The 121100-nt window shown below is 55.3% G+C and overlaps 1 protein-coding gene across 2 annotated transcripts; it reads right to left on the reverse strand.

Moving 5' to 3' along the window:
• Window positions 1-58187: 58187 nt before the first annotated feature.
• LOC116940366 (inorganic pyrophosphatase-like) lies at window positions 58188-119051 on the reverse strand. 2 transcript variants are annotated; one of them, XM_032950132.2, is made up of 11 exons: window positions 118759-119051; window positions 110738-110802; window positions 104586-104645; window positions 102627-102746; window positions 101771-101857; window positions 101261-101387; window positions 100386-100513; window positions 100031-100113; window positions 98579-98648; window positions 64120-64159; window positions 58188-62628 (listed from the first exon to the last, which is right to left on the reverse strand). In XM_032950132.2, the coding sequence occupies exons 1-11, from the start codon at window positions 118814-118816 to the stop codon at window positions 62588-62590; spliced, it is 879 nt and encodes a 292-aa protein (XP_032806023.1). In that variant the 5' UTR covers window positions 118817-119051; the 3' UTR covers window positions 58188-62587. The 2 variants fall into 2 exon arrangements, with proteins under 2 accessions (XP_032806023.1, XP_032806024.1); XM_032950133.2 differs by having other exon boundaries at window positions 104586-104642; window positions 118759-119050.
• Between the last annotated feature and the right edge of the window lie 2049 nt (window positions 119052-121100).

Raw genomic sequence — 121100 nt, forward strand, 5'->3', positions numbered from 1 at the left:
TGACCCGGACTTTTGCGCTGGATGTGAGAGATAAGCCAAGCGATGTGATTGGTCGACGAACGTCGTCAGCTGTTACACTTTCATTAAGTACTCAAATTAAAATATTTCATACAGAACCCATCAGCTGCACGGATTTCTGTTAGCGAGCACCTATGAAGGCCGGCACGGCACACGAGGGCGTGGGTGGACACACACATTACATGCACGACACCACCCATCACGCGCACACAGGAGACAATAGATTACACATACAAATCACACACACAGTACACACACGAGAACGCGTGAACACACGACCAGCACAACGCACACTATGCAAAAGACAAAGATCCCCCATTTAGATTTTGACTTAAAACTTTCGTGACTGCAGAAATTCATATTCTTTGGTTCTTTCGGTAAAATCACGTAGGTAGAAGAAAAATTATAATAAAAATAAAGTGAATAAAAATAATAAAAATAAAATAATCATGAATTAAAAACCACTGATGTAGACTGTAGCCTGGTTCTTAATCGGAGTGAGTGTACTGGCAGTCTATAAAGTAGACTGTAGCCTGCTTTTTAAGCTGGTGAACGTATTGGCAGTCTATTATGTATACTGTAGCAATGGTTATTAAACTGACTGAGCGTACTGGCAGTCTATAATTTAGACTTATTCTGGTTCTTTCAGTAATAAAAAAATATTATTCACTTTTTGATTATTATTTTTCTATCTACGTGACTTTACCGGAAGAACCAAAGAATATCCCCCATTTAGCATTGCACAGACTGATGGGGCAATTGTTGTTTGCGAGCACCAATGAAACCCGACACGGCACACGACTAGAAGGGGTGGGTGGTCAACACCACGCCCGGTCACATTTGTATCCCCAGTGCTGATGTTTTATACATGCCGTACCAAGTACAATTTTAGGCTGAGTCGACCTAGGGGAGGCCCAGGACCAGTACACTACCGCTCCCCACTGATACATACACAGGTACATAAAAATGAAGATAAAGATCCCCCATATAGCCTTAACAGACTGTAGAGGCAGGTGCTGTTAGCGAGCACCTATAAAGGCCGGAACGGTACACGAGGGGGTGGGTGGCCAAAACCACGCCCGACCGCCTTTGTCTCCCTAGTGGCAATGTTTACACACCGCACCAGGTACTCATTTGAGGCTTAGTCGACCTAGAGGAGGCCCGGGACTGGTTCAGATAATCGTCACTGGTGTTGGCCGTGAGCGGGAATCGAACCCGGGTCGCCAGGTTCATAGCGCAGCGCGCTAACCGCTCCACTACCGCTCCCCACAACACAGGTACATACACAACACAGGTACATACACACAGAGACACATACATACACACATGTACACACTAACACACGGCTCCCCTTTGTCCCTCGCCTCTTCTCCTGCCCGTGCCTTGCCCCCCTCGTCTCTCGCCTGTAAATGATCTCCGGGGCTCGCGGTGGGGTCTGTTCTACGGGGAGAGGGTAGGAGGAGGGGGTAGGGACCCCCGTACTTGCCCGGGACCCCCGAGAGCTCGGGGTTGTGTGGGGTTCGCGGCTCGGGCTCGACACAGCGGGGGTCCCTGGCGCTGGGTTTTACAAAATGTCTCGCGTCGACAGCCGCGGCGCGGAGGTGCCCGACCAGGAATTTATAAAACCAGGAGAGAGGAGAGACGCACGCGTACGCGCGTGTGAGTGTAGGTGTGTGTAAGTGTGAGTGTAGGTGAGTGTAAGTGTGAGTGTAGGTGTGTGTGTGCGCGCGTGTGAGTGTAGGTGTGTGTAGGTGAGTGTAAGTATGAGGGTAGGTGTGTGTGTGCGCGCGTGTGAGTGTAGGTGTGCGTGTAGGTGTGTGTGTAGGTGTGTGTGTTCGCGCGTGTGAGTGTAGGTGTGTGTGTAGGTGTGTGTGCGCGCGCGTGTGAGTGTAGGTGTGTGTGCGCGCGCGTGTGAGTGTAGGTGTGTGCGTGTAGGTGTGTGTGTAGGTGTGTGTGTTCGCGCGTGTGACTGTAGATGTGTGTGTATGTGTGCCTGGGTAAGTGTTGTTAGCGAGCACCTATGAAGGCCGGCACGGCACACGAGGGGGTGGCCAGCACCACGCCCGACCGCCTTTGTCTCCCCAGGGGCGATTTTTTCATATCACACCAGGTACTAATTTGATGCTCAGTCGACCTAAGGGAGGTCCCATGACCGGTTCAGACAATCGTCACTGGTGTTGGCCGTGAGCGGGATTAGAACTCGGGTCGCTGGGTTCGTAGCGCAGCGTAGCGCTAACCGCTACACCACACACCCAGTATACAGCACACGCGTGTTCATTCACGCGTATATACTGCGTCCACACGCGTAGGAACATGTGTGTGTGTGTACGTGGTAGTGCACAAGTACAACATTTTCACGGCGCCTTTGGCTGGCTGGCTGAGTTTCGGGCTTGCGAGCGCTGCCGCCGCCGCTGCCGTGCCGCGGTGTAACGAGGGGTTAAATTAATCAGCGCGCCGCCACGCACAGCAATAACGCGCGCCGCGCCGTAATAAAGAATTCACGCGGGAAGGCGTCAGTGAAGGTGGGGGCGGTGGTGGAGGGGTGGAGGGGCTTGTGGCGGCGAGGGGGAAAGAAAGAGAGGGGGGGTGGTAGGGGGTGGCGGATGCGGAGGTTGCGGCGGCGGTGGCGAGAGGGAAGGACGAGGCGGAGGGGGTGATGGAGGGGGGGGTGATGGAGAGAGAGAGAGGGGTGATGGGCAGAAGGGGTGATGGGGAGAAGGGTTGTTGGGGGCGCGGGATTTCAATCGTTTGGAAAATGGCTCAAGGGGGTGGTTTGGTTTGGGTTCGTGCGGAGGGGGAATGGGGGGAGGGAGGGAGAGCGGGAGGAGGGGGGAGGGGCTGCACGTAGATAAGTGAAGCGGCGTGCGTGTAAATCTGCCGTGTGATTAGGGTGCCGCCAGAGCGTGCGGCGAGGTTCCGCTGTGAAAAAGCGCAGCCCATCTCCCTCTCTCTCTCACGCGCGCGCGCTCTCCCTCGCGCTCTTTCTGTCTCTCTTCTCGCTCTCCCCTCTCCGCTCCCCTTTATCCTCTCTATCGTCCTCTCGCTCTCCTATTCCTCTCTCCCTTCTCTCGCTCTCTGCTCTCCTCTTTCCCAGCTCCGGCGTGTTCTTGAACTCTCCTCTTTTCCGGCCTTTTGTGTTCTCTCGCTCTCTCCGCGCGCGCTCATCTCGCTCAACGTTTATTAATTCGCCAGCTCCCACGTGTCCGCGATCTCCACCCCCGCCGCCCTCCATCTCGCACCCCCCCCTCTCGCGCTCTCGCATCTGCTCCCCCTGCGCTCTCTCTCTCCTTCTCGGCCGATTTCACGAACGCTTCCTCTCCTCGCGTCTCCTCCTCCTCCTCTCACCTCTCATTCTGCCTTCCCCCGTCCCACGCCGTTGTCACTTCTCTCCCTCTCGTCTCTCTCCCGCCTCTACCTTTCTCTCTGCCTCCCCCGTCACTCATCGCCGAAAACAGACACGACCATTCACACGGCATCAACACCGGAACGTCGACATTCAAGGAAGACTCGACACGCACGCACACACACGTGGGACATTCGACGCCTGTGATTTCGCTGTGAGCCCGACGAAGTGGCTCATGCGGGCTATAATGACCGTGTGGGAGCGCGCAGGCTGTATCAATCAGCCATCAGCATTGTCCCAGGCATTCGTACTGCCCCGCCACTCGCACTATCCAGTCACTAAAACTGCCCAGCTACCAACACGGGGTGCCGCTGTGCCGAGATTGGAACTCCCTCGCTTGGCATGCAGGAGGTCGCAGGATCGATCCATGTATATTTGGAGTTTGTAGATCTCGCTCCCCGTGGTCGTGTGGATTTTTTTTCCGGGTCCTCCGGTTTTTCGCTCCATATTAAGAATCAAAACGCGTTTAGAGTGTGTGGCTTCTGCTATACATTTAATTTGTGGCCAGGTCGCTTCTAAAAAAGAGCTACATAGCTCAGCGGGTCTTACCTGGTAAAATAAAAAAACTAACATTACCCAGCTACATATCATTGCCCAGCTACGAGCATTGCCCATCCACACGAATCACGCGGTGACTCTCACTGCCCAGTCACGCGCGCTCTCGCGGTCGCAGGCGCCTTTGTATCGCGACCTCGCCTGGGGTCAAACCCGTGGCCACTGACAGCCCGAGCAGCAGGAGGGGGGAAAAAAGCGCTCCCATTTCAGAGTGGCGCGGCCTCGTTTTGATCCCCGCATTCACAAAGTCCCCACTCGGGGGGAGGTGGGGGGCATAAGACCGGAGCGCCGTGACCTGGCCGTGAGAGAGCGACTCTTTTACACCCCCCGGCCCCCCCGCCCCAGTCCCCCTAGCCCCCACCCCAGTCACCCCCGACCCCCGCCCCCTGCCACAGAAGAGGCGACTGACTCCGTGAACTGCTGGGATCGCAGGCAGCACAGGTGAAGGATGGAGACTCTGAGCCGGTAACGCTGAACCGTCTCGGTTCGACTCCCTGCTCGGTTCCGAACGCCAGCCTCTTCATGATTAATTACGTAGTTGGTTACATCGACATATATATAAAGATTAAAACGCAACCTTCGCGCTAATCCAGAGTGGTGAAGTATGGTCAAATTCACGTCCAGGACCGGCACGCCTCGGGGAACCCTTCATCCAGCAGAGGTGAACAGCACGTGACTGAGAGGTTCAAAGTTGGTGCCATTGAACCAGGCGAACATCCCAGGGTATCAAAAGTAATCCGAGTCCCTAAAATCACAACAACATTTTTTTTAAATACCACAATTCGGCAAACAGCAATCAATGCAAAAAAAACAACAACTACGTCACATGACACATTGAGTATACAGTCAAATAGATCTGCAGATACTGTAGACATATCTATTATTTGCATATACTAAGGGACGTAATCCTACTCTGTATAGTATGTACCCATACAAGGACAACAGTTTAATCGCCGTACAGTCTAACGAGGTGCTCATTCAAGGCTGAGTCCACCTGGGGGAGGCCCAGGAACGGTTCAGAATGTTCCTCACTGATGTTGGCCGTGAGCCGGAATCGGACTCAAGAACAGTGCGCTAACCGCTGCGCCACCGCTCCCCCACTCGTGTGCACTCACCGACCAATCACGGACCACACCTGTGCACTTGTCCGCCCCTCTGGAGAAAGAGGTGTGATGAGGGTGGGGGCAGGGAGCGTGGGGGGTGGGGGTCAGAGAGAGGTCAGACGGGCGGGGGAGGGGCTGGATGGTTAGGGGCTTCGCCAGTTAACCGAGCATCAGCACAGATTTTTTTAAAATCCCCGTGACCTCCGTATGCCTCTGTCAATCATCGATCGCCCATCCACACTCATTCACCCCTAGTCTGATGATGCCCCCCCCCCCCGCAGTGCCCCTCCCCCAGGCACCTCCAACGCCCAAAGACAAAACTAAAGATGAACCGTATAGACCTAACACACTGTTGGGCAAGTGCTGTTAGTATGCTGAACTTCTTTTGTACCGTACGTAGCCAACCAAAGGCCGGAGCCACATCCCCACTCCCCCTCTCGACCTGGGTTTAATTGGATCTGACTACGAGAGACCCAGCTATTCCAACTATCTCTCCACAGGGGGACACATTATACAGTAACAGGTGACGTTTCGGACAATGTTCCTTCATCAGAGCAGAACATGGACCAATGTCCTAAACGGCGGCTATAACCGTCAGGGCCAGAGTGTTATTGACGAGCTTTTCTTCAATGTTGACTGTGCCTGTGCACCACTGCGAACGCAGCAGCAGCAGCATCACAGAGCAATGTGGTGTCAATTTATTTCACCCAGAGGAGGTACACGTGGAACCGCAGAGCACACGCCAGTTCGAGGCGTCGAATCATTGCGCCACCACTCGCTTCAGGGGGGTGGGGTGTGCATGAAATTATTGTGATTAGCGACTTCAGTAATCGCGGCTCTTGTCGCTTAGCTGCCCCTTCGAAGCTCCGGTTCAGTTCGCTGCCACTTTCAGGGCCGCGCGCCGTCAAGAAGCCATCGTGACGTCACTATCAGTGACGTATAGAGTCACGCCGCGGTGACGTCACTGGAGTGCGTAGTTGACCCTGACGCTGGTTTTTGATGTTGTTGTTGCTGTTGTTTCACCCCCCCCAAGGGTTGGGTAAACCGTGACCACCTCCCCCTCTAACTCCAACCCGATCCCCGACCAACAAGCAACTCCCTTCATACGCCGTAGCAAAACCTTGGCCAAATATATCGGAAGCAGGAGTTTCTTCAGTAAAGCGTCTTGGGACTCGGTAAGTTGTTGTTGTATTCCGAATAAAGGGCAGTGTTTGATTGCAATCATGATTACCGCTGCTGATATGCAATCGTGAGCAGGGGTGGTGGGGAGGAGTGTGCAGACGGGGAAGAGGAGAGTGGGATGAGAGGTGAGCGGAGTCGAGAGAGAGGAGGGATGCAGAGGGCAGAGAGAGTATCATGGGGAAGAGAGTTGGGAGTGTGGAGGAGAGGTAAGAGTGGGGGAGAGTGTAGAGTGGGGGGGGGGGGGGGGTGAGAGCCCCAGGGGTAACGGTGATAAGTTTGAGGGGTGACAGGGGTCGTTGGGAGGAGAGGCGGAGGAGGAACGGGAGCGTGAGAGAAGAGTAGCAGCAGGAGGAGGGAAGAGAAACGAAGAGGTGCAGAGGATGAAGAATGTGACGATCGGGGGAGGGGTGGGGGAGATAAGAGGACGCGCGGAGCGTGCGGTAGAAATCGTGACGAGGAGAAGGAGTGATTCCATAAACGAGGAAGGAGCGGACAGCTCTCAGCGGGAGACGCAGGGAAGAGGTACGCGGGCGACGAGTGAGAAGAACGCGAGCAGCGCGTGGAGGAGGAGGAGGAGGGAGACAGCTCGGGGAATGTCGGAGCGATACACAGCGAGGGGGAAGGAGGCGAACAGAAAAAATGTGCGGGCGGCTTGGCAGCGCTCCAAACCTCGCCACAGCCATTCCTCGCTCGATTAAAAAAAAAGAGAGAGAGTTGGGTGGAGGGGAGCGAGAGAGTGGAGAGAGGAGGGAGGGAGGGGAAAGAGGAGAATTTTTTTGCTAAGGCGGAGCGTGCAGCGCGAACCCCCGCGGGGGAAACACAATCCCAGGCCGGCCAAACGCGATTATTTTTAAAGCTTCCAAAAGCCTTTCATCCCGCCCGGGCGCTTCATCACGCGTCGGAGCCGCCGCGCCAATGCCACGACCCGGCGGCGTACGCCCCCCCCCCCCCCCACACGCCCCCCGCCCACTCATCCACCCCCACCACCCCCCCACTAAAAAAACCCAGCCAACGAGTCACACACAGCCAGTCGTACACAGAGCCAGCGAGTCACACACAGCCAGTCGTACACAGAGCCAGCGAGTCACACACAGCCAGTCGTACACAGAGCCAGCGAGTCACACACAGCCAGTCGTACACAGAGCCAGCGAGTCACACACAGCCAGTCGTACACAGAGCCAGCGAGTCACACACAGCCAGTCGTACAGAGACCCAGCGAGACGCGGAGCTAGCCACTCAGACCAGCAGGCACACGGACAGCAGGAGAGACGCGGAGATCGCCACACGAACCGATCACACAGCGGTTCAATAGAGCTCACAAGGGAGACACGGACCTAGCCAGGTCGCACGGCCAGTCAGTCTCACAGCCAGCCAGCAAAAATCCCAGAGCCAGCCAGGTAGACAGTGAGAGCTAACCCGCCAGCGAGTCACCGTGCCAAGCAGTCACACGAATCCTGAATAAAAAAGAATATACAAAGATAAAGATACTCCCTATAGCCTTAACAGACTGTTGGGGTAAGTGCTGTTAGCGACGTTGATGGCCAGCACCGCGCCCGGCCGCCTTTGTCTCCCCAGTGGCGATGTTTATACACCCGCACCAGGTACTAATTTGAGGCTGAGTCGACCTAGGAGATACCCAGGACCGAATCAGATGATCGTCAATTCCCAGGACCACTGAGTAGGCCACACAGTCAGTAGGCCAGAGAGCCATTCAGCCAGTTACACAGAGTTAGCCAATCACACAGGGTTAGCCAGTTACACAGGGTTAGCCAGTTACACAGGGTTAGCCAGTCACACAGGGTTAGCCAGTCACACAGGGTTAGCCAGTTACACAGGGTTAGTCAATCTCACAGGGTTAGCCAGTCACACAGGGTTAGCTAGTTACACAGGGTTAGCCAGTCACAGGGTTAGCCAGTCACACAGGGTTAGCCAGTTACACAGGGTTAGCCAGTTTCACAGGGTTAGCGAGTCACATAAGGTTAGCCAGTTACACAGGGTTAGCCAGTCACACAGGGTTAGCCAGTTACACAGGGTTAGCCAGTTACACATGGTTAGCCAGTCACACAGGGTTAGCCAGTTACACAGAGTTAGCCAGTCACACAGGGTTAGCCAGTAACACAGGGTTAGCCAGTTACACAGGGTTAACCAGTCACACAGGGTTAGCCAGTTTCACAGGGTTAGCGAGTCACATAAGGTTAGCCAGTTACACAGGGTTAGCCAGTTACATAGGGTTAGACAGTCACACAGGGTTAGCCAGTTACACAGGGTTAGCCAGTCACATAGGGTTAGCCAATCACACAGAGTTAGCCAGTCACACAGGGTTAGCCAGTTACACAGGGTTAGCCAGTCACATAGGGTTAGCCAATCACACAGAGTTAGCCAGTCACACAGGGTTAGCCAGTTACACAGGGTTAGCCAGTCACACAGGGTTAGCCAATCACACAGAGTTAGCCAGTCACACAGGGTTAGCCAGTTACACAGGGTTAGCCAGTCACACAGGGTTAACCAGTCATATAGGGTTAGCCAGTCACACAGGGTTAGCCAGTCACACAGGGTTAGCCAGTCACAGAGGGTTAGCCAGTCACAAAGGGTTAGCCAGTTTAATTCGCCAGTCACACTGATCAACTCAAAACCGGTCCAGAGTTTTGCTTGCACTGAATGAATGCTGCTGAGATTATGCACTCCCAGAAGGCCGTGGGGCGGCTGGGAGGTTCAGTGAAATGAAAGACGTATTTTTTTACGTGGAGATAACAGATAGGTGAAGTAGACGTATTGCCATGCATCTTTCCAACCAGTCACACAGCTAGCCAGTGACACAGCCAGTCAATAACACAGCCAGTAGGTAAAAGAGCAGCAGGGATATGCAGTGGTGGAACTTGAGCCGCACAGTAAGATGCACCCTGAGTTCGACTCCCGACTCGGGCACCATGCTCTGTGGAGTTTGTATATTCTCCCTCTGTGTTGCATCGTTTCCTGGCTACCTCCCATAGATAATATAACGACTTGTATTGGTAAACACATTCCAAATGCTGAAAAAAATACTCGCTAATTATTAAATTGGTATCACACACAGCAGCAAAAGTGTCAGGATCCTCCTGAAAAATATCCGTGAGACTCAATGAGGCTTTCAAGCGTAATAATAATACTACTACTCACACAAGTCGTGACAGCAAGTTAATAGCCAACGAGACAGGCAGCCAACCAGACAGTCACACGGCCAGGAAGCCAAACGGCTCAACTGGCCACACAAGCACAGTCACACACACAGCCAGCCAGACGTCACACACACACACAAAAATAAAAAAAGACAAATATCCCCCATATAGCCTTAACAGACTGTAGGGGCAAGTGCTGTTAGCGAGCACCTATGAAGGCCGGAACGGTACGCGAGGGGGTGGGTGGCCAGCACCACGCCCGACCGCCTTTGTCTCCCTAGTGGCAATGTTTACATACCGCACCAGGTACCCATTTGAGGTTGAGTCGACCTAGGGGAGGCCCGGGAGCGGTTCAGATAATCGTCACTGGTGTTGGCCGTGAGCGGGAATCGAAGCCGGGTCGCCAGGTTCATAGCGTAGCGCGCTAACCGCTACGCTATCGCTCCCCACACACACACGCACACACACACGCACGCACACACACGCACACACACACGCACCCCGCCAGAAATCCCAGCTGCGCAGCTCACAACCCAAACCACAAATCCAACCAAGCACAGAGCCAGACACACACGCACACACTCACACACACGCACACACACACGCACACACACATACTCACCCAGCCACTGAACCAAGGAGCTACAGAACCACCCACCCAGCTCCCACACCGCTACCCCCCCCAGCCCCCCCGCCCCCCGGCTCACGCGAGACTCCCTCGCGTCTCTTTTCGCCCTGAAGCGAAATTCGCGCGCAAACGCGGAACTCGCGGATTTTGGCAGCGGAGGGGAGGGCAAGGGCAGCAGAGGGGCCCGCGCGCGCGGATACTGCACGCGGATTCACACACACACGCCTACCGATACAAAACAACAACCGCCATTCGCCACTAAGTGGGGGTGACGTTACCACGACGCTTGTGCCAGGCCATGTGCACCTTAAGGCTACGTGAAGTGTCGAACGCCCGCTGGCAGGAGGTCACGGGGTAGACCCAGCAGGTGCCACGGGTCGACTGACTGAGATGACTGGCTGATGCACCACTTGTGCCCCCTACTGTGCCAACCTGCTGTGCTTTAGCCACCCGGCGCTCTGCTCGTTGTTGTGAGCGTCGCTCCTCCGCCCTCCGTTGTTGTTGAAGGGCGACTGCCTCCAACTGCCCAGTAGCGTCCTTCACGAGCCTCCTCCACAAAGGCCGATCTTGACACCGCTGGTACCAGTCATCGGCAAGTCCACTCAGCTCCACGTCCTTCTGTAACACATCACTCCATCTCTTCTCTAGCCCATGCCGCGCCCGTTTATCCCCCTCGATCCGGCCGAACAAAAGCTGGTTGGGCATGCGGTGGCTGGGCATGCGGGGTACATGACCCAGCCAACGCAGCCTTGCCTGCCGGAGGAGCTCACCGATGGGACCTTGCCCAGATCTTTCAAGGTCCACACACACTTACCGATACACACACACACACACCTACCGATACACACACACCTACGGATACACACACTACCGATGCACACACACCTACCGATACACACACATTACCGATAGACATACACCTACCGATACACATACACTTACCGATACACATACACACATCTACCAATACACCCGATACGCCAATACCAATACCCGCTATTCGCCACTAAGTGGTGGTAACGTCACCACGGCGCTTGTACCAGGCTAGGTGCGCCTTGAGGCCGCCTGATCTATCGAAGAATCGGTGGCAGCTTGTCAGCGGACAGACCCAAGTGACATCGGTGCGTGACCGGGATGACCGGCAGATGCACCACATGTGATCCCCACTGTGCCAACTTGATGCGTTTTAACCGCCCGTTTCTCCGCACGTTGTTGTGAGCGTCGCTCGTCCTAGTTCTATTGTTTCGAGAGGGCGACTGCTACCAAATGCCCAGTAGCAGCGTCCTTTACGAACCTCCTTCATTGAGGCCGATCTTGACACCACTGGTACCAGTCATCGGAAGTCCACTCAGCTCCACATCCTCCTGTACTACACAACTCTATCTCTTCTCTATCCCGTGCCGCGCCCGCTTAGCCCCCTCGATCCGACCAAACAAGCTGCTTGGGCATGCGGTGGCTGGGTATGCAGGCTACATGATTAAGCCAATGCAGCCTTGACCGCCGGAGGAGCTCACTGATGGGAATGTGTCCAGATCTTTCAAGTATCTGTGAGCTCCTCACACAATCCAGCCGAGTTAAACCCAGGATGGATCATAGGCAGGCTAGTCTGAATGTTTCTAACCGGAGCAGATGTTCCATTAGAGGGGTCCATGTTTCGCAAGCATAGAGAAGGGAGGGCAAGACTGTAGGAGCGTAGTGATGAGCGACAGATCAGGTAGCTTCCACATATAATACTGCCCGATTGATACAGAGTGAGACCTATGCTGGTCATAAGCACACTGCCCAGGTATGGTAACCTATCCACTCTCTCCACAACTGCCCCATCAACAATGGAGACTTGAGGGCGTGGAGCGTTTAATGACACAACATTTCTCAGACAGGTGCTTAGTTTTGGTGGGGCTGATGGTAAGGCCCCACCTCGTAGTTGCACGCTCCAGGTCAAGCAGCCGGGCCTCCAACTCTTTCTGTGAGTGAGCAGCAATTACCAGACCATCAGCATACATAACATGGTTGCCCAAAATTGAGTCATCCCTCGACTGCACCGGGCATCGATCAGCCTCCCATTATATCTGTACCAGATGGAAATTAATTCGGTGCAGACATGGAAAGCTTCTCGAACTACGTGATCAAAATATATGATTATAGATTTTTCACCTTTTTTCTGGCAGGAAAAAGGTGAAAAACCTATTATCACATTTCGGGACTGGCAAAGGAGATCCCATCAAAATAGACGTTAAATAATGTGGGAGCCAGAGGACATCCCTGTTGCACCCGAAGGTGAAAAGGATATGGCTCCGACTCCTGTCCACGTAGTTGTACCCGGGCCTGCTCACAATCTTGAAGGTCGTTAAATATCGGGAGCAGAGTCAGGGACCTCGAAAGCACAAATACCCAGAGCTCTGGCCTTGACCAGGTCAATAAAGCAGAGATGTAGGTCCTATTATAATTCCCTACTCCCTCTGCTGTCGCAGACGGACAGATAACAACATTGCGTCTGTGCAGGATCGCCCTGGCCTGAAACCACATTGTGGCTCCGCAAGCCTCTCCTCAGCGTGCCTGGTAAGGCGGTGTTGAATAATCTTTATCAGGACGTTACCTGGAACACTGAGGAGAGAGATACCCCGGTAGTTGGTACAGTCTGTGCGGTCCCATTTTTAATATAAATGGGCATCAATCCTGCGGAACCCGTCCTGTCGACCACAAAGACAAAGAGACCTACATACACACACCCCTACATATATACACACACACCGACAGATATACAGACACCTACAACAACAACCGCTATTCGCCACTAAGTGGCGGTGACGTCACCACGACGCTTGTGCCAGGCTATGTGCACGTTGAGGCCACGTGAAGTGTCGAACGCCCGCTGGCAGGAAGTCACGGGGCAGACCCAGGTACCACGGGTCGACTGACTGAGATGACTGCGCTAACTTGATGTGCTTTAGACCCCCGGCGCTCCGCTCGTTGTTGTGAGCGTCGCTCCTCTCCCCTCCGTTGTTGTTGGAGGGCGACTGCCTCCAACTGCCCAGTAGCAGCGTCCTTCACGTGCCGGGGCTCATCATCATCTTACACCTGCATCTCCTCCTTACATCTCCCACCCCTCTTCCCCTTTTAAAACGTATCATCATCTCCCACCTGCGCCTCCCTTTCCCCTCCCTCCCACCCCCTGACCCCTCTCTCCTTCCTTCACTCCTCCCTTCACCCCCCGGCTAACGTCTCAAGTGTTGGGGTCACGTGGCGCTTCGTCTGTCCGCACCGTTGGGGAAGCCTGGGTTGGATTCTCTGTCGGGAAAGTGGGAGTGGGGAGGGTAGAGCGATCTCACCCCTTGCCCACATCACGCAACTAAGTTCCCACGGCTATACTCACACGAGACACAACACACATATACATATACAAATTTCACCTGCATAGCCTTAACAGACTGCTGGGGCAAGTACTATGAGCGGACAACTATGAAGGCCAGAACGGCACACGAGGGGGTGGGTGGTCAGGACCACATCCAGCCGCCTTTGTGTCCCTGGTGGCGATGTTTATACACCACACTAGGCACTCACTTGGGGCTGAGTCGACCTAGGGAATGCCCAGGGCCGGTTCAAATAATCGTCACTGGTGTTGGCCATGAGTGGGAATCGATCTCGGGTGGCCTGGTTCGTAGCATAGCGCGCTAACCCCTGCACTACCGCTCCCCACTCCCTTGCACACAGCACCACACACACGCTTACGCGCGCACGTACGCCATCGTTACACCGCATTAGGCGTATCCCACCCGTGGTGAATCTACCCTGGCTCCCAGCCATGCACAGTAGACGCACGCACGCACAGCTACAGAAACACACACAAACATTCACACAAAGATCTCCGTGTAGCCTTCAACAGACTTTTGGGGCAAGTGCTGTTAGCGACGTTGATGGCCAGCACCGCGCCCGGCCGCCTTTGTCTCCCCAGTGGCGATGTTTATACACCCGCACCAGGTACTCATTTGAGGCTGAGTCGACCTAGGAGATACCCAGGACCGAATCAGATGATGGTCAATTCCCAGGACCACTGAGTAGGCCACACAGTCAGTAGGCCAGAGAGCCATTCAGCCAGTTACACAGAGTTAGCCAATCACACAGGGTTAGCCAGTTACACAGGGTTAGCCAGTTACACAGGGTTAGCCAGTTACACAGGGTTAGCCAGTCACACAGGGTTAGCCAGTCACACAGGGTTAGCCAGTTACACAGGGTTAGTCAGTCTCACAGGGTTAGCCAGTCACACAGGGTTAGCCAGTTACACAGGGTTAGCCAGTTACACAGGGTTAGCCAGTTACACAGGGTTAGCCAGTCACACAGGGTTAGCCAGTTTCACAGGGTTAGCGAGTCACATAAGGTTAGCCAGTTACACAGGGTTAGCCAGTTACATAGGGTTAGCCAGTCACACAGGGTTAGCCAGTTACACAGGGTTAGCCAGTTACATAGGGTTAGCCAGTCACACAGGGTTAGCCAGTTACACAGGGTTAGCCAGTTACACAGGGTTAGCCAGTCACACAGGGTTAGCCAGTCAAACAGGGTTAGCCAGTTACACAGAGTTAGCCAGTCACACAGGGTTAGCCAGTTACACAGGGTTAGTCAGTCACACAGGGTTAGCCAGTCACATAGGGTTAGCCAGTTACACAGGGTTAGCCAGTCACACAGGGTTAGCCAGTTACACAGGGTTAGCCAGTCACATAGGGTTAGCCAATCACACAGAGTTAGCCAGTCACACAGGGTTAGCCAATCACACAGAGTTAGCCAGTCACACAGGGTTAACCAGTCACACAGGGTTAACCAGTCACACAGGATTAGCCAGTCACACAGGGTTAGCCAGTCACACAGGGTTAGCCAGTCACAGAGGGTTAGCCAGTCACAGAGGGTTAGCCAGTTTTATTCGCCAGTCACACTGATCAACTCGAAACCGGTCCAGAGTTTTGCTTGCACTGAATGAATGCTGCTGAGATTATGCACTCCCAGAAGGCCGTGGGGCGGCTGGGAGGTTCAGTGAAATGAAAGACGTATTTTTTTACGTGGAGATAACAGATAGGTGATGTAGACGTATTGCCATGGATCTTTCCAACCAGTCGCACAGCTAGCCAGTGACACAGCCAGTCAATAACACAGCCAGTAGGTAAAAGAGCAGCAGGGATATGCAGTGGTGGAACTTGAGCCGCACAGTAAGATGCACCCTGAGTTCGACTCCCGACTCGGGCACCATGCTCTGTGGAGTTTGTATATTCTCCCTCTGTGTTGCATCGTTTCCTGGCTACCTCCCATAGATAATATAACGACTTGTATTGGTAAACACATTCCAAATGAGTGTAGGTGTCTGCGTGTAGATGTGTGTGTAGGTGTGTGTGTTCGCGCGTGTGACTGTAGATGTGTGTGTATGTGTGTCTGGGTAAGTGCTGTTAGCGAGCACCTATGAAGGCCGGCACGGCACACGAGGGGGTGGGTGGCCAGTACCACGCCCGACCGCCTTTGTTTCCCCAGTGGTGATGATTTTACACACCGCATCAGGTACTCATTTGAGGCTGAGTCGACCTAAGAGAGGCCCAGGACCGGTTCAGATAATCGTCACTGGTCTTGGCCATGAACGGGAATCGAACTCGGCACGCCGGGTTCGTAGCGCAGCGCCCTAACCTCTCCACTACCGCTCCCCACCCTCATGTACACACGGACACACTCGCACACTGGCTCACACTCGTACACACTAACGCACATCCGTTCACACACACGCACACACACTGTGACACACACTCTCACACACACTCTTACAACAACAACAACAACCGCCATTCGCCACTAAGTGGCGGTGACGTCACCACGACGCTTGTGCCAGGCCATGTGCACCTTGAGGCCACGTGAAGTGTCGAACGCCCGCTGGCAGGAGGTCACGGGGCAGACCCAGGTGCCACGGGTCGACTGACTGAGATGACTGGCTGATGCACCCCCTGTGCCCCCTACTGTGCCAACCTGCTGTGCCCAAGTCACCCGGCGCTCCACTCGTTGTTGTGAGCGTCGCTCCTCCGCCCTCCGTTGTTGTTGGAGGGCGACTGCCTTCAACTGCCAGTAGCGTCCTTCACGAGCCTCCTCCACAGAGGCCGATCTCGGCACCGCTGGTACCAGTCATCGGCAAGTCCACTCAGCTCCACGTCCTCCTGTACCACATCACTCGATCTCTTCTCTAGCCCGTGCCGCGCCCGCTTAGCCCCCTCGATCCGGCCGAACAAAAGCTATTTCGGCATGCGGTGGCTGGGCATGCTGGCTACATGACACAGCCAACGCAGCCTTGCCTGCCCGGAGGAGCTCACCGATGGGACCTTGCCCATATCTTTCAAGGATTTGTGAGCTCCTCACACAATCCAGTCTGGTTAAACCCAGGAGGGATCGTAGGCAGGCCAGCCTAAATGTTTCTAACCGGCGAAGATGTTCCATTAGAGGGGTCCACGTTTCGCAAGCGTAGAGAAGGGAGGGAATGACCGTGGCCGAGAAGACCTGAAGATTAGTGCGGAGCGACACACCAGGTAGCTTCCACACAGCGTTACGCAACCGATGAAAATATATTGCCGCTCGACTGATTTGGAGTGAGACCTCTGCTGTTAAACTGGAGCCGGCCATTAGCACACTGCCCAGGTATGGGAAACTCTCCACTCTCTCCACAACTACCCCATCACCGATTGGGAGTTGTGATGGTGGAGTGTCCGATGGTACAAAATACCCAGGCAGGTGCTTAGTTTTGGTGGGGCTGATGGTAAGGCCCCATCTCTTAGTGGCACACTCCAGTCTCAGCAGCAGCGTCTCCAACTCCTCCTCTGAATGAGCAGCTATTACAAAATCATCGGCATACATAACGTGGTTGAGCAATAGGGAGCCATCCCTTCACCGCACCCGGGCATCCATCAGCCTTCCATTATATCTGTACCATATGGAGATTCCCCCGGTACAGCTATTGAAGACTTCCTGAACTACGTGGTCAAAATAGATGCTAAATAATGTGGGAGCCAGAGGACATCCCTGTCGCACCCCAAGGTGTGCAGGGAATGGCTCTGACTGCCGGCCACGTAGTTTTACCCGGGCCCGCTCACCATCATGAAGGTCCTTAATGATCGTGAGCAGAGGGTCAGGGACTCCAAAAGCACGAAGAACAACCCAGAGTCCAGGCCTACTGATGGTATCATAGGCCTTGACCAGGTCAATAAAGCAGAGATGTAGGTCTTGTTGGAATTCCCTACACCTCTGCTGTAGCAGATGGACAGAAAATATGGCATCTGTGCAGGACCGCCCTTTCCTGAAACCGCATTGGGGCTCCGCAAGCCTCTCCTCAGCGTGCCTGGCAAGGCGATGTGGAATAATCCTTGCCAGGACCTTTCCCGGCACACTGAGGAGGGAAATCCCCCTGTAGTTGTTACAGTTTGTGCAGTCCCCCTTCTTAAAGAGGGGGAAACCAGGGCATCCTTCCAATCCTGCGGAACCCGTCCAGTGGTCCAGACTGTTGTTATGATGTCATATAGGGCAGTCTGTGCACAAACGCCACCCTCTCTCAGCATTTCGCTTGGGAAATCGCCTCTACCCGGTGCCTTTCCTGGTCTCAGACTCCGGATCGCCCTCAGTACTTCCTCAACAGATGGCACCTCAGCCAGCCACTCACAGGGGGTGACTTCTTCCAATATTTGAGGCACCGCAGACTCAAATGGGTCATCCCCACTTTGTGCCACGATGTTTTCCTGGCTGAGGGATTTCCCCTCCCCCAAGACCTCACAGAAATACTCAGCAAATCTGCAAACCTGTTCCTGGGGGTCGCAGATTGGATCACCGTTTTTTCCCCTAATGATGGTAATAGGTGTGGCGCTGCATGTTACTTTTTTGATGGAGTTAAATAGAGATTTGTGATCACGGGCCACTGAGGCAGACTTCATCTCCTTAGCAACCCGTGACAACCACCCATCCTTGCAGCGCCTCACGGCTCTCCGAACCTCCGAGCGAAGGCTGCGGTAAGCCTCCTCATTCTCTGACGTGGGATTCTGTAGCCGATGACAGTGGGCCTGTCGCTTTTTCTCAACCATCCTGAACACCTCCTCTGTCAGCCAGGGTCTCTGGGGAGGTCTGGACCGCGTACCCAAAGCAGCCATTGCACCTGCATGAGTCACAGTCCTAAACCTCGCCCATTTACCCTCGACATCAGGAGGAGTGGGTGACGATGCCAACCCCAGCCGCAAGCGATGATGAAATTCTCGTTTGCAACTTTCATCAGATAACTAAGACCAGGCCACTTTAGGTTGGAATGGGGTCCTGGGTGTACACCCACCACCGGAGTGGAAGAATGGCAGGCGCATCTTACAGATGACTAGTCGATGGTCAGAGGGCAGATCAGCTGCACAGTAGGTCCTGGTGTCAAGGACATGGGCTCGCATCCGCTGGTCCGTCACCATATATTCCAGCGGATGTTCCTGCTTGGACCCGGCATGCATCCATGATGTTGTGTGGATGCACCGATCACAGTGTGTGTGACACACACACACACTCTCAACAACAACAACCGCCATTCGCCACTAAGTGGCGGTGACGTCACCACGACGCTTGTGCCAGGACATGTGCACCTTGAGGCCACGTGGAGTGTCGAACGCCCGCTGGCAGGAGGTCACGGGACAGACCCAGGTTCCATGGGTCGACTGACTGAGATGACTGGCTGATGCACCACCTGTGCCCCCTACTGTGCCAACCTGCTGTGCTTTAGTCACCCGGCGTTCCGCTCGTTGTTGTGAGCGTCGCTCCTCCGCCCTCCGTTGTTGTTGGAGGGCGACTACCTCCAACTGCCCAGTAGCGTCCTTCACGAGCCTCCTCCACAGAGGCCGATCTTGACACCGCTGGTACCAGTCATCAGCAAGTCCACTCAGCTCCACGTCCTCCTGTACCACATCACTCCATCTATTCTCTAGCCCTTGCCGCGCCCGCTTAACCCCCTCGATCCGGCCGAACAAAAGCTGTTTGGGCATGCGGTGGCTGGGCATGCGGGCTACATGACCCAGCCATCGCAGCCTTGCCCGCCGGAGGAGCTCACCGATGGGACATTGCCCAGATCTTTCAAGGATTTGTGAGCTCACACAATTCAGTCTAGTTAAACCCAGGATGGATCGTAGGCAGGCCAGCCTAAATGTTTCTAACCAGCGAAGATGTTCCGTTAGGGGAGTCCACGTTTCGCAAGCGTAGAGAAGGGAGGGAATGACCGTGGCCGAGAAGACCTGAAGCTTAGTGCAGAGCGACAGACCAGGTAGCTTCCACACAGCGTTATATGCAACCGATGAAAAGATATTGCCTCTCGACTGATTCGGAGTGAGACCTCTGCTGTTAAACTGGAGCCAGTCATAAGCACACTTCCCAGGTATGTGAAACTCTCCACTCTCTCCACAACTGACCCATCACCGATTGGGAGTTGTGGGGGTGGAGTGTCCGATGGTACAAAATACCCAGGCAGGTGCTTAGTTTTGGTGGGGCTGATGGTAAGGCCCCATCTCTTAGTGGCACGCTCCAGTCTCAGCAGCAGCGTCTCCAACTCCTCCTCTGAATGAGCAGCTATTACCAATTCATCAGCATACATAACGTGGTTGAGCAATAGGGAGCCATCCCTTGACCGCACCCGGGCATCGATCAGCCTCCCATTATATCTGTACCACATGAAGATTCCCCCGGTACAGCTATTGAAGAATAATGTGGGAGCCAGAGGACATCCCTGTCGCACCCCAAGGTGTACAGGGAGAGGCTCGGACTCCCGGCCACGTAGTTTTACCAGGGCCCGCTCACCATCATGAAGGTCCTTAATGATCGTGAGCAGTGGGTCAGGTACTCCAAACGCACGAAGAACAACCCAGAGCCCAGAACTATTGATGGTATCATAGGCCTTGACCAGGTCAATAAAGCAGAGATGTAGATCTTGCTGGAATTCCCTACACCTCTGCTATAGCAGACGGACAGAAAATATGGCATCTGTGCAGGACCGCCCTTTCCTGAAACCGCACTGGGGCTCCGCAAGCCTCTCCTCAGCGTGCCTGGCAAGGCGATGTTGAATAATCCTTGCCAGGACCTTTCCCGGCACACTGAGGAGTGAAATGCCCCTGTAGTTGTTACAGTCTGTGCGGTCCCCCTTCTTAAAGATGGGGACCACCAGGGCATCCTACCAATCCTGCGGAACCCGTCCAGTGGTCCAGACTGTTGTTATGATGTCATATAGGGCAGTCTGTGCACAAACTCCACCCTCCCTCAGCATTTCGCTTGGGAGATCATATCTGCCCGCTGCCTTTCCTGGTCCCAGACTCCGGATCGCCCTCAGTACTTCCTCAACAGATGGCACCTCAGCCAGCCACTTACAGGGGGTGACTTCTTCCAATATTTGAGGCACCGCAGCCTCAGCAGGGTCATCCTCACTTTGTGCCACGATGTTTTCCTGGCTGAGGGATTTTCCCTCCCCCAGGACCTCACAGAAATGCTCAGCACATCTGCAAACCTGTTCCTGGGGGTCGGAGATTAGATCACCGTTTTTTCCAATAATGATGGTAATAGGTGTGGCGCTGCAGTTTACTTTTTTGATGGAGTTAAATAGAGATTTGTGATCGCGGGCCACTGAGGCAGACTCCATCTCCTCAGCAACCCGCGACCACCACCCATCCACGCACACATACACACACGCACACACACGCACAAACACACGCACGCACACACACACACACGCACACACGCACGCCCACACACACACACGCACGCACACACACGCACACACACACACGTACACACACACACGCACACACACACACGCACACACACGCACACACACACGCACACACGCACGCACACACACACGCACACACACACGCACACACACACACGCACACACACACACACACGCACACACGCACGCACACACACACACACGCACGCACACACACACACACGCACACACACACACACGCACACACACACGCACACACACACGCACACACACCCCCGCCTCCCTTCCGCTCAGATCCAATAGGGATCTTTGTTGCAATCGAGAGGTTCCCATCTCAAGGCAGTCACAGTGACACGTTTTAACGAAATAATTAAATAATGATTGCCAGCGATCGGCGGTGTCCGCCCTCACACTCCCACAGGCCTCCCCCACGACCCCCCTCCCCTCGCGAAGGCTGGGAGAGACAAATACGTTCAAGGTCAAGAGGTCATCCCGGCAGGCAATGCCGGTGATGCCGACACAATCACCCATCATCAACTCGCCATCGCGTCCTTCCCTCTGCCAGACCCCGCTGCATCGGCAGGGCCCTTGCACTGACCCCCTGTACGACCTGTGTGTGTGTCCTTAAATAGCCACTTAAATAATTATTGCAATAATAGTAATAAGCGACGTCTCAGGCAATGGGCCTTCTTCATAGCACTGATAACCCTGTCGTTAGAAGGTTATCCAAACCGACTCTCGATCGAGGGTATTGAACATTGACATACATTCATGTTCCTGCGATATTTTAGATTTCTCATGAGAGGAGGTTGCTGATTTTGTTGTTTTTATCCTCAATTATCTTTGCTTCATAGTTGTACTTTACTTTCTATGCTTTTGTCATTTGAGTTTGCTGACCCAGGTCACTCTTGCAGCTGACACTCCCATCATGGTCTCGTGACTTTCTCTCCCCGGTTACACAACAACCCACTTGAACGTCCCACTTGTGGGGTCTCTCACACCCGAGCCGTGCTGCTGAGAGTCCCAGAGTGTGTGGTGAAGTCTGCGAGTGAGTGCGAGCGATGAGTCCCAGAGTGAGTGAGTGAGCGCGCGTGTTGTGTGAACACAGCAAGTGGTGAGTCTGCGACTCTTTCGCTCGGTGTGTGAATAGGTGGTGTGGTAAGTGAGTTGGTAAATCTGCGAGTGGTGTTGGGTGAGCGTGACAATGGTGAGTCTGTGAGTGAGTATGACTGGTGAGTGAGTATGAGTGGTGAGCAGCCTGTGAGTACCTGTGTGGTGTGTAAAACATCGCCACTAGGGAGACAAAGGCGGCCGGGCGTGGTGTTGGAAACCCACCCCCTCGTGAGCCATCCCGGTCTTCATAGGTGCTCGCTAACAGCACTTGCTCCAGCAGTCTGTTAGCGCTACACGGGGGATCTTTGTCTGCTGGTGCTGCGAGTCTGCAGCGCTGCGCGGTGAGTCGCGCGCTCTGAGTGCTGTGAACCCGCGGAGCTGCGAATCACTGCTCCCGCGTCTCGTCTCATTAACATGGATCATCTGACTTCGTCTTTCCCACGAATAAAGAATTATAATTTTGTTTTATCATTTTCAACTTGCAACGCTGCGCCGCTACCGCACGGTGCTCGCTCGCCCTCGTGGACAGAGAGGAGGAACCACAGACGAGGAGCTGGAAGGGCAGCAGCAGCAGCCACACGGTGAGGAAACAGCGCCAACAACTGCCCGAGCTCTGCGATCCTCTGTTTATGAAGTTGTTATCGGTCAATTCGTGAGTGTTCATACGAGCGGGAGGGAAAAAATGGAGCACCTGGAGAAAATTCACGCGTGCGAGGGAGACACACTCTATCCCATACAGATGGAACAGATGGAGTCCACATTTTTGGTGTAGACTACTGTCTCCTGGCGAGCCAGGGTACGGCTCTTCAGCGACGTCCACTGGAAGAAGGGAGCTTCACAACAATCGTGCGGCGATCCACCACCCTCGCTGCTACCCCCACAGTGCCGGGTTACAGGCAGCCACGTGCAGCAGCAGCAGCAGCAGCGTAGCCGCCGCCACCGCCACCCGGCTAACAACCTAAACGCCTGCTCATTAGGAGGCGCTCCGCGAAGCAGCGACGTCTCCTCCGCCAGCTGTGTCCACGCCGTGCGCGTGGTTCAACTCATCAACTCGACGCCCGAGTGCGATGCGCTCGGCGGCCCCGCCCCTCGATCCCACTTACCCCTCCATGCCCCCCACCCCCTCGCCCACATTTTGGCCTCGCGCTTGTCAGCCTTCCTCCAGATTCCCCCCCCTCACCCTGGGGGGCAGGCAGGTGCAGAGACCCCCCCCCCCCGCCCACCACACGTGCACATATTGACACACGCACACACCAGACAAAGATAAAGATGCCCCGTGTAGTCCTTAGCGGACTGTTGGGGCAAGTGCTGTTCGCGAGTAGCACCTATTACGAAGGCCGGCACGGCATACGAGGGGGTGAGTGACCAAGACCGGCCGCCTTTGTCTTTCCAGTCGTGATGTCTTGCACACTGAACCAGCTACACTCTGTTTAAACCAACCTAGGGGCACACACAAACACACAGGGCCGGTACGGATTGTCACCGCAGCCGATTGCAGGTCGCCCTGGCCGGGAATCCAACTGGGCGGGTGAGGGTTTGGGAGGCCGTGTTTGTGTATCCCCGTAGAGCGGCGCTCTTCATAGTTCCATTTTCCATTTATGTTGGTATAGCCCTGTGAGCCATTCGGCTCTTGAATCGGGTGCAACCGCAACAAACAAAAAACAAAAACATGAACAAGAAAACATCTTAAAGTGATTATGTGACTGTGCAAACAGAAAATCCAAGAAAAACATCAAAATATTCCTGAAACAGCACCGTACACCAACGCTGTGTGCAAAAATCCCAGTGGGATGCAAGTCAAACAACAACAACAACCACAATACAACTAAGATTAAGGCCATCAGTCTAACTCCGTACTACAATAAACAAAAACATGGCCAAACCAAAAAAACGCTTTCGAAATCACCAAAATAAAAGCCATAAATGCAATGTAACAGTGATCATAGGGACTGTGACCGAATTTTTAACAATAAGGTCCGCGGGCCCCTGGTGGCGACTGGTGGCCTTTCGTGCGGCCCCCGACACTACACAACACGTGCTATCAACCCCGATGGTTTCACATGTGGGGCGGCCCTCACAGTGATGTCTTATCGGCGAAAGTCGCCCTCCCCCCCCTGGGAAAGTTCGTGAAGAACACTGCCGTAGAGACACAGACACGTACACACGCGAGGCCGTGCCACCTGGGGTAGAGGGAGCGGCTCCCTCATCCAGCAGTGGATTGACGGAAGGACTGTACCTATGACTCACTCGACGAGGTGCGATGCTCTGGCTGGCAGGATGGGGAGATGTTAACTCCCTCGCCTGGCATGCAGGAGGTCGTGGGATCGATCTCGACCCTGACGCCTGCTGTGTATTTGGAGTCTGCGTGTCTCTCGCTCTCTCCCCGTGGTCACGTGGATTTTTCTCCGGGTCCTCCGGTGTTTCCCTCCACATTAAGAATCAACATAACCACGCGTTCAGAGTATTTGGCTGCTGCAATACATTTCCACGCGAAAGGCCACTTTGTTGAGCTATCAATTGCTGTAGCCTTGTTACTTCTGACAAAATTGTTATATAACTCAGTAGGCCTTACTCTTTGGTTCTATTCGGTAAAGTCACGTAGGTAAAAAATAAAACAACAAAAATCACGACGTTTCGGCCACAACACAAGTGGCCTTCATCAGGTGAAGGGACCAAACTGTCCAGCGGACAGTGTTGGAGTGAAGAAAGCCAAGCGCAGGTCGCCTCCTTTTAAGCTGTGAGGGGGTAAACAGTAAACGCCTTGACAAAGGAAATTAGCATAAAACGTACTACTGACAGAGCTTGGAAGTAGCATAAGATGATAATACACCACCTTGGAAGTTTGGAGTGCCACTACTAGAACAAATATACTGTACCATTGAAAATTAGTTTAATGTTTGGTTCGATTTAGAACATCTTTACAATGGTTGCTTAATTTGAAACCATCTTCTCGGTTGAAATTGTGTCTATGTTTGTAAATCTGAATTGCCTCGTGGACAAATCTCTGATGATAACCTGTCGGTTTGCAAAGGACCTTGGTATCGGAGAAAATTATATCGTGATCACCCACAGCGTTGTAACAATGATTAGCTACGGCAGAAGAATTACCTGGTAAAATAAAAATAGCTGGGGTTTTAAACATCTTAGTTCAGGGTGTCGGGGTTTTAGTGTGAAACTTCAGCGCTCTGACGAAGAAGCTCTCCTCCTCCCCCCCTCGTCGTGACGAGCGGACCCCGGATTTTGGCATTCAGCTGCTGGACGTCTCCTTGCCGCTGCCGTCGCTCGCGAGAAGGGAACGGAACCGCGATGTCCTTCATCGCCGCGGGGTTTAAACACGCGGGGAGGCATCGATTTCCATCAAATAATAACACGCACATATATATAACGGGCGAAGCAGTGTTTGATGAGGATGATGATGATATCATTTATTAATTCATAATCTCATAGATGACGACGATGATGATTGTGATCGTCATGGCCAGGATAATAATTATGATGATGATGTAGTGGAAGCAATGTTAGTCGTGATGATGATGATGGAGTACAAATGATGGTGATGATGATGAGAGGTACTACGAGATATGATGATGATAATGATGGAATATAAATGATAATGGAGTATTAGTGATGATGATGATGATTGTCATCGTCATGGCCAGGATAATAATTGTGATGATGATGATGTAGTGGAAGCAATGTTAGTCGTGATGATGATGATGGAGTACAAATGATGGTGATGATGATGATGAGAGGTACTACGAGTTATGATGATGATGATAATGATGGAATATAAATGATAATGGAGTGTTAGTGATGATGATGATGTAGTGGAAGCAATGTTAGTCGTGATGATGATGATGGAGTACAAATGATGGTGATGATGATGATGATGAGAGGTTCTACGAGTAATGATGATGATGATAATGATGGAATATAAATGATAATGGAGTATTAGTGATGATGATGATGATGACTGTGATCGTCATGGCCAGGAAAATAATTATGATGATGATGATGTAGTGGAAGCAATGTTAGTCGTGATGATGATGATGATGGAGTATTAGTGATGATGATGATGGAGTATTAGTGATGATGATGGAGTATTAGTGATGATGATGATGGTAATGGAGTATTAGTGATGATGATGATGGAGTATTAGTGATGATGATGATGATGGAGTATTAGTGATGATGATGATGGAGTATTAGTGATGATGATGATGATGGAGAATTAGTGATGATGATGGAGTATTAGTGATGATGATGATGGAGTATTAGTGATGATGATGATGGAGTATTAGTGATGATGATGATGATGATGAAAGAGTATTAGTGGTGATGATGATGGAGTATTATTGATGATAATGGAGTATTAGTGATGATTATGATGGAGTATTAGTGATGATGATGGAGTATTAGTGATGATGATGGAGTATTAGTGGTGATGATGATGATGGAGTATAAGTGATGATGATGATGATGATAATGGAGTATTAGTGATGATGATGATGATGATGGAGTATTAGTGATGATGATGATGGAGTATTAGTGATGATGATGATGGAGTATTAGTGATGATGATGATGGAGCATTAGTGATGATGATGATGGAGTATTAGTGGTGATGATGATGGAGTATAGTGGTGGTAAACGTCGTGATCAGAGTTATTATTTTGTGATGATGCAGAAGGAAGTAGTATTGATGATGATGATGGTGGTGGTGATGATAGTGATGGTAGTGATGACGTTCCTATCCATGATGGTGGTAGTTAGAAGCTACCAATAATGTAACTATTCCAAAGCCAATGTTTAACCATTCATCGAGAAAAAAAATGTTAATTATTATCAGGGTCATATCGTGTAAACAAGCGCAGTCTCTTTAACGCGTGTCACCAAACTCTGACTCTCCGACTTTTCGATGGTGTGGTTCACACCCAGACTGTGGTTCACGCCCAGACCCAACGTCTGATTCACAACCACGAAGGCATCATCATCATCATCACGGCAGCGATGATTTACCACTCCGCGACTCCTCACGGAATCATCTAGCTCATCAACCACCTCGATTTAAAATCACAGCTGTTGCTCTTCACTGATATCAACCACATGAAGAAGTAGAAATCTGCAGATTCACAATAAGAGCTACCCGAGGACTCACACAGCGACCCGCAAACTCACACAGGATTCTATCATTCACACTGAGACCCACAGACTCATACATAAATATATAAATTCGCATTGAGACTCATACACTTACATAGAGATCCACAGACTGACAAAGATCTATAGATTAACACATAGACCAAGACATGCCTACATATGCCTACATTGAGAGCCACAGAGCAACAGAGAGACCCATAGACAGAGATTTGTATAGAGGGAGACATCATCACAGCAGCGACGAGGCGCCAATCCGCTATTCGTGCCGCAATCATCCGTCTTGACCACCTCGACGGAGAGTCACAGCTGTTGCTCAACATCAACATCGGCCATACGAAGCAGAACCCTCCCCTCCCTTCCCTGTTACGAAGGGCCATTGCCTGAACCGTCGCCTATATTCTATATCCCGTTAAAGACCGCAGTGTGATTGATTGGAGTGAGGAGCGTGTTGGGATCTGTGGAGCGGAAGGGATGGCGGGAGGCGCCTCAGTTAATCCCCCGGGTAGAGGGGGCTAAACTGGCGCGGCACGGGCTAGAGAAGAGATGGAACGATGTGGTACAGGAGGATGTGGAGCTGAGTGAACTTCCCGATGACTGGTACCAGCGGTGTCAAGATCAGCCTCAATGGAGGAGGTTCGTGAAGGACGCTGCTACTGGGGAAGCAGTCGCCCTTCAGCAACAATAGAATGGGGGAGCAGCGACGCTCACAACAACGTGCGGATAAACAGGCGCCTAAAAAACGCAGCAAGTTGGCACAGTGGGGATCACAGGTGGTGCATCTGCCAGTCATCCGAGTCAAGCAACCGATGGCACCTGGGTCTGTCCGATGACCTCCTGCCACCGATCCTTCGACAGTTCACGTGGCCTCAAGGCGCACCTAGCCTGGCACAAGCGCCGTGGTGACGCCACCGCCATTAATCGGCGAACGGCGGTTGTTGGTGTGTACGAGTGGACAGTCACGCGTTTGACGAGTGTGACATCGCACGTGTGCGAGGAGCCTCGTGTGGGCGAGAGGCCTTCTGGCGTCGTGCCGAGTCAACAGCGAGTGTCGGATGGAGCGTCCTGGGTGTGCGAGAGGCGTTTGGAACGCGTGTGGTTGGCAGGGCGTGGCGGGGGCGATGAGGAGTGGAGACGGGGGGGGAGGGGGTAAGAGGGTCGGAGGTTTGGGGGGCGGGGGGGTGCGTCTCGTGACCGCACACCCGTGCCGGAAACGCGCGCCGTCAGTGGAAAGTGACCGCGCTGAGTGACGGGAGGAGTCGCGCGCCAGCGACCGCGGACCCCACTCCCCCATCACCCCCCCCCCCGCACAACTCCCCCCACCCCTCCCCCCCGTTCACCCCGCAGGAGCTGCTGCTGCTGCGGTCTCTGGATCCTCGCCCCCTCACACCCAGGAGCTCACGCGCGCTCGTGGGTGTGAGAGGGGGGGGGCATCTCCCTCCCTCAGTCTCAGTGTGAGGCCGAGAGAGGTCCTGGCAAGGATTATTAAACACATCGCCTTGCCAGCCGAGGAGGATTGCAGGGGGAGGCGAAGTGTGGTGTCAGGCCGGGACGGTCCCGCTCAGATGCTAGATTCTGTCCGTCCGGAGGGAATTTGAGCTGATTAACGCCAATAACACCGTCAATAAGCCAGGGCTTCGACCCCCCACCCTCTGCTCACAATCGTTAAGGGACCATCGCGATGGTGGGCAGGCCCGGGTACATCCGCTTGGCCAGGAGTCCGAGCCATTCGCTGGTCGCGCTGAGGGTGCGACAGGGATGTCCTCTGGCCCCGAGACGACTGTAACGCGGTACAGATGCAGGCTGAGGATGTTGCCCGGGGGTGGTCGCGGGATACCTCCCCACTGGTCAACCACGTTACGTACGCTGATGATCGGTAATTATCACTCACACTGAGGAGTCGGAGGCCCTGCTGCAGAATCTGCAGCGTGCTACTAAGGGACAGGGCCTCGCCATTAGCCCCCAATTCCCCTCCACTCCCTGTGAATGATGGGGCAGTTTTGTAGAGAGCGGAGAAATTTCCTTAGCTGGCCAGTGTTGCTCATGACCAGCTCCGGTTTGGCAGCGAATGTTTCACTTAAATTCAGTTGAGCGGCATTATATTTTCATCAGTTGCGTAGCGCTGCTGTGTGGAAGCTACCTGGTATGTTGCTGCATACGAAGCTCCGAGTCTTCTCGACCACAGTCATGCCCTCCCTTCTCTATGCCTGCGAAAAGTGGACCCCCTCCAAAGGAACGTCTGCGCCGGTTTGAAACATTCAGGCTGGCCTGCCTCCGAGTCATCCTGGGTTTACCCAGCTCACAACTCCTTGACACCCGGGTCTTTCCGGTGCCCTCCTGCAAGAGAGATCCTTCACCACTTCACCCTGGCATCCAATAGCTCATAGCCTGGCACAAGGGACGTGGTGACGCCACCGCCACTTTGTGGGGAACCGTAGTGGTTGTTGTTGTGTGGTGCTCGCTAGTAGTTCTACCTGGTGAGGTGTGTGGGTGTCACACTGAGTAGGTCTACCTGGTGAGGTGTGTGAGTGTCACACTGAGTAGGTCTACCTAGTGAGGTGTGTGGGTGTCACACTGAGTAGGTCTACCTGGTGAGGTGTGTGAGTGTCACATTGAGTAGTTCTACCTGGTGAGGTGTGTGGGTGTCACACTGAGTAGGTCTACCTGGTGAGGTGTGTGGGTGTCACACTGAGTAGGTCCACCTGGTGTGGTGTGTGGGTGTCACACTGAGTAGGTCTACCTGGTGAGGTGTGCGGGTGTCACACTGAGTAGGTCTACCTGGTGAGGTGTGTGGGTGTCACACTGAGTAGGTCTACCTGGTGAAGTGTGAGTGTCACACTGAGTAGTACTACCTGGTGAGGTGTGTGTCACACTGAGTAGGTCTACCTGGTGAGGTGTGTGGGTGTCACACTGAGTAGGTCTACCTGGTGAGGTGTGTGAGTGTCACACTGAGTAGGTCTACCTAGTGAGGTGTGTGGGTGTCACACTGAGTAGGTCTACCTGGTGAGGTGTGTGAGTGTCACATTGAGTAGTTCTACCTGGTGAGGTGTGTGGGTGTCACACTGAGTAGGTCTACCTGGTGAGGTGTGTGGGTGTCACACTGAGTAGGTCTACCTGGTGTGGTGTGTGGGTGTCACACTGAGTAGGTCTACCTGGTGAGGTGTGCGGGTGTCACACTGAGTAGGTCTACCTGGTGAGGTGTGTGGGTGTCACACTGAGTAGGTCTACCTGGTGAAGTGTGAGTGTCACACTGAGTAGTACTACCTGGTGAGGTGTGTGTAACACTGAGTAGGTCTACCTGGTGAGGTGTGTGGGTGTCACACTGAGTAGGTCTACCTGGTGAGGTGTGTGAGTGTCACACTTAGTAGGTCTACCTGGTGAGGTGTGAGTGTCACACTGAGTAGGTCTACCTGGTGAGGTGTGTGAGTGTCACACTGAGTAGGTCTACCTGGTGAGGTGTGTGAGTGTCACACTGAGTAGGTCTACCTGGTGAGGTGTGTGAGTGTCACACTGAGTAGGTCTACCTGGTGAGGTGTGTGGGTGTCACACTGAGTAGGTCTACCTGGTGAGGTGTGTGAGTGTCACACTGAGTAGGTCTACCTGGTGAGGTGTGTGAGTGTCACACTGAGTAGGTCTACCTGGTGAGGTGTGTGAGTGTCACACTGAGTAGTTCTACCTGGTGAGGTGTGTGAGTGTCACACTGAGTAGTTCTACCTGGTGAGGTGTGTGAGTGTCACACTGAGTAGGTCTACCTGGTGTGGTGTGTGGGTGTCACACTGAGTAGGTCTACCTGGTGAGGTGTGTGAGTGTCACACTGAGTAGTTCTACCTGGTGAGGTGTGTGAGTGTCACACTGAGTAGGTCTACCTGGTGAGGTGTGTAAGTGTCACACTGAGTAGGTCTACCTGGTGAGGTGTGTGAGTGTCACACTGCGTAGGTCTACCTGGTGAGCTGTGTGTCACACTGAGTAGGTCTACCTGGTGAGGTGAGTGTCACACTGAGTAGTTCTACCTGGTGAGGTGTGTGAGTGTCACACTGAGTAGGTCTACCTGGTGTGGTGTGTGGGTGTCACACTGAGTAGGTCTACCTGGTGAGTTGGGTGTCACACTGAGTAGTTCTACCTGGTGAGGTGTGTGAGTGTCACACTGAGTAGTTCTACCTGGTGAGGTGTGTGAGTGTCACACTAAGTAGGTCTACCTGGTGTGGTGTGTGGGTGTCACACTGAGTAGGTCTACCTGGTGAGGTGTGTGAGTGTCACACTGAGTAGTTCTACCTGGTGAGGTGTGTGAGTGTCACACTGAGTAGGTCTACCTGGTGAGGTGTGTAAGTGTCACACTGAGTAGGTCTACCTGGTGAGGTGTGTGAGTGTCACACTGCGTAGGTCTACCTGGTGAGCTGTGTGTCACACTGAGTAGGTCTACCTGGTGAGGTGAGTGTCACACTGAGTAGTTCTACCTGGTGAGGTGTGTGAGTGTCACACTGAGTAGGTCTACCTGGTGAGGTGTGTGAGTGTCACACTGAGTAGGTCTACCTGGTGAGGTGTGTGGGTGTCACACTGAGCAGGTCTACCTGGTGAGGTGTGTGAGTGTCACACTGAGTAGGTCTACCTGGTGAGGTGTGTGAGTGTCACACTGAGTAGGTCTGCCTGGTGAGGTGTGTGAGTGTCACACTGAGTAGTTCTACCTGGTGAGGTGTGTGAGTGTCACACTGAGTAGTTCTACCTGGTGAGGTGTGTGAGTGTCACACTGAGTAGGTCTACCTGGTGTGGTGTGTGGGTGTCACACTGAGTAGGTCTACCTGGTGAGGTGTGTGAGTGTCACACTGAGTAGTTCTACCTGGTGAGGTGTGTGAGTGTCACACTGAGTAGGTCTACCTGGTGAGGTGTGTAAGTGTCACACTGAGTAGATCTACCTGGTGAGGTGTGTGAGTGTCACACTGCGTAGGTCTACCTGGTGAGCTGTGTGTCACACTGAGTAGGTCTACCGGGTGAGGTGAGTGTCACACTGAGTAGTTCTACCTGGTGAGGTGTGTGAGTGTCACACTGAGTAGGTCTACCTGGTGTGGTGTGTGGGTGTCACACTGAGTAGGTCTACCTGGTGAGTTGGGTGTCACACTGAGTAGTTCTACCTGGTGAGGTGTGTGAGTGTCACACTGAGTAGTTCTACCTGGTGAGGTGTGTGAGTGTCACACTGAGTAGGTCTACCTGGTGTGGTGTGTGGGTGTCACACTGAGTAGGTCTACCTGGTGAGGTGTGTGAGTGTCACACTGAGTAGTTCTACCTGGTGAGGTGTGTGAGTGTCACACTGAGTAGGTCTACCTGGTGAGGTGTGTAAGTGTCACACTGAGTAGGTCTACCTGGTGAGGTGTGTGAGTGTCACACTGCGTAGGTCTACCTGGTGAGCTGTGTGTCACACTGAGTAGGTCTACCTGGTGAGGTGAGTGTCACACTGAGTAGTTCTACCTGGTGAGGTGTGTGAGTGTCACACTGAGTAGGTCTACCTGGTGAGGTGTGTGAGTGTCACACTGAGTAGGTCTACCTGGTGAAGTGTGTGGGTGTCACAATGAGTAGGTCTACCTGGTGAGGTGTGTGGGTGTCACACTGAGTAGGTCTACCTGGTGAGGTGTGTGGGTGTCACACTTAGTAGTTTTACTTGGTGAGGTGTGTGAGTGTCACACTGAGTAGGTCTACCTGGTGTGGTGTGTGAGTGTCACACTGAGTAGGTCTACCTGGTGAGGTGTGTGAGTGTCACATTGAGTAGTTCTACCTGGTGAGGTGTGTGGGTGTCACACTGAGTAGGTCTACCTGGTGAGGTGTGTGAGTGTCACATTGAGTAGTTCTACCTGGTGAGGTGTGTGAGTGTTACACTGAGTAGGTCTACCTGGTGAGGTGTGTGAGTGTCACACTGAGTAGGTCTACCTGGTGTGGTGTGTGGGTGTCACACTGAGTAGGTCTACCTGGTGAGGTTGGTGTCACACTGAGTAGTTCTACCTGGTGAGGTGTGTGGGTGTCACAATGAGTAGGTCTACCTGGTGATGTGTGTGGGTGTCACACTGAGTAGGTCTACCTGGTGAGGTGTGTGGGTGTCACAATGAGTAGGTCTACCTGGTGATGTGTGTGGTTGTCACACTGAGTAGGTCTACCTGGTGAGGTGTGTGGGTGTCACACTGAGTAGTTCTACTTGGTGAGGTGTGTGAGTGTCACACTGAGTAGGTCTACCTGGTGAGGTGAGTGTCACACTGAGAAGGTCTACCTGGTGAAGTACGTGGGTGTCACACTGAGTAGGTCTACCTGGTGAGGTGTGTGAGTGTCACACTGGGTAGGTCTACCTGGTGAGGTGTGTGAGTGTCACACTGAGTAGGTCTACCTGGTGAGGTGTGTGTGTCACACTGAGTAGGTCTACCTGGTGAGGTGTGTGGGTGTCACACTGAGTAGGTCTACCTGGTGAGGTGAGTGTCACACTGAGTAGGTCTACCTGGTGAGGTGAGTGCGTGTCACACTGAGTAGTTCTACCTGGTGAGGTGTGTGGGTGTCACACTGAGTAGGTCTACCTGGTGAGGTGTGTGAGTGTCACACTGAGTAGTTCTACCTGGTGAGGTGTGTGAGTGTCATACTGAGTAGGTCTACCTGGTGAGGTGTGTGAGTGTCACACTGAGTAGGTCTACCTGGTGAGCTGTGTGAGTGTGACGCTGAGTAGTTCTACCTGGTGAGGTGGGTGTCACACTGAGTAGGTCTACCTGGTGAGGTGTGAGTGTCACACTGAGTAGTGCTACCTGGTGAGGTGTGTGAGTGTCACACTGAGTAGGTCTACCTGGTGAGGTGGGTGTCACACTGAGTAGGTCTACCTGGTGAGGTGTGTGAGTGTCACACTGAGTAGGTCTACCTGGTGAGGTGTGTGGGTGTCACACTGAGTAGGTCTACCTGGTGAGGTGGGTGAGTGTCACACTGAGTAGTTCTACCTGGTGATGTGTGTGGGTGTCACACTGAGTAGGTCTACCTGGTGAGGTGTGTGGGTGTCACACTGAGTAGTTCTACTTGGTGAGGTGTGTGAGTGTCACACTGAGTAGGTCTACCTGGTGAGGTGAGTGTCACACTGAGAAGGTCTACCTGGTGAAGTATGTGGGTGTCACACTGAGTAGGTCTACCTGGTGAGGTGTGTGAGTGTCACACTGGGTATGTCTACCTGGTGAGGTGTGTGAGTGTCACATTGAGTAGGTCTACCTGGTGAGGTGTGTGTGTCACACTGAGTAGGTCTACCTGGTGAGGTGTGTGGGTGTCACACTGAGTAGGTCTACCTGGTGAGGTGTGTGAGTGTCACACTGAGTAGGTCTACCTGGTGAGGTGAGTGCGTGTCACACTGAGTAGTTCTACCTGGTGAGGTGTGTGGGTGTCACACTGAGTAGGTCTACCTGGTGAGGTGTGTGAGTGTCACACTGAGTAGTTCTACCTGGTGAGGTGTGTGAGTGTCATACTGAGTAGGTCTACCTGGTGAGGTGTGTGAGTGTCACACTGAGTAGGTCTACCTGGTGAGCTGTGTGAGTGTGACGCTGAGTAGTTCTACCTGGTGAGGTGGGTGTCACACTGAGTAGGTCTACCTGGTGAGGTGTGAGTGTCACACTGAGTAGTGCTACCTGGTGAGGTGTGTGAGTGTCACACTGAGTAGGTCTACCTGGTGAGGTGGGTGTCACACTGAGTAGGTCTACCTGGTGAGGTGTGTGAGTGTCACACTGAGTAGGTCTACCTGGTGAGGTGTGTGGGTGTCACACTGAGTAGGTCTACCTGGTGAGGTGTGTGAGTGTCACACTGAGTAGTTCTACCTGGTGAGGTGTGTGAGTGTCACACTGAGCAGTACTACCTGGGGAGGTGTGTGAGTGTCACACTGAGTAGGTCTACCTGGTGAGGTGTTTGAGTGTCACACTGAGTAGGTCTACCTGGTGAGGGGAGTGAGTGTCACACTGAGTAGGTCTACCTGGTGAGGTCTGTGAGTGTCACACTGAGTAGGTCTACCTGGTGAGCTGTGTGTCACACTGAGTAGGTCTACCTGGTGAGGTGTGTGTCACACTGAGTAGGTCTACCTGGTGAGGTGTGTGAGTGTCACACTGAGTAGGTATACCTGGTGAGGTGAGTGAGTGTCACACTGAGTAGGTCTTCCTGGTGAGGTGTGTGGCTGTCACACTGAGTAGTTCTACCTGGTGAGCTGTGTGGGTGTCACACTGAGTAGGTCTACCTGGTGAGGTGTGTGGGTGTCCCACAGAGTAGGTCTACCTGGTGAGGTGTGTTGGTGTCACACTGAGTAGGTCTACCTGGTGAGGTGTGTGGGTGTCACACTGAGTAGGTCTACCTGGTGAGGTGTGTGAGTGTCACACTGAGTAGGTCTACCAGGTGAGGTGTGAGTGTCACACTGAGTAGGTCTACCTGGTGAGGTGTGTGAGTGTCACACTGAGTAGGTCTACCTGGTGAGGTGTGTGAGTGTCACACTGAGTAGGTCTACCTGGTGAGGTGTGTGGGTGTCTGCACTGAGTAGGTCTACCTGGTGAGGTGTGTGAGTGTCACACTGAGTAGTTCTACCTGGTGAGGTGTGTGAGTGTCACACTGAGTAGGTTTACCTGGTGAGGTGTGTGAGTGTCACACTGAGTAGGTCTACCTGGTGTGGTGTGTGGGTGTCACACTGAGTAGGTCTACCTGGTGAGGTGTGTGAGTGTCACACTGAGTAGGTCTACCTGGTGAGGTGTGTGAGTGTCACACTGAGTAGGTCTACCTGGTGAGGTGTGTGGGTGTCACACTGAGTAGGTCTACCTGGTGAGGTGTGAGTGTCACACTGAGTAGGTCTACCTGGTGAGGTGTGTGAGTGTCACACTGAGTAGGTCTACCTGGTGAGGTGTGTGAGTGTCACACTGAGTAGTTCTACCTGGTGAGGTGTGTGAGTGTCACACTGAGTAGGTTTACCTGGTGAGGTGTGTGAGTGTCACACTGAGTAGGTCTACCTGGTGTGGTGTGTGGGTGTCACACTGAGTAGGTCTACCTGGTGAGGTGTGTGAGTGTCACACTGAGTAGGTCTACCTGGTGAGGTGTGTGAGTGTCACACTGAGTAGGTCTACCTGGTGAGCTGTGTGTCACACTGAGTAGGTCTACCTGGTGAGATGTGTATCACACTGAGTAGGTCTACCTGGTGAGGTGTGTGAGTGTCACACTGAGTAGGTCTACCTGGTGAGGTGAGTGTCACACTGAGTAGGTCTACCTGGTGAGGTGTGTGGGTGTCACACTGAGTAGTTCTACCTGGTGAGCTATGTGGGTGTCACACTGAGTAGGTCTACCTGGTGAGGTGTGTGGGTGTCACACTGAGTAGGTCTACCTGGTGAGGTGAGTGGGTGTCACACTGAGTAGTTCTACCTGGTGAGGTGTGTGAGTGTTACACTGAGTAGGTCTACCTGGTGAGGTGAGTGGGTGTCACACTGCGTAGGTCTACCTGGTGTGGTGTGTGGGTGTCACACTGAGTAGGTCTACTTGGTGAGGTGTGTGAGTGTCACACCGAGTAGGTCTACCTGGTGAGCTGTGTGTGTCACACTGAGTAGTTCTACCTGGTGAGGTGTGTGAGTGTCACACTGAGTAGGTCTACCTGGTGAGGTGTGTGGGTGTCACACAGAGTAGGTCTACCTGGTGAGGTGTGTTGGTGTCACACTGAGTAGGTCTACCTGGTGAGGTGTGTGGGTGTCACACTGAGTAGGTCTACCTGGTGAGGTGTGTGAGTGTCACACTGAGTAGGTCTACGAGGTGAAGTGTGAGTGTCACACTGAGTAGGTCTACCTGGTGAGGTGCGTGAGTGTCACACTGAGTAGGTCTACCTGGTGAGGTGTGTGAGTGTCACACTGAGTAGGTCTACCTGGTGAGGTGTGTGGGTGTCTGCACTGAGTAGGTCTACCTGGTGAGGTGTGTGAGTGTCACACTGAGTAGTTCTACCTGGTGAGGTGTGTGAGTGTCACACTGAGTAGGTCTACCTGGTGTGGTGTGTGGGTGTCACACTGAGTAGGTCTACCTGGTGAGGTGTGTGAGTGTCACACTGAGTAGGTCTACCTGGTGAGGTGTGTGAGTGTCACACTGAGTAGGTCTACCTGGTGAGGTGTGTGGGTGTCACACTGAGTAGGTCTACCTGGTGAGGTGTGAGTGTCACACTGAGTAGGTCTACCTGGTGAGGTGTGTGAGTGTCACACTGAGTAGGTCTACCTGGTGAGGTGTGTGAGTGTCACACTGAGTAGTTCTACCTGGTGAGGTGTGTGAGTGTCACACTGAGTAGGTTTACCTGGTGAGATGTGTGTCACACTGAGTAGGTCTACCTGGTGAGGTGTGTGAGTGTCACACTGAGTAGGTCTACCTGGTGAGGTGAGTGAGTGTCACACTGAGTAGGTCTACCTGGTGAGGTGTGTGGGTGTCACACTGAGTAGTTCTACCTGGTGAGCTATGTGGGTGTCACACTGAGTAGGTCTACCTGGTGAGGTGTGTGGGTGTCACACTGAGTAGGTCTACCTGGTGAGGTGAGTGGGTGTCACACTGAGTAGTTCTACCTGGTGAGGTGTGTGAGTGTCACACTGAGTAGGTCTACCTGGTGAGGTGAGTGGGTGTCACACTGCGTAGGTCTACCTGGTGTGGTGTGTGGGTGTCACACTGAGTAGGTCTACCTGGTGAGGTGTGTGAGTGTCACACTGAGTAGGTCTACCTGGTGAGCTGTGTGTGTCACACTGAGTAGTTCTACCTGGTGAGGTGTGTGAGTGTCACACTGAGTAGGTCTACCTGGTGAGGTGTGTGAGTGTCACACTGAGTAGTTCTACCTGGTGAGGTGTGTGAGTGTCACACTGAGTAGGTCTACCTGGTGAGGTGTGTGAGTGTCACACTGAGTAGTTCTACCTGGTGAGGTGTGTGAGTGTCACACTGAGTAGGTCTTCCTGGTGAGGTGTGTGGGTGTCACACTGAGTAGGTCTACCTGGTGAGGTGTGTGAGTGTCACACTGAGTAGTTCTACCTGGTGAGGTGTGTGAGTGTCACACTGAGCAGTACTACTTGGTGAGGTGTGTGAGTGTCACACTGAGTAGGTCTACCTGGTGAGGTGTTTGAGTTTCACACTGAGTAAATCTACCTGGTGAGGGGAGTGAGTGTCACACTGAGTAGGTCTACCTGGTGAGGTGTGTGAGTGTCACACTGAGTAGGTCTACCTGGTGAGGTGTGTGAGTGTCACACTGAGTAGGTCTACCTGGTGAGCTGTGTGTCACACTGAGTAGGTCTACCTGGTGAGGTGTGTGAGTGTCACACTGAGTAGGTATACCTGGTGAGGTGAGTGAGTGTCACACTGAGTAGGTCTACCTGGTGAGGTGTGTGGGTGTCACACTGAGTAGTTCTACCTGGTGAGCTGTGTGGGTGTCACACTGAGTAGGTCTACCTGGTGAGGTGTGTGGGTGTCACACTGAGTAGGTCTACCTGGTGAGGTGTGTTGGTGTCACACTGAGTAGGTCTACCTGGTGAGGTGTGTGGGTGTCACACTGAGTAGGTCTACCTGGTGAGGTGTGTGAGTGTCACACTGAGTAGGTCTACCTGGTGAGCTGTGTGTCACACTGAGTAGGTCTACCTGGTGAGGTGTGTGAGTGTCACACTGAGTAGGTATACCTGGTGAGGTGAGTGAGTGTCACACTGAGTAGGTCTACCTGGTGAGGTGTGTGGGTGTCACACTGCGTAGTTCTACCTGGTGAGTTGTGTGGGTGTCACACTGAGTAGGTCTACCTGGTGAGGTGTGTGGGTGTCACACTGAGTAGGTCTACCTGGTGAGGTGTGTTGGTGTCACACTGAGTAGGTCTACCTGGTGAGGTGTGTGGGTGTCACACTGAGTAGGTCTACCTGGTGAGGTGTGTGAGTGTCACACTGAGTTGGTGTACCTGGTGAGGTGTGAGTGTCAGACTGAGTAGGTCTACCTGGTGAGGTGTGTGAGTGTCACACTGAGTAGGTCTACCTGGTGAGGTGTGTGAGTGTCACACTGAGTAGGTCTACCTGGTGAGGTGTGTGGGTGTCTGCACTGAGTAGGTCTACCTGGTGAGGTGTGTGAGTGTCACACTGAGTAGTTCTACCTGGTGAGGTGTGTGAGTGTCACACTGAGTAGGTTTACCTGGTGAGGTGTGTGAGTGTCACACTGAGTAGGTCTACCTGGTGTGGTGTGTGGGTGTCACACTGAGTAGGTCTACCTGGTGAGGTGTGTGAGTGTCACACTGAGTAGGTCTACCTGGTGAGGTGTGTGAGTGTCACACTGAGTAGGTCTACCTGGTGAGGTGTGTGGGTGTCACACTGAGTAGGTCTACCTGGTGAGGTGTGTGAGTGTCACACTGAGTAGGTCTACCTGGTGAGGTGTGAGTGTCACACTGAGTAGGTCTACCTGGTGAGGTGTGTGAGTGTCACACTGAGTAGGTCTACCTGGTGAGGTGTGTGAGTGTCACACTGAGTAGTTCTACCTGGTGAGGTGTGTGAGTGTCACACTGAGTAGGTTTACCTGGTGAGGTGTGTGAGCGTCACACTGAGTAGGTCTACCTTGTGTGGTGTGTGGGTGTCACACTGAGTAGGTCTACCTGGTGAGGTGTGTGAGTGTCACACTGAGTAGGTCTACCTGGTGAGGTGTGTGAGTGTCACACTGAGTAGGTCTACCTGGTGAGGTATGTGTCACACTGAGTAGGTCTACCTGGTGAGGTGTGTGAGTGTCACACTGAGTAGGTCTACCTGGTGAGGTGAGTGAGTGTCACACTGAGTAGGTCTACCTGGTGAGGTGTGTGGGTATCACACTGAGTAGTTCTACCTGGTGAGCTGTGTGGGTGTCACACTGAGTAGGTCTACCTGGTGAGGTGTGTGGGTGTCACACTGAGTAGGTCTACCTGGTGAGTTGAGTGGGTGTCAAACTGAGTAGTTCTACCTGGTGAGGTGTGTGAGTGTCACACTGAGTAGGTCTACCTGGTGAGGTGTGTGAGTGTCACACTGCGTAGGTCTACCTGGTGTGGTGTGTGGGTGTCACACTGAGTAGGTCTACCTGGTGAGGTGTGTGGGTGTCACACTGAGTAGTTCTACCTGGTGAGGTGTGTGAGTGTCACACTGAGTAGGTCTACCTGGTGAGGTGAGTGGGTGTCACACTGCGTAGGTCTACCTGGTGTGGTGTGTGGGTGTCACACTGAGTAGGTCTACCTGGTGAGGTGTGTGAGTGTCACACTGAGTAGGTCTACCTGGTGAGCTGTGTGTGTCACACTGAGTGGTTCTACCTGGTGAGGTGTGTGAGTGTCACACTGAGTAGGTCTACCTGGTGAGGTGTGCGTGTCACACTGAGTAGTTCTACCTGGTGAGGTGTGTGAGTGTCACACTGAGTAGGTCTACCTGGTGAGGTGTGTGAGTGTCACACTGAGTAGTTCTACCTGGTGAGGTGTGTGAGTGTCACACTGAGTAGGTCTTCCTGGTGAGGTGTGTGGGTGTCACACTGAGTAGGTCTACCTGGTGAGGTGTGTCAGTGTCACACTGAGTAGTTCTACCTGGTGAGGTGTGTGAGTGTCACACTGAGCAGTACTACTTGGTGAGGTGTGTGAGTGTCACACTGAGTAGGTCTACCTGGTGAGGTGTGTGAGTGTCACACTGAGTAGGTATACCTGGTGAGGTGAGTGAGTGTCACACTGAGTAGGTCTACCTGGTGAGGTGTGTGGGTGTCACACTGAGTAGTTCTACCTGGTGAGCTGTGTGGGTGTCACACTGAGTAGGTCTACCTGGTGAGGTGTGTGGGTGTCACACTGAGTAGGTCTACCTGGTGAGGTGTGTTGGTGTCACACTGAGTAGGTCTACCTGGTGAGGTGTGTGGGTGTCACACTGAGTAGGTCTACCTGGTGAGGTGTGTGAGTGTCACACTGAGTTGGTCTACCTGGTGAGGTGTGAGTGTCAGACTGAGTAGGTCTACCTGGTGAGGTGTGTGAGTGTCACACTGAGTAGGTCTACCTGGTGAGGTGTGTGAGTGTCACACTGAGTAGGTCTACCTGGTGAGGTGTGTGGGTGTCTGCACTGAGTAGGTCTACCTGGTGAGGTGTGTGAGTGTCACACTGAGTAGTTCTACCTGGTGAGGTGTGTGAGTGTCACACTGAGTAGGTTTACCTGGTGAGGTGTGTGAGTGTCACACTGAGTAGGTCTACCTGGTGTGGTGTGTGGGTGTCACACTGAGTAGGTCTACCTGGTGAGGTGTGTGAGTGTCACACTGAGTAGGTCTACCTGGTGAGGTGTGTGAGTGTCACACTGAGTAGGTCTACCTGGTGAGGTGTGTGGGTGTCACACTGAGTAGGTCTACCTGGTGAGGTGTGTGAGTGTCACACTGAGTAGGTCTACCTGGTGAGGTGTGAGTGTCACACTGAGTAGGTCTACCTGGTGAGGTGTGTGAGTGTCACACTGAGTAGGTCTACCTGGTGAGGTGTGTGAGTGTCACACTGAGTAGTTCTACCTGGTGAGGTGTGTGAGTGTCACACTGAGTAGGTTTACCTGGTGAGGTGTGTGAGCGTCACACTGAGTAGGTCTACCTTGTGTGGTGTGTGGGTGTCACACTGAGTAGGTCTACCTGGTGAGGTGTGTGAGTGTCACACTGAGTAGGTCTACCTGGTGAGGTGTGTGAGTGTCACACTGAGTAGGTCTACCTGGTGAGGTGTGTGTCACACTGAGTAGGTCTACCTGGTGAGGTGTGTGAGTGTCACACTGAGTAGGTCTACCTGGTGAGGTGAGTGAGTGTCACACTGAGTAGGTCTACCTGGTGAGGTGTGTGGGTATCACACTGAGTAGTTCTACCTGGTGAGCTGTGTGGGTGTCACACTGAGTAGGTCTACCTGGTGAGGTGTGTGGGTGTCACACTGAGTAGGTCTACCTGGTGAGTTGAGTGGGTGTCACACTGAGTAGTTCTACCTGGTGAGGTGTGTGAGTGTCACACTGAGTAGGTCTACCTGGTGAGGTGTGTGAGTGTCACACTGCGTAGGTCTACCTGGTGTGGTGTGTGGGTGTCACACTGAGTAGGTCTACCTGGTGAGGTGTGTGGGTGTCACACTGAGTAGTTCTACCTGGTGAGGTGTGTGAGTGTCACACTGAGTAGGTCTACCTGGTGAGGTGAGTGGGTGTCACACTGCGTAGGTCTACCTGGTGTGGTGTGTGGGTGTCACACTGAGTAGGTCTACCTGGTGAGGTGTGTGAGTGTCACACTGAGTAGGTCTACCTGGTGAGCTGTGTGTGTCACACTGAGTGGTTCTACCTGGTGAGGTGTGTGAGTGTCACACTGAGTAGGTCTACCTGGTGAGGTGTGCGTGTCACACTGAGTAGTTCTACCTGGTGAGGTGTGTGAGTGTCACACTGAGTAGGTCTACCTGGTGAGGTGTGTGAGTGTCACACTGAGTAGTTCTACCTGGTGAGGTGTGTGAGTGTCACACTGAGTAGGTCTTCCTGGTGAGGTGTGTGGGTGTCACACTGAGTAGGTCTACCTGGTGAGGTGTGTGAGTGTCACACTGAGTAGGTCTACCTGGTGAGGTGTGAGTGTCACACTGAGTAGGTCTACCTGGTGAGGTGTGTGAGTGTCACACTGAGTAGGTCTACCTGGTGAGGTGTGTGAGTGTCACACTGAGTAGTTCTACCTGGTGAGGTGTGTGAGTGTCACACTGAGTAGGTTTACCTGGTGAGGTGTGTGAGCGTCACACTGAGTAGGTCTACCTTGTGTGGTGTGTGGGTGTCACACTGAGTAGGTCTACCTGGTGAGGTGTGTGAGTGTCACACTGAGTAGGTCTACCTGGTGAGGTGTGTGAGTGTCACACTGAGTAGGTCTACCTGGTGAGGTGTGTGTCACACTGAGTAGGTCTACCTGGTGAGGTGTGTGAGTGTCACACTGAGTAGGTCTACCTGGTGAGGTGAGTGAGTGTCACACTGAGTAGGTCTACCTGGTGAGGTGTGTGGGTATCACACTGAGTAGTTCTACCTGGTGAGCTGTGTGGGTGTCACACTGAGTAGGTCTACCTGGTGAGGTGTGTGGGTGTCACACTGAGTAGGTCTACCTGGTGAGTTGAGTGGGTGTCACACTGAGTAGTTCTACCTGGTGAGGTGTGTGAGTGTCACACTGAGTAGGTCTACCTGGTGAGGTGTGTGAGTGTCACACTGCGTAGGTCTACCTGGTGTGGTGTGTGGGTGTCACACTGAGTAGGTCTACCTGGTGAGGTGTGTGGGTGTCACACTGAGTAGTTCTACCTGGTGAGGTGTGTGAGTGTCACACTGAGTAGGTCTACCTGGTGAGGTGAGTGGGTGTCACACTGCGTAGGTCTACCTGGTGTGGTGTGTGGGTGTCACACTGAGTAGGTCTACCTGGTGAGGTGTGTGAGTGTCACACTGAGTAGGTCTACCTGGTGAGCTGTGTGTGTCACACTGAGTGGTTCTACCTGGTGAGGTGTGTGAGTGTCACACTGAGTAGGTCTACCTGGTGAGGTGTGCGTGTCACACTGAGTAGTTCTACCTGGTGAGGTGTGTGAGTGTCACACTGAGTAGGTCTACCTGGTGAGGTGTGTGAGTGTCACACTGAGTAGTTCTACCTGGTGAGGTGTGTGAGTGTCACACTGAGTAGGTCTTCCTGGTGAGGTGTGTGGGTGTCACACTGAGTAGGTCTACCTGGTGAGGTGTGTCAGTGTCACACTGAGTAGTTCTACCTGGTGAGGTGTGTGAGTGTCACACTGAGCAGTACTACTTGGTGAGGTGTGTGAGTGTCACACTGAGTAGGTCTACCTGGTGAGGTGTGTGAGTGTCACACTGAGTAGGTATACCTGGTGAGGTGAGTGAGTGTCACACTGAGTAGGTCTACCTGGTGAGGTGTGTGGGTGTCACACTGAGTAGTTCTACCTGGTGAGCTGTGTGGGTGTCACACTGAGTAGGTCTACCTGGTGAGGTGTGTGGGTGTCACACTGAGTAGGTCTACCTGGTGATGTGTGTTGGTGTCACACTGAGTAGGTCTACCTGGTGAGGTGTGTGGGTGTCACACTGAGTAGGTCTACCTGGTGAGGTGTGTGAGTGTCACACTGAGTTGGTCTACCTGGTGAGGTGTGAGTGTCAGACTGAGTAGGTCTACCTGGTGAGGTGTGTGAGTGTCACACTGAGTAGGTCTACCTGGTGAGGTGTGTGAGTGTCACACTGAGTAGGTCTACCTGGTGAGGTGTGTGGGTGTCTGCACTGAGTAGGTCTACCTGGTGAGGTGTGTGAGTGTCACACTGAGTAGTTCTATCTGGTGAGGTGTGTGAGTGTCACACTGAGTAGGTTTACCTGGTGAGGTGTGTTAGTGTCACACTGAGTAGGTCTACCTGGTGTGGTGTGTGGGTGTCACACTGAGTAGGTCTACCTGGTGAGGTCTGTGAGTGTCACACTGAGTAGGTCTACCTGGTGAGGTGTGTGAGTGTCACACTGAGTAGGTCTACCTGGTGAGGTGTGTAGGTGTCACACTGAGTAGGTCTACCTGGTGAGGTGTGTGAGTGTCACACTGAGTAGGTCTACCTGGTGAGGTGTGAGTGTCACACTGAGTAGGTCTACCTGGTGAGGTGTGTGAGTGTCACACTGAGTAGGTCTACCTGGTGAGGTGTGTGAGTGTCACACTGAGTAGTTCTACCTGGTGAGGTGTGTGAGTGTCACACTGAGTAGGTTTACCTGGTGAGGTGTGTGAGCGTCACACTGAGTAGGTCTACCTTGTGTGGTGTGTGAGTGTCACACTGAGTAGGTCTACCTGGTGAGGTGTGTGAGTGTCACACTGAGTAGGTCTACCTGGTGAGCTGTGTGTCACACTGAGTAGGTCTACCTGGTGAGGTGTGTGTCACACTGAGTAGGTCTACCTGGTGAGGTGTGTGAGTGTCACACTGAGTAGGTCTACCTGGTGAGGTGAGTGAGTGTCACACTGAGTAGGTCTACCTGGTGAGGTGTGTGGGTATCACACTGAGTAGTTCTACCTGGTGAGCTGTGTGGGTGTCACACTGAGTAGGTCTACCTGGTGAGGTGTGTGAGTGTCACACTGAGTAGGTCTACCTGGTGAGGTGTGTGAGTGTCACACTGAGTAGTTCTACCTGGTGAGGTGTGTGAGTGTCACACTGAGTAGGTTTACCTGGTGAGGTGTGTGAGCGTCACACTGAGTAGGTCTACCTTGTGTGGTATGTGAGTGTCACACTGAGTAGGTCTACCTGGTGAGGTGTGTGAGTGTCACACTGAGTAGGTCTACCTGGTGAGCTGTGTGTCACACTGAGTAGGTCTACCTGGTGAGGTGTGTGTCACACTGAGTAGGTCTACCTGGTGAGGTGTGTGAGTGTCACACTGAGTAGGTCTACCTGGTGAGGTGAGTGAGTGTCACACTGAGTAGGTCTACCTGGTGAGGTGTGTGGGTATCACACTGAGTAGTTCTACCTGGTGAGCTGTGTGGGTGTCACACTGAGTAGGTCTACCTGGTGAGGTGTGTGGGTGTCACACTGAGTAGGTCTACCTGGTGAGTTGAGTGGGTGTCACACTGAGTAGTTCTACCTGGTGAGGTGTGTGAGTGTCACACTGAGTAGGTCTACCTGGTGAGGTGTGTGAGTGTCACACTGCGTAGGTCTACCTGGTGTGGTGTGTGGGTGTCACACTGAGTAGGTCTACCTGGTGAGGTATCAGCACTGGGAGACGAGGGAGTGCGGGCGTAGTGCAGGTCACGTGTACCGTAGCGACCATCACCGCTGCTAACGGGCAGCACTTGCCCCAACAGTTTGTTAACAATATCGGGGGGACAAATGGGAATGGAGACGTTCGTATGAGACAGAGAGAGAAGTGTGTGTGTGCGCGATTGGAAAATATAGAAATATGGGGAATGTTGTGTGGGCGTGAGATGAGGGTGTGCGTACGTGTGAAGTTACCCCTGTGTCCTTGAGGTGTGAGATTGCTTCTGTGTAGATAAAGACAAGGAGCGGTGGCGCAGCGGTTAGCGCGCTGCTCTACAAACCCGGCCACCCGAGTTCGATTCCCGCTCACTGTCAACACCAGCGACGATCATCTAAACCGGTCCTGGGCCTTCCCTAGGTCGACTCGGTGTGCAAACATCGCCGCTTGGGAGACAAAGACGGCCGGGCGTAGTGCTGGCCACCCGCCCCCTCGTGCGCCGTGCCGGCCTTTATAGGACCACGCTAACAGCACTTGCTCCTGCGGTCTGTTGAGGCTATAAGGGGGATCTTTGTCTTTGTATGCGAGTGTGCCCGTGTGTGCATACGCGGGTGCACGCGGCCCGTGTTTGTATTCCGTTCGCCTCGGTTCGGAATATTCGGCCAAGACAAACTTGGCTCGTGGGGGGCGGGCGGGGGGCAGGGGGCAGGGGGAGGGAGCAGGGGGCGGGGCGAGTGGGCGTCACGCCGCGTTCAAACAGTGGCCACGGGGCTCAGCGCCGCGTGCTGATGCAGGGGGAGGGGGTGATGGGGGGGAGAGTCAGGATCGTTGGGGTGATGTGTGGTGATATGACGGAGTGATAGTTGAGTAATGTGATGGAGTGATAGGTGAGTGATGTGACGGAGTGTTAGGTGAGTCATGTGATGGAGTGATAGGTGAGTGATGTGACGGAGTGATAGGTGAGTGACGTGATGGAGTGATAGGTGAGTGATGTGACAGTGATAGGTGAGTGATGTGACGGACCCACACACACCTGTATACACACTCACAAAGATCTCCCGTAGAGCCTGAACAGAATGTTGGGGCAAGTGCTGTTAGCGAGCACCTATCAAGGGCAGCACGGCACACGACGGGGTGGGTGGCCAGCACCACGCCCGGCCGCCTTTGTCTCCCCAGTGGCGATGTTTACACATTGCCACATCGCACCAGGTACTCATTTGAGGCTGAGTCGACCTAGGGGCCCAGGACCGGTTCAAATAATCGTCACAGGGTGTTGGCCGTGAGCGGGAATTGAATTGATTCGTAGCGCAGCGCACTAACCACTACACTACCGCTCCTCACACACACGCACACACACCTGTATACACACTCACACACCTGTATAAACACTCACACACCTGTATAAAGAACAAACTGTAGGGGCAAGTGCTGTTAGCGAGCACCTATGAAGGCCGGAACGGTACACGAGGGGGTGGGTGTCCAGCACCACGCCCGACCGCCTTTGTCTCCCCAGTGGCAATGTTTTTTTTACACCGCACCAGGTACTCATTTGAGGCTGAGTCGACCTAGGGGAGCCCCAGGACCGGTTCAGATAATCGTCACTGGTGTTGGCCGTGAGCGGGAATCGAATCCGGGTCGCCAGGTTCATAGCGCAGCGCGCTAACCGCTACACTCACACACACACCTGTATACACACTCACACACACACCTGTATACACACTCACACACACCTGCATACACACTCACACACACCTGTATACACACTCACACACACACCTGTATACACACACACCTGTATACACACACCTGTATACGCACATACACCTGTATACACACACACACACCTGTATACACACACACCTATATACACACACACCTGCACATACACACACACCTGTATACACACACACCGGTATACACACTCACACACACACACACCTGTATACACACACACACCTGTATAAACACACACTCACACACACACACCTGTATACACACACCTGTATACACACACATCTGTATACACACTCACACACACACACCTGTATACACACACACACACCTATATACACACACACACACCTGTATACACACTCACACATACACCTGTATATACACACACACCTGTATACACACACACACCTGTATACACACCTGTATACACACGCACCTGTATACACACACAACAACAACAACGGCCATTCGCCACTAAGTGGCGGTGACGTCACCACGACGCTTGTGCCAGGCTATGTGCACCCTGAGGCCACGTGAAGTGTCGAACGCCCGCTGGCAGGAGGTCACGGGGCAGACCCAGGTGCCACGGATCGACTGACTGAGATGACTGGCTGATGCACCACCTGTGCCCCCTACTGTGCCAACCTGCTGTGCTTTAGCCACCCGGCGCTCCGCTCGTTGTTGTGAGCGTCGCTCCTCCGCCCTCCGTTGTTGGTGGAGGGCGACTACCTCCAACTGCCCAGTAGCATCCTTCACGAGCCTCCTCCACGAGAGGTCGATCTTGACACCGCTGGTACCAGTCATCGGCAAGTCCACTCAGCTCCACGTCCTCCTGTACCACATCACTCCATCTCTTCTCTAGCCCGTGCCGCGCCCACTTAGCCCCCTCAATCCGGCCGAACAAAAGCTGTTTCGGCATGCGTTGGCTGGGCATGCGGGCTACATGACCCAGCCATCGCAGCATTGCCCGCCGGAGGAGCTCACCGATGGGACCTTGCCCAGATCTTTCAAGGATTTGTGAGCTCCTCACACAATCCAGTCTGGTTAAACCCAGGATGGATCGTAGGCAGGCCAGCCTAAATGTTTCTAACCGGCGAAGATGTTCCATTAGGGGGGTCCACGTTTCGCAAGCGTAGAGAAGGGAGGGAATGACCGTGGCCGCGAAGACCTGAAGCTTAGTGCGGAGCGACAGACCAGGTAGCTTCCACACAGCGTTACGCAACCGATGAAAAGATATTTCCGCTCGACTGATTCGGAGTGAGACCTCTGCTGTGAAACTGGAGCCAGTCATAAGCACACTACCCAGGTATGGGAAACTCTCCACTCTCTCCACAACTGCCCCATCACCGATTGGAAGTTGTGGGGGTGGAGTGTCCGATGGTACAAAATACCCAGGCAGGTGCTTAGTTTTGGTGGGGCTGATGGTAAGGCCCCACCTCTTAGTGGCACGCTCCAGTCTCAGAAGCAGCGTCTCCAACTCCTCCTCTGACTGAGCAGCTATTACCAAATCATCAGCATACATAACGTGGTTGAGCAATAGGGAGCCATCCCTTGACCGCACCCGGGCATCGATCAGCCTCCCATTATATCTGTACCAAATGGAGATTCCCCCCGTACAGCTATTGAAGGCTTCACGAACTACGTGGTCGAAAGAGATGCTAAATAATGTGGGAGCCAGAGGACATCCCTGTCGTACCCCAAGGTGTACAGGGAATGGCTCTGACTCCCGGCCACGTAGTTTTACCCGGGCCCGCTCACCATCATGAAGGTCCTTAATGATCGTGAGCTGAGGGTCAGGTACTCCAAAAGCACGAAGAACGACCCAGAGCCGAGGCCTGCTGATGGTATCATAGGCCTTGACCAGGTCAATAAAGCAGAGATGTAGGTCTTGTTGGAATTCCCTACACCTCTGCTGTAGCAGACGGACAGAAAATATGGCATCTGTGCAGGACCGCCCTTTCCTGAAACCGCATTGGGGCTCCGCAAGCCTCTCCTCAGCGTGCCTGGCAAGGCGATGCTGAATAATCCTTGCCAGGACCTTTCCCGGCACACTGAGGAGTGAGATGCCCCTGTAGTTGTTACAGTCTGTGCGGTCCCCCTTCTTAAAGAGGGGGACCACCAGGGCATCCTTCCAATCCTGCGGAACCCGTCCAGCGGCCCAGACCGTTGTTATGATGTCATATAGGGCAGTCTGTGCACAATCGCCACCCTCCCTCAGCATTTCGCTTGGGAGATCATCTCTGCCCGCTGCCTTTCCTGGTCTCAGACTCCGGATCGCCTTCAGTACTTCCTCAACAGATGGCACCTCAGCCAGCCACTCACAGGGGGTGACCTCTTCCAATATTTGAGGCACCACAGCCTCAGCAGGGTCATCCTCACTTTGTGCCACGATGTTTTCCTGGCTGAGGGATTTTCCCTCCCCCAGGACCTCACAGAAATGCTCAGCAAATCTGCAAACCTGTTCCTGGGGGTCGGAGATTGGATCACCGTTTTTCCCCTAATGATGGTAATAGGTGTGGCACTGCAGGTTACTTTTTTGATGGAGTAAAATAGAGATTTGTGATCGCGGGCCACTGAGGCAGACTCCATCTCCTCAGCAACCCGCGACCACCACCCATCCTTGCAGCGCCTCACGGCTCTCCGAACCTCCGAGCGAAGGCTGCGGTAAGCCTCCTCATTCTCTGACGTGGGATTCTGTAGCCGATGACAGTGGGCCTGTCGCTTTTTCTCAACCATCTTGAACACCTCCTCTGTCAGCCAGGGTCTCTGGGGAGGTCTGGACTGCGTACCCAAAGCAGCCATTGCACCTGCATGAGTCACAGTCCTAAACCTCGCCCATTTACCCTCGACATCAGGAGGAGTCGGGGACGATGCCAATCCCAGCCGCAAGCGATGATGAAATTCTCGCTTGCAACTTTCATCAGATAACTGAGACCAGGCCATTTAAGGTCGGAATGGCGTCCTGGGTGTACACCCACCACCGGAGTGGAAGAATGGCAGGCGCATCTTACAGACGACTAGTCGATGGTCGGAGGGCAGATCAGCTCCACGGTAGGTCCTGGTGTCAAGGACATAGGCTCGCATCCGCTGGTCCGTCACTATGTAGTCCAGCAGATGTTCTTGCTTGGACCCGGCATGCATCCTTGATGTTGTGTGGATGCGCCGATGCCAGAACAGCGTGTTGGTAATTACAAGCCCATGGGCTGCACAAAAATCTAGCAGCCTCCTAACGTTGTTATTGAGCTGATCTGGCCCATGCCCTTCAATCACTCCAGACCAGGTGCCAGTATCATGACCAACTCGGGCATTAAAGTCACCCAACATGATGACTCTATCCCGAGGGGCCACTTTAGCCGGCACCTGTGACAGGAGGTCATAGAAGGCATCTGACTCATCGGCTTTGCCTGCATCCCTCCACGGATGTTCATCTTCGGTGGGGGCATAAGTAACCACGACCACCATTCCTCGCCTCCGGTTTATGGGAAGGCGAGCCCAAAGTAGCCTGGGGATTACAGCTTCCCACACCTCACCACCACGCTCCCACGCCCCCTTCATTCTTTTGTTCAAAAGAAGAGCCATACCCTGTTGTTTGGCAGTCTGCTGCCCCGAGTAGAGGACTGTCCACCCCTCATGGTGGCAGGAGCCAGAGCCGGTCCACCGGACCTCCTGAATGCCGCATAGATCCAGGCGGTACCGGTCCAGCTCCCGACAGAGGAGTGGCAGCCTCTTCTCCGCAGTGAGCGTTCGAACATTCCACGTGGCCACCCGTAGTGGCTTTTCGTTGTTTCTGGAGGAGCCCCGATGGTGGATATTCAATCTCCTGGCTCCGCCAATTGGGGTTTGGCCAGGAGACGTCATAAACGCCTGGCCCCCCGGGGCCTCCGGCACAAGCTTATTAGTTACATATTTCAGTTTAACTCGTGGTTTCGTGGTAATTAATTGAAGGTGGAGGGGTTACCAGCCCCTCGCACCCGTCCAGAGCCCCCGTTTAGCCCCTGTGGTGGACACATATGCCATGAGGGGAGGAGCCAATCAAAATTGGATCTCCCCCCACAGCACTGTCCACGACAGAGTTGCCTGTCCGGCACCGCGAGGAGGTAGGGGGTTGTATACACACACACCTGTATATACACACACACACACCTGTATACACACTCACACACCTGTATACACACATACACACCTGTATACACACACCTGTATACACACACACACCTGTATACACACACACCTGTATATACACACACCTGTATACACACACCTGTATACACACACCTGTATACACACTCACACCTGTATATACACGTACACACCTGTATACACATTCACACACACCTGTATACACACTCACACACACCTGTATACACACACACACCTGTATACACACACACACCTGTATACACACTCACACACCTGTATACACACACACCTGTATATACACACACACCTGTATATACACACACACACCTGTATACACACACACCTGTATATACACACACACACACCTGTATACACACACCTGTATACCCACTCACACACACCTGTATTCACACACACCTGTATATATATGCACACACACACCTGTATACACACACATCTGTATACCCACTCACACACACACCTGTATACACACACCTGTATTCACACACACCTGTATATACACACACACCTGTATACCCACTCACACACACACACACCTGTATTCACACACACCTGTATATATATGCACACACACACCTGTATTCACACACACCTGTATATACACACACACACCTGTATACACACACACACCTGTATACCCACTCACACACACCTGTATACACACACACACACCTGTATATACACACACACACACACACCTGTATACACACACACCTGTATATCCACTCACACACACACACACCTGTATTCACACACACCTGTATATATACACACACACACACCTGTATACACACACACACCTGTATACACACACCTGTATTCACACACACCTGTATATACACACACACACACACCTGTATACACACACCTGTATTCACACACACCTGTATATATACACACACACACCTGTATATATACACACACACACCTGTATACACACACCTGTATAGAGACCCCACCGCACACAGGCGGACACTCTGTGACGTGTCGTCCCCATGGTCCCCACGCCACCCGACGCCCGAGCTGGCAGCGCGACGACTTCTGTTGCCATGGACACCGCACGCGCCTCTGGGGAGGCGACAGCAACACAGCACCCCCCCCCCACACACACACAGCCCCCCCCCAAATCCCCCCCACACACACAGCCCCCCCCCAAAATTCCCCCCCCCAAATCCCCCCCCCACACACACAGCCCCCACATACACAGCCCCCCCCAAATCCTCCCCCTACACACACAGCCCCCCCCCACACCCCCCCCCACACCCACAGTTCTCCCCCCACACACAGCCCCCCCCCACACCCCCCTACCCCACACACTCAGGCCCCCCTCACCCACCACCCACCAAACATACCCCGCAAAACTCGCCAGAACCCTCCCTCCTACCCCCCCCCTCCATCACCACGACCTCTTCCTTCACCACCACCGCCACCGCCGCATTCTTTACTTCCTGGGGGTGAGAAGGGCAAGGTCGGGGCCGGGGGGGCGGGGGGGGGGGGTCGCTGGGAGGAAGTTCCCCCACCCCCTCCTTCCTTTCCCCCACCCCCTCCTTCCCTTCCCCCCACCCCTCCTTCCCCCCACCCCCTCCTTCCCCCCACCCCCTCCTTCCCTTCCCCCACCCCCTTCTTCCCTTCCCCCCACCCCCTCCTTCCCTTCCCCCCACCCCCTCCTTCCCTTCCCCCCACCCCTCCTTCCCCCACCCCCTCCTTCCCCCCACCCCCTCCTTCCCTTCCCCCACCCCCTCCTTCCCTTCCCCCCACCCCTCCTTCCCTTCTCCCCACCCCCCACCGCCAGTCGTAACCCCCGCCACGGTGACGAATATTTCCACGTCTCTCAGCCCCCTCCCCTCATCCCCTTCCTCTCCCCCCTCAATAACAATAGCCCCCCCCCCCCCGCTCCACGTGCGTCTTCCCAAAGGCGAAGGCAGCTTCCTCGACGTGGTCGTGGAGACAAAGTCAAACTTAAGGTCAGGAGGTCATTAGGTGAAAGTCATCTCTGGGACCACACCGGTGATGGGACTCCTCCGATTCCGTGACCCCATTTGCGTGAGTCCGTGATCCCCTTGCATGAGGGAGTGGTGCTCACTGTCCGTGAGTTGAGTTCACGATACGAGCTTGGAGCAATATCCCCTCTCCCTCTCTCTATCTCTTACTCGCACTCCCTCTCTCCACCGCTCTCCCTCGCGTGCCCTCTCTCTCTCACACTCTCTCACACGATCTCTCTCGCTCTCTCTCCTACTTTCGCGCTCTGTCGTCTCTAACGGGTCTCCCACTATTGCTCTGCCACACGCTCATTCCCACCAACACTTTAGCTCTGTCGTTCCCTCGTCCACCAATCAATCGCTTTCTCCCACTCCATCGACAAATTTGATCTTCTCACTCTCTTCGGATGTACATCTTCTGCTCTATATCTTCCAACTCTCGATCTCTCTTTCTCTCTGTCACACTCCATCGTTCAATCTCACTCTGTTACTCTCCCACACTCTTTCCCACTCGCCCCCTCTCTCTCTCTTAACTCTCCCACCACACTGCATCGATCTTTATGCAATTAGCTGCCACCACCACCACGATCATCCTCTTGCCCTACCCACGACCGCCTCCCCTCACCCCCCACCCTCCACATTCCCCCACCCTCATCTCATCTCACCTGGTGACAGAGTTCGTGTGCGAGTGTGTGAGTGAGTGAGTGTGGCTGCCCCTGCGGCTCGTTGTTGATGCTGCTGCGGTTTAGCCTCGGTTGCTTCTTCTCGGGCTAAGTCGCGGAGTTGCTCCCTCTCTCTCCTCTCTCTCCTCTCTCTCCTCTCTCTCTCCTCTCTCTCCTCTCTCTCCTCTCTCTCTCCTCTCTCTCCTCAGCGGCTCGACGCCCCTTTCCCTGTGACGAGGGGGATAAGACAGGGATGCCCCATCTCAGTGCTGCTGTACACCCTGTCCATTGAGCCACTGCTACGCCACCTGAGACAAAAATTTGTCTGACCTCAAGGTCCCGGGACCTGAGAACGCGGTCGTCAGGGTCTCGGATTACGCACACGACATATGCGTCGTGCTCAATGATGCGCGTGACGTCTCCGCGCACTGCAAGACGGTTGCAGTGTACGAGAGGGCCTCCTCCGCCAGGGTCAACTGGGCCAAGTGCGAGGCCCCCCCCCCCCCCCCCCTGTATTTGGGGTCGCGAGGCGGCGTTCGCTCTGTGCTCCTCCCAGGAAGAGTCAGTTGGCAGGCTGACGGAGTCAAGCACCTGGGGGTTTACCTGGGGAAACCACGTGACGTCGCTCTGAACAACTGGGCCGAGCTGGCCGACACAATCGAGGCAAAATTGCTGACATGGGCACGCCTCGATCCACAGATATCCTTTTGGGGCCGAGAGCTCGTTGCTAACACCCTGGCAGCATCCGTGCTGTGGCACGAGACCAAGGCCCTGCAGCCTCCTGCTTAGCTACTCACCAGAATCAACCGCTCACTCGTCCACTTCGTCTGGCATGGGAAGCACTGGCTCAGGCCGGGCGTTCTCTGCCTGCCGGTGGCCGAGGGCGGCCAGGGTCTGGTGGACGTCGCCGCCAGGGTCATGAGCTTCAGGTCGTACAGCAGGCGGCTGCTGTACGACTGGGAGGAGCTACCCTAGAAGTCGCCGGCCCTCGCCCTGCTGAGAAATTCAGGGGGGTGCCTGGGGTACGGAAATGAGCTATTCCTGATGGACCTGTGCCTGGTCGACTACACCAGGCTGCCAGGTTATCACCAGAGCCTTTGGGACGCGTGGCGGAGCTTCGAGTGGAGCAGAATGCGCGCGCCCTACGACCTCGCGCAGTTCCTGAACGAGCCCTTGTTCTGCAACGGCCTTTGCCAGGGGATCAGAGGGGAGTGGACCCTGGCTCAACGCCTCACATCAGCAGGGCTGCGGACAGTCTTCCACCTCGTGCAGGGCCACCAACCCAAGTGGAAGACCGCAGCTGAGATCGCCAGCACCGCGGGACTCTGCTCCAGGCTCGCCGGGGAGAAGCTGCTGCGGGACATTCTCGGCGCCATGCAGGATCTGCGCCTGAAGCTGAAGGCGCCGGGGGACAGTGGTGGCCCTCCCCCCCCTCCTCCCTTTTCCCGGAGTTGCGCTTCTCCTACACGCAGACCCCTGTCCACAGCGACTCCAGGAAGCTACTGAAGCTCCGAGGCTGCAGGAACGTGCCCCAGAAGAGTGCCCCGAACACAGCGCTCTCTACACGTGGCTGTGTCAAGGCGCTGCATTCCCGGAACCTGGCCAACCTACCGGACACAAAATGGAGAGACCATTTCTCTCCCCTCATTGTGGCCGCCCCCCAGTGGAAACAAATGTACAACTCTCCCGTAGCCACACGCTGCGGTGACCTCCGGTGGAGATTGGCACACTGCACGTTGCCATCGGCCGTGTGGCTCAACCGAATCTCGCCAGGGGTAGCAGACTTGGTGCATTTCCTGCGGTGCCAGGGAGGATCTGCCCCACCAGTACTTACGCTGCCAGTGGCTCAAACCAATGTTCCGCTTTTTGGGGGACATCTTCAGGAAACTGGGGGTGCCCTTCTTCAACAGCAGCTTCGTATATGGGGTGCCTTACCTGGCTAACAAACGCCATGACCTCCCCAACTTCGCCTGTGCTAAGGCGAAGACGGCGGTGTACAGAACGAGAAAATTGATGCTGGAAGGTGACACTGACGGCTGCTCTGTGGTGCTTCCAGTGTTCAGGGGCCTGCTCAAGGCGCGGCTCCGGCTGGAGCACACCATGTACCACACACTAATGCCGTTGATGTGCAGCGCGTCTTCTTCGAACGCTGGGGAGCCGGAAAAGCCCTCTCTGTACCAGCGTGGACGGCACCCCCCACGTGTTCACCTTCTGAAGCGCTCGCTCGTCAACGTGGCGTGCGCGATGACCACCACAACCACCACGCGACTTTTCTTATGTTGTGCGCGGCGCATTTAGCGCCACAGCGCGTGGATGTGTGGCGTGTGGATGTATAGCGTTTGTTTATTTGTGTTGCTGATGACTGTGTATTTCGTATCGGAATCGCCTTCAGTGCTGTTGCTGCTGGCGGCAATAAAAGTTGTTTAAAAGTCAAAAGTCTCTCTCCTCTCTCTCCTTGAATCCTTTACCCTGACTCTTCACGCCCGTTTCCCCTCCTGCCCTGATGTATACCCACCACATAACTAATTTGTGCCATGAGTTATCTAGTTGTGTTGAACTGAGATCTATACATATAGCGGAGAGGAATCCTTGCCTATAAACATCTGGCAGTTCACCAGTATTGTTTCCAGAAAGCCCAAACTCCTGCTGATGAGACGCCGAATGTCAAAACCAATCCTCGTCTGACTCTGCTGATGAGAAAATGAATATATACAATCAATTAACTCAATAACTTAATCATTCATTCCTTCCCTCCCTCATTCGCTCACTCATGAATTCACACAATCACGGATTCACTAAATCATTCGTCCACGACCTCCCTCTCTCATTCGCTCACTCATTAATTCACTCAATCACTTACCCATTCATTCACCCACCCACTCACTCCCTCGTTCGCTCACTAATTCACTCAATCACTGGCTCATCCCGTGCGAAAAAACGCGTGGGGGAAGGGAGCGGTGGAGAGGGGGGGGGGTCGGGTTCGGGGGGGGGGGCTTTTAAAATTCCAGTCTCAGCTGTCGTCGCGCGGGGAGAATTAAATTAATAAACTCGAGTTAAATTTACAGCGGCGGGCGAGACACGGCGCGATTGTTAAATTGGAGACAAACGTGGCCGGGAGTTCAGCGTGTGCGTCAAGTTCGGGGATCGCGCTCTCCTCCCCCCTACTCCCTCCTCCTCTCTCCTCATCCCACATCCTCTTACCTCCTCCCATATCCTCCTCCTCATCATCCCACATCCTCTTCCTTCCTCCTCCTTCCCTGGGTGCCTCAGTACCGATTCTCAAAACGCCCTTCTCAAGAGGGTTCTGCAGCAGGCAGGGCTTACGACCCCAGAGGTCGCCGGTTCGATTCGATCTCCCAGCGTGGCAATAAATAAAAACAACGGCGGTGCAAATAGACTTTCATTTGATTTCTACCCTCGCCTCTTGTCCACGGTATGTCTGCACCACATTTAGTCGATCCATGCATAGGTCGCCTGTGGTGGGGTTAAGTGTGGGTATTCGCAAATCTTGGGTTGATCGATTGAAGTCCAGGCTTGGGACCTTCCTCTTCTGCTCTGGCTGTGACTGACCACCTCTCTGCATTGAATAACAAACACCCCCCTTGCTTCTGTCTTCAGATGTGGTCAAATTCAGACGCTATGTCCACATGTGCGTGAGTCTCTGGTTGTCTATGTGAGTTTCCGGGTCTTTGTGTGAGTCTGTGAGTCTCCAGGCGAGTCTCCGGGTGTGTATGTGATTATGTGGGTCTCCACGTGCCTATGTGGGTCTCTTTGTAACTGTTTGGGTCTGCAGGTGAGTATTTGGATCTCTAATATAGGTGCTTGGGTCTCCAGGTGCGTACGTCTCGATGTAAGTGTGTGGGTCTCCAGGTGAGTGTCTCTGCGAGTCCGTGGTGCCACTAACACGCGGTACAATGCACACTGCTATAGTTGGAGTTGTAATTGTATCCATCCATTTATTGAGCCACAGGAAGTCGACGAGACGCACCCACCAATTCTCGAACCACACTGCCACGGTCGCAGGGGGTAGTTTACGGGGTGCAATGATATAACGGGGGGGAGGGGGAACTTAACACGTGCCGGGAGTGGTTCTGACACGTTGTGGAGAACACGTGCCAAGGCCAATGCGGTGCATCCTCCAAATAGCGGGATAACTCAGGGCAGGGTAGCCCCAGTAGTCAGCATTACTTTGCACGCCCTAAGATTCTCGAGCTTTTGAAGTGAGATTTGACTTTTATTTACCAGGTTTTCAATTTTTGGGGTTCCTTCCGACCCATCCCCTCACCTCCCCGCTATGTGCGGAGCACGACGGTAAAATCCACCGCCAACATTATTTTTAGAGCACCCTGTGCCACACGAGAATCATTTACAACGCTCTAACGCGCGTTATAATGGGCGTTAGAGCATACCGGGCCGCTATAACACGTGCTAGGCGTCGGTACGATACGTGTGTTATGATCATTGTAACACGTGGCTCGTTATGACGCGCGTGGGGGGTCACGTGGTTGTAAAACGTGGTGCCTGAGCAGCCAGAAGTCAACCAACACTCCCCCTCCCCCCGACCCCCCCGTGATGAGTGGTGCAGTCCACATCCACAGTCTGTGCAGTCGACGAGGTGGAAAGTTAGAAGAGAAAATACAGGGGAGAAAAGTCGCTCCAGACCATTAACTCAGCAACGCTGGTTGGTAATTAATATATTAATATATTATGTCCGGACCTTCGTCAGTACACTGCTGGATAAGAGGGTCGTGTTGGAGGAGGGTTAGGGACGGTATTTGGCCACACTTCACGCTGTCACTGCACTGCCCCCTTCTCACAACAGACAACGTAGCACATCCACCGGCCAAAGAATTAAACAATTATTAAATTAATAACGAACTAACAATTTAAAATATTCAGATATTAATTTGTGGGAGTGGGGAGGAGACCGGGACAATGTTTTGGCTAAAACAAAACAAAAAAGTCGCATTTTTGGGGGGCACCTGCCCCCCAAAATGAAGTTGAGCCCCAGCCACCACCTTCACTGTGGGCAGCCGTGCCGTTGCACACCCCCCGGCTCCGCCACCAGGGTGCATCTCTCCGCGATGACCAAGCACCCGGTGGGTGCAGTGTGTGCAGGGGCTGGATTTGCATACGAATATAAAAGCATTGGTCACCACTAAAAGGGGAGCATGGCAGGGTGTGGAGGCCCAAGGACTGGAGTCTGAGAGAGCCTCACACTGGTGTGAGTCAGAGAGACTCACACCAGTGTGTGTGTCTCAGAGACTCACACACTGGTGTGAGTGTCTGAGACTCACACACTGGTGTGAGTCGGAGAGACTCATACACTGGTGTGAGTCAGAGAGACTCATACAAGTGTGTGTGTCTCAGAGATTCACATACTAGTGTGAGTCAGAGAGACTCGTACACTGGTGTGAGTCAGAGAGACTCACACACTGGTGTGAGTCTCTGAGACTCATACCAGTGTGTGAATCTCAGAGACTCACACACCGGTGTGGACTCTACCACGATATCTGCAAGGTGGTGTGGGACTGCTCGTGCAGTGGTTGCTGTTAATCTGATTGCTATTTCTTCCATTGCTGTACTTTATTTTGTATTTCCTCTGCATTTGTAATTTTGGTGACCACAAGTCACTCTTGCAAATGAGACTCCTAGTCTGGTCTTTTGAGAGTGGAGAGGTGTGTAGATGTGTGAGTGTGTGTCTAGGGGTGTGGAGGGGTGTGTGTAGGGGTGTGTAGAGGTGTGTAGGGGTGTTTAGGTGTGTGTGTGTAGGGGTGTGTAGAGGTGTGTGTGTGTAGAGGTGTGTGTGTGTAGGGGTGTGTAGAAGTGGGTGTGTAGGTGTGTGTGTAGGGGTGTGTGTGTGTAGGGGTGTGTGTGTGTGTAGGGGTGTGTGTGTGTAGGGGTGGGTGTGTAGGGGTGGGTCGACTCAGCCTCAAATGAGTACCTGGTGCGGTGGATAAAAACATTGCCACTAGGGAGACAAAGGCGGTCGGGCGTGGTGCTGGCCACCCACCCCCTCGTGTACCGTTCCGGCCTTCATAGGTGCTCGCTAACAGCACTTGCCCCTACAGTCTGTTAAGGCTATATGGGGGATCTTTATCTTTGTATAGGGGTGGGTGTGTAGGGGTGTATGTGTAGGGTTGGGTGTGTAGGGGTGTGTGTGTGTAGGGTTGGGTGTGTAGGGGTGTGTGTAGGGGTATGTGTAGGGGTGTGTGTAGGGGTGTGTAGGGATGTGTGTGTGTGTGAGTGGGGAGCGATAGTGTAGCGGTTAGCGCGCTGCGCTATGAACCTGGTGACCCGGGTTCGTTTCCCGCTGACGGCCAACACCAGTGACGATTATATGAACCGGTCCCGGGCCTCCCCTAGGTCGACTCAGCCTCAAATGAGTACCTGGTGCAGTGTGTAAATATTGCCACTAGGGAGACAAAGGCGGTCGGGCGTGGTCCTGGCCACCCACCCCCTCGTATACCGTTCCGGCCTTCATAGGTGCTCGCTAACAGCACTTGCCCCTACAGTCTGTTAAGGCTATATGGGGGATCTTTGTTTTTGTGTGTAGGGGTGGGTGTGTAGGGGTGGGTGTGTAGGGGTGGGTGTGTAGGGGTGGGTGTGTAGGTGTGTGTGTATGGGTGCGTGTGTAGGTGTGTGTAGGTGTGTAGGTGGGTGTGTGTGTGTAGGTGGGTGTGTGTGTGTATAGGGGTGTGTGTGTGTAGGGGTGTGTGTGTGTAGGGGTGTGTGTGTGTAGGGGGTGTGTGTGTGTAGGGGTGTGTGTGTGTGTAGGGGTGTGTGTGTGTGTAGGGGTGTGTGTGTGTGTAGGGGTGTGTGTGTGTGTAGGGGTGGGTGTGTGTAGGGGTGGGTGTGTGTAGGGGTGGGTGTGTGTAGGGGTGGGTGTGTGTAGGGGTGGGTGTGTGTAGGGGTGGGTGTGTGTAGGGGTGTGTGTGTGTAGGGGTGTGTGTGTGTGTAGGGGTGTGTGTGTGTAGGGGTGTGTGTGTGTGTAGGGGTGTGTCTGTGTGTAGGGGTGTGTGTGTGTAGGGGTGGGTGTGTAGGGGTGGGTGTGTAGGGGTGGGTGCGTAGGTGTGTGCGTAGGTGTGTCTGCGTAGGGGTGTGTCTGCGTAGGGGTGTGTCTGCGTAGGGGTGTGTCTGCGTAGGGGTGTGTCTGCGTAGGGGTGTGTCTGCGTAGGGGTGTGTCTGCGTAGGGGTGTGTCTGCGTAGGGGTGTGTCTGCGTAGGGGTGTGTCTGCGTAGGGGTGTGTCTGCGTAGGGGTGTGTCTGCGTAGGGGTGTGTCTGCGTAGGGGTGTGTCTGCGTAGGGGTGTGTCTGCGTAGGGGTGTGTAGGGGTGGGTGTGTAGGGGTGGGGTGGGTGTGGGGTGGGTGTGTAGGGGTGGGGTGGGTGTGTAGGGGTGGGGTGGGTGTGTAGGGGTGGGGTGGGTGTGTAGGGGTGGGGTGGGTGTGTAGGGGTGGGGTGGGTGTGTAGGGGTGGGGTGGGGTGGGTGTGTAGGGGTGGGGTGGGTGTGTAGGGGTGGGGTGGGTGTGTAGGGGTGGGGTGGGTGTGTAGGGGTGGGGTGGGTGTGTAGGGGTGGGTGTGTAGGGGTGGGGTGGGTGTGGTGGGGTGGGTGTGTAGGGGTGGGGTGGGTGTGTAGGGGTGGGTGTGTAGGGGTGGGGTGGGTGTGTAGGGGTGGGTGTGTAGGGGTGTGTGTGTAGGGGTGTGTGTAGGGGTGGGTGTGTAGGGGTGGGGTGGGTGTGTAGGGGTGGGTGTGTAGGGGTGGGGTGGGTGTGTAGGGGTGGGGTGGGTGTGTAGGGGTGTGTGTGTAGGGGTGTGTGTGTAGGGGTGGGTGTGTAGGGGTGTGTGCTGCCCCATGAAGCCAATGACCCCGGGAGTGCTGGGGGCACCCCCTGGGATTCGTCTCCCCCACCATGACCGTCTCCCCCACCATGACCGTCTCCCCCACCATGACCATCTCCCCCCTCTCACAAGCCATGCTACGGCAGCCCTGTAAATGCCTCCATCCTATCCCCCACGGTCCCCAACCGCCCCCCTCCCAACCCAACCACCCCTCCCCGTCCACCTCTGTTCAGCCCCCCACCGATGGAACGACAGTGGTGGGGGGGGGCGCAGAGTGAGCAGAGTGTGGTGCGTAGTCTATCTCAGCTAAGTACCACCAGAGTTAAGTTACTACAATACGTAAGGATTGCTACGTGAATTCAATCATGACGGAGGTACGCGTCGCTAATGTCGCGCCAGCGCCCGGGATGACGCCGTCATGGCAGCAGCCCCCCACCCCAAACGGCCCCAAGCTTCCGCCACCATCGACCGGTGTCACGTGACAGGAGGTGACGTCATCAGCAGTGGTTGGACTGCTGCAGGTAATGCCACTGGTCCACTGCAATGACAAAGGGGGAGAGACGAAGTGATTGTAATGAGTGGTCTGGGAAGGAGGGGGCAGGGGGGTTTGTTCACACAACACCCCCCTCTAATAAACAGCAAAAACAACGACTTGCATCATTTAAATTGCACCCCCCAAAACAATTTCATTTTTAGCCAAGGGGACCTTCCACTACCCCCCCTGGTGGCAGCTGTCCCTGTGCAGAACAAGGTGCTGCTGTCCCCCCCCCCTCCACATCCCGCGTGTTCCCCCCCATTCAGAAGTAGATCCTTTGGGTGACTGGGGAAGCAGTCAAGTTCCAAGGTCAAGAGGTCATCACGGACGATGACGTCGGCGCCACTGTACCCCTTTGTGTTTGGACACTGATCGGCGTCCGGCTCTCCGATGTGTTTTGTCGGGTCGGACCGGCGACGACGTCCGACGTTTCGCTCCGCATGCCGGCAGCTCCTTCAGGGAGGGCTCTGTACGGCACGGCCGCATCAACGCCTACGATCGTCCTCGCCGAAGTAAACCGCGGCGGGTTCAACCGATGGCGCGAGTCCACCCCGCCCTCCGAGGTGCGGCGTGCCGGTACCACGCGCCACACTTGGGATTCGTGGGCGGCACCGAGGCGACCTGGGCCCACGACACCGGGAGCCGCCCCGCTCGTCGCCGGCCCCGCCGGTTGTTTTGCCGGACTCGAGCGGCCGTGAGCAGGGCCCGCGGTTTGCCCCAGGGGCCCCCCCCCGTGGGGCTAACCGCCCTCCACACCTGGGTCCATCGTGACCACAACAATGTGCCGTGTGCGGACGTGGCCAGCGACGGACCGCGTCACCGCACATCCCCTCCCTCCCTCCCTGATGATGACGATGATGAAGCGGCCGTCGCCCGGCTCTACCAGACGAGCGCGGGAACAACAACCACCGTAGAGAAACCGTGCCGTTAGAAGCATCATCTTCGTCAGCGGCCATTCTCAATCCACTGCTGGATGAAGACTTCCCCCAAGCAGCCGCCGCCACCACCTCCAACGATGTTGTGACGACAACCAATCCACTCGCGCCGGTGTGTCGCAACTGGTTTCGTTGCTCCGTCCGCTCCGTGGACGTGCTTCTCGGACACATTTGCCACCATTCCTGAATAACTCAACAGATGAAGAGCTCTGAGAGGTGGGGGCTAGGCCCTTTTAGCCACAGCCACCCACGTCTACAGCCCTGCATTGGGTGGAAGTCCGAAGACCCGATACGGGGGTACATGCGGGTCCACCCGTGGATACCCATAGACACCTGGAGGTACCCAGCCCACCAGCCTCCCCGTGTCTCCCCGTATCTCCCCGTATCTGCCCGTATCTCCGCGTGTCTCCGCCTGTCTCCCCGTGTCTCCCCGTGTCTCCCCGTGTCTCCCCGTGTCTCCCCGTGTCTCCCCGTGTCTCCCCGTGTCTCCCCGTGTCTCCCCGTGTCTCCCCGTGTCTCCCCGTGTCTCCGCGTAGCTGGTCCATACTGCGTCACTCACCGTCAGCAGGGATGGCTTCGGCTGCTCCCAGCACAGGCGCCTGAACCAACAGGGAAGACAAACACAACGCGGGTTTAAGTCATACAGACACACACCACAGGCAAAGATGCCCTGTCCAGCCTACACAGGCTGCCGGGGCATGTGTCGCGCTGCTAGCGAGAACGGCGATGCGCTAACCGCTGCCCCACCGCTCCACGCTCTCCAGCCCCAGTCTTACGTTAAACCGGCAGCCTTTGTTTAAATCACGCAAAACTCCGGGGGCGGGTTTTACCACTCTCCGTGGGTCAAGTTTCAACGTGACCCACGGTGAATGCGAGAGGTCAAGGGGCAGCTCCGCAACTGCCGCGCTGAAGTCACTGCTAGCACAAGGACCTCCCCACTAGAGAGCCGGCCCGTCTGAGAAGCCGGCCTTTGGCCTACTCTTCCACGGTGGCCAAGACGCCTTGGGGAAAGTATGGTAGTACCTACTCACACACTGCGGGCAGGCGTGCAAGGAGCTTCTACAGTTCCAGCAGTTGCTCCGACCGCACGTGGTTATGAAACGTCGGACATCGTGATGAACAACACTTGGTACAACCCAACAACAGCGGCTCGGGAGCACCACAGACAGTCAACCTCCTCCCAACACCCTCCACTTAATATGTTGTGGTCTCTCCCCCCCCACCGCCGTGCCCAGTAGTCCGGCTTGAAGGGAGCGTTGACCGTACGACATTCTCCTCTCTTTGCGGTGGAGCAGCAATCCGCTCTATCCGGGAGATGAATCAGCTCCGGGGGGCGACTCGTCACACTCGCACGACTTCCGCTGGCGACGCGGGGGGGGGGGGGGGGGTGAGGGGCGGGGTGACCTGGCCGCTGATGAATGGGCGCGGTGTGGCTTGGGAGCAGGGGGTTAATTTACTTGACAGCTAATCAATTAGGAGGGGGAGGCAGCAGCGGAGGGAGAGGGTAAGAGAGAGAGTGTGGGAGAGGTGAGCGACAGCAAGAGAATGGGAGAGTGGGAGAAAGTGGGATACAATGGGAGAGAGATCAGAGGACTGCATGGGGACGATGAGAGAGGAGAACGGGGAGAGAGAGCGGGAGAGTGCACCGAGGAGGGGATATGAGACGGGAGAGCGTGGGAGAGAGAGGAGAGTGCAGCGGAGTTGAAGAAGAGAGAATGCGAGGTGATTGGGAGCATAGCAAGTGTAAAAGGGTGGGAGAAGTGGGGAGCAATGGAGCCGAGGGAGGGTGTGGGGGATGTAAACTTGGATAGAGACGGAGGGCGATTACTCCGGGGCGGGGAGGCTACAACAGATGAAAAGAGAGGCAGAGATGGAGGGAACAGATGGAGGGGAGTGCCAAGGAGCTGGACCGAGAGGGAAACATGGACGAGAGAGAGCTGAAGAAGAAACGAGACGCAGGGTCCTGGAGGAAGGCGAGGGAAGGTGAAACATGATGAGATGGGAAGGGGGACTGGTGGGATATGAAGGGAGATGAAGGTAGCTGGATAGAGACGGGGAAATATGCAGACAAGACGAGACGGGTGGGAGGGCGATGTGAGGAGCTGCAGGAAGGAGGGAGATGGAGGAAGATGGAGGAAGATATAGGGAGATATAGGGGCCTGTTGGGAGGAGGGAGATCCAAGGAGATTAGGGAGAGACACTGACATGGAAGGGAGAGTCGAGGAGACTGCAACCGGTGATTGAGCGTGACGCGGGGAGTGTGGGAGCCTCACTCCGCCTCCCCCGTGTGACCCCCCATAGGCTCCACACGAAACAACAACAACAAATTAACGAGAACATCGAAAGCACAACCAAACAAAAACATTCACGCAAATATTCCTTTCAAATATTAATCGGAACAAACGCATTTTTTTAAAGAAATCTCGAAGGTTAAAAACATCACGAATAAAAGAGTCCAGGGAGGGAACGAGCCCGAGCGGACGACCACTGGGGAGACGGAGCGACGAACTCCGACAATTGTCAGCCAGGGTTCTGTCCGAACCCGGCACACCACATCATTAACTCATCTCGCTGTGGCCGCGGCCTGGAGTCACGTGCCCGCCGCTATGGATTGATAAGCGGCGACCGTGGAAAAACCGCGCCGAGAAACGAAGGAATGGCGGTGGCCTGGGTGAGGCTCTTATCCAGCAGTAGATAGCTCATGGCGACTGCTGCTGCTGAGCAATGGAGAAGGAGGATGGATGTGGAGTTGTAGAGATGAAGGCGGGGGAGGAGGAGGGAGACGGGAGCCGTGACGAGAGGGGGAGGAGAGCTGCGGCGATCAATTATGAGCGGCGCGGTCGGGGGAGGGAGGGAGTGGAATCGGGGGGGAGGGGAGGGTGAATTGTTGGGGTGGGGGGGAGGCATGGGAGGGGGCGGGGGGGCAGAGCACGAAAAATTGCAGCGGAAATTGCCTGCGCTCACGGGCGCACGGTGCGTGCGCCCGTGTGTGTCTCTGTGTGTGTGTCTGTGTGTGTGTCTGTGGATGTGTGGGTGGATGTGTGCGTCTCTGTGTGTGTGTGGATGTGTGTGTCTCTGTGTGTGTGTGGATGTGTGTTTATGTGTGCGTGCGTATTTTTGCATGGTTGCCTGTGTGCGTCTGTGTGCGTGTGTGAATGTACGGTTGCCTGTGTGTGAATGTGTGTGTCAATGTGCGTGTTTTGTATGGTTGCCTGTGTGTGTCTGTGTGTGTGAATGTGTGTCAATGTGCGTGTTTTGTATGGTTGCCTGTGTGTGTGTCTGTGCGTGTGACTGTGTGAATGTGCGGCTGCCTGTGTGGTCCGCCCGCTACGCGGCGCCCGAGTTAGATTCCTACTCACAACCAATAATGACGACAGTGAATATTTTAACTGTCATGGGCCTCCATTAGGTCAACTCAGCCTTAAATGGAGTGCCCGGTGCGATGCGTAAACGACAGCATTGGAGATACAAAGGCGGTCGGGTGTGATGCTCGCCACTCACCCCTCGAGTGCAATGCCGGCCTTAATAGGTACTCGCTAAGAGGACTTGTCCCAAAAAGTATACAAGGCTACAAGGGTGATCTTCGTCTGCATCTTTGTGTGCACGTGCGTGTGTTGACGCGCGTGAATTCACGTGTGGTCGAGTCTGCCGTGTTCCATAAACCTGCACGTGTGTGGATGTGGGACTGAGAGTTACAACGTGTGTGTCTGCCTGTGCGTCTGCCTGTGTGTGTGTTCTGGTGGGAAGCGATAGTATTGCACTACGAACCCGGCGACCCGAGTTTGATTCCCGCTCACCGCCAACAACAATGACTTTTATCTGAATCAGTCATGGGTCTCCCCTAGGTAAACTCAGCCTCTAAATTAGTACGTGGTGCGGCGTGTAAACATTGCCAGTGGGGAGACAAAGACGGAAAGACGTGGTCCCGGCCATGCCGGCCTTCATAGGTGCTAGTCGCTAACAGCACTTGCCTTAAAAGTCTGTTAAGACTATATGGGTGATCTTTGTCCTCTATATGTGTTCAGGGGTTCTGCTGGCCGTCTAGGTCAACTCAGCCTGAAAAATGCGTACCTGCTACGGTGTCAAAAACATCAACACTCGTGTAAGCTCTGCTGTGAGTGAGCTCTGGCGTGTGTGTGTGCATGACGCTGTTCTATGGTTGTGTAGTTAGTGTCGTGATGAGTGTTTTGTGAGTACAGCGTCTTGTGTGAGTGTACTGTTGTGGTATTTTGTTCGTGTGGTATTTTTCAAGTGTAGTATTTATTTCGTGTAGTATTAAATATGCTTGCGAGCCGTTCTATATACATTGTTGTGTGCGTGTGGAAGGTTGGGAGTCCGATATTTTATTGCAGTATTTTGTGAGCGTGGTCTAAACGCATCGTAAAGGATGCGTTTAGGAGGTCGGCGCTCGGATGTGAGGTATGGGGCGGGGGGGGCACTTCGTGGGGCGGGGGGGGGGGGCAGTTCGCGCGGGAGGCCTGGAGGGAGGAGGGGGAGGGAGGAGGGGGAGCCGGGGGATGAGGGGGGGTGGGAGATGCGGGGGATGGAAATCGGAGCGGGGCGAGGAGCGAACGGAACGAGCAGAGAAATTGCGCCGCGCATTTCAGCGCCCGGCCTGGGGGAGGTGGCGGGGCTGTGGGGGAGGGGCGGGGCTATGGGACGGGCGTCGGGGGGGGGGGGCGAGCAGAAAGAAAAACACGAAGCGAGGTTGGGGAGGGAGAGAAGCACAGATGGACGAGGGAGAGGGGGTGGAGGAAGATTGCAGTGAAAATGATTCCCTCGCCGGCACCGGCGCAACGACCCCCCCCCCCCGCCCACTCGCTGAGATCGCTCGCGCATCCCTTCGTCATTCGGTCATTCGGTCATTCGCTTACCAACCGCGCGCACTCACGGAGTTTGTTTTACCGCGGGGAGGGGTGAGGCGGAGTGCGGGGAGGGTTTGAGGGGGGGCTGCTTTGTCAGGTACCGCTCGTCACGCCGTGACGAGCAACAGCCACGGTCACCTACACCTCACCAGGCAAGGCTTGGGCTGGGCGAGGTAGGTGTAGAGGTCGGGCGAGGTAGGGCGGGGTATGTGTGGAGGTGCCACGGTACGGGAGGGGTAGAGATCGGGGAGTGTTACGGGCTGGGTCTAGGTAGACAGAGGGAGATGGTCAGGCTGGATCAGGTCGTGGCGGAGGCAGGGGAGCGGTGGTGCAGTGGTTAGCCCGCTGAGCTACAAACTCGGCGACCCGAGTTCCATTCCCAGGGACGATTATCTGAACCTCGTCTAAGATGAACCGAGCCCGTCCTGGGCCTCCCCTAGGCTGACTCGGCCTCAAACGAGTACCCGGTGCAGTGTGTAATAATCGCCACTAAAGAGACAAAGGCTGCCTGGCGTGGTGCTGGTCATCATCGTAGGTTCTCGCGAATAGCACTTGCCCTAAAAGTCTGTTAAGGCTATACGGGGGCTCTTTGTCTTGGTAGGGGGTTACGTGTAGAGTTCTCAGGAGGTAGTGGGGGGAGATGCTGCTGCTGTGTCATCGCAACCAAACGTTGTTTGCGTGGCAATCATCGGGAATATTTGGGGCGATACCACAATCGGGCGTTTGGCTTCGTGTCCGGATGCTGCTGCTGGAACCGGAGATCGCGCAGTGGTGGTGTGCAGAAACCCCATGACGTGAACACTCCGCACGCGCACGGAGGGCGGTGAACACTCCGCACGTACCGTGTCCTGCCCCACACCTCGCAGCACCACACGGCTCCAGCACCTGCCAACCCCCCCCCTTGGTAGGCGGTAGCGGTGGTGGGGGGTTCTGTGACCTCCGATACCACCCGGCCCATAGCGAGAACAATACCCAGGGGGAGCAACGCGTTAGAAGACCCCCCCCCCCTGAATGATTCACAGATTCACACGAATCCGGATTTACTGCACCCTGTTTGGTTCAATCCCAACAATCCCCACCGCCAACACCTCCCCGCTAAAACAACAAAAATACGAGTACTGTGGACTCACAAATGTCGACTCCCAAGTTAAGAGGCTCCGGGAAGAGCTTTAGGGGGGGAGGGGGGGGGAAGGGTCCCCCACATCACACGGGGTTGTCCCCCCAAAAATCCCTCCCCTCCTGGCCCCCCCAAAAAACCCTTCCTGCCCCCCATGTGGAGAGCGCCGCTCATATTTTGCCGCTTTGTTTTTAATTTAATCGCGTAGCTCGTAACGGCCTCCAAATGGAATTAAGATTGATCGTGCACTGGAGCCGCGCCAGGAGAGCCCCCCCCCCGCCCGGCGCCACCCCCGATAACGAGCCGCGCCGAAAGGCGGGCAACACGCGGGCGTGCATACACACATACACGTGCTCGTGTGCGTACATACACACACACACGTGTTCGTGTGCGTGTGTGCGTGCGTGCGTACACACACACACGTGCTCGTGTGCGTACATACACACACACACACACGTGTTCGTGTGCGTGTGTGCGTGCGTACACACACACACGTGCTCGTGTGCGTACATACACACACACGTGCTCGTGTGCGTACATACACACACACACGTGTTCGTGTGCGTGTGTGCGTACACACACACACGTGCTCGTGTGCGTACACACACACACGTGCTCGCGTGCGTGCGTCCACACACACACGTGCTCGCGTGCGTACACACACACGCGTGCTCGCGTGTATTTGCATGAAAATAAGAAGGCGCACACATAAACGCACGTGCGTAGACTCGTGCAGAGGCACAGATACACGTGTGTGTACACGTGCATGTAAATGTACACATAGCAGCACACACGTGGACACGTGCATAACCACTACGCCACTGCTCCTTCATACAAATGCACAACAAAGACAAAGATCCCCCGTGTAGCCTTAACAGACCGTTGGGGCAAGTGCTGTTAGCGAGCAAGTGTGACGGCCGGCACAGTACACGAGGGGGTTGGGGGCCAGCACCACGCCAGGCCACCTTTGTCTCCCCAGTGGCGATGTTTTTATCCACCGCACCAGGTATTCATTTAAGGTTGAGTCGACCTAGGGGAGGCCCAGGATCGGTTGAGATAATCGTCACTGGTGTTGGCCGTGAGCGGGAATTGAACTCGGGTAGCCGGGTTCGCAGTGCAGCGTAGCGCTAACCACTACAACTCCTGCGCTCCACATACAAGGACACACACACACACGTGTCCACACTCGCAGACACACACAAGTATAATTCTAAAATATCACAGCATGCATGAGACCACTTTTAAAATGCCCACTTCTCAGTAATGCCCTTTAGCTTGGTAATATCCTCGGCTCAACAATGCAATCGGATAGATAATGCCTTGGGCTTAGAATTTTCCCTCAGCAAATGCCCTGTCTGAGTAATGCCCCCTTGGCAAGCGGTAATGCCCCCAATAATGCCCGTGGCTCAGCAATGCTCCGGGTAAATGCCCTCAGTGTGATAATGACCTTGGCAAGGCAAATGCCCTCGCTAATGCCTTGGCACAAGAATGCCCTTGGCTCGGAAATGCCCCATGAGAGGCGGTGGCACTGTGTTTGCCAGGCCACGCTTAGAAGCGGGAGGTGCTCCATCATTAGAGAGAGACATGCGGGGGGAGAGAGAAAACCGGGGGAGGGGGGGGGCACAGAGAGATAGCTGGGGGTAGAGAGGGAGAATCAGGCAGAGAGAGAGACGTGGGAAGAGAGAGACATTGGAGAGACAGAGAAAAAAGCATTAGAGACACGGGGCGAGAGAGAACCACAGAGACACGGGGAGAGAGAATCCCACAGAGAGTTGAAGACACGTGGAGAGAGGGGGGGGGGGGTAACCAGAGCGAGAGAGACACGTGGAGCGAGAGAGGAGAAGAGCTTCAATTAAGGAGGGAGAGAGGTGAGAGATAATGCGGGTAATTGCAGAGACAACAGGAGAGGCGGACGCGGGAAGAGATGAAAGCGGGGAGAGCGCGCGGGGGAGAGACGCGGAGCGGGAGGAGAGAGGCAGAGAAGGGTTAAGCGAATTAGCGAGGGATTTAATGAGCGGAGAGCGGCGCCGAGCGAAGCTGCGCCCCGAGAGATTAACACGGCCACCCCCCTCGCCCCCCCCCGGGCTTACGTGTGTGTGTGAGACAGCGCACACGGGTGCATGTGTGTATGCGTGTGTGAGTGCGTGTGTGAGTACGTGTGTGTGTGTGAGAGAGGGTGTGTGTGTGTGTGTGAGAGTGGGGAGCGGTAGTGTTAGTTGCTTAGCGCAGTGCGCTACGAACCCCAGTGACGATTATCTGAACCGGTCCTGGGCCTCCCCTAGGTTGACCCAACCTCAAATAATATCCTGGAGTGGTGTGTAAACATCGCCCAAGGTATGGGGAGACCAAGGCGGTCAGGCGTGGTGCTGACCATCCAATTCCTCGTGTGCCGTGCTGACGAACAGCACCTGCCCCAACAGTCTTTAAGGTTATACGGGGGATCTTGTTCCTTGTAGTATGTGAGAAGAAGTATTTGTGAGAAGGAGAGAGAGAGGGTGCGTGTGTTTGTGATGTGAAGAAGAAAGATGTCCGTGCGCTGTGCGAGAGGGGGGGGAGTGCGAGGGGGGGGGAGTGCGAGAGGGGGGGGGAGTGCGAGAGGGGGGGGTGCGAGAAGGGGGGGGGAGTGCGAGAGGGGGGGGGGGAGTGCGAGAGGGGGGGAGTGCATGTTTGTGAGACTGCGTGCATACGAGAGAGAGTGTGAGAGAGGGGGGGTGCGAGCCGAATGGGAGCGAGGGACGGAGAGAGGGAGGGAGAGAGTAAATGGCAGGCCGAGACGATTCCCCTCGTTAATCGCGGTCCGCCACGCTAATTACACGGCACGGCGGTCCGCGCGGGGGGGAGGGGTGGAAGGGGAGAGAGGGAGAGAGAAAGCCACTGGCAGAGGGAATGGAGAGCAGTAGGATGAGAGGAGCAGAGAGAGAGGGGGTAGAGAGATAGAGAGGGGGTAGAGACAGGGGGTAGAGAGATATAGAGGGGGTAGATAGAGGGGGTAGAGAGAGGGGGTATAGAGAGAGGGGGTAGAGAGAGAGAGGGGGTAGAGAGAGAGAGGGGGTAGAGAGAGAGGGGGTAGAGAGAGAGGGGGTAGAGAGAGAGAGAGGGGGTAGAGAGAGAGAGAGGGGGTAGAGAGAGAGAGGGGTATAGAGAGAGGGGGTAGAGAGAGAGAGGGGGTAGAGAGAGGGGGTAGAGAGAGGGTAGAGAGAGAGGGGGTAGAGAGAGAGAGAGAGGGGGTAGAGAGAGGGGGTAGAGAGAGAGGGGGTAGACAGAGAGAGGCGGTAGAGAGAGAGAGGGGGTAGAGAGAGATAGAGAGGGGGTAGAGACAGAGAGGTAAGAAGGAGGAGAGCAGAGCGTGAGATATTTTGTGAAATCTTTCATTTAAAAAGGGGGGGGGGCACATAAAGGACAGCATTGAAAAAAAAACAAAAACAAAACTAAATGATGAACGAAGCAAAGTGCCGACTACACCGAGTATCTTCTTGTTTCCTCTGATGGTAAAAAAGAGAGCTAAAACAGAGAGGAGTTGGTGCACGGCAAGAGAGCAATCAGAGAGGGAGAGGGAATGGAGAGCAACGCCCTCACGGGCAAGGGAGAAGAGGGTGAGGAGGGGAGAGTAGGGAGAGAAATATCTGGCAGAGTTAGGAGAGAAGTGAGGGGAGAGGTGAGGGGAGACGTGAGGGGAGAAGGGAGAGTGGAGAGGTGAGGGGAGAGGGGAGAGGTGAGGGGAGAGGGGAGAGGGGCGACGGACCCCAACATCTTCAGGGGCTGGTAAACGTGCTCGTCGGCTACGCCAAGCTCGAGGAAGGTGGCCCTGGAGAGGCAACGTCCAGCCAGCAGCCTGGGCATCTTCCGCGCTCTGGTCGGAGCCAGGGTGTGGGATGGAGTTCCGCCACGCGCGGCTGACCCACGCCGTGCCGGCCTTCAAGGAGCAGTGGGCGCTGGAGGAGGCGGTGTGCTCGGTGGCAGATGACGGAGAGCCCTGTGCATGCAGATCTAAGCTACCTGTCGGAGGCCGTTTGACTGTGGGAAGGGCTGCATGCAGATGCAGCACTTGTCGTAGTTATAAAAAGAAAAGAGAGCGAGAGAGAGCGACATGGAGTAGGAAGAGAGGGGGTAGAGAGAGGGGGGGCAGAGAGGGGGTTAGAGAGAGGGGGGGCAGAGAGGGGGTTAGAGAGAGGGGGAAGGGGTAAGGAGAGCAGTGCGAGAAATATTTTTCATTTAAAAAGGGGGGGGGGGGGTACATAAAGCAAAGCATTAAAAAAAACGAAATGATGAACGAAGCAAAGTGCCGACTCTACACCGAGCACCTTCTTGTTTCCTCTGATCGTAAAAAAGAGAGGGGTGAGGGGAGAGGTGAGAGAGGTGAGGGGGCGCTGGCTGAGGAGGGAGAGGGCGTGCATTTAAGGAAGTGAGAGGCAGGGATCTGGACACGGCCTGAGTCGCCCGTTGTGCGTCCCGTGACGCAGAATCACGCAGCAGCAGCAGCAGCAGCACGCGTGACGATGACTCTCAACAGTCACAAGTCACGGCTGATGCGTCACGCGCGCGCGACAGTTTCACATTGCGTGTGGCACGGCGAGGTCCAGGGTGACACGTGGAGACAGACAGAGTGAGACTACAAGAGTGGTTCGTGGCACGTCACGGTAGAGGAGTGGAGGTGGACAGTGCAGAGTGGCATTCGACAAGAACCGATGAGAGACGCAACTCACTCCGGAGCGGAGACCAAGAGAAGCGAAAAGACGCAGAGAGAGGAGAGAGGTAGCAGCAAAACATCAGTCTCCAGAGGCTACGACTTGACACAAGCAACTCCGGTCGAAGGAGCGATGGGAGAGACCTTGGCCCCACAGTGCGAAGTTAACAACGGGTGCCCTTGCGTAAACAGATATCATGTGGTGGCATATGGCATGGTGTGGCACGCGGTGGCAGGGGAGAGTCACGAGATGGAGCGATGAAACCGCTTCGTGTGCTGGAGGAGCGAGATGGATTGCGCCATCGCAGGACCGTGACGGGATGAGGGAGGTTTTCAACTGGCAGTGGACAAGGCCTCGTCTCACGATGGCGGTGGTGGTGATGACGTGAAGGGATGTCATGGCGTGGTACAGGGAGAAAGGGGGAGGTAGAGGCGAGGCTGCTCGGAACAAATTGGCACAAGGAGGCTCGCGGAGACAGAGGGTGGCATCGTTGTACTGAGACAAGGCACGTGCTGGGATGGTTGGCACTGCCCGCACTCAAGTTGCTCACACATTTGGCTCCAACAAAGAGCCAGGCACGACCACCTCCCCTCCCCCACACTTAGCCCCCCCCCCCGGCCCCCACCCTCTGTGCACTCTGCCCGCGTAGCCGCGAAGGGAGCGGGAGGGGGGGGCATCGATTACGATTCACGACGAATTCCTGGCGGAGTTAAATAGTTACAAACCTATAAACACGCAGATTGGAGAGCCGTTTTGTTTATTCCTGAACAAGTGGCATTCCACTCGGTGTGGTTGTTGTTGTTGATTTTCCCCAAACAGATTATGTTTATTTGAGTTAGAATTTGCTTGCAGCATTGGTCACGTACGACAATTATCGCTCTCATCCAGCAGTGGAGTGACGGCAGGCTATCACGTAGCAATGTGTGCAACGGGAGGGGCCTCCGTCAGAGGGAGCTCTACAGGGACCCTTCTACAGTGAGTGGTGTTTGACCTATTCTTCCAACGCCGACCAAACGTACGAATGTTGAACTTCTTTCGGCACCGTACCTAGCCAACCGTGCTCTTTGGAGGTGCGGGGAGAGGCGGGAGGGCCCACACTTCATCCCACCAGCACACACGCAGCGGCAGAGGAGGCCACTTCAACTCCTGCCGGCTGGGTGGGACAGAGGCGGCGAGGCTGGAGGAGTGGAGAGGGCGCGCGGATTTAAACAAACTTGCCCTTGAATTGTGTCACCTGCCGCACCGGGAGAACGAACCCTCGTGACCCACGTTACACAATACAGCCCCGCCCCTCCCCCTAAATGTTCACGGGGGGGGGGGGGAGATCGGTGGGAGCCCGAGCAGTGTGCGCTTTAGACACCATCTCCAGACACGAGCTCTAGACACGAGCTTTAGACACGAGCTCTAGACACCATCTTTAGACACCATCTCTAGACACCATCTCTAGACACGAGCTCTAGACACCATCTCTAGACACGAGCTCTAGACACCATCTCTAGACACGAGCTCTAGACACCATCTCTAGACACGAGCTCCAGACACGAGCTCTAGACACGAGCTTTAGACACGAGCTCTAGACACGAGCTCTAGACACCATCTCTAGACACCATCTCTAGACACGAGCTCCAGACACGAGCTCTAGACACGAGCTTTAGACACGAGCTCTAGATACCATCTTTAGACACGAGCTCCAGACACGAGCTCCAGACACGAGCTCTAGACACCATCTTTAGACACCATCTCTAGACACGAGCTTTAGACACCATCTCTAGACACGAGCTTTAGACACCATTTCTAGACACGAGCTCCAGACACGAGCTCTAGACACGAGCTCTAGAGACGAGCTTCAGACACGAGCTTTAGACACCATCTCTAGACATCATCTCTAGACACGAGCTCCAGACACGAGCTCTAGACACCGTTCGGTTAAAGTTTGCTTCACAGCGACTGTGTTCCTGCCCTCCCCCAACCCATCCGCCCACCACCCCACCCGCAAGTGGTGGTGGTGGAGGGGAAGGCGGCCACGCTGCGCTGATGATCTCGACATCGCACGAAGCTGGCGCTCACTGTTGCAGCGTCGCTTCTGTTCACGCTGCCGCTGCTAAGAAATGGAATCCCCTTACTGTCACCAGCTCCTCAACACCACGTGGGGCTGTCATGAACTCAGAGCGCCCTCTACCGGCTTGTTCACGCGTACAGCAGCGTCAGGGGCCTAAGACGCCAAACGGCCAGCAACAAACAGCACTCACGGTGATTTCCTGCTCAAATGAGCACTGATGCTCGGTTTACGGCTCTGAGCAAGTGACGGAAATTCCACATTCCGCAAAGTGTATCCGCAGGGACAACCCACAGTTGAGTTCTATAAAAAGTAGTGCGCGTTTCATCGACTCTGGAGGGATTGGTGATGATGGGCCGAGCCAATTCCCACAACAAGGAGACGAACTCATAACCTTCCGCTCGCGAGCTGCCGGCTCTCTCCGGCGCGGAGGCACGAGCAGCTCTTCTTATTATTATTATTACAGTCGTAATGTTTACGATTCCACGCGTGGGCTCGTTAATGAATATTATTTCGATTGTAATAGATTGACAATTGTAATCGATTGTAATATATTATTACAATTGTTATACTACGTAAGGACTTCACACGGTTCTTGAATTGAGCAAGGTTATTGTAAGACCTTTGGCAGCGAGGGAGGAAGAGGGTGGTGCAGATAAGACCACACACAGACAGACAGATAGACGTGAGGAATCTATTTTCGCTGTGCACAACAGCGGGGCCGATCGGGAGTGATCCCTCGAACGGCCACGTGAGCGGCGCCGACGCCGTCGACGAGTGAGGAGCAGCACGTGATCAACCCTGACACGATACGGGGGGGGGGGGCGACTCATTTCAGCACAGTACTGTACAGTGTTTATTCCCGCCCCTCCCCCTACCCCCCACGACGAGCGAGGTTAATCCACAACCCCGGATCATCCGTTGGGGGGGGGGGGAACTCGGCGCGTGACGGAGGCGAGATCAGAGCGATAGACGTGGTGGCGCGCGCACGCTTGGGAGTCACCACTCACTCGGGCTCACCTGCAGCTCAAGGATCAGGCTCTCACCTGGTTCAGGCTCTCACCTGGTTCAGGCTCTCACCTGGTTCAGGCTCTCACCTGGTTCAGGCTCTCACCTGGTTCAGGCTCTCACCTGGTTCAGGCTCTCACCTGGTTCAGGCTCTCACCTGGTTCAGGCTCTCACCTGGTTCAGGCTCTCACCTGGTTCAGGCTTTAACCCGGTTGGAGCTCTCACCTGTTCAGCCGGGCATACAATGGACTCCGCACCTCTGAAGCTATCAATTGCACATTGATTTCAATTTCTGAAATCTGCTCGCGCTATTAATTGTGTTCATTATTATTATTATTACGACTATAACGACTGGAGGGTAAGGGTTGGTGGATCACGCAAAGATGAGATTTGCAACAACAAACAAAAATTATCTCCCAAAAACCCCACGTGGACTGCGAGGTGGAGTGGCCGGGAGTTGGCAGTGTAGCAAGAAGGTTGGCCATCCCGAGCCAGATCGGTGGAAATTCAGACAGCATCCACCGCGGCGCACAGGAGGACCGAGTTGAACGCAAAACTTGGAGAGAGAAAAAATGTTATTTTAATTTTCATTAAAAGTTTAATAGGAGTGCGAGATCACGTGACGATGACTGCGGCAGCCTGGCTCATCATCTCCGCACAGCACCAGGGGCACGCACCACTAATCATGTGTTTGTAAAGCCATGATCGATCCACTGCTAGATGAAAGCTTCCTCTCCCCCCCCCCTCTGCGCAGCACATTCGAGAGGACAACGGCAACACTTAACACTCCACTAAACGGACGAGTTCACGAACCCACTTGCTGTACTGTATTATTATAATCACCGTTATTATAGACGCTGGGCTTGCGACAGCGCTCCGCAGTAATGTGGCGAGCTGAAGGGAAGCAGCAGCCTCCTCCATCCCACCGCGTGCTGCCCCCACCACCTCCCACGGACCCCCCGGGGCCCCCCGGGGCCCCCCGTCTCCCCGCTGCCCCTAAATCTGCCAGCGCTCGCGCGAGCACGCGCGTCCCGTGCGCGCCGCTCCCAGCGCCAGCCTCGCGGAATTGAAAACACAGAGAGGGGGGAGGGGGGGAAGGAGGGGGGAGGAGAGGGGGGGGGTCGGCAGCGGGGGGTGGGGGGAGACGAAACACGCGGCGCTGCCAAGAGCACAGGCGCGCAGATGTGCGTGAGCACTGGCGGAGAACGCGTGGAGCACACACAGACAAAGATCCCCCGTATAGCCTGAACAGACTGTTGGGGCAAGTGCTGTTGGCGAGGAGCACCGATATGAAGGCCGGCACGGTGCACGAGGGGGCGTGGGTGGCCAGCACCACCCCCGGGCCGCCTTTGTCTCCCGAGTGGCGATGTTTACACACCGCAGCTGGCGACTCACTTAAGGCCGAGTCGATCCAAGTGGAGGCCCAGGACCGGTTCAAACATTCACCCTCGTCGCTGTTGGTCGTGAGCGGGAATCGAACTCGGGCTGCCGGGTCCGTAGTGCAGCAGTGCGCTGACCACACGAACACTCCCGACGCCCGCATCCTGCACACCTACCGGACTGCCAGACTCACTCCCCCAGCGTGCTCGAAATGACGGGGGGGGGACACTTGCGTCTTACAATACGGAGACGATGGCGACGGCCCACCCGTCGCTTTCTCGTCTGCACGAATCTCGTCCCCGAGTTATCCGCCTCGCCGCCACTCTCGTACTACGATTTGCAGAAATCGTACACAACGCGAGATTACGACGCGATTCCGTGTAATTAATGGAAGCGTATAATAATAATAATAATGACTTGTTATTAATTGCCACTACTGCAATGTACAGAGCACCCTCAAGCCACTGCTGGATGAAGGCATCCCTGCCCACGCCGTGTTGGTCAAAGTGGGACGCGTTTGACCAATATTAATGAATTAATGAATGTGTTGCTCAAGGGAGACACGAGTCACGGGAGTCGTTCCAGGAGGGCCCTGCCACTGCTCCATTTGGGGCTTTACTTCTAAGATCTGTTCAGCCAATGATTGATGAGTTTGTGTTTATTATACCGCGTGGGGAGGAGGGGGGGGAGAAACCGCCCGCCTTGCGCGAGGGGGCAACGCTCTATCACCCCCCCTCCCGCCCCCCACTACAGATGGGAAGAGATGGAGACTAGTCCAAACTCTGCTTACCACCTTCTCATGGCCATACTTCACCACGCTGGTCAATGCGGGATCGTGAAGGTAGTGGGTTGGCAGTGATATTTGATGACGTACGCTATAGATGCATAGTTAGATGCATAACTTCCAGTGCTAAATGGTGCACTCCACGTTACTATGGCAGAGAGTGAAGCAACGACTGCTGATTTCGTCCCCCTCCCCCCCCCCAAAAAAAAAACACAACGCAGGTGGTCAAAGCAAACACGTGAGAGGCCCGAGTGACGGAAACTCCACATTCCCAGGGCGAGTGCCCGAGTTGGGCAGGGAAATGCTGTGGCGTGGGTTGAGGGCGGGGGGGAGCGAGTGGTGACGGGAGATAACGAGATGGGGGACCAGGGGGACCTGGGGAAGAGGGGGGGAGGGGGGTATTGCTACTACAAAGACAAAGATACCCATATAGTCTAAATAGACTGTTGGGGCAAGTGCTGTTCGCGATCACCTTTGAAGGCCAACCTGGCACACGAAAGGAGGTGGGTGACCAGCACCTCGCCCGACCGCCTTTGTCTCCCGAGTGGCAATGTTTAAACACCGCACCAGGTACTCATTTGAGGCCGAGTCGACCTAGGGGAGTCCCAGGAGGGGTTGCACGCACACGCACGTACCCTCTACGACTAACTAACAACTGCCACACGCACCAACTACGCGTTATATAACCACACACAAACTTACGTGCACACGCACACACGCACGTACCCTCTACGACTAACTAACAACTGCCCCACGCACCAACTACGCGTTATATAACCACACAAACTTTTACGTGCACACGCACACACGCACGTACCCTTGCAATGAAATAACCGCTGTTTGTCATAAAGTGGTGGTGACGTCATCACGTTTGTGCCAGGCTAGGTGCACCTTGAGGCCACACTTACACACGCACCTTGGAACATGCACACTCAGACACTGACACTCTCCCATCTATCGCACGGCTGGCTACGTACGGTGCGAAAGAAGTTTAACATACATACATCGCTCCCACACTGATGTAAAGATCCCCCGTATAGACTGTTAAGGGCAAGTGCTTCCAGCTAGTGGACAGCACCACGCCCGGACGCCTTTGTCTCCCCAGTCGCGATGATTACACACCGCACCAGGTACTCCTTTGAGGCTGAGTCGACCCTCGGGAAGGCCCAGGACCGGTTCAGGTAATCGTTACTGCCATCGGTGGCCGTGAGCGAGAATCGAACTCGGGTGGCCAGGTTTGTGGCGCAGCGTGCTAACTGGAGCGCCACCGATCCCCACATACACACGCACACGCACCCCCCCCCCTCTCTCGCTCGCACTCAATTCCCGCGGGCGCTGGGCAATTAAACTGAACGGAAAAAGCGCGCAGACAGCTGTGGGCGCACACGGGGAGAGAGAGAGAGGCGGGGAGAGCGAGAGAGAAACACACACGGGGAGAGAGAGATGGGGAGAGCGAGGGACACACACGGAGAGAACAAGAGACACACGGGGAAAGAGAAACACACGGGGAGAGAGAGGCGGGGAGAGCGAGAGAGAAACACACACGGGGAGAGAGAGATGGGGAGAGCGAGGGACACACACGGAGAGAACAAGAGACACACGGGGAAAGAGAAACACACGGGGAGAGAGAGAGAGAGAGAGGCGGGGAGAGCGAGAGAGAAACACACACGGGGAGAGAGAGATGGGGAGAGAGAGATGGGGAGAGCGAGGGACACACACGGAGAGAACAAGAGACACACGGGGAAAGAGAAACACACGGGGAGAGAGAGAGAGGCGGGGAGAGCGAGAGAGAAACACACACGGGGAGAGAGAGATGGGGAGAGCGAGGGACACACACGGAGAGAACAAGAGACACACGGGGAAAGAGAAACACACGGGGAGAGAGAGAGGCGGGGAGAGCGAGAGAGAAACACACACGGGGAGAGAGAGATGGGGAGAGCGAGGGACACACACGGAGAGAACAAGAGACACACGGGGAAAGAGAAACACACGGGCAGAGAGAAAGGACCGCGACACATAAATAAATAAATAACGCGCGAAATGAATTTCCTCACGCGGTGCGAGAGACACAAAGGCGCAACGGGGAGGAGGTGGTGGTAGTCGAAGTGGTGGTGGTCGAGGTGGTGGTGGTCGTGGTGGTGGTAGTCGAGGTGGTGGTAGTCATGGTGGTAGTGGTGGTGGTGGTCGTGGTGGTGGTGGTAGTCGAGGTGGTGGTGGTCGTGGTAGTCGAGGTGGTGGTGGTCGAGGTGGTGGTGGTCGAGATGGTGGTAGTCGAGGTGGTGGTAGTCGAGGTGGTGGTGGTCGTGGTGGTGGTGGTCGAGGTGGTGGTGGTCGAGGTGGTGGTGGTCGAGGTGGTGGTGGTCGAGGTGGTGGTGTTATTCGTGGTTGTGGCGGTGGTTGGAGGTCGAGTTTGGCGGTGATGATGGTGGTGGGGGTCAGGATATAGATTGTGGTGGGGGTCAGGGTGATGCTGGTAATGCCCCAAGTCTCTGTTAAGGCTGGACGGGGAGGGGGGGGTCTGTGTCTGTCTTTGGTGGTCACACGGAGACATTGGGATCTGGGGACACGGGAAGCACGTGGACCCGGAGACACCGCATCACACACACACATTTCTCTACCGCATCACACACACACACATTTCTCTACCGCATCACACACACACACACATTTCTCTACCGCATCACACACACACACATTTCTCTACCGCATCACACACATTTCTCTACCGCATCACACACACACATTTCTCTACCGCATCACACACACACACTTCTCTACCGCATCACACACACACTTCTCTACCGCATCACACACATTTCTCTACCGCATCACACACATTTCTCTACCGCATCACACACGATAGAGTGAGGGGGGGGGGCGGAGGAGAGGGAGGGTGGTGGGGGAGGGAGCGAGGCAGGGAGGGGGATCCAAGTCCGGTGATGAATCGTGACGTCCGTGACCTTAATTAGCGCCCCGAGTCGAGCACGGCCGTTCTGCGTGATTCACTCGCAACGCCGCCCGCTCTCACGAGCCAACGGTGGGAATTCCACGTTGCCATGACGGAAGCTGTGACTGAGAATTCATTAAATAGTACGTGTGTATTTGTGTGTTAGGGGTGCCGTGGTGGTGAGTTCAATGCGCTACGAACCCGGTGAACACAGCTCGATTCCCGGCCACGGCTAACATCAGTGGCCAGTGAAAAAGTGAACCAGTCATGGGCAATCCCCAACTAGGTCTACTGAGCCATCACATAAGTACCTCGTGCGGCGTGTAAAAACACCAGCAGAGGGAGACTACGGAGGTCGGGCGTGGTGCTGGCCACCCACCCCTTAGGTGCTCGCTAACAGCACTTGTCCCAACAGACTGTAAACTGCTCTACAGTGGATCTTTATCTTTGTAACTACACAGATATATATATACACTGTGTGCATACTGCGTCGTGCATGCTTCTACATCCACGTGGCTCCGCTGTGACCTCCCCCACCCCCTCACCTTGCCCCCGGGCTCCCGTGGCTCGGGGCGCCCACGGAATAAAAACAAACAAGTTCAGCACCCGACCCAGAGGTGCAGGAGAGCGCCCCCCGCCCCTCTCTCGTGTGTGCGAAGGAAAAACCCAAACAAACCCCTCCCCTCGATCCCCCCCACCCCGCACCCAAACCCATTTCCCCTCCCCCCGGAGAAGAGCCGCGTGGCCAAAGAAAACAACGCAACCCAAACACGCGCAGCGATCACACAGGGGGTGGGGTGGGCAGAGGGTAGCAGGAGAGGGGGTAGCAGGAGGAGGGGGGGTAGCAGGAGGAGGGTAGCAGGAGGAGGGGGGGTAGCAGGAGAGGGGGGTAGCAGGAGGAGAGGGGGTAGCAGGAGGAGGGGGGGTAGCAGGAAGAGAGAGGGTAGCAGGAGGAGAGGGGGGGGTAGCAGGAGGAGAGGGGGGGGTAGCAGGAGAGGGGGGGGTAGCAGGAGGAGAGGGGGTAGCAGGAGGAGAGGGGGGTAGCAGGAGAGGGGGGGTAGCAGGTGGAGAGGGGGGGTAGCAGGAGGAGGGTAGCAGGAGGGGGGGGGTAGCAGGAGGAGAGGGAGGGTAGCAGGAGGAGAGGGGGGGTAGTAGGTGGAGAGGGGGGTAGCAGGAGGAGAGGGGGGGTAGCAGGAGGAGGGTAGCAGGAGGGGGGGGTAGCAGGAGGAGAGGGGGGGTAGCAGGAGGAGAGGGGGTAGCAGGAGGAGGGGGGGTAGCAGGAGAGGGGGGGTAACAGGAGGAGAGGGGGTAGCAGGAGGAGAGGGGGGGGTAGCAGGAGAGGGGGGGTAGCAGGAGGAGAGGGGGGGGTAGCAGGAGGGGGGGGTAGCAGGAGGGGGGGTAGCAGGAGGGGGGGGTAGCAGGAGGGGGGGGTAGCAGGAGGGGGGGGGGGTAGCAGGAGAGGGGGGGTAGCAGGAGGAGAGGGGGGGTAGCAGGAGGGGGGGGTAGCAGGAGGGGGGGGTAGCAGGAGGGGGGGGTAGCAGGAGCCGGGTTGGGGCCCGCGGGGCAGTCCCCCGGGCCCGCGGCTTCATTGCGCACGAACCCAGCCCACGGGGGCCGCAACGCGAGGCCTCTGAACGCGGCCCGCAAGGTGACGACCGCCACAGTGGCAGTGTTTGTGAGCTCGCCCCCCCCCCACCAAACCCCCCACTAACCCCCCCCCCCCCCGTTCGTTTGGTAATTTGTGGCGGCCCAGGTCGAGTAGTTCTTGCGAACGAGACCTGGATGGGGGAGAGGTGGGGGTACGATTCGTCGACTATCCGTCGATTATTTGTACGGAGGATCACGTGGCTCCAGTGAGTTCACGGTTCGAACCCGGCGGCCGCCCCGGTAAACACTGCGGTGTGGTATTAACCGTTATAATAGTAATACGACTGCACCACGCGCCGTCTGCTTCACTCACAGTGGACATTCAAGTTTCCCCCCAGCACCCCCCATGCCCCTCGAGAGTGCCGATGTTGGCGTCAGGGTCCACATTTGTCAAATGATAAAAATACAACGCAAATAACCATATTGGGATTATACTCACAAACAGCAACAATCACCTCCCCCTGCCCCCCTACAGGCAGACGGATGCCCCAAGTTCACTCTCGCAAATAAGGCCCATCCTGGTCTCTAGAGTTCTCGACTAATTAAACAAAATACACTTGAAAACTTGACACTTGAACCACAACCATCTTTCACTGCCGTATCCAAAAATACCCCAGCCACCACCTCTATCACAATCACGAGCAAACACCAAAACAAAGACAGCACCACGCCCGGCCGCATTTGTCTCCAGAGTGGCGATGATTACACAGGGAACCAGATACTAATTTGAGGTTGAGTCGACCTAGGGGAGGCTCAAGACCGCTTCAAGATAATCGTCACCGGTGTTGGCTGTGAGCGGGAATCGGACTCGGGCCGCCGGGTTCGCAGCGCAGGGTGCTAACCGCCAAGCCACTACTCCCCATTAAACAAACATCACCACCAGTATGACCGCCATCACCATCGTAACGACCACTACACACGAGCAGGAAGACTGTCAGCACGAATTCCACCTCCAATACCACCAGGATCAGCCAGACTTGGAGGCGAAGGGTTGATGGATCACGCAGAGATGTGTGAGACTGCCAACACCACTGGGCAGTGAAGTGGCCTGGAGGTGGCAGCACAGCAAGTGGCTTTGTGGGGAGCTTCGACGCGACACGTGCTGTGGAGTCCCCCACTAAGAATAATGATGATCAATGTGCAGCGCTTTGTCAATCTACTGCTGGATGAAGGCCTCCCAGAGCTGCCGCTACCCCCCCCCCCTCCACACCTTTAGCAATCCTGCTCTAAGAATCCACCAAGCAGCTTCCGTAGAAGCCGATTTCAGCGCTCCATCTCCACGGTGGTGGAGTACGGTCATTACTGGAGCACGGTACTTACTGGAGCAAAATCGAATGGTGGAGGCGGGGAGAGAGAGGAGAGGGAGGCGAGGAGAGAGCGCGCTACAGGTGCTTTGGCGTGATTAGAACACGCGGAGTCGTAACGCCCACGATTCCAAAATACAGCCGAGGCCGAGATTAGATTTGGGAGATTCAATTTCCCCCGCGGCCCCCCCTCAACGCCCATCACACACGCAACGCCCCTCCCCTCTCTCCCCTCTCTCCCCCCACGCCCCCACCCCCCTGCGTCGTGAATCTAAAAATGAAATCCCGCGTGGTGCGCGGCAGTAATTACACTCAGGACGCAGACAGCCACACAGCCACCTCGAGCGTCACTCACACGCAACCGCTCAACCATTCAACCGCGATCACTCACACGCAACAGCTCAACCGCGATCACTTCCACGCAACCATTCAACCGTGATCACTCGCACGCAACCGCTCACACGCAATCGCTCGCACACCACCAACAACCAACCAGCACCAAGTGCCCCAAAATACAAATGAACCTGGGCTCTGCAACCCAAACTATCCAACCCTCAGCGCCCCCCATAACTCAACTCCGCACGACTGCCCCATCCCCAAACCCTTCCCCCACGCATCCCCACCCACAGTCTCGTCCTAAAAACCACCAAGTGTGATAGGAGCACAATCTCGCACACGCACGCAGACACACGGCCAATTTGACACGCGCCAAAAAACTCACGGAGAGAAACAGAGAGATGCAAAGACCTGGAGATACAACAGAGGGACACAGGGCCACGTGGAGACAAAGAGACAGAGACTTACGAAGACACGTGGAGAAAAAGAGACGCACGGAGATATACGATGTGACACAGAGACACACGGAGACGCAGACGTGCACACACAGACACTCCCGGATACAGAGGGATACACGGAGACTCACAAAGACAGAAACACAGAGACAGGGAGAAACCGAGACGTAGAGAGGCAGAGGAGTGCGGAGACGCAGGCTGTTCGTGAGTATCTATCCGCGCAGGGACAGCCCACAGACTGTGGTTTGGCCAGCACCACGGCCGGCCACCTTCATCTCCACAGTGCTGATCTTTCCACACTACACCAGATACTCTTTTAAGGCCGAGTGGACTTAGCGAAGGCACGGGACTGGATTCAATTTCGCTTGCCACTGATGGGAATGACTCCAACAATAACTACCTTCACCGCGAAGTGGCGGTGATGTAAACCACAACGCGTGTGCCAGACTAGGTGCACTTTGAGGCCACGTAAAGTCTCGAAGGCTCTTGCTCCTTTGCAGGTCAAGAGACAGTCCAGGTGCCATGGGGTTAACTGACTGAGGTGCCTGGCAGATGCACCGCCTGTGGTCCCCACTGTGCCAACTGCATTTTAGCAGGCCGGCGCCGCACTCATTGCTGTGCGTTGCGCCTCCCAACTTCGTTGTTGGAGGGTGACCGCCCAGTAAATAATAATAATAATTAAAATTTATAATGCGCATTTCATCCTAGGATCATTCATGAGCCTCTTCCAGAGGCCGATCTTGACACCGCTGGCACCAATCAGAGGCAAGTCCAATAACTCCACATCCTTCTGTACCACATCAGCCCATCTATTCTCTAGCCCATTCTACGCCCGTTTAGCCCCTCTTATCCTGCCAACCAGAAGCTGCTAGTACATGCGGTGGCTGGGTATGCGAGCTACATGACCCACTCAACTCAACCGTGCCTGCCGGAGAAGCTGACGGATGGGAATGTGTCCAGATCTTCCACGGAATTTAGCTCCTCACACAATCCAGCCTGGTTAAACCCAGGATGGATCGTAAGGCAAGCCAGCCTGAATGTTTCTAACCAGAGAAGGGAGGGCATGACTGTGGCCGAGAAGATCTGAAGCTTCACGTGAAGCGATAGGCCAGCGAGAGGCCAGGTAGCTTTCACACAGTGTCATGCAGCCAATAAACAGAAAATATCGCTTGACTGATTTTAAGTGAACCTTTGCTGCCAAACCGGAGCTGTTCAAAAACTCATTGCCGAGGTAAGGAAACGTCTCCAACCTCCACAACAGCCCCATCATCTATGTGGAAGTGGAGAAGGTGTAGTGTTTTATGACAGCAAATATCCAGGCAAGTGCTCTGTTCAAGTGAGGTTGATGGTAAAGCCCCATTTCTTTGTGGCAGCAAAACCTCTAACTCTATCTCAGAGTAAGCAGCAATGACCAGATCATCAGCATACATAACATGGTTGATCAATAGTGGAGCCATTCCTTGACTGTACCCAGACATCGATCATCCTCACATTGGAGCTGTACCAAATATACATTTCTCTGGTACAGTCATGGAAAGCTGCTCCAAATATGTAGTCACAAGAGATGTCAAACAGTGTAGAGGCTTTAGGACAACGCTGTCGCACCCCAAGGTGAACAGAAAATGGCTCCGACTCCTGGGCATGCAGCTTCACGAAGGTCCTCACTGATTGTGAGCAGAGGGTCAGGGGGATACTGAAAGCACGGATAATAACCCAGAGCCCTGGCCTATTGATGGTATCGTAGGCCTCGACAAGGTCAACAAAGCAGAGATGTAGGTCCTGTTCAAGTTCCCATCACCTCTGCTGCAGCAGATGGACAGAGACCGTGACGAGTGAACTCAACTTCACGCGCACACGTTCACCTGACTCGCACGGATATCGCCACACGCACCAAAACATTCAACTGCAAAAGATCTCTCTTCTGCATAGCATTATAGAGGCTGATAGCAAGTGGCACCCATTGTCGACGTCACGGCGCACGAAGGGGTGGGTGGGCAACACCACGCCGGGCCGTCGGTTACTAATTTTACGTCCCAGTCGACCTTGGGGCACGGCCCAGGGTCGGGTCACATAGCGGCCACTGACGCTAGCCCTGCACACGCCTCCAAACCACTGCGCCACCGCTCCCCACATTATTTTGCACGCGGGCGCACACACACGCAGACACTCGCAACACACACACACACACCGACCCTCGCCACCCCCCACCACCACTGCCGCCCCCCCAAGATTCACGGCCGTGGACAGACGCAGAGCGAGCCTTTTAAGAGTTATTTATTTATTTGTCTGCTATTCCCCGTTACGCTTCAGCCCTTGACTCTGGCCGTGAAATTTTTTTAAATGAAACCAAACCAGCAGGAGAGAAGCCCCCACCTCCTGCTCCCTCTCCTCCTCCTCTCCTCCCAGAACACAATCCACACACACACGGGGAGAGACTCGCGCATACTGATACACACGTACCAATATACACGCACACGTTACAGCATACACACACATACTACACACACACGTACCAGGATACACACACGGGGAGAGAGATTCATGCATACTGATACACACACACGTTACAGAATACACACATGGGGAGAGAGAGAGAGACCCGCGCATACTGATACACACGTAATAAAAATACACACACGTACCAGGATACACACACGGTGAGAGAGAGAGGGAGAGACCCGCGCATACTGATACACAGCAGTGCGATAACCACTACACTACCGATCCATGATCCACATTACAAACACACACAAACATTATCTCAAGCACACAAATGCGCGCACATAAACACACACACACACAGGCGTACACCCACGCATACATTATGTGCCCCCCACACACACACACAAACGCACACTCAAGCACACACCAAAGATCCCTCGTATCACCTGAACATACTTTTGGGGCAAGTGCTGCTTAACGAGCACCTATTGAGGCGGTGGTGTGGCCAGCACCATCCCTGACCCCCTTGGTCTCCCCCGGTGTAGATGCGCAGTACACCCCCAGCTAAACTCATTTAAGGAAGGGGGAAAAAAACCGAAATCCGAAAGCACTCATGAGCTCTGCATGGCCTCCTAAACAAACCGACTCGCTGTACTGCTTGCTCAGATCTCCCCCGAATCGCCACCTTTCGCTGGCGCCCGGCAGGTCGCAGATTACACAAATTGCCAAACCCTCGCTCGCCCTCCCGTGCATCTCAGAACCAGCTATGACACTCATGGGGGTGGTGGGGGGCTCTGGATTTAGAGGAGGAGGGGGGGGGCTGTCCCTCGGGGGTACGGGGGGAGGGGTCCGGGGGAATGGGGTGAGGGCTCCCTCCGAGCCATTAAGCGACGTCGCTGTCGATGATAACGAGCGGAGGCGCGAGTGATGACGCTCGCAGTGCCGCTGTGCGGGGTCACGTGGAGGCACTCAGCGTCCCGCCTCACCACGCGTCCCGCCTCACCACGCGTCCCGCCTCACCACGCGGTCCGCCTCACAGCACGAACCGCCTAACCACACGCGGTGGTGCGCGAGCGAGACGGCCTTAATAGGAGCTCGCTAACAGCACTGGCTCCAGTGTGTGTGTGTCTGTGCAGCTATATGGGGGATCACGAAGGTGGTGAGATGGTCCAGCTACTTCAAGTAAAATCTCCAGCGCTGAAAAGGCAGAGGCAGTGCACAGCGCCTGTGTCGCGTGTTTACAGACCGATAGAGACAGAGACACAGATAGACAGAGACACAGATAGACAGACACAGATACAGAGACATGGAGACACTGCGAGGAGACAAGGAGAGACAGATGGCAAGATAGACACAGAGGTAGACACAGAGATGGACACAGAGAGACACGGACAGAGGCAGAGACAAACTCAAAGTGTAGCAGCAGTAACAGGAGACGAGAGACAGATGTCAGCACGCGTGGAGACAGAAGGGAGGGAGAAGGGGGAGACGGGGCGGGGGGGGGGGGGCGAGACGGGGGGGGGGGGAGACGCAGGCAGGTGCCGGGGAGCGGGGAGGGATGAAGGGAGGGGTGTGGGGGCGGCGAGAGTGGGGGGGGGCAGTAACGAGGCGGCCACGTGGCAATTAAAATCACACTAATTAGTGAAGCCCCCAGCCGCCTACACTCGGGTCTCTGTGCCAGAAAGTCACCACCACTAACCACCACCACAACAACAACAACGCACACGATCCCAACACCCACCACAAACACCTACTAACAACCACCACCATCCCCTATAACACCCACCACGAACACTTACTAACAACCACCACCACCAAACACGACAACACCCACCAACAACAACCGCCGTTCACCACTTAGCGGCACTTGTGCCAGGCTAGGTGCACTTTGAGGCCACGTGAAGTGTCGAAAGCCCGCTGGCAGGAAGTCACGGAACAGACTGCGGGTGCCATGGGCTGACCGAGATGACCGTAAGATGCACAACACCCATCACACAGCACGCACAGCTACAACAATGCCAACCACCACGACTGTGCGCACCACAACTACCCACAAACAACAAGCGACACCGCCACAAGCACAGACACTCGCACAAAAGGCCAAGGTTTCCGCGTATAGCTTGTAACAGACTGTTGGGGCAAGTGATGTGAGCGAGTGGCACCTATGAAGGCCGGCGCGGCGCAAGAGGGGTGGGGTGGCCAGCACCACACCCGGCCGCCTTTGTCTCCCCAGTTATGCCATTTAGACATGGTACCAGCGACTCATTTGAGGCCGAGTCGACCTAGGGGAAGGTCCAGGGACCGCGGATCAAATAACCATCACTGGTGTTGGTCGGTGGCCGTGAGCGCGAATCGAACTCGGGTCGCCGGGTTCGGAGCGCAGCGCTAACCACGACGCCACCGCTCCCCACACACGCACACAGACACTGACGCACGCGCGCGGCAGCGCTCGGAGCCGCTAATCAGTCACAGTGGGGCGCGCGGCGCGATTACTGTAATTGGGTCGAGTTTTTCATGGCCCTGTGCTCTTTCCACCCCCTCCTCTCTCTCCCCTCAATCTCCCCCCCCCCCCTCCCACCAAGCCGCCCACTGCGCCCGCTCCCGAACAACCAACACCCGCGCCCCGCTCTCCCCACACCGCTCTCCCCCCTCCCCCCCCTCTGGCATCTCCTCTCGCTCTTCTCCCATTCACAGCCTTCCCAGCTCTCCCGTTTCCCTTCTCTGCCCCCTCTCGATCCCCCTTCCTAAACCCTTCTCTCTTCCTCCCGTCTCTTCTCTCGCAGTCGCTACCTCGAATCCCTCCCGCGTCTCTCACCCGTGCTTACCTCACCTTCTTTCCACCCCTAAACTCCATCTCCACTCTCTCCCCTCTCTCCCTTCTTTCTTAAATATCTCCCTCCTCTCCGTGTTCCCGTCACCCCCTTCTTCCCCATCCAAACTCGCCTCCCTCTCTCTCTGCCCTCCTTATCTCTCCCCTTTTATCCATCTCTCTCCTCTCCCCCACATCTCTCACCATCTCCGCGAGGTTCCCCTCTCTTCCACTCCCCCTCCCCCAACCAGTCTCTTGTCTCCTCAACTTTTGCCTCTCCGTTATCTCCATCCATCCTCTTTCTCTCACATCCCCCCTCTCTCCTCTCACGCTTCCTCCATCTCCCTCCCATCCTTCCCTTTCCCTTTTCCTCTATCTCCGTCTCTCCCCCCCTCTCTCTGTGGAGGGCGGAGGGCGTCGTTAGCCTGCGCCGTGGTAATTCTCGGCAAAGGGTAACACCATTTGTCTGTGCGCCGGGCTCCCTTCCCTGCATCATCCATTTTAATTCTCCTCCTCTTGGGGGGGGGGGGGTTGCTGGTTGTTTGGTGGAGGGGCGGGGGGCAGGGGGAGTAGGGGGGGGGGGGCTGGTGGGTAGTTGCCCGCCCGGCGACCAGCACCCACTCCGTGGTTGACACGACCCACAGCGGCCACCCCATCGCGCTCACGCCGTGCCCATCTCCCGGCGCGGCAGCTGCGGCACCGCCCCCGGCCAACTCCCACGGCCGGCGGGGTGGGCCCAGCACCACGGTTCGTGCGTGCAAGGAGGCCGCGTGAGTGGTGGGGTCAAGTGTGGCCACTCCCACCTCTTACAAAAGCGACCGGCGAGCGTGGACGAGTGGGCGAAGCGCCACTCTCGAGGGGCATCTCTCGTGCTGGGCCCCTTCCGCCAGCGGTGGCACAAGCGCAAAATATATCACAGCTGCACCTTCACATCATGTGCATCATGTGCATCATGTACACCATGTACACCATGTACAGCATGTACATGATGTACATTATATACATTATATAATCATGATGTATGTACATCATGTATATAATGCGCACAAATTACATAATTAACATTACATGAATACTACGCCGCGTGCATCATAGGTGCTAAAATACGTGGGGCGTCTACGGCCTCCGCCTGCCATCAGCCGACACTGGCCAGGAAGGGTGAAGTATGGTCAAATATCCACCCCGCAACCCACGACCCGCACGGGAAGCTCCCTCGTCATCCAGCAGTGGATTGACAGGGGGACTTCATCGGATGCACGTGCCTGCATTTAAATCACCTCATCCACATCGTTCAAATAGCCCACATCACCGTTGTCGTCGTCATCGTTCACAAGCCTCCGGGACACATCAGGCCCATTGCCCGAAACGTCGTCTTTTGTAATTATGTTTGTTTTTTTCCTGTTTAGGGTCTGACGCAGCCTTTTGCTTGTGACGAATGTGTTGCGGTGTGTGTGCCCCCACTGCCACTGCAGCTGCGTCACAATAACAACAATATATTAGACAAGACGGGGGTGAGAAGGGCAGCCGTGGGGGCTGGGAGCTCACGGAGAGTCGGGGCCCTGGTGAGAGTGTCACTGACGGTGAGGGGCAGCGTGAGGGTGACGCCGTGCACGTGCTGCTTGTGAGGGTGTTGTCACGCTGAGGGGTGTAGTTGTGAGCGTGTCGTTATGGTATTGCATGGGTGAGAGTGTTGTGGTTAGGAGGGTATCGTGGTGAGGCTGTGATTTGTGACGATGTGCCAGTGAGATTATTGTAGCGAGGACGTAATGGCGAGGGTGTAGCAGTGAGCGTGTAGTGGTGAGGGCTGTAGTGGTGAGGATATAGTGAGGCTGTAGCGGTGAGGCTGTAGCAGTGAGGGCGTAGCGGTGAGGCTGTAGCGGTGAGGGTGTAGCGGTGAGGGTGTAGCGGTGAGGCTGTAGCGGTGAGGCTGTAGCGGTGAGGTTGTAGCGGTGAGGCTGTAGCGGTGAGGGTGTAGTAGTGAGGGCGTAGCGGTGAGGCTGTAGTGGTGAGGGCGTAGCGGTGAGGCTGTAGCGGTGAGGGTGTAGCGGTGAGGGTGTAGCAGTGAGGGCGTAGCGGTGAGGGTGTAGCGGTGAGGGTGTAGCAGTGAGGGCGTAGCGGTGAGGCTGTAGTGGTGAGGGCATAGCGGTGAGGCTGTAGCGGTGAGGGTGTAGCGGTGAGGGTGTAGTAGTGAGGCTGTAGCGGTGAGGGTGTAGCGGTGAGGACGTAGCGGTGAGGGTGTAGTAGTGAGGCTGTAGCGGTGAGGCTGTAGCGGTGAGGCTGTAGTGGTGAGGGCGTAGCGGTGAGGCTGTAGCGGTGAGGCTGTAGCGGTGAGGGCGTAGCGGTGAGGGTGTAGCAGTGAGGGTGTAGCGGTGAGGGTGTAGCGGTGAGGCTGTAGTGGTGAGGGCGTAGCGGTGAGGGAGTAACGGTGAGGCTGTAGTGGTGAGGCTGTAGCGGTGAGGGGTTAACTGTCAGAGGAAAGATGTATTCACGGCATCCGGTTGCGTTCTAATGAAAGCACACGGGAAGGAGGGGGAAGGAGCGGGGGGAGGGGGTTGCGAGCCTTCACGGGCAAGTGAGCACCACACAAATCTCGCGACTTAAATCAGCAGAACGCGGGGCCAGAGCCGACACGGCCACCACGCACAAAGACAAAGATCCCCCGTGTAGCCTCAACAGACTGTTGGGGCAAGTGCTGTTCGCGAGCACCTACGAAGGGCGGCACGGCACACGAGGGGGGGGGGGGTGGATGGCCATCAGCACGCCCGGCCGCCTTTGTCTCTCGAGGGGAGATGTTTAAACACGGCACCAGGTACTCATTTGAGGCCGAGTCGACCTACTGAGAGGGCCAGGACCGGTTTCATATTTGTTACTGTTGCTAGCCGTGAGTGGGAATCGAACTCGGGTCGCCAGGTTCGTAGGGCAGTGCGTGACCTGCTACACTACCGCTCGCCAAAAAAAACACAGACAAAGGTCCCCCGTATAGGCTGAACAGAGACTGTTGGGACAAGTGCGATTAGCGAGCGCCTGTGAAGGCCGGGACGGCTCACGAGGGGGTTGGGGGCGGACCAGCACTGCGCCCGGCCGCCTTTGTCTCCCCATTGCACACAGCCAGTGTCGGCTCCTCGGCACGGACACAAGGGGGGATCCCCGGCGTCTGGTTACAGTGAACGTGGGAGCCGATTCAACCCATCATTCTTCCCACCCAGGGTCGATAAAACGAGTAACAACTACTTTGTGGCAGTCAACAGTTGGTTGTGCTATGGATTGACTCTCTCCCGCCATAGGAATATGGAATTATCACCACATGGCCCTGGCAGGGCTGTGAGTGGGAGATGGGCACACAACGTCTCAATTGCTCATTGGAGCAGCAGCAGCAGCAGGAGATCACTTTGACTCTCCTGACATCGGGGGAGATGCAAGCCTGGGGGCCTATCCCCGCCAACGCCACGCAAGCCAGAGAGCAGTGCCTCTCACGTCGGGATGGGAGGGGGGGCTAGGGGAGGAGGAGGGGGGGTGGCTGAGCTAACTAAAATATACAAACGTGCGGTGAGCAAAAGTAATAAATAATCTAACTCGCATAATAGGAAAACACGCGCGGTGCAACCGCCCGTGAAACGTGGCCGTCCCCACCGCAACACCCCCCCCCCCTACTCCCCATAAAAAATACCCCAAGAAATTCACGGCAAGGATGAGACTTTCTTTTTCTGGGAGGTGGGGTGCCAGAGGTGAAGGGGGGGGGGGTTTTGGGAAAGTAGGGAGTGATTAAAAACGAGAAGCGGCACGTAATGTGTGGGCCGGGCCTTGCCTGGATTGGTGTGGATTGTGAGCCGAGTTGGTCTCTCTCCCTGTGCCCCTGCTTTGGCATTTGGGGTCGGAATGAGACGCAACGGGGATGGTTGACTCGACTCGAGAGGACAATGATCCACAAACGGCTGCTGCGTGCAGGAGCAGCGATAGAAGAGAGGAAGAACGAGGAGGAGGAGGGTGGAGATGAAGAGGCGGGAAGAGTAGAAGTACGGAGAGGGGTGGACGTCGGGGGAGGATGGACAGGGATGCGTGGAGAGGAGGAGGATGAGAGGAGGAGGATGAGAGGAGGAGGATGAGAGGAGGAGGATGAGAGGAGGATGAGAGGAGGAGGATGAGAGTGGATGCAAGAGGATGGGGAGGCAGGGGATTAAAAGGAGTAGTTGGAGAAGAGGTTGAGAGGGGGAGGAGGAGGAAGAGAGGAGGAGAGGGGGGTGCAGGAGGGCGGAGATGAAGAGATATTGAACAGTGGCGTGAGACGAGAAGAGAGGAGAGAGAAGGAGATGCAGGAGGATGACGAATATGACTTAGAAGAGGGGAGGGAGGCTCGAAGCTATGGGGAGGGGGGAGAGGTGGAGGGGGGGATGCAGGCTGCGAGGAGACACTGAGAGTTCGTCATAATTTATTAATCCGCTCAAAATGCGTTGCGTCTTTGAGGCTGATGTGGTTCGCTCACTTTCATATCCCCCACCCCCATCCTCCCAGCCATCACCGGTATTTGATTATTTTCTATAATCGATTAACAGGGTTAATCGAGGAATCACTTCAGATCTGCGTGGCACGCCCAGAACCAAGTTCCCTGGGAGCCCAGCAGCCGATTACCCAAACCAATGGTTTGGTCTGCGGTTAGACCGACCCCTGCCATGAGAATATGGAATTTCCACAACTGGCTCATACACTCTGGGGGGTTCGGAGAAGTTGGGAGCGGTGGTGCAGTGGTTCGTGCCATTGGCCCAAGTTCCATTTCTGGCCACAGCCAAGATCAGTGGAGATTGATATCTGACCAAGTCTTGTTGGACCTCCCCTAGGTCGACTCAGGATTAAGTGAGCACCTGCAAAAATCAGCACTCGGTAGACAAAGGCGGCCGGATAGAGAGCTGGCCACACCACCACCTTGTGTGCCGTGCCGGCTCTGATAGGCGCTCGCTAACAGTACTTGCTCCAACAGTCTGTTCAGGCTAAAGGTGAGGGGGGGGAGTCTTCACCTCGTGGATGTATTGTCTGTGCATGTTCATGTACGTGTATATGCATGCGTATGTGGGTGTCATGTAGCCTTAAAGTGCACATAGCCTGGCACAAGAGCTGTGGTGACGTCACCGCCACTTAGTGGCGAATGGCAGTTGTTGGTGTACGTGTGTGTACGGAGTCGCCCTCCAACAACAACGGAGGGCGGAGGAGCGACGATCACAACAACGAGCAGAGCGCCGGGTGGCTAAAGCACAGCAAGTTGGCACAGTAGGGGGCAGAGGTGGTGCATCAGCCAGTCATCTCAGTCAGTCGACCTGTGGCACCTGGGTATGCCCCGTGACCTCCTGCCAGCGGGCGTTCGACACTTCACGTGGCCTCAAGGTGAGCATAGCCTGGCACAAGCGTCGTGGTGACGTCTCCGCCACTTAGTGGCGAATGGCGGTTGTTGTTGGTGTATGTGTGTGTACAGAGTCGCCCTCCAACAACAGCGGAGGGCACAGGAGCGACGCTCGCAGCAACGAGCGGAGCACCGGGCAGCTAAAATGCAGCAAGTTGGAACAGTGAGGAGCGCAGATCGTGCATGTGCCAGTAATCTCGGTCAGTCAACCCACGACACCCGGGTCTGTCCCGTGACCTTCTGCTAGCAGCGAGCTTTCGACATCTCACGTGGCATCAAAGTGCAGATCGCCTGGCACAAGCACCGTGGTGACGCAAACGCCACTTGGTGGCGAATGCCAGTTGTTGTCGTGTACACGTGTGTATGTGTCTGTATGTGTGTATGTATGTGGCACTGGTGCGTGAGATGCGTGCGCGATGGAGCTGTTCACTCGAAGCCAGCACGGCCAGACAAGCACCACCCCCTCCCCTGCACCTCCCACCCCCAAAAGCCCCCCACCTTCGCTAATTTAATCACTGCTAATTACTGCCCCCTTCCTTCCCCAACGCAGCCCCCCGCCACTACCCCCGACCACCCCTCTGGCTCCGCGTGGCTTGGGGAGGACGGAGACGAACAACCTGACGGCGCCCTCTGCTGGAGACGGAGACAAGCGGGGGAGACGGAGACACACGGGGGGGAGACGGAGACACGGGGGGGAGACGGAGACACGGGGGGGAGACGGAGACACGGGGGGGGAGACGGAGACACACGGGGGGGAGACGGAGACACGGGGGGGAGACGGAGACACGGGGGGGAGACGGAGACACACGGGGGGGAGACGGAGACACGGGGGGGAGACGGAGACAAGCGGGGGAGACGGAGGCACGCGGGGGAGACGGAGACACGCGGGGGAGACGGAGACACGCGGGGGAGACGGAGACTAGCGGGGGAGACGGAGACACGGGGGGGAGACGGAGACACGGGGGGGAGACGGAGACACGGGGGGGAGACGGAGACACGCGGGGGAGACGGAGACACGGGGGGGAGACGGAGACACGGGGGGGAGACGGAGACACGGGGGGGAGACGGAGACAAGCGGGGGAGACGGAGACACGCGGGGGAGACGGAGACACGCGGGGGAGACGGAGACACGGGGGGGAGACGGAGACACGGGGGGGAGACGGAGACACGGGGGGGAGACGGAGACACGGGGGGGAGACGGAGACAAGGGGGGAGACGGAGACAAGGGGGGAGACGTGCGAGGCACAAGAAGTCACAAACACAAGGAGACACGAGCCAACATAGGGAGACACAGAGACACACAGGGAGACACGGCGAGACACAGAGACATACAGGGAGACACGGCGAGACACAGAGACATACAGGGAGACACGGCGAGACACAGAGACACACAGGGAGAGACGGCAGAGACGCGTGGAGGACGAGGGGGTAAACGGGCGGGGAACGCTGCGCCGCCGCCACCACCACAATCCGGTCTACAAAACCACGACGGCTCGAGTTCGACACCCGGATCCGGGTGGGCATCAGAGCGGTAGTGGAGTGGCGACGGTGTGTGATGTCACCATGGCGATGTCGGTGTGACATCACCATGGCGATGTCGGTGTTACGTCACCCTGGCGATGTCGGTGTGACATCACCCTGGCGATGTCGGTGTGACATCACCCTGGCGATGTCGGTGTGACATCACCCTGGCGATATCGGTGTGACGTCACCGTGGCGATGTTGGCGCTCAAGGGGGGTGGGTGGGGGTGGCTGGGTGAGGCGATCGGGGGGGGGGTGGTGGCGGGCACTTACTGCACGCACGATCCCTTCCGCTTCGTCCCGTGGGCAGACGCCCGGGCTGCTTCCCTGGCTCACGTTCAAGCTGCGGTGGGTGAGGGAGCAGGGGGAGGGAGTGAATGAGGGAGGAGGAGCAGAGTCAAGTTGGGCACCGTGGTAATGGCGGCACCGATGAAGCAGCCGCCACTCCGTGGGACACCGCCGCTGCCAGGTGCAAAAGAGGTTCGGTCTCGAGTGAGGTGGGGTGTTCAATGAGGTTCGGGCTTTAAACAAAGTTCACTTCGTCTCCAATTACGTTTCAATCGTTCTGTGGGCCGCTTCCTTTGGTTTTTCATTTACTCAGAATTCTGCAGTGGCGAGCGGTGGATCACCGTGAGATGCAACCACTCCGGAAATTTGACGTCACAAAACTACGCACAAAGTAACTTCAGCAGCCACGTGGCAGTGGTGGCAGTGGTCGCGGTGGTAGCGGTGGTGGCGGTGGCAGTGGTGGCGGTGGTGGCTACGCTGATGCTGCTGCAGTGGCTGTCTGTAACCCAGCACTGTGGAGGCAGCAGCAAGGGTTGGTGGATCACCGCACAGATGGTTGTGAAACTCCTTTCCCGTGGGCGTCGAGGAGGAGCCATACCCTGGCTCGCCAGGAGAAGGGAGTACAACAAGTGGACCAATTGCCATCTGTTTCCATCAGCACGGGGATAGAGCGTTGCCCCCTCGTGCAATGTATGGGTTTTCTCCGGGTGCTCCGGTTTCCTCCCACTTGTATAATCAACACGACTCGCCATTAAATCGGCTGAAAAACATCTGAAAATACCAAATGTGGCAGAACATTCCTGAAAAAGTCCTATGACTCGGCATGGCTCTCGAGCGTGAATAAGTTCTGATTAGAGCGCTTTCTCCGTGCTCGAGGTGCACACTTTAATACACACGCTGCATCATACCAAACCAATATGTCAATAAAACTAGGGAAAGACAGAGGGAGCAGAGGGAGGGAGCAGGGGGAGGGAGCATGGGGGGGAGCATGGGGGGGAGCAGGGGGAGGGAGCATGGGGGGGAGCATGGGGGGGGAGCAGGGGGAGGGAGCAGGGGGAGGGAGCATGGGGGGGAGCAGGGGGAGGGAGCAGGGGGAGGGAGCAGGGGGAGGGAGCAGGGGGTGGGAGCAGGAGGAACCAACATTTGTACATCTCAGAGCTGGAGTCTGGGTGTTTTTTTCCACGCAATCATTGGCATCCGGGCCGGGGCGCCCGGCTCTCTGTGCGTGAGAACACGGAGACACTCACTCCAGTTGGGCCGCTCACAAAAACTCAACCTGGAGCCGGCTCGGAGTCAGAGGCCTCGCGAGCCGCCCCGAGCGGGTTCGCTTGGGACCGGCTCGTCCGCTCGTTAGCGCCGCGCCATCGCCGGCGGTCGGCCCAGCCGTGGGTCACGGTCGCGGCGACGAGGGGGTGGGTGGGGGTGCTGTCTGCTCACCAAGACAGTTCCCCGGAGTCCTTCCTGGACACGAGACTCTTCCAGAATGCGTGCGTCTCGCGCACGACCCTGAGTGCAAACTCCTGATGTGCGGGGACACAAGGGGAGACGCAGAGAGACAGAGAGAGCGTGAGATACGCACGAGATGCACAAAACGCAAGCAACACGAGGGGCAAACGCAGGCAACACACAAGAGGCACGTGACACAAGAAACACAAAGGCGGCCGGGCGAGGCTTTGGCGGCCACCCACCCCCTCGTGTGCCGCGCCAGCCCCCACGGGTGCTACTCGCTAACAGCACTTGCCCCAACAGTCTGTTGTAGGCTACACTAGGGACCTTTGTCTTTGTGTGTCACCTTGTTCTTGAACTGCCCTCCGAATGCAAACTCGTTCTCGGGTTTCCCATCGGGGATCTTGTAGAGACGGAACCAGTCGATCGTCGCCTCCAGGTAGCCGGGCTTGAGCCGGCGCACATCCTCAATGTCTGAGCCACGACACACCACCACCAATCACCACCACCACCACCAATCACCACCACCATCACCACCACCACCACCATCACCACCACCACCACCACCAATCACCATCACCATCACCACCACATCACCACCACCACACCACCATCGCCACCACCACATCACCACCACCACACCATCACCACCACCATCACCACCACCATCACCACCACCATCACCACCACCATCACCATCACCACCACCACATGACCACCACCATCACCACCACCACCACCACATCACCACCACCACCACACCATCACCACCACCATCACCACCACCATCACCACCACCATCACCACCACATGACCACCACCATCACCACCACCACCACCACCACATCACCACCACCACCATCACCACCACCATCACCACCACATCACCACCACCAATCACCACCACCACCACCACCAATCACCATCACCACCACCATCACCACCACATCACCACCACCACACCACCACCACCATCGCCACCACCACATCACCACCACCACACCATCACCACCACCATCACCACCACCATCACCACCACCACCATCACCACCACCATCACCACCACCACCACCACCACCATCACCACCACCATCACCACCACCACATGACCACCACCATCACCACCACCACCACCACCACATCACCACCACCACACCATCACCACCACCATCACCACCACCACCACATGACCACCACCACTCTCGCCACGACCGGTCGCACCATGCAGGCTGGCGGCGTCGGGGTCGTTGACGTCAATGGCGATGAGTTTCCAGTCGGTCTCCCCCTCGTCGATCAGAGCCAGGCAGCCGAGCACCTTCACCTGCACCACCTCGCCACGCGTGCACACCTGCATGCACACATGGAACACACACACGCTGGAGCATGCACGCACGCATGCACACACACGGAAGACACAAGCACACACACACGGAAGATACACTGCACACACACACGGAAGACACACTGCACAAACACGGAAGACACACTGCACACACACACGGAAGACACACTGCACACACACGCTCGCAACGCATGCACACACGCTCGCAACGCACGTACACACGCTCGCAACATATGGACACATGTTCGCAACACACGCTCGCACCACACAAACACACACACTGGAGCGCGCACATGCACGGCACACACACACACGCACACACAAACACACACACTGGAGCGTGCACACACACGCACACACACACACACTGGGAAACACTTGTGCCATACCCGGGAGCCGATCTCGCACACGTCAATGGGGTCGTTGTCTCCGCAGCAGCCGGTGTCCGCATCCTTGTGGCTGGGGTCCTCCCACGTCTGATGACAAAGACAAAAGTCCCTGTGTAGCTTTCACAGCATTTCGGGGCAAGTGCTGTTAGCCCAGCGCCTACAAAGTCCGTAATGGAGCTGACGATTACAGACAGTGCCAGGTGCTCGTTTCATGCCGAGTGTACTTAGGGATGTGTCCAGAGCGGTTCAGATATTATTCTCCACCAGGTGTTGGCCGTCGCCGGGAATCGAACTCAGGTCGCTGGATTCTCAGCGCAGTGAGATAACCACCGTGCCATCACTCCTGAACAAATGAATATGTAAATGCAAGTGATGCTCCCTTGTCACCCCCACCTCCCCCCCCCATGAGATATGTCAATGCCGTGATGCGTTATAAAGGTGCACTTGAGCATGACTTTAGAGTATTTTACCATGAATATTTCTTCAAACCTCAAGTGGGACAGCCCAGAAGACAAAGCCTCGGCGTGGAGCTGCTACAGAGCTGGTTGTTGTCTTGTGTGGGTGGTGTTTGTCTTTAATTTATTTAGATCTCCAGACTAACAGATTCTACCCTTAACCCTAACCCGAACTGCACCAACCAACCAGATCTTAACCCCAAAAGCCAATCGGGTCCTGACCCTATCAGCCAACCAGATTCTAACCACAACAGCCAATCGGATCCTAACCACACCAGCCAATCAGATTCTGACCCCAACAGCCAATCAGATGCTAACCTCGCTGGTGTAGCGGATAGCTGCCACTGCCCACATGCCCCGACCGTGACCCCCGACCGTGACCCCCCGACAGCGACCCTGACCTGCGGGAGGGCGCCGTAGTTCCAGATGTATCCGTGGTGAGGGAAGACGTTGGCGACAAAGCGAAGCTTTCCCTTCTTCACGTCCTGCTTGATTGGGTTCAGCGGGTCCTTTGTGGCGATCTGAGGAGCGGTGACGCAACACAAGGGGCAGAAGCTGTTACCGCGGCGACAATGACGATGGAGACGACGATCGTGTGAGAGAGCCGCCCCCACACGCGCCACATCATCCATCACCGCATCCCAACAACGAGTTTAAAAGGGCACGCCCAGAGGCAGCGGTGACTCAGCACCACTGGCCCGCAAGCCGGTATTAGTCTGCCAGTAGGGGGCGATGCTGGCTGCTGTGTGCCTATTGGTATCCCAATTGAGTGTTTTGCGGTGTCATTTTCAAATTTGTCAAATTCCTCACGTATTATAAACATCACGTATTATAAACATCACGTATTATAAACAGCTTGCGCGTTACTTAATTGGGAAAACCCACGGAGCGACATCGCCCCCTAAAGTCAGAACAATGCCCACTTGCTGGCCGCTCACCCCCCTACAGTCAGAACAATGCCCACTTGCTGGCCGCTCACCCCCCTACAGTCAGAACAATGCCCACTTGCTGGCCGCTCGCCCCCCTACAGTCAGAACAATGCCCACTTGCTGGCCGCTCACCCCCCTACAGTCAGAACAATGCCCACTTGCTGGCCGCTCGCCCCCCTACAGTCAGAACAATGCCCACTTGCTGGCCGCTCACCCCCCTACAGTCAGAACAATGCCCACTTACTGGCCGCTCGCCCCCCTACAGTCAAAACAATGCCCACTTGCTGGGCGCTCGCCCCCCTACAGTCAGAACAATGCCCACTTACTGGCCGCTCACCCCCCTACAGTCAGAACAATGCCCACTTGCTGGCCGCTCACCCCCCTACAGTCAGAACAATGCCCACTTGCTGGCCGCTCGCCCCCCTACAGTCAGAACAATGCCCACTTGCTGGCCGCTCACCCCCCTACAGTCAGAACAATGCCCACTTACTGGCCGCTCGCCCCCCTACAGTCAGAACAATGCCCACTTACTGGCCGCTCACCCCCCTACAGTCAAAACAATGCCCACTTGCTGGCCACTCGCCCCCTACAGTCAGAACAATGCCCACTTGCTGGCCGCTCGCCCCCCTACAGTCAGAACAATGCCCACTTGCTGGCCGCTCACCCCCCTACAGTCAGAACAATGCCCACTTGCTGGGCGCTCGCCCCCCTACAGTCAGAACAATGCCCACTTGCTGGCCGCTCACCCCCCTACAGTCAGAACAATGCCCACTTGCTGGCCGCTCACCCCCCTACAGTCAGAACAATGCCCACTTGCTGGCCGCTCACCCCCCTACAGTCAGAACAATGCCCACTTGCTGGCCACGAACACCGCAGGGACAGCTGCCATTGGGGGGGCTCTCGCCACCTCCCTCCCCGCCCAGACCGCAGCGGGGCAGTGGAAGGGTAGCGATGAGATATGGGATGCAAGGTGGTTTGAGTTGGCGAGCCATTCAAGCAAGGGTCCTCTATGCAGGGGGGGGGGGCAGCTCCACGCTCGACGTCATGGAGAGGCGATCGCTACGGGCGACGTGCCTCGTACGTTCGCCCCGCGTTTGACGCAGGAAAACAATGACGACGTCTCCGCCGTCTCCGCCGCAGAATGACCGCCTCGTCTGACGCGCGCTTGACACCGCGCGTGTTTTTGTTTACGTGGCCGGGATAAGTGGCAGACGCATGCAGGCGTGCTCCCGGGCTGTGCCACGCCAACAACCGCCACGGCAACAACCTCCACGTCACCACCACAACCACATCACCGCCACTACGTCAACAACCGCCAAGTCACGACCAGTTCAACGACCATATCACAACCACTTTGTCAACAGCCAAAACATCCATGTAACCACAACATCCACGTCACCGCAACATCCACGTCACCGCACGGCCACTCACCTCCATCTTCGCGTTGGTCCACCGAGGCACCTCCACCACCATGTTGAACACTGGCTGCTGCTGGGGGGGGGGGGGCACGGGGTTGGCATGGGGGAGCAGAGGTGGGAGAAAGAGTTGAGACGCAATTGAAAAACCAGTAACGGCTGTCCGACGAGCGTTACGACTGCCAAAAACAAACAGGGGTTGTAACTTACTGACCCAACACAATACAAAGCTCCCCCAGACGGGGACACGAGCTGCTGGGGCAAGAACTGCTAAGCGAGTAGCACCCATGAAGGCCGTCGCACGAGGGGCTGGGTCAAAGGCACCGCGCCCGGCCGCCTTTGTCTCCCGACTGCTGATACGTACGCATGTTGAACTTTTTTCGCACCGTTCGTAGCCAACCGTGCAAGTCAGAGGTGTGGGGTAAGGACAACAAACGAAGCATCCCGCACGCTCGGTCCATCCTCATTCAATGCCGAGTCGACCTAGGGGAGGCCCCGGACCAGGGCATACATCGAACGCTGGTTGCCGGGTTCGAGGTGCAGCACGCTAGTGACTGCACTACCACCACCGCTCCGAATATTGTTTACATACTGTACGTATAAAACACACGTACGTACACACACACATAACCCTATACGTACGCCTACTGACTTACGCATTGGCAATGCATGGGGTCAGATATAGGGGACCCATGGGGTCAGAGACAGGGGGGTTAATGGGGTCATAAACAAGGAGGACCCATGAGAAAATTAAAGACGTGCGGGGTGAGAAAACTGGACCCCATGGGTCCTCAACCACGGACCCCCAGAGAGGGATTCTTTGAGCGAGTCTCCGGGGGGGAGGGGGGCAGAGGAGGGAGAGCCCCCCCCCACCCCACCGAGCGCTCGTTAGTGCTTATGCCCCGCCCACTCCCCAGCCCCCCTGGAGGGGCTCGTTATCGGAGACGCACGCAATGAACGCGCGCTGTGCGGATTGGGGAGTGGGGGGGGGAGATAACTGATAGGGAGCGGGGCGATGGGGGGGGGGTCGAACTATCGGTGTCTTCATGGCGGACAGGGGCCCTCCTGCCCCCCTGCCCCACACGCAGATCACGCACAACCACGCACACACACGCACACACAACCACACACACACACACATAACAATAACAACCACAGCTCACAACCACAAGGGACTAGATACAGCCATACACACACAGCCACTCGCAGCCACCTATAGCCAGACACAGCCACACGCACACAACCACACACACACACAACCACCTGTAGCCACGCACACAACCACACACACACATAACCACACACACACAACCACCTGTAGCCACGCACACAACCACACACACAACCACACACACACAACCACCTGTAGCCACGCACACAGCCACACACACACACACAACCACACACACAACCACACGCAGTGCCGCTGTGGGAAGCGGTGATCACCGCGTAGCACTAATGAGCGAGCGCCGAGCGAGCTCACGCGGAATTAACGAGGCACACGGTGGGGGGAGGGGGGCAGCAATCACACACAAAGGCAAAGATCCCCCGAATAGCCTTTAGCAGACTGTTGGGGCAAGTGCTGTTAGCGAGCGCAGATGAAAGCTGCCTTTGTCTCCCCAGTGACGATGTTTGCACACCGACACCAGGTGTACTCGTTTAAGGCTGAGTCTACCTAGGGGAGGCCCAGGACTGGTTCAAAAAATTGTCACTGGTGTTGGCCGTGAGCAGGAATCGAACTCGGCTTGCCGGGTTCGCCGTGCAGTACGATATAACTACGACTCTACCGCTCCCCTTCCGGAGACACGCCCGCACACGCACAGAGACGCGGGCACATGCACAGAGACGCGGGCACACGCACAGAGACGTGGGCACAGGGAGACGCGGGCACAGAGAGACGCGGGCACAGGGAGACGTGGGCACAGAGAGACGCGGGCACAGGGAGACGCGTGCCCGTACGGTGCCGCTGCCGCGTGCGTCGCCGATTATTTATAACGCCGACGACGCCGCCGCCACGGCCGCCCGCTCCGGCGCTGCACGGAGATTAGGGGCGCTCTAAGTGCGCGCAGCATCAGGAGAGAATAGCGCGCGAGAAACGATGGATGAAGAGCAGGAGGGGGGTAGGGAGTTGGGGGGCACCGGATTTAATCAGCACTCGCACTACACGGGGCGGGGGAGCGGGGTTCATCACACCCATCTCACCCCCCCCCTCCAAACCTCTTCCAGCTCCACCGGTTGCCGCTGGTAACGGCCGAGTTGTGGAACAGGGGGACGCCGGGAGGCTTGGGACCAGGGATCGAATCCCCGGCGTCTCCCCCCCTCCCCCTACGAGCATCGTTTATGGGGGGGTGGCTCCCAAAGGATTTTCTGCTCCAACCACGCGCCCTTCCGTGCCAGAGTTTGCGATGAGCTCGTTGCAAGCCCCCGCTGCGTCACAGCGGGGCAACTCGCCACAATCCAGCCGAGCCGGCGCTCGGAGGCCTGGGCCGTTGGACCACCCAGGCGAGGGTCGAAGGTCGTGGACCCGGGGGGCGGCGGTGGCGGCTACGCTGCACGTGGGATGACCCTGACCCACCGCTGTGGAGGCAGCAGGAGCAGCAGCGAGGGTTGGTGGATCACTGCACCAACTGCCTTCCCGTGGCCGTCGAGGAGGTGCCGTACCCTGGTTCGCCAGGAGAGGGCGTTACAGCAAGTACAAGAAGCGCCATCTGTTTTTCTCCCGGTGCTCCGGTCTCCTCCTCCCAAGTGTACGATGAACACAAACTCATCATTCTTTGCCAGCGAATGTCTTGAAATAAAAATCCAACGTAGCTGCAGCACCCTCCTGTAAACCAGTCCTACGACTCAAGTATGGTTCTCCTGGATGGATAAGCAAATCATCGCGGGTTGAGTGTTGCCGAACCTACGGAATGAGAGACAGCAAGAGCAACCCACTGGGACGATGAGAGTTGAGTTTGGGTCGATTCGATTGTTTGGCCGAGTTGGGTGGTGGAGGGTTCGGAGCGTGTGCACGGATCAAGCGACGCGAGGTGCGCAGGTCTTTAGATGAGCAGTCGGTCGCCACCGGGACAAAATGTATTGTAATTCGTTCTCTTGCAATCATAATAACAGTAAGTGATAATAATTTCAACTTGTAAAGCACCGTATGGTATCCAAGAGGTTGACTCGGAGGCGTCCAGAGGAGAAACCACGGAGGAGCGGGAAGGCAACAGCCCAGCGCGCGACAGAGAACCGGTGCCAAAGTCCCCTCCAAGGTCTGCGGTCCTCTATTTATCAAGGTGTTAGTGGAACAACTGACGAGCCTTTAAATGTGGGAGGAAATGGGAGCACCTGAAAACACCCACGTGTGCTCCTGGGCAACACTCGATCCCATCCAGATGGAACGGGTGGAGTACACGCTCTGCTGTGCCACCTTCTCCTGGCAAGTCAGGGTATTGCTACTCCTCTCTGCCCACGGAAGTTACAACAAGATTCGTGCGGTGATCCAGCAACCCTTGCTGCCGCCTCCACGGTGCTGGGTTACAGACAGCCACGTGTTGTGTGGTCTCCGCCGCCACTGCCACCCAGCTGCTCTGTCTCCAAGTGTTCGGCAACGCTCTGATCAAAGTGGCCGGTTTTCGGTTGGGCGAGTTCCGAATAGCAGCGGCTGCTACTTTTATCCTCGAGTTTCGTTCACAATGGATCAACATGACGAGCGACATCGTCCCCCCCCACCCCCCCACGCTTTCACCCCGAGTCGGAAGCTGGACGACGCTCATTTCCATTGGCAGCCCTGAGCCGGCGCTTAAAATAATTCCACATTGCTATGGCAGGGGGCCATCACAGCCACAGGACAAGCCCCACCCTGGCTGCGGAGCAAAGGTTGTGTCACTGTGATGTCAGGACCTCTCCGCTCACTAAACACACACGGGATCATTCGGGCTGAACTCACACTCGCTCGGACAAAGACTCCTTGTCTATCCGTACCCGCTGCTGGGATGAGCGTTGTTAGCGAGCACCGATTTCGCCACCATGACTACGACCCCCGACTACACAGAAAAGCCTCGTCGAGTATCGCTTCTCTCTTCTTAGGGGGGGGCCCAGCCAAACTTTTTATCTTGCCAGCAGGGTGCGCCCCTCTCGATGATGATGATGATGTGTATTGATTCATACCAGTGAGGTTGGCACAGCGCACGGGGCAGAGATGGGGGGGGGGGCATGGCCGCCGTCACACTCAGCTGCTTTTGTCTCCCCCAGTGCTGATGGTTACACTGCAAAAGGTGCTCGTTTGAGGCTGAGTTGACCTAGAGGAGGTCCAGGAAGTTGCGATATCGCTGGCTGGGAATCAAACCCAGGTTGCCAGGTTTGTGCGCGAGACGTGTGTGGGTAGGAGAGCACCTTCTCTCAACGTGTCATTATCGTTCGCCCCTTATGCAAGACCCTCACTCCCACCCTATACAAAAGACAAAGATCCCACCCGTATGGCCTCATAAGACTGTTGGGGCAAGTGCTGTAAGCGAGCGCTGATGAAGGCCGGCACTGCACACGAGGGGGTGGGAACCTAGCGCCACGTCCGGCCACCTTTGTCTCCCTAGTGGTGATGTCTACACACTGCAAGAGGTACTCATTTGAGGCTGAGTCGACCTAGAAGAGGCCCAGAACCGGTTAAAATATTCGCCGCTGTTATTGGTCGTGAGCGGAAATCGAACTTGTGTCACTGGGTTCATAGCGCAGTGCACTAATCATGACGCTATTGCTCCCGATACACCATCATACACACACCCCATCACACACACCCCATCACACACACGGCGAATGAACCCCATCATCCTCCACAGCTCTAAGCTCACAGAACCCGGCTCTGAAATCCACAAAATCCAACGCTGTCGCTCACGCAACACCCATGCATGACCCCACCAGTACACACAAAGACAAAGATTCCCCGCATAGCCTGAACAGACTGTTGGGGCAAGTCTGTTCAGGCTATAAACGGCACACAATGGTGGTGGGTGACCAGCACACCACGCTCGGCCGCCTTTGTCTCCCCAGTGGCGACATTTACACATCGCACCAGGTACTTGTTTAAGGCCGAGTCGACTGAGGGGAGGCCCAGGATCGATCCAGATAATTGTCACTGGTGTTGGCCGCTAGCGGGAATGGAACTTGGGTCGCCGGGTTCATAGCGCAGCTCGCTAAACACCTACACTACCGCCCCCCACAGCACACACGCATGTGGGCACACGCACACACACGCATGTGGGCACACGCACACGCACACACGTCGTTTGAACACCCGCAGTGGGGGTCCTGCGAACAATGGTAGAGCGGGCGTGGGGGGGGCAGCATTGGCTCGGCAAGGGGGTCAGCAAGGTAGAGAGTAGGGACAGGGGACAGGAGGGGCTGGGGTAGAGGGGACATGGGGCAGGATGGGGGAGCAGGGGGGAGCAAGGCCACACGGCAGGGGTGGGGGGGTGACCGTGGTTTTGGGGTGGGGGTGGGGCGAACGCTGGGAAGAGATTTGGAAAATCAAGGCGGTGGAAAATCGCTTTACGAGAAAATGCGAGCGGCTGGGCTGTGGGATCAGCCAGGCAATTACACAGAGTGGGGATTGGCCGCGGTGCAATTTCCAGCAGGCGCACGCACGCACGCACGCACCCACGCACGCTTAAACGCACACAAGCGCTCGCACCCGCGTGTACACACATGTACAGAGGTACATGCAAGCAGACGCACGTCCTCACCCGCACGCACTCACTCGCATGCACAGACGCACGCACGTTGTTTTTTTGTAACCAGTTAAACGATTCCCCCTTTCCCCAAGGAGGTTCATCGAGTCCTCGTGACAGCCCCTACCCCCAATCCCCAGAGGGGCTAGGGGTGGTGGTGGTGCGGTGGGTGGGGGTCGGGGTCGATTAAATTCCCGCCTTCTCGTTTGTAACGTTTGCCCATCGTGCTGCGTTGATTATAAATGATTATAAACCACGGGCCTGTTCGGATATTCCATCATGCGACATCGGGAAATTGAACTCGGCTTGCCGGGATTCGTTATCGCACTGCGCCAACTGCTGCGCCACCACTCCCCCCACACGTACAGACGCACGGACACGCAGACACGCACGGACACGCATGGACACGCGCTCTCGAGGCAAGACTCCTCCTCGTGGCACCGCTCCCCTCTGCGCGACTCACCGGCTCCTCGCTGGCACACAGGGGGATGTCGTGGAAGGGAGAGATGTACTGCCCCTGCGCATCCTCTGCACACGCACACACAAAGACACCCATGTACAGCCTTTAAAAGAGTGTTGGGGCAAATGCTGTTCCCGAGTAGCACCTATGAAGGCCAGCGGAGGCACACGAGGGGGTGGGTGGCCAGCACCATGCGCGGCTGCCTGTGTCTCACTAGCGGCGATGTTTACGCACCGCACAAGGTACTCATTTGAGGCTAAGTCGACCTAGGCCGGTTCGGATAATGATCACTGATGTGGGCCACGAGCGGGAATCGAACCCGGGTCGCCGGGATTGTAGCGCAGCACGTTAACCACTGTGCACCGCTCCCACAGAGATACAATGGTACGCGCAATAGATACACACAGATATTTTTAAATAGAGGTCCCTATATTGATAAGGAAAACATTTCTTGCATTTTATCCGGTAAATATAAATATATACATTTACTGTGGTCTCAAAGTAGGGGGATGGGCACTCCCTCTCACTCCACCCCCACCTGCGCACGTCATAGGTACGCTGAACTCCACACGTACACGGGGCGTGCGTGTGTGTGGTTCAACGTTCTCCCCCCACCGCCGAGACATTGGGCCAGGCGGTAACTTCAAGAAGCGCCGGCGTGAATCCTAGCGGCGCCACATGGTGCCACGCGGCGCCACAACGCCCTGCACGGCTCGTGCGCACACACAGGCCGTGATATCAGCTGCTGCTGTTGCATGCAGACCACCCACATCACCACCACCACTACCACCACCACCAACCCCATCTCTACTACCACCACTACCAGCACCTCCACCTTTATCATCTCATAACATCACGACCACCCCTACCATTCACCTCCTGCCACCCCGTATAGCATCCACCTAATCTCGCCCGAACAATGACCCTGGGTTCATGGCCATGCCACGATCAACAGCTTTGCCCCCCTCCCATTTTCCACCCTCCCCAACGCCGACTTCCCCATCCCCTCCCGCCCTGTAATCGCACACCACTGCTTGTCTATCAGCAGCACATATGATGATGATGGTGTTGCATCATCGATCCACAAATCAATGTCGATTCCGACCGCCCGCGCGGGCGCTGGAGTTAACGCGCGCACTCCTCCAGCCACTAGAGGTCGCTACGTTCCAACACAACGATGATGACGACGACAAAAAGTCATCGATTTTTCTAATCGATTCGTGGGGAATAATTACACCCCACACGCCCCACGAGAAAATTGAACGAAATCTGAAAAATGTGCAAGAAAGCACGGCCGCCGAGTTGGATGCTTTGAATAACTCAGAGGGACGGAATGAGGAACTGATGGCTTAGAGGAGACAGGCAAAACCCCCAAATCATCATCGGAGGATGATCGTGTGGGCCCAAAGAAAACCCAGAAGTTTCAAACCACGCAGATGTGTAGAAGACACAGCCATTTGGGCATCACGCAAAAACCACCACCACAAGCCGTTCCCGAAGAACCGCATCGTCGGACTCTTGTCGTGAAAAAGTTGAGCGAATGTAACCGACTGGCGGCAGTAATCGAAAAACTGTGGTGGGCCGTTTTTTTGTCATCGTTGGGTCTCATCAGCAACAGTCCGGTCGCCGATGCTCACCGCTGCAGAGGCTGCTTCTGAGAATGATACGGGTGGAGTGCCCACTTCCACAGTGGGCACCGTTCGCTTGGCTAATGCCAACAGAAATTCAAATCTGTAAGCGACGAGAAAACCCGTCATCATAACAGAATGAAAGTAGAGGCCATAAAAACTACACATTCAAACACACATGCACAAATGTAAAATAACACTCAGCCTTTGTGTATTATGCAAAAACCATCAGCAGTTCCTGGCGAGCTGGTCATGTCACGTGGGTTACTGACATCACCCAGGTTATGAAAAGTGAGCGAGCTTGGGCAGCGTTCGTCACTGGGAACGATGGTGGCAGCCACGTCACCGAACGCGTCCGAGGGAGTGCGTCCACACAGGAGGTGGAGCAATGAAGCGGCTCGTGTGCAGGTGCTGGGACCACGAGAGCCAGCGAGGGCTCGGAGGCCTTCATCCAACAGCGGATTGATCACCGCCGACGACGGTGGCGACAACGAATCGAGGGCCTAATTTGACGAGAACCATTTCGCTTGACCGGACGTCAAAGGTCCGACCGCATCTCACAATACTGGACAGGGATGGGCGGAAAGCACCGGGGGGCCCCATCCCTCCCACGGGGACCCGGGGCAGTTGCACAGCCTGCGTACTCGATAGCTACACCCCTGCCTGGCGCCTGCACCCCTGCTCCCATCCCTCCCAGGTCCCCTCCCCCCCCACCGCCACGTCACACTCCCTCCCCCCTCCAGGCAGGGTCGTCGGTTGCGCTGAGCAAGGTACAGCTCAAGCGCCGGCAACCACAATAAGGGGCGACACTGCGCCCGCTGCACAAACACAGCCCGGCCATAATCACGCACGCACGGCCATAAACCACACGGCACACAAACACGCACGCCATTTCACAACCAACCCTGGGGGTTCACACGGGGCCATGATGGGAGGGGAGGGGTCAAAGTGAACAAATGTGGGGGTGGGGTGCAGTTCTCATTTCCTGCTTACAGTCATGGGTTAGTGGTGGAAATTCAACGTTTTCATGACGGGGGCAAGTCCATGCATAAGCTATACCATGTTTGAATGCTGACAAGCAGTATCGATTTTTTTCATTGACCACTACGAGAGAGAAAGAAAGAACTGGGATAACAGGGCCGGCTTGACCTGTACCCAACCCTGACCAGGAATGGAAACCGCACGATTGTGACTGCGAGAAGGTAACATTTGTGACCACGGTCTCCAGGCAACCAGACCGGTTTGCATCCTCAATAAAGTGCAGCCCGCGCACCGCTCCGGCTCGTTCCATGAATAGCGACGGCGTCGTGAAATATTTAACCTTTCCGCTGGCAACGTCCCCCCCCCGACTCCTCCCTCCTCCCTCTCTGTCTCTCCGTCTCAGAGACGCCGCAGCCTGGGGCAATGCGTTCCTGGGCTGACGTGGCCGCTTGCATTTCAATACCGAGCCGCCTCGCACTCCAGGGAATGTGTGAAGCAACAATGATTCACGTTGGTGGAATATTTTTCGATTTGACCGAAGCGACGCCACGGTTGTTTTTGCGCCTCTGTCCCTTTGCGTCGTGGGTGCAACTTTTGCTGTGATTTTATTTGTTTTTGCTTTCGTCACAATATGGTGATCCAGGTCACTTTTGGAGAATGACACTCCCATCCTGGCCTCGAGTGCCCACTTTGTTGAAGCAAAATCAACGCAAAACTTTCATGCGTAATAACATTTTGATATGCATAGCGTCACGGTTGTGGGGCACAGTTGTGGGGCACAGTTGTGGCGGTTGCCCATCCAGGCGATATCCGGGCTCAACCCTGACTCAGCCGCTGAGATCTGACAGGACCGGGTACATTCCGGCCGACTAGGTCACACCCAGAGAATGGATGACATTCATGGCGTCAGTAGCTTCGGCAACAAGTAAACAACAAACAACACCGACCGCTGGGCAAAACAACAACAAACAGTCGCCAATCGTCACGACGTGACAGTGACATCACCACGACGCTTGTGCCAGGCTATGTGCACTTTGAGGCCTATGTAGAGTGCGGAAAGGCTCGCTGGCAGGGAGTCACGGGCCAGACCCAGGTGTTATGGGTTACCCGACTGAGATGCCTCGCAGATGTACCAACTGCGCTCCCCACTGTCCCAATACCATTCCACTATGGTGTGAACACAAAGATAAAAATACCCCCGTGTAGCCTACGCAGGCTGCTACAGCATGTGCTGTTAGCGAGCACCTATGATGGCCGGTGTGGCGCATTAAAAAACTGGAAGAACCCAGAGAAGAATCCACACGGTCACCACACAGAGCGAGAACAAACAAACTACAAATATACAACAGGCATCGTTAGGTTCCAGGATCGAACCCGCGACCTCCTGCCTACCAGGTGAGTGAGATGACAACATCTCACGGCCACCACATGCATTGTGTAACCCAGTCCCCATCGAAAGTTAGAATTTATTGCCCACTGGGTTTTTCCTGCGCCAAAATAAACTGAATCAATCATTCACCTAGCCGCTACATGCCCAGGATCCAGATCTCACGGAAGCAAAGCTAGGTTTCATCCTGTTTACTATGTTATAAACACATGATATAAATACATGTACTCAGGTGGTTTTATTTGGTTAATAGGTCAATGACCTTCTGTACTGCTTTAGCAGCACCACCGGAGTGTTGTGGGAGAGCGATCCACACACAACCTGCGTGACGACTGGGAAGCCTGACAGTTCACTGGCGGTGACAGTCGGCATCATCAGACAATTGCTAGAATCACAAACATCTCCTGCCCACCTTGGGCCATAAATGGGTGGCGTTACGTCATCAGTGTGTACCCCCAGGCGAGCAACAAGTGGCAACGGGTGATGCCTGGAGGTTAATGCATGCGCATCAATTGTCGCATATTATTTAAGCTTACAATGCATTACAATAACTATGTTAATGTGACGTGCATATACTTACAGGGTGATACAGGTTGGTCATAAGAATAGGGTTTTTACCCTTTTTTCTGGCAACAAAACTGAAACCTTTTTAAAAGGATTCATGTCTGCATTAACCACAATAATTGCAGTCAAAATGCAAACAAAAAACATACTATGATAATATATGCATTGTCCTTGAAACTGATTGGTCCACACCAAGGGACGGATTTCTTTTGAGCCTCGACCCAATTGGTGCTCGACCAGATGACGCCAAAAGGCGTACAGCTCAAACACAATGCACTTTCAAAGTAATGAGGGCTCGGGGTGAGCATCTACATCATTAGACCTCCTTTGCCAGTACCAAAATATAATAGGGTTTTTCCCCTTTTTTTCTTATATTTTCTTTGAGCTGTGTGACGCCTTTTGGTGTCATCTGGTCGAGCACCAATTGGGTCGAGGCTCAAAAGAAAGCCGTCCCTTGGTGGGGACCAATCAGTTCCAAGGACAATGCATAAATTATCATAGTATGTTTTTTGTTTGCATTTTGACTGCAAGTATTGTGGTTAATGCAGACATGAATCCTTGTAAAAAGGTTTCAGTTTTGTTGCCAGAAAAAACGGGAAAAACCCTATTCTTATATTTTGGTACTGGCAAAGGAGGTCTAATGAGGTTGGTCATAATTAACTTAATTTTCGTAAATAGTTAATCATGCTGTAATAATGCAGCGAATAGTTTAAATCAACATGAACACTTTTCTAGGGAAGTTGCGGTGTGATACCTTCACAACGCATGTCCAAGCCACACTCAGCTGTAGGTGTTGGCTCGGTTTAAATTATTTTATTTTCCTGAATGATTTGTGTTGACGAGTCTGGTCGGTACAGGACGGTACGCTTTACCGGCCCCTGTCGCCACGCTAAACGTGTGCATACCGGCATTCTCCAGAATATTTCCTTTCCTACAGTGAATCCACAGAGGGGAAACAGCAGTGCGAGTGAGGGAGGAGTGTGAGTGTGGGGAGCGGTAGTGCTAGCGGTTAGCGCTACGCTGCGCTACCAACCCTGGGACCCGAGTTCGAATCCACCGACACGAGTGGCAACTTTCTGAACTGGTCCGAGGCCTCCTGTAGGTCGACTTAACCTCAATTCAGTACCCACCTACTCAACCTGAAATGAGTACAAACCCACTCATGTACCACTGTGCCGGCCTTAATCCCTGCATCTTCTACGCTTACATATCGATCACCGAGTGCGGATTCCAAAGGTCGAGTAGTGTGGGTCAGCTTAATCTGGTTGCCACCACAAGTTCAAGGTCCTCCTCCTCTCACTGGCGCTCTCTGCTCCACCTCCCCCAGCCGGTACCACATGCACCGAGTCGGCTCGGCTTCTACTCCCAATCGATTCACATGTCACACAGCAGGCGATGGGCAATCATTGAAAATGTCTCTTTCTTGAGGCCGGAGTTTCCAAACCTGCGCGACGATGGGGCACGGACCTCGTGAGAATTACGGGGACGGTCTGGAACAACGACTCAACCGTCGACGGATGTCTACGTTTCTGAAACGGTCACACGGGGAGAAAATATCGCCCTGCATTTCACATCATGACAGACACGCGCGTCAAATAACAGTTTTGTTGACATCCATCGGAAATGATGTACTCTGTTCATTTTACGGCCGAGTCAACCAAGGGGAAGGCCCCGATCCGATTCAGATGTCGCTCCCAACACTTTTGAACTCAGGTCGCTGGGTTTGGTAACGCAGTGTGCAATCCATTAACCACAACGCTATCACTCCCCACACACCGATGGAGTTCCTCCCACATGGCTTACATAGGCTGTTGGGCCACGTGCTCGTAGCGAGCAGCTATTACTGGTGGCACAGCACACGTGAGACCCATAGAGAAACATAGAGACTCATAGATATACAATAAAGACAAGCCGCAGCAGTGCGACTGGCCATGCGACCCACACTATGGATAACAAGCCACTGTTGAAGAAGCGCAGATGACAAAGGAGGAGGAACAGCAACTCGACACGAACTCTCTCCTGAAGCCCTCTCGTCGTGGCCGACAGATATCGACGTTGGCAATGAGCTCCTGATCGTAGTTGCCATAACAGAATGTATGAGGCTGTGTAACCGAAGGTTCAGTTATCACTGGCCCGGGACATTAGTTCGGGCTGCTGCCGAGTTCATAGGGCAGTGCGTGTTTAATCACTGCGCCACCGCTCCCCACCAAAGGCAAATTTCCCCTGTAATAGCCTTGAACAGACTGTTGAGGCAAGTGCTGTCACAGAGCACCTACAAACGCTGGCGTGGTATACAAGGGGATGGGTGGCCAGCAGCCCTCTTTGTCCTGCCACTGGCGATGTTGATATACACCGCACCAGGTACCCATTTGAGGCCGAGTCGACCTACGTGAGCGGGGGTTCGAAGCGCAGTGCGCCGACGGCTGCCTACACTGCCACTCCACAACACACTCCACAAGCGGCTACGATTTGAAATATCAAATATGGCAGGGATTATTCCTCAAAGATTTTTCACGAACGTGGCAACATTTTTAAGTAATGAGAAAAGTTGAAACATTTTTGCCTGAAGGGGAAATACATCATTGGATTGCAAGACTATTTTTATCCCAGAGTAGTTTGTCCACACATTTGCACAATCGTTTGAAGAAAGTTTATATACAAGGGGAACGACTATTTTTTAAACGTTATATATGTTTTAGGAGCCAACAAATATTCAAGCACGTATACAGCATGGAAGGAACAGGTTTCACCATCATAGGGAGTCATCAGCAAGCCATGGGCCAGATATCAAACTGCCAAAAGGGAAAACGAGTGTGGGCTCATCGGCGACTCATGCCCAGAGTGCCAAGGACAGCCCCTAGTGTTGTATCGGTACTCGCGTTAATCAGAGGTCATCAGTGAGCCATGGTCATCAGTGAGCCATGGTCAGCGAGTTCGCTCAGCTGTGCATCGAACATGACAGAAAGGCAAACTCCTTCACGCACAGATACATAGACGAGCACATTCACTCATATGTACACACCACACACACACACCTAGAACTCACAGACTCACACACCACTCAAATGGGCGCTTCAATCAATACAATATGCAATGGTGGAAGTGGGGGAATGAGTCACGGACTCAGGGAGTCGGGCACTCAGAGAGGGTCAGCGACTCAGGAAGGAAGGACTCTGGAATTCGAGGACCTGGGTAGGGAACCAGAGTGGGGGCCTGGGATGCGGGGGACTCGAGAAGGGAGTCCTGCAGGGACTCAAGGGAGTCAACAAGGTCGGTCACTCAGGAAGCGAGGAGTTGGGGGGGGGGGGGGTACGCCTCTGGGAATCGGAGAGGGATTTAGATATTCAGGAGAGCCAGGGAGTCAGAGACTCGGAGCGACGTGGAGTAAGGCAGGAGAGTCGGGGAGAGAGGGACTCTGGGAGGGAAGTCGTGGTGTGGGAGCCATTGAGCCGGCTAGCACTCACTGTAATAGAGGCGGTACGCCAGGCTGTTGGGGTTGCCCCGCTCCTCCACGCTGTACATGGCGGCGGCCTTGAGGAGCGTTCCGAGAGAGAGAGACAGAGATCGAGAGAGACAGAGATCGAGAGAGACAGAGATCAAGAGATCGAGAGAGACAGATCGAGAGAGCTCGGACGCGCTGGAGGATGCAGCCGCTGGAACCGCACCGGAGTCCACACACACGTGGAGCGCGACTGCTGCCACGCCGCCTCCCGCTCTCACAATTCCCACAGCGGACGCGCCCCTCCCCGGCACCTCATTGGCCAGAGCCGCAGCGCGCCTTGCCTGTGACGCGAAGCGTAGCGGGCCACGCCCCCCCAACGCTTGCCAATGCCGAGTAGGAAATGTAACCGCGGTGCTGGGCATGCGCAGTGAGCGCCTCGGTGGGGAGAGGGGCAGTGGGCACAAAGTGGGGGGATGGGGCAGTGGGCACAATGTGGGGGGAGGAAGGGGGGCAGTGGGCACAATGTGGGTGGGTGGAGGGGGGCAGTGGGCACAATGTGGGGGGAGGGGGCAGTGGGCACAATGTGGGTGGGAGGAGGGGGGCAGTGGGCACAATGTGGGTGGGAGGAGGGGGGCAGTGGGCACAATGTGGGGGGAGGGGGCAGTGGGCACAATGTGGGTGGGTGGAGAGGGGCAGTGGGCACAATGTGGGGGGAGGGGGCAGATGGCACAATGTGGGGGGAGGGAGGGGGGCAGTGGGCACAATGTGGGTGGGTGGAGGGGGGCAGTGGGCACAAAGTGGGGGGAGGCGGCAGTGGGCACAATGTGGGAGGAGGGAGGGGGGCAGTGGGCACAATGTGGGGGGAGGGGGCAGTGGGCACAATGTGGGTGGGGGGGAGTGGGAGCCGCAGGGTCAGGGACATTCGCGTCAGTGACATCCGTGAAAAAGAGCTTCAAAGCTCATCGGATTCGTCCTGCAGTCTCAATGAAGATTATGATTCTGTTCGCCTTGCCCAGCCCGGACCGGTTCTGCCACTGGTCGGGCCCGGCGGTGGTCTCTCTCTCTCTCTCCTTGTAGACGACCCCTCCGCTGCCTCTTAGCACATCTTGGAATGCACCGCACACGCTCGATTTGATTTCAGAATCCGTTGTCTTTATTTAGACCGGAGGAGGAATCCAATGAGCTATGAAGCTCTTTTTCACAGACGTTCAGTAGGTGACGTGGCGGGTGTAAGGGGCGTGTCTCCGTCCGCGTCTGCAGCGCGTTTCAGTTCAGAGTATTCTGACGTCGACGATGGCGCCACTGTGTCCGAATGTTCTCCCGAATGAATGAGAGCATTGTTGCGGTTGTGTCGTTGCCGGTGCGTGACGCGCGGCGTGATGAGGCACCACCGCGCCTTCGCCCCGCAGTGCGGTGGCGTGGCCGCCTGCCCAGCAAAACGCCCCAAGGTCGGAAGACGTTGGCGCGTGGCCGAGACCATTGGACCAACGTTGAACCAACGTTGGACCAACGTCGGCCCCAACGTTCCACGTTGACCTGCGTCGCGTCTCTTCCGCCGCTGGGGAACGGCACTGGAATCGAACAGTGGGAGATCCGCAGGAATCGATCTTCCAATACTTTGTTGATAATTATTATTGAAGGCTTTGTTATCCAGTGGGTACTGCTGTAAACGTGTCACCAATTTTCATTTTATTCTCATCATGCCCCGTGGTGGCGTGCGCCACCTCGCATTACCCGCTCTATCACTCCGGCCTCTCTATTCATTTGAAATGAAGGACCATTGCCTGAACCGTCGCCTGTCATACATGGTTTTTCCTTTTAAGGCAACAGTGTTCTTTGTGAGTGTGTTGATTTTGTTTGTGTGAGACCCGCTCAGTGCGTTGTTGTGTTGAGCCACAGTGGTTGCTAAGGGTTGAGCTTCATAAAAATAGAACCTAGAGCTTAGCGTTTCTCGGTGGAGCTGTCTCGCTCTCGAATGCGTTTCTGGCTGTACCCAATATTGTTCGGCATTATGTTCGACGTTTCGCTTCACGTGCCGGGAGCTACTTCAGGAACTAAAAACACAACGGCAAGCTCAAATAACCTTCAGTTGTTATGCCCCCATATTCGTTGGGTATTTTGGTAAAGTCACGTAGTTATGTTCAAAGAAAATATCTAAATGTTTTTCATTCGTCAACAACACTGCTTTAAAGAAACATATAATCGGTGACGTTTCGGGCAATAGCCCTTCATACCACATCAATTAACCTGCATCTCCATTCTGCCAGCTCTGTCGTCATTTAAACTGACTCGTTTAAAATCACTCAAGTTTAAGTGTGAATGTAAGTTTACAACATAATTGTTCTCATGTTTATTTGTTTTAAT

The sequence above is a fragment of the Petromyzon marinus genome, chromosome 8 (genome assembly GCF_048934315.1).
Source record: "Petromyzon marinus isolate PM22_M1 ecotype Great Lakes invasive population chromosome 8, UKy_Petmar_22M1.pri1.0, whole genome shotgun sequence".
Classification (NCBI taxonomy): domain Eukaryota; kingdom Metazoa; phylum Chordata; class Hyperoartia; order Petromyzontiformes; family Petromyzontidae; genus Petromyzon; species Petromyzon marinus.

Excerpts from the sequence above, each read along its gene's own strand:
- LOC116940366 (XM_032950132.2), bottom strand. The coding sequence starts at position 118,816 with ATGTACAGCGTGGAGGAGCGGGGCAACCCCAACAGCCTGGCGTACCGC. Across the intron at positions 101,388-101,770 it reads TGTGCGAGATCGGCTCCCGG|GTGTGCACGCGTGGCGAGGT; the intron begins GTATGGCACAAG and ends GTGTGCATGCAG. Across the intron at positions 100,114-100,385 it reads GAGGGCAGTTCAAGAACAAG|GAGTTTGCACTCAGGGTCGT; the intron begins GTGACACACAAA and ends CCCGCACATCAG.